Source organism: Lithobates pipiens, unplaced genomic scaffold (genome assembly GCF_037356315.1).
Source record: "Lithobates pipiens isolate NorthernLeopardFrog02 unplaced genomic scaffold, aLitPip1_a1.2 Scaffold_18, whole genome shotgun sequence".
Lineage (NCBI taxonomy): Eukaryota > Metazoa > Chordata > Amphibia > Anura > Ranidae > Lithobates > Lithobates pipiens.
This window is the reverse complement of record NW_027507758.1, coordinates 339,455,944-339,574,839: the sequence shown is the minus strand read 5'-3', so window position 1 is coordinate 339,574,839 and position 118,896 is coordinate 339,455,944. Positions and strand designations below refer to the sequence as shown.

Here is a 118,896-nt window from a genome sequence, read left to right as displayed (position 1 = left end):
AAAGCAAAAAGTCCCTTGAGGACTAGGAGCTCTCAGCCCCCTGGAAAATAGCACAATATATTGTAAGCTGCATTCAGGATTTTCTCCTCTTCTCTACAGAACTTCTCCCAGCTCTACTGCCTGCAGGAACTTCTGGCTGCTTGTCCACCAGCCCCTCTGGCTGCTCTGAATATCTCCCAGGGCAAGGGATAGGAAGGGTTAAGCACAGCGCTGTCATCCTGGAAGGCTTGCTACATGTGGCAGTCTCTCCCCTTGTGAATCCTTGGGTGTGCTGATGTACTCACTCATTCCTCTATGCTCGCTGATACTCCTTATGCCAGATTCCTTTCCAAACCAAAACTGCTGTTAGAATCTTCCCAAGTCAACTGAGCCCAGCCTGGAGGCAGAGCCCCCAAACCCCTCCCACCCCCCTCCCCAGACCCAGGGGTCCCTCCTAGGCCACCAACAGACTCCTCAGCACTCCATGTCCCACCCGACTCCCCTGGTGGCATGACTATCCTATATTTAAGGGCTGACTCAGCCACCCTGCTAGGATATTCTACCTGGGGATTGGCCAAGTATGCAGAACAGCCTCTGCTCAATAAAGTCCAAAAGTTTCTCCAAACTTCTAGATCCAGGAGAGGTACCAGAGACCTGCCTCTGTGAAGCCATCCAGCCTGACTTGCAGTAACCCTGACCCAAGTTGTAACTCACAAACTAACCATGAGTCATAACATAAATGTGCTTGCAGTAACACTAGTAGCACACTAGAGGGCCAGCAGCTACAAATATTGCATATACTTTTAATAAATTGACACTTACCTGTCCCAGGGTCCAGCGATGTCGGCGGCAGATAACGAGTAATCGCTCGTCTCTCTGCTGCCCCTGCTGCCATCCTCTGTCAGGGAATCGGGAAGTGAAGCATTGCGGCTTCACTGCCTGGTTCCCTACTGCGCATCCGCGAGTCGCGCTGCGCGTCTCTGCTGGTCCCCGCTGTGTCATGGGAACTGTGTGTTTCCCAGAACACAACGGGGGGGCATCGGGGGGGGGGGGGGCATCTGCGGCGGTCTGCGGCAGTCTTGTCCCGGAAGTGGGTGCAGATACCTGGAAGGTGCCGATTGTGGTACCGGAGGGGGGGAGGGATCAGATGAGTGGAACTTCCACTTCAGGGTGGAGGACCACTTTAAACTCTCATAAAAGAATGTGTAATTTAGCAGCGCTCTGTAAGTAAAATTGGATTACACTATTAACAAAAAATTAAAGTTTAACCATTCTTAAGCTGGCCAAAAACTAGTGGAATTTTGTTGGAAGTGTTTCATTTTAGAAAATCTGTTAGATTTTCTAATCATTAGTGGGGTCAAACCTACAATCATTTTCATCTGCAGTGACAAAAAAAAAATCAAAAGAGCCGAATGGAAATTTTTTCTTGAGCAAATGCATTTCTAACAGTGAGTATGATTTTTTCAATCGGGAAATTACATTTATTCTAAAATCAAATGTTAAATGCAAAAAAATTATAAAGTACTTTCAAATGACAAAGTCATTGACCTATACTAAGTAATTTTGCATGAACATTTGTTTGAGAATCTGCTAGTTTATGGCCAGCTTTAGTTTTCATGACTGACCCAGAGAGAATTATTTACACAATAGCATTGCAAGAAAAGGAGAGTACACAGGTCAATACCCAGTATTTACATTCCATTGGTACAGAAACAGTGATAAATCATTTACAAGTTGAATATATTATTATAAAGTGCCTATATGTTTGTTTCATAAGTTTCACAGGGAGCATTCCCAGTTATTGGTACAATTTTAAGGTGTAATTCCGTATACACACGAGCAGAATTTCCTTCGGAAAAATCTTGGATGTTTTTTCTGACGGAATTCCGCTCAAGCTTGGCTTGCATACACACAAAAGTTTGCTGAACTTTCGACCGTCAAGAACGCGGTGACGTTCAACACTACGACGAGCCGAGAAAATGAAATTCAATTCTTCTGTGTATGCGTCAAATTGTTTCCGAGCATGCGTAGGAATTGTTCACGTCGGAATTGGTACAGACGATTACAATTTCCGATCCAAACTTTTTCCAACTGACAAATTGAGAACCTGCTCTAAATCTTTTGCTGGCTGGAATTCCACCAGAAAAAGTCTGATGGAACCTACACACGGTTGCATTTTCCGACCAAAAGCTCTCATCTGACTTTTGCCGGTCGGAATTTCCGCTCGTGTGTACGGGGCATTAGAGCATTGTTTTAATTTTTATTCTCAACAAAAATAGAGCTTCACAAAATCCCTGTTTTGGTAAAATGGAAAGAAAGGAAGATCTGTGCTAAGCTTTATCTATATTTTTCAAATAAGTATTTTTAATCTCTGTTCATGTTTTCTATGCTTTTTTAAATATTTCAAAATTCAAGATCTCTTGGGGTCCATTCATATCAAGTGCATTGAGACTGCCAATGCAAAACAAGGCAAAAAGCCTTTTCCCCCCATCATGTCAGTTTATACTACTGTGCATACTACATACAGCATACTTTTTACCAGCACAACATGGAGCGACCCAATCCACCACATCACACCACACTGTGGCCAATATAACTTTTTTAACTGTCACAAACATTTAAATAACCCCCCTCCCCCCAAAAAAAAGAAAAAAAAAGGGTGGTGTGCCAGGCATAACCTCTGGTGTGAATGAGTCCACGGTCTTCAAAAATACCAGCTGTGGATATTTAAATATTATCTTTCAAAACACATGTGTGTGTGTGTGTGTGTGTGTGTGTGTATATGTGTGTGTGTATGTGTGTGTATAAAATCCAAGTCATTTTATGCCTCAATTTTTGACCCAATATAAATGATGTTCTTTTTTGCAGGCTCACTTCATTTGTATTCAGATGTTTCCTTCAAGCTCGGCCTTTTATATACATAGATTTGAATGTCTTAGAAAATGCAGTACATTTTTTAATACAGTATCAGAATATGAACAGCGGTATATTCTCTGAGCCCGGGCGAGTAATGCACAGAGAACTCCAGGGTGGGCTCAATGGTCCCATCACCCTCACTGCTTACATTCTGACCTCACTGTTAACAGATCTGTATTACAGGGTAAGCAAGCACATTAAAATGTAAAATAAAATGGCTTTCTTGTCATCTCTGTAAATCTAATAACTAAGTTTAAAAATAACATTTTAACATTTCAATACAAGGCAACAAATCAATGCATAACCGATATTCATTGATGAAACCTTGCTTAACTTTGTAACTAATGCAAAATTGATACTGAAAGGCAGGGCTTTGTAGAAATATGTTCGATTTTTACTGTTTAAGACAGGTCATACACGGGAACTGGCTGAAATTCGAACCATGTATGTGCAGGCTGAATGTACCAAGTTGATCGATCGATCAACTTGGGTACAACTAGCATGCCGGATTCACTTGCAATTATCGCTATCGGCTGCTATAGCCGCTAGCAATAATCACTGTCTTTTCCTGGCAGGGACGGCTTCCCCCCCGCAGGGAAAAGACAATGGCACAGCAGGAAGGATTCCTCTGTCAACACTGTCTCTGTTGATGGGGGAATAGAGCAAATTTCTTTCCTACAATCACAGAAAATATATTTTCTCAGTGTATAGTCTGCATAAGCTGCACATTATTCATTGTACTCAGATTTAAAATATACTACTTTTTATAGCAAAATACTTATGTTAGATTACAGCTAGAGTCTATCAGAGGGGGGCGTGGTCACCCATACGTCACTGGGGAACCCCATGGCTTCCCTCATCAGTGTCAGAGGGGGCGGGGTCAGGTGACGGGTGGCCCTGCCCTCCTAATATAAGAAGCGTCAGCGCTGGGATCCCCGCAGTGTCTCCGCAGTGGAGACAGAAGACGGATGTATGGACAGCGCTGGACTGAAAATCCCCCGTCGCTGGATCAGATCAGCCATCGCTGGACCCCGGAGAGATGATCATCCGTCGCTGGATAGCAAGAGTGGATTACCACCGCTGGAATCTTTTTATTTTTAATTTTTTTTTTTTTTTTTAATAAAGGAATTTTTCAAAAGTGTGTTTGTCTTATTTGACCATTTTTACACTTTCTTTGTGAAATGGTAGGGGTACTTTTGTACCCCCTTACCATTTCAAAGAGGGGGGGGCGGGATCTGGGGGTCCCCTTGTTAAAGGGGGCTTCCAGATTCTGATAAGCCCCCCGCCCGCAGACCCCCACAACCACCGGCCAGGGTTGTGAGGATGAGGCCCTTCTCCACATCAACATGGGGACATGGTGCTTTGAGGGGTCACAGACCCCCAAAGCATCCTCCCAATGTTGAGGGCATGTGGCCTGGTATGGTTCAGGAGGGGGGGGCGCTCTCTCGTCCCCCCTCTTTTCCTCCAGCCTGCCAGGTTGCATGCTTGGATAAAGGGTCTGGTATGGATTTTTAGGGGGACCCCCACGTCAATTTTATTATTATTATTTTTTAATTTGACACGGGGTTCCCCTTAATATCCATACCAGACTTGAAGGGCCTGGTACTTGAATTTAGGGGAACCCCCACGCTTTTTTCTTTTTTTTTAATCAATGAATGAATTGTCGGCTAATGCAGAGAACACTCATTGAGTGTTCTCTGTATTACGGGAGCCGACAATGGAAAGTGATTTTAAAAGACTTTTTTTCCTTGCGAAATGACACTTTGTGCAGGGACAGTTCTAAGCATGGGAAACATGCGCCCCTTCACAGGCATACTATAGACACCCCCCCAGGTACGAAATTTAAAGGAATATTACACTTTTATTGTCTCACTTTAATCATTATTAAAATCACTGCTCCTGAAAAAACAGCCGTTTTTAAAACTTTTTTTTGCATTGATCCATGTCCCCTGGGGCAGAACCCAGGTCCCCAAACACTTTTTAGGACAGTAACTTGCATATAAGCCTTTAAAATTAGCACTTTAGATTGTGAACGTTTGAGTCCCATAGACTTTAATAGGGTTCTGAAGTTCACACAAAGTTTAGGTCTGTTCGCAGGTTCTGGTGCGAGCCAAACAGGGGGGTGTTCGGCTCATCCTTACCCAGGAGCAAAGGCGAAGGAGGAAGTGACAAGGAGCTCCACTGACCAGGAAGTGGCAGATTAGGAGCACTAAATATTAATAGGGGGTGTCTGGTAAGTATAAATAAATAACATTTCCCCAAATGTTTCTTTATATTATCAAAGGTCTGTGAATATGTAAAACATGTTTTCGGGGTGGATCTCCACTTTAATGTTTTTTATTGCTCTTACTGTTGTGTACCTTATAACTGTTATTGATCCGCCATGTTTGGCACACTACTTTCTGTTTTACTGTACTATGAATCCTATTTTGTTAGAATGCAATATTTTAGAAGGGCAAATAAATGTTTCAAATGTCATTCTCCAAAAGATTAGAGGAATTTATTATTATTTTTATGTGTAGTCATATTTTCAGAATCTTTATGAGGTCAATGTTCGGAAAGCTGTGAAATATTTAGAGGGCAAGTATGCTGAAGGAATTACCAGCAATTACACCATGTCAATTGTTACATATGCATTATCACTTGCTAACAGCACAAAAGCTCAAGCTGCCCTAACCCTGCTTAATTCCAGGGCAACCAATCAAGTTAATGGTAAGTAAATGGTTTGATAAGATGAATCTTTTAGGATAAAGTAATAATTGTAGCCATTTATGACTTCATCTATGTTGGAAAAATTGGCTTTTTACAGAGCTGCTATTTCTTGTATAAATAAGAAGAACGAGGCTAGCATATAGCCAGGTGTAGTTCTACATATAGCAGTAATACGTATAGCAGTAATCCAAACGCATTAAGTGGCATGTAAAGATGTGCTGCGCTAAATAGGCTGCCATTGCACCCCAGTGCAGCTAAAACCACACCTGACCTTTCTTTCAAATACACCGCACACAGTTGTGTATTGCACTGTGCTGCAAAATGAATAGGGCACAGTGCCCTATTGCTTGAATGTTTGCTTTTTCTGTTGAAATATAAAAGCAATTTAACTTTAAGCCCAACCCAGGTAGTGCCTACAGCATGGGATACCGTATACAAAACTGCAGAAGTGAAATACACTCCTTTGTCTTGAATGGCAGGATTTTCTGTGAGCCCTTATACTTGAGACTTACACAGGGTTGGCTACTGGCTAGAAGCCAGGGAGGAGTAGCAATTAACTTTAAAGAAAAAAACTGTAGGGAGAAGGAAGCCCATGTTGAGAAAGAATAGGGCTAAATTATTTACTCTTATTTAGACTATTTGGGCACTGATTTTACTGAGGCCGCGTACACACGGGCGGACTGTTCGCCCAACTTTGTCCGCTGAACAGTGTTTGGGCGGACAGTCCGCTCGTGTGTGGGCTTTCAGCGGACAGTTTCAGCGGACAGTTGGACGGACAAGGTTTTTCGGAAATTCCGAAAAACTGTCCGCTGAAACCTTGTTTCAGCGAACAGTCCGCTCGTGTGTAGGCTTGTTCGTCAAACAAAGTTGCGCGCATGCTCAGAAAGGATTTTCACGCCGAAAGCTATAATGCAGTGTATAGGACGTCGTATTTTTCGTCCCGTCGTACGTGCCGTTCACGTCATCGCGCACGGTTTCAGCAAACTGTTCGTTCGTCGTGTGTGGCCATGTCCGTCCATGCTAATTTTGAGCAGACTGTTTGCCGAAACTGTTGGACGGACAAAGTTGGGCGAACAGTCCGCCCGTGTGTACGCGGCCTAACAGAGATAAACATTTACCCTGTTGAATGAAGCCTTAGCACAGAAATAGATAATCCTTGTTTTATTATTGGAAAAATTACCCCCAACTTCTTTTTAGCAAAAGTAAGCTTTAATTTCTGTTTAAGAAGATTGCCAAACCAAAATGGTCATGGGAATGCAGGCCGCACCTACCCTCCCAGAATACCAAAACGTATATAGCCTATTTAAATAATAACTCAACACACTTATTGGCAAAGAATTGTCTGCTGCACTTTTATTGGTATATTCAAATTAATAAATAAATAATAACCATATTCTGATCATTTTATTGCATCATAAAATTCTTATATTTCAAACGATCAACTTCAAAACAGCTCAAAGGACTTAAAGGACTCGAGCATACATAAATCTTTTAACCAAAGTCCTCCCTACATCACGTAGGGTGACAGACCACATAAACGTGCTTAGCGACAAGGGAAGGGGGGGGTGGAAAGCTTGTTGCACTTTCACTGCCTGGCTGGGAACAGGTGTGAGTGCACCTGTGAGAGAGTCCTATATACAATAAGCCCTTTTCCAGAACATTCCCCATGGGTCACATGACCATTTGGGATATCACCAATAGCCATGTGACCCTTAACCCCGCCCCCAGACCAATTTGCCATTCTCTTAAAGTGACATTAACCCAAATACATTAACCTGTATATAGCCCTAAATATTTAAACTATTGCTTCTATTCTCTTATTAATAAAGGGAGGGGCGACCGCATGCCCATGCTGTCGGGCTCAAAGCCTTAAGCCCTCCTAGTTCATAGGAATGGAGGCCGCACCTACCCTCCCAGAAAACCAAAACTTATATAGTATATTTAAATAATAACTCAACACACTTATTGGCAAAGAATTGGCTGTTGCACTTTTATTGGTATATTCAAATCAATAAATAAATAACCATATTCTGATAATTTTATTGCATCATAAAATTCTTATATTTCAAACGATCAACTTCAAAACAGCTCAGCCTTAGGCTCCATGCACACTGAAGCTGATAAACTGCAGTTTATTGGCGTTTGGGCGTTTTTTGTAAAAGCCCATAAACTCCACTCTATGTTAGCCTATGTGTCCATGCACACATGGACGTTTTTCAGCTTTAATGAGCAGTGGAGTTTATGGGCTTTTTTCTGAACGCCAGAAATTCGCGTTCAAAGTGCCGTTTTTCAGCGGCAAAAAACGACAAACGCTCATTAACGCTCATTAACGCTCATTAACGCTCGTTCATTAGTGTTCGGCATTCTATTTTTCAATGCATTGTGGGATTTTTGGAGTGTCCTCTGTGTATTTTTATAAAAAACGCCCATTAACGCTAACGCTGTAAAACACTCATTAACGCTCATTAACGCTAGTATAAAACGCTGTTAAAAGCAGGTTTTTCAACCAGCGTTTTCTGCCAGCAATCTGGCGTCCAGAAATAGCTTTTTTGAGCTTCAGTGTGCATGGAGCATTAAAGGACTCGAGCATACATAAATCTTTTAACCAAAGTCCCCACATGCCGGGTTTGAGAATTTCAAGCCTACAACCACGGCCAATTCAATGCAGTTTTGCAATCCTACATTAAATATATCTAATGCCCCGTACACACGAGAGGGATTAAGTCTGACAGACCTCCAAAGGAGTTCCGCCGGAGTTCCGCCGGAGTTCCGCCGGAGTTCTGGCGGACTTTTCGACCGAACGGACTTGACCACACACCATCACACCAAACTCCGACGGAGTCGAACGTGATGACGTACGACTGGATTCGACGTAGGAAGTTCCTAGACAGTAGCCAATAGCTGCCCTAGCGTCGGTTTTAGTCCGTCGGAGTAGCACACACACGAGCGGATTTTTCGAAGGGGACCGGGTCCGGCGGAGTTCCGTCGGGAAAATTTAAAGCATGCTTCATTTCTAAAGTCCGTCAGACTTTAGCTTCGCTAAAGTCCGTTGCAGCCCACACACGATCGGATAGTCCGCCGGACTCAGTCCGTCGGAGTTTGGATGTCGAAAAGTCCGCTCGTGTGTACGGGGCATAAGCCTATATCGGAGAGGTGAACTCCATCTGCTCTATATAATCCAGGGAAAACCACCCTCTATATCAATGTGTCTATATGAGAAACCTCCAATGTGCATAAATAATAACCATATTCAGATAATTTTATTGCATCATAAAATTCTTATATTGCAAACGATCAACTTCAAAACAGATCAGTCTTAAAGGACTCAAGCATACTGAAATATTTTAACCAAATGCGCATCATAAATTTTTCCATAAACCTGTTCAATCTCTTCCTAATTTTCTCTTTTTTTTTTTTTAACCACTTTCAGACCGGACCAATTTGCTGGTCAAAGACCAGACCACTTTTTGCGATTCGGCACTGCGTCGCTTTAACTGACAATTGCGCGGTCGTGCGACGTGGCTCCCAAATAAAATTGACGTCCTTTTTTTCCCACAAATAGAGCTTTCTTTTGGTGGTATTTGATCACCCCTGCGGTTTTTATTTTTTGCGCTATAAACAAAAATAGAGCGACAATTTTGAAAAAAACGCATTATTTTTTACTTTTTGTTATAATAAATATCCCCCAAAAATATATAAAAAAACATTTTTTTCCCTCAGTTTAGGCCGATACGTATTCTTCTACATATTTTTGGTAAAAAAAAATCGCAATAAGCGATTATTGATTGGTTTGCGCAAAAGTTATAGCGTTTACAAAATAGGGATAGTTTTAAAGCATTTTTATTAATAATTTTTTATTATTTTTTTTTTTACTAGTAATGGCGGCGATCAGCGATTTTTATTGTGACTGCGACATTATGGCAGACACATCGGACATTTTTGACACATTTTTGGGACCATTGTCATTTATACAGTAATCACTGCTAAATGCAGTGATTCCTGTGTAAATGACACTGGCAGTGAAGGGGTTAACCAGTGGGTGGCAGTGTAGGGGTTAAGTGTTCCTAGGGGAGTGTTACTAACTGTGGGGGGGTTGGGCTTTCATTTAGTGTACACTGATCTCTGCTCCAATCACATGGAGCAGAGATCAGCGTCACTAGTTGCTAGGCAGAATAGACAAATGTTGTTTACACAGCATTTGCTCTATTCGGCCGCTCCGTGAGACGATCGCGGGGATGCCCGCGGCGATCGAGTCCGCGGGTCCCGCGACCGGACTCACGGGGGTCCCGACCAGCGCGGGAGCGCGCCGCGGGCGGCGCGCTCCCAATGGCAGGGCGGCATCGAATATTGGACGTACCTGTACGCCAATATGCCTGCCCGTGCCATTCTGTCGACGTACATCGTCGTGCGCTGGTCAGGAAGTGGTTAATGAGCTTCTTGGAGCCATACTAGCCGAGGGATTATCTCTGAAAAGATAATTCTGGTATTCGGAAAAGATAACTTAACCCTAATTAGGTCACGTCTAAACAACGACATGAGGTCCAGAGTTCTAATTTTTTCCCCACATCATTTCCCCCTAGGTGTACTGTTAATACATCCGGAACTGTCCATGACTCAATCAATCTAGAGACATAAAAATAAATAAATAAATAAATAAATAAATCAATTAGCCCATTGAAGATTTCTAATTACTTTCCAGAAAATAAAATTTCTCCAGGATCCATAGACAAATTGGACCTAGCAGTGCTTCTTGGCTCTTTTATTAGCCCAGTATACAAAAGAGTGGCTCAGGATCCAAACATATCTTCTATTACCTAGAATTTAAAGAAAAATATCAGGTCTGACATAAATCTGAAAACGTTGAGATTCCCATCTCCCCAACCGTTTGATTATTGCATCATCCAATCCCATCCTAGCAGCTTCGGTAGCTGCCCCGATACTGAAAGAATGAGAAGTAAACTTAAATTGATGCAAATTAAATTTTCTCAAGCAAGCCTTTAAAGAGGAAGTAAACCCTGATGAGTTTACTTCCTCTTTCATTCCCTGCAAAGGCAAAGCATAATGGACTACTATGCATCGCATAGTAGCCCATTATGTGTCACTTAACTCACACAGGAGCCAGCGAAGTCACCGCTGTCCCCTGTAGTCCAGCGCATCCATCTTCTCGGTGGGGTCTCGCAGCTCCGCCGCTGTCATTCGGCGAAGCCGCGATGACGTCACTCCTGCGCATGCGCACGGGAGCCGACACTGCGCGCCGCTGTCTACAGCGATGCCTGTCTTCGGGCAAATATCTCCTAAACCGTGTAGGTTTAGGAGATATTTCTTGGACCTACAGGTAAGCCTTAATCTAGGCTTACCTGTAGGTCAAAGTGGTTTGTAAGGGTTTACAACCACTTTAATATGTAATTGAATTGATACTGAGTAAGAGGGGACCCATCCGCATCAATCAAAAAAATTCCCCTCTCCTATTGGCCTAACTGCCAGGTAACCATTTATGAATCTAACTGGACATATATCCTCATCTCCACATCGACTTAAAGGTACCCAACTGCCTTTTCCTAACCTATCTGTTTTTTGACACCGGGATGAACAATTTGACCGAGACAATCGCATTCTTTTTTAGTAAACCCACCATTACCTTTTTGTTTTTTGGCAGCAACTCAGATATTCTGAGAGCCCCAAAAAAGGCTAGTGCAAACGCAGTATAAAATAATATAGCCGTAACTTTGTTAATTTGAAGAAAAAAGATGATTTTGGAAATGTGACTACTCTTACTGCATTAAACTACATAGAAACATCTGAATGTCTGTTTCAGAAGGAGAATCAAATTGTATATCCATTTCCATAGAAAAATTACACCACCTATTCCATGCGGTTGAGTACTCAACTCAACTATTTTCTGCCACAGAATGTCTTTTTGCATTTGTAAGAACCTCTAAATTAGGCTCCACAGATGTTCTGGACACACATAACCTTCCTTGTCCGCATTCGGCAGGAGTTGGCGAAATCGGGTATACCTGAAATCGAGATCGTAAGAACCTCTAAATTAGGCTCCACGGATGTTCTGGACACACATAACCTTCCTTGTCGAAGTTGAAATCGGGTATACCTGAAATCGAGATCATGCATCCGCAATTTGATTCTCCTTCCCTGGGACATGCCTGGCCTTTAACCAAATATTAAATTTAAGACAAAGAAACACTAAGTATCTTAGTAATTTGACCACTTGTACAGATTTGGCTGACAAACAATTCACAGCGTACATGACCCCTTTATTATCCAAATTAATCAGGATTCTTTTATTTGCAAATTGCTCACCCTATATTTCTATTGCAACCACTAAAGGGAAAAGCTCCCACACTACTATGCTTTTGGTGGCTTTATTCGTCTCCCAACTCACAGGCCACTTACCGCAGCACCAGTGATTCTTCCAAATAGCTGCGAATCCATATGAGCCTGCAGCATCTGTATAAAGCTCAAGGTCAGAGGAGGACACACATTGTTCCTGAAAAAATGATCTGCCATTGTATATATCAAAGGATTTAAACCAAACTGACAGGTCCTCCTTGAGGTCAACTGTCAATCTGATGTGGGAAAATGGTGATTTCATTCCTGACATGGCCAAGTACAAGCACCACAAGAAGATTTTGCCAACTGCCATAATCCTTGTCGCGAATGCCAGAAGGCCTAATAAAGATTGGAGTTCTTTTAGTAACACTTTTTTTATGCCTAATCAACACTGAAATTAAAGCTTTAAACTTAAAGATTTTAGATTCAGGTAACTGAAATATCAGATTAACAGTGTTAATCTCGACACCTAGGAATGCTATAATTGAGGAAGGAAAAACTGTTTTCTCGCTAGCTAGTGGGATACTGAAATGATGCGCTACCGCACTAAACAGATGTAACATAAAATAACAGACAGGAAATTGCACTGGACCAATGAATAAAAAGTTGTCCAGGTAATGTAATATACCTTGGTAGCCAGATTGAAAAGCCACAACCCATTGGAGAAAGGTTGCAAATTTTCCAAAATATGCACAAGATATGGCAAATCCCATAGGGAGGCACATATCAAAGTAGTATTTGCCCTCAAAATACCTACCCAAGGAGTTGAAAGCTACTGCCAATCAGTAGCAGCCTGAAGGCCTCCTTTATGTCTGCTTTAGCAAGCAACGCACCTTTCCCAAACTTCCTAATTTGCTGAATAGCCTCTTCAAATGTGCAATATGATACTGATGACATGCCGGCATCTATCTAATCATTTAAAAAGCTACCTTTTGGGAATAATAAATGGTGGATTAGCGAAAGGTATTTGGCTCTTTTTTTTTTTTTGGGTATGATGCCTAACGGCGATATCCTAAACGGGGAGAAAGGAGGGCAATCAAATGGACCTGCTATCCTACCTTCCTTAATTCACTTCTTTTTAACAATGTGTGCGGAAGTATCCACTGACTTTAAATTTTTAACTGGCTCACACCCTTCACCCTGAAACACTGGCAAAGGGAAACCTTTGGAGAAACCTTCAATTAGGAACTTGGCTGTCTCCTGGTCTGGATATATGTCCAACCATTGCTGCATACTTGCTAGTTTCACTGGGGTGTGAGCTTTTTGCATAAATATCCCTCTGGGAGCTTTGAAGATTGCAATTCCTTTTGAAACACCTGATTAAAGGGTGGGGTCCAGAACAATTTGAGCACTCATGCTTGTACTTGCACAACCCCCCCCCCATTTACGCTGGTTCTCATTGTAAGCAAAGCAGTATACCCTTTTATAAGGGGACATTGTAGATTGTGGCTGCTGCCTAATGAAACCCAATTTCTGTGGCACCATCAGGTTAAGCCACAACCTGACGTACTTATTGCCCCACTTTAATGATGGGTAGATTGATAATTTTTTCTAAATGCCTCATCATATTGAAACCATCCTAGACCTACGAAGCTTTTATACACTTCTAGCACATGCTCCATGTGTTGAAACAGCCCACTGCAATACTCTGGGTGCTTCTCACCTAGCACCCTGGAGTATATTGCAAATTAATGCAACCAATTATTATTAAAAGAACTCGCCACAGGTCTTCACCTATCACCCATATCTTTCTCATCAGATTTTTTGTAATTTCTGTTGACAAATTCTTTTTTTTTTTTTTTTTTGATGGAATAAGTGACAGAATATCTACGAATTGACCTTTCCATATTTTTTCCTTAGTCTGAGGAGAAAGGTGGTAACCTAACAGTGAGATCTCACATGGTAATGTCTCTTTAAAGCACACTTCTGGTACCGATGCGCTAGATATAGTAATCTCAGCTAGTAATAGATATTGCGAATTAACATTAGCTGACTGATTGTTATTAACATTACCTATATTGCCTAAGCTGACAGAATGTATATTTTGATTAGACCATACATTACCATAATTACTATTTTAAATTGCAGGTGTATTCATAGTGTCAGCTAATCTGTTAATGGATTCCATAATGCTATTAAGTGTGTGTGCTAACTCACCTATACCGCCAGGGGGCGCTGGAGCATTTGTTATATCTGAAGTAGTATAATGCTGTTCTCTGTTGCCTCCAGTGGCCATCTGCGGGATGTCTGTGATACTCACACTGCTTGCAGCCTCATGCTGTGATAATGATACACTGGGCAGGGTTTGTCTCTCCTCACTTACAACCGCAGACACTACCTCTGTCCTCTGTATAGCTGACGCCCCTCTAGCCCACCCAGCGCTGCCTCTAGGCGGCGATGGTGACTGGACCCTCCTCTATTTCTTTTCTCTCAAGCTGACCTGACACTGCATAGTGGCTGCTGGTTCTTCCAGTCATGCTGTGCTGCTGTCTTCTCTGTCCTGTGACACCGGCGGCTGCGGAGACGGTTCATGGCGGCGAGTCTGTTGGTTTTGAATGTCATTAACAGCTGTTCTACCTCTGACTACAGGGGAATACCACCAGATACTGTACTGAATGTACCTCAGCCAAAACACTTTTCTCATTATCATTCTCTGCCAAAGCCAGGCATTTTCTAAGTCATTCTTCTCCACCTTTATCCCCAGCTCTCTCCAACACTTGCCTCATTAAGGTTTTCGTAGCCATAACTGAAGTACTTCAGGAGCCTGTTTTCACCTTCACTAAGCTTGTTGCAAAGCTTGATGCACCTTCACTGCCTGACTGGGAACAGGTGTGAGTGCACCTCTGTGAGAGTCCTATATATACAATAAACCCTTTTCCATAACATTCCCCATGGGTCACATGACCATTTGGGATATCACCAAAAGCCGTGTGACCCTTAACCCTGCCCCCAGCCCAATTTGCCATTATCTTAAAGTGACATTAACCCAAATACATTAACCTGTATATAGCCCTAAATATTTACACTATTGCTTCTATTTCCTTATTAATAAAGGGAGGGGCGACCGCATGCCCATGCTGTCGGGCTCAAAGCCTTAAGCCCTCCTAGTTCATTCTGTTATTAGGGTTGGACAATGAGTTATAGGTGCCAAGCATAGGAAGGGGTAATGATGATGAAACTGAACTCTGGTATTGACCTTGCGTCCATGATGAATGAGCTATGGGCACTTTACCCAGTAACTTGGAACCTAATGGGTTCTTGTGTTTAGAAACGTGAAGTTGTTGGAATGGGGCTATCGGTATGAGGCAGAGGTTTGTCTTGGGGGTTGGAGCTGCTCCCTTTGCCTGTGTGTGGATTTTGAAAGCACCATAAGTCCTGGGTTTTAAGTTCAGGCCTCGGACCACTTGAAACCGAAACTGATCCAAAGGTCCCCTGAAGCAATGTTGCTAACCAAATTTTATTGGCAGCCAGTAAAAAACAGGCACTTTTCTCCTGCCAATAAATACCAGTGACAGGAAAAGGTTGCCAGTAACAAATATGGCTGTGATGCTCGGCTTGGAACTCTACATGCACAGTTCGGGTCTGGAGTTGGCCGAGACCATGCGAGTGCCTGCTACAGTGTGTTTTTGGGTGGCGCCGGTGGGGGGCAGGTCTAGCAGAGGCAGTGCCTCAGTGTGTCGTGTGATGTCATGGTGCAAGGTGGCCGAGCGGAGAGGCTGGAGCCTCATGTACGGATCTGCGGGATGGGAGCAAGGCAAGCCGGGAGCGGGGCTGTCAGTGCTGTTTGGACTGGAGTGGACTGAAGGGATCACCTGGCATGGAGAGAGACTGTCATTGTGACTCAGGAGGGGACATGTTGTGTCAGTGAGGTGTCATCATCATCTGCTGTCAGTGTCACTGTGAGAGTCAGTTTCATGTGTGTTTCTTCCCATTCTAATTTCTTGCCCTCCTATTCCTGAGCTACTTGCTTACTATATCGAAAATAAAATAAGAAATAGTTTTTTTGCATTAATATCTACCTTAAATCACATCGCTAATTGCATATTGTATTTGTTTGTAGCCTAAATACTGTAACTTTTGAAAATGCCAGTAAAAACTTGTCTGTGCCAATAAATTTAGGTGTCGTGTGAGTAAGTTTCAATCTGGTAGGTTGGCAACACTGCCCTGAAGAATTACTCTGAGCCCTGTCACTTTAATAAGTCAGCTTTTGTCCAGTATTTAATATGGAAATGTGACTAATGCATAACAAATTTTGGTAACCGCAAAGTAGGTACTAATACAATTTTCAAGCTAAAGTCATCCCACCAAGTAGACTATTGCATACTGTATGCTTTGAAGCACTCAGATATAATGTACTTTGTACTACATGTACATAGATTACAGACATACAGCTATGCAAATAGTGATATATATATATATATATATATATATATATATATATATATACAGTGGAACCTCGGTTTGCGAGTAACACGGTTAACGAGTGTTTCACAAAAAAAAGCACTGTATTTCTAAAAATTCTAACTCGGTTTGCGAGTGTTGTCTCGCAAAACGAGCAGGATTCAGGCCAAAAGCGGTGTGCAGTACCGCTTTTAGCCTGAGGTGGGGGGGGGGGGGCGCCAGAGCCGAATAGTGCCGATCGTCGGCGTTCGGAAATGCAGGGAAAGGCCCGAGGACAGTTCAGCTGACCTTGACAAACCTCGGAAAAGCTTGTGAACGGAGTCTTTCCGAGGTTTGCCGAGGTCAGCCGAAGTGTGTTCGGGCCTTTTCGGCCGTTTCCGAGGCTCTCCGGCACCCCCCACCTCTGGCCGCATGCGGTGTTGCATCCAATTGAAGTCAAGGGAAAACTCGCTTTGATATGCCAGTACATTGGATTACGAACATACTCCTGGACCAGATTATGCTCGTAATCTGAGGTTCCACTGTATATATATGTGTATATATTGTGTATATATATATATATATATATATATATATATATATATATATATATATATATATATATATATATATATATATATATATGTGTGTGTATATATATATATATATATATATATATATATATATATATATATATATATATATATATATATATATATAATATGTATGTGTGTAGCAGTACCCCTGTAAGGGCTGCTGATTTGGTTATTAGCAATCTGCCAATCACCCTGTTGCCAACCCCCCTTCCACCATTTTAAAGACAATGAACAGTCATTTTGATCTGTTTTGTTACTTTATTGTGGGGTACAACTTGGATGAGAGAAAAGGGGAATATGAGGGAATATGAGATGCCCATCATACCACACTTTCTTGACGTTACTCGGCCTTGGCCTTGTAACTTTGTAGACCAGAATGATATTGTCTTTATGAATCAAAGAGCCAGAGGCTTACACACCCTCTCTTCCAGACTCCATGAAACTGACCCAGTCTTTGGAAGATATTACCAATGTGCTATCCAAGCCAGAGATGACACGGCATCTCCCCTTGATGACCTGACACATGGCAATAAGTGGACTACTGCTCTCAGCCAGTCCGTTACTGACAATGCTGTGCTCCCCGGCCACAGCATTCTACACTGCTCTGACCAGCTTCTCCTTGTTTCTTGTTGCACTGACCTTCTCCTCTTAAAAAGGACCATTCTTTCTCCCCGGTTACAGAATGCTGCTCTACTCTCCTCCGCTTGACCACTACTTCCTCTGCTTGATCTTCTTTACATCCAGGTCATGTGTTCCCCGGTCAGAGCAGCCTGATGTTTCCTTAGAGATGAAGATCCTTATCTTTAGCTCCTTCCCAGCAATTCCTCCATCCCTTCTTCACGTTCGCCACATCCCCAGGTGGGGACGTGCGGAACAGCACCTCTGTACTCCATTGTCTGTTCCTACTTTCCAGACTCCTCCCTGGAAGCATGTGACCTCAGCTTATATGGGAGGCCTGCCCCCTGCCATTACCTAGAGATAATTGGTCAGGGCTCCTCACATGAGCTGCCTGCCACTCAGATCTCAAATCCAACCAGAACCATACATCTAAAAGCAAAGGAGGCATCTCTGAGTCAGAGTACAGGTGGCCACACCCCCACTACAACAGACACCCCCAGTCCAAAATCAAAACCAACCAGGCCTGAAATTAAACACAAGTCTGGCTAAATTTACCTGCACCTGGGCCCTATAGCTAGAAAAAAAATCCTACTCTAGCACCTACCTTTAGGTAGAGGGTGCTACATTTATATATATATTTATATATATATATATATATATATATATATATATATATATAATATACACATACATACATACATAATGATGGATGAGCCGAACACCCCCCAGTTTGGTTCGCAGCAGAAAATGCGAACAGGCAAAAAATGTATTCAAACACGCGACCACCGTTAAAGTCTTTGGGATACAAACATGAATAATCAAAAGTGCTCATTTTAAAGGCTTATATGCAAGTTATTGTCATATTCGGCGAACAGTGAACAATTTGGGGTGTTCGCGGCAAATTCGAAAAGCTGTGGAACACCCTGTACAGGTCTATGGGAGAAATATAAGTGCTAATTTTAAAGGCTAATATGCAAGTTACTGTCCTAAAAAGTGTTTGGGGACCTGGGTTCTGCCCCAAGGGACATGTATCAATGCAAAAAAAAGTTTTAAAAACTGCAGTTTTTTTCGGGAGCAGTGATTTTAATAATTATTAAAGTGAAACAATAAATATGTTTATATTATATGTAATATATGTAATATTCCTTTAAATTTAATACCTGGGGGGTGTCTATAGTATGCCTGTGAAGGGGCGCATGTTTCCCGTGCTTAGAACGGTCCCTGCACAAAGTGTCATTTCTGCAGAAAAAAAGTCATTTAAAATCACTCGCGGCTATAATGAATTGTCGGCTCCCGTAATACAGAGAACACTCATTGAAAGTCATTGATAAAAAAAAAAAGCGTGGGGTTCCCCCAAATTCAATTACCAGGCCCTTCAGGTCTGGTATGAATATTAAGGGGAACCCAGCGTTAAATAAAAAAAAAATTTACGTGGTGTTCCCCCTAAATATCCATACCAGACCCTTCAGGTTTGATATGGATATTAAGGGGAACCCTGCATCAAATTTAAAAAGAATTGATGTGGGGTCCCCCTACAAATCCATACCAGACCCTTTATCCGAGCACGCAACCTGGCAGGCCCCAGGAAAAGTGGGGGGACGAGAGAGCTCCCCCCCTCCTGAACCGTACCAGGCCACATGCCCTCAATATTGGGAAGATGCTTTAGGGTCCCCCCCGAAGCACCATGTCCCCATGTTGACGGGGACAAGGGCCTCATCCCCACAACCCTGGCCGGTGGTTGTGGGGATCTGCGGGTGGGGGGCTTATCAGAATCTGGAAGCCCCCCTTTAACAAGGGACCCCCAGATCCTGGCCCCCCGTTTGTGAAATGGTAGGGGTACTTTTGTACCCCCTTACCATTTCAAAGAAAGTGTAAAAAATTGTTAAATAAGACAAACACATTCCTTTGTTAAAAAAAAAAGAAAAGATTCCAGTGGTGGTAATCCCACTCTTGCTATCCAACGATGGATGATCATCTCTCTGGGGTCCAGCGATAGCTGATCTTATCCAGCGATGGATGATCTCTCCCTCCAGTGCAGTCCATCCATGCATCCTCTGTCTCCACTGTCAGAGACACTGCGGGATGCCGGCCGTCTGCCGTTTCTTATATGAGGAGGGCGGGGCCATCCGTCACCTGACCCTGCCCCCCTCTGATGCAAGTGGGGGAAGCCGGGCTTCCCCAATGACGTATGGGTGACCCTTCCCCACTCTGATGTAACGGAAACCTGCGTTACATCAGAGGGGGCGGGGTCACCCATACATCATTGGGGAAGCCCGGCTTCCCCCACTAGCGTCAGAGGGGGGCGGGATCAGGTGACGGGTGGCCCCGCCCTCCTCATATAAGAAACGTCAGGCCGCCGGCATCCTGCAGTGTCTCCAACAGTGGAGACAGAGGATGCATGGATGGACTGCGCTGGAGGGAGAGATCACCCATCGCCGGATCAGATCAGCCATCGCCAGACCCCGGAGAGATGATCATCCGTCGCTGGATAGCAAGAGTGGATTACCACTGCTGGAATCTTTTTTTTAAATTTTTTTATTTTTTTTAATAAAGCAATTTTTCAAAAGTGTTTGTCTTATTTAACTATTTTTTACACTTTCTTTGTGAAATGGTAAGGGGGTACTTTTGTACCCCCTTACCATTTCAAACAGGGGGAGCTGGGATCTGGGGGCCCCCTTGTTAAAGGGGGCTTCCAGATTCTGATAAGCCCCCTGCCCACAGACCCCCACAACCACCAGCCAGGGTTGTGGGGATGAGGCCCTTGTCCCCATCAACATGGGGACATGGTGCTTTGGGGGGACCCCAAAGCATCCTCCTACTGTTGAGGGCATGTGGCCTAGTACAGTTCAGGAGGGAGGGACCGCTCTCTCATCCCCCCTCTTTTTCTGCGGTCTGCCAGGTTGCGTGCTCTGATAAAGGGTCTGGTATGGATTTTTAGCCTTTAAAATTAGCACTTTAAATTTTGAACGTTCGAGTCCCATAGACTTTAATAGGGTTCTAAAGTTCACACAAAGTTTAGGTCTGTTCGCAGGTTCTGGTGCGAACCAAACCGGAGGGCGTGTTCGGCTCATCCTTAGCCGTGACAATGCTTTGTCCTTGCTATACATCCCTCAATTACTTTCCAGAGTGTTTTATCTCTGTGCAGTTTTCTGGACATCGTCCTCCAGTCATTCCTGATCCCTCCAACAGATAATATCTTCCTTTTGTTTCTTTTTGTCTCAGTTAGTGGGTTAATTTACTGCTCTTGCATTCTCGTCTGATCCTGCTAATTATGCCTTAAATTCTTATACCTCTATGCATTTTCATTTGAGTTTAATGAGGATTTTAATTATAATTTATATGCTTTGGTTCTGCTGTTCTGTTTTATATTAAATTGCAGATTCTTTTATTAATCTTGGCTGATGAAAACTCATTAACCACTGCTCGACTTCGTGCACAACTTATAGTCATAAGGACAGAGTTTAAGCTGCAGTTATATGCCAGCTTTGTGCAGTTCAGATCATATATAGTTAAACCCACGTTTTTTTTTTTTTTTTTTTTTTTGTTTGTTTTTTTGTTTTTTTTTAAGCTTATCCCAGTTGGGGACAAAGGAAAATGTCAGTTTTCACAGTAAAATAATCTTTTTATTATAAAAATGATAATATATGCAATATTTCATGTGATTTGACTCTTCTAATGTTGAATGGATAGATATACAGTGTATATATACAGTATTATACATAACGTATATTATTAATAAATAGTTATTTTTCCTTTATCTTATAAGAAGGATGTGACACCACCTACTTTACCAAGATGAGTGTAGCCTCAAATACACAATAGTTTACATAAAATAGAGGTACCCTAATCCAGAATTCATAATGCAATCAATCTTCTTGCATTACTTTACCAAGATATTAGAAGTAGCATATAGATATTCATATCTATTGTGCAAGGTGCATGTTCCTGTATAACACATCCTTCTTGGGCCAATGCTCCATTTTTTATTCCTCTATAAATGCTGCACGTGACGTACCTCTCTGCCCCTCAACTAAGCATTAAGCATTTTTTACTTTGCTGTGATGCCCGTGTCTGCACATATATCTGTATCTAGACAATGTCTACTACTAGTGCAGAGCATTTAAGATTTATCTCATTATTTTGGATATTTGCCCCCAATTTTTTAGATCTTTCCAATCTTTGCACTGATTTAAGGATTTGATGGATGGAACTGCTGCTATTCCTATACAGTCATGGCCGAAATTGTTGGTACCCCAGAAATTAATATTACACTAACACATGTTTGGCTATACACATGTTTATTCCCTTTGTGTGTATTGGAACAAAACAAAAAAAGGGAGGGAAAAAAGCAAATTGAACATAATGTCACACAAAACTTCAAAAATGGGCTGGTCAAAATTCTTGGCACCCTTAACTCTTTGGAAAAAATAACTGAAATTGGTCGCTTCCTATAACCATTAATAAGCTTCTTACAACTCTCACCCGGAATTTTGGACCACTCTTCCTTTGCAAACTGCTCCAGGCCCCTCTTATTGGAAGGGCGTCTCTTCCCAACAGCAATTTTAAGATCTCTCCACAGGTGTTCAATGAGATTTCGATCTGGGCTCATTGCTGGCCACTTTAGAACTCTCCAGCGCTTTGTTGCCATCCATTTCTGAGTATGTTTGGGGTCATTGTCCTGCTGGAAGACCCAAGATCTCGGACGCAAACCCAGCTTTCTGACACGGGGCTCTACAGTGCGACCCAAAATCCTTTGGTAATCCTCAGATTTCATGATGCCTTGCACACATTCAAGGTACCCAGTGTCAGAGGCAGCAAAACAACCTCAAAATATAATTGAACCTCCACCATATTTCACTGTAGGTACTGTGTTCTTTTCTTTGTAGGCCTCATTCTGTTTTCAGTAAACAGTAGAATGATGTGCTTTACCAAAAAGCTCTATCTTGGTCTCATCTGTCCATAAGACATTTTCCCAGAAGGATTTTGGCTTACTCAAGTACATTTTGGCAAACTGTAGTCTTACTTTTTTATGTCTCTGTGTCAGCAGTGGGGTCCTCCTGGGTCTCCTGCCATAGCGTTTAATTTCATTTAAATGTTGACGGATAGTTTGCGCTGACACTGATGCTCCCTGAGCCTGCAGGACAGCTTGAATTTCCTTGGAACTTGTTTGGGGCTGCTGGACACAGTGCACTATGGGAAGCCCCACGTCAATGCAATCACGAGATTGCAGACCTGCGCTTCATTTTCAGGCTTTTAACCCGTCTTGTGGCGCAAACCAAAGCGTTGATTAGCTTACGCCCTTAGAATCACTACAGGCGGGAGCATTGTTGTTTAACCACTTAACAACCGCCCTATAGCTGAATGACGGCTACAGGGCGGTTTCTTAACTCTGGGAGGCCGTCATATGACGTCCTCCCAGAATTCCGCTCTTGCGCGCTTTGGGGCGCTCACTCGAGAGCATCCATGACCGCCGGGTCCACAGGATCACGGTAAACGGCCGGTAAACTCATAGCGGCCGTTTACCACGTGATCGCTCCGTCAAATGACGGAGTGATCACTTGTAAACAAACCGGCGTCATGTTATGACGCCGGTTCCTCCCTCCCCCTCTCTGTACCGATCGGAACAGCGGAGGGGGAAGAGATCGGTGTCAGCAGCGATGTGGGCTGCATCTGCAGTGCCCACATCGCTGCTCACCGAAAATTAACCCCTCAATTCCCTGACAATACTCTGCAATACCCTGCCATTACTCTGCATTACTCTGCAATACCCTGCAACACTTTGCAATACTCTGCATTACTCTGCAATACTCTGCATTACTCTGCAATACTCTGCAATACTCTGCAATACTCTGCATTACTCTGCAATACTCTGCAATACTCTGCAATACTCTGCAATACTCTGTAATACTCTGCATTACTCTGCATTACCCTGCAACACTCTGCAATACCCTGCAACACTCTGCAGCACTCTGCAACACTCTGCAATACTCTGCAATACTCTGCATTACTCTGCAATACTCTGCAATACCCTGCAATACTCTGCAATACTCTGAAATACTCTGCAATACCCTGCAATACCCTGCAACACTCTGCAACACTCTGCAATACCCTGCAACACCCGCCAATACCCTGCAACACTCTGCAATGCTCTGCAACACTCTGCAATGCTCTGCAACACCCACCAATACCCTGCAACACTCTGCAATGCTCTGCAACACCCGCCAATACCATGCAACACTCTGCAACACCCTCCAATATCCTGCAATGCTCTGCAACGCAATACTCTGCAACGCCATACTCTGAGATACCCAGCCATACTCTGAGATACCCAGCCATACCCAGCCATAGTCGGTGATACCCTGCAATACCCAGCCATAGACACCCCCCCCCCTCCCGCCGCCCTCCGGTGCTTCTACCGACTCGCCAATACGATCAAATCCAGAATCTTTTTCAGGCTTCCCAGCTTAGAGGTGAGATGCGGGGTCTTATTGACCCCATATCTCACTGTAAAGAGGACCTGTCATGCCATATTCCTATTACAAGGGATGTTTACATAACATAAAAGTGATCAAAAAATTTATTTTTGGGAAAAAAAATGTCAAACTAAAATAAATAAAGTAAAATGAACAATAACATTTTTTTTTTTTTTTAAAGCGCCCCTGTCCCCATGTGCTCGCATGCAGAAGCGAACGCATACGTAAGTCCCGCCCACATATGAAAACCGTGTTCAAACCACACATGTGAGGTATCGCTGCGAACGTTAGAGCGAGAGCAATAATTCTAGCCATAGACCTCCTCTGTAACTCAAAACATATAACCAGTAAAAAAAAATTAAATCGTCGCCTATGGCGATTTTTAAGTAACGGCGTTTGGCGCCATTCCACGAGCCTGTGCAATTTTGAAGAGTGACATGTTGGGTATCGATTTACTCGGTGTAACTTCATCTTTCACATTATGCAAAAATTGGGCTAACTTTACAGTGTTTTTTTTTTTTAAGCACAAAACAGTTTTTTTTTTAAAAAAAAGCATTCGAAAAATTGCTGCGCAAATACCGTGCGAGATAAAAAGTTGCAACGACCACCATTGTATTCTCCAGGGTGTTTGCTAAAAAAACATATATATAATGTTTTGGGGTTCTATGTAATTTTCTAGCAAATAAATGATGATTTTTACATGTAGAAGAGAAATGTCAGAATTGTCCTGGGTGCTCCAGAACGCCTGATGGCGCTCCCTGCATGTTAGGCCTCTGTATGTGGCCACACTGTGTAAAAGTCTCACACATGTGGTATCGCCGTACTTGGAAGTAATAGCAGAATGTGTTTTGGGGTGTAATTTGTGGTATGCATATGCTGTGTGAGAAATAAACTGATAATATGACAATTTTGTGAAAAAAAAAAAAAAAAAAGTTAAAAAAATCTTGATTTTGCAAAGAATTGTGGAAAAAAATGACAACTTCAAAAAACTCAACATGCCTCTACTAAATACATTGGAATGTCTTCTTTCCAAAAAGGGGTCATTTGGGGGGTATTTGTACTTTTCTGGCATGTTAGGGTCTCAAGAATTCAAATAGGCCTTCAGTACTTCAGGTGTGATCAATTTTCAGATATTGGCACCATAGCTTGTGGACTCTATAACTTTCACAAAGACCAAATACTATCCACCAATTTGTACTTATTTTTACCAAAGATATGTAGTAGTATAAATTTTGGCCAAAATTTATGAAGAAAAAATTACTAATCTGCTAAATTTTATAACAGAAACAAAGAAAAATTCATTTTTTTACAGAATTTCCTGTATTTTTTCTTTTATAGCACAAAAAATAAAAAACCCAGCGGTGATTAAATACCACCAAAAGAAAGCTCCATTTGTGTGAAAAAAAGGACAAAAATTTCATATAGGTCCAGTGTTGCATGACTGAGTAATTGTCATTCAAAATGTGAGAGCACCGAAAGCCGAAAATTGGTCTGGTTATTAAGGGTGTTTAAGTGCCCAGTGGTCAAGTGGTTAAATTAGAGGTTACTTCTGGGTTTTCATGGAATAGACGAAAACCGGAAGCGACGTCGGCAGCTCCGTTCTTTGCACGGCCCAAGAGGAGCTGAAAGCAAGGTAATAGAGAGCGCGCCATGCAGCCCTGAGGGCTTTTTTCAGTAAGGAAGAACATCTGCCAGCTGCCTAGCTGATATGTTGAGAGAATCTGTAATTGTACTGTAGTTGTGTCTTAGATCAATCCTGCTTTTGAACATAACCATGTCAGCATTCACAATTCCTAACCTCCCAGACCTGCTTCATAAAGCCGTGACAATGCTTTGTCCTTGCTATACATCCCTCAATTACTTTCCAGACTGTGTTATCTCTGTGCAGTTTTCTGGACATCGTCCTCCAGTAGTTCCTGATCCCTCCAACAGATAATATCTTCCTTTTGCTTCTTTTTGTCTGAGTTACTGGGTTAATTTATTGCTCTTGCATTCTCGTCTGATCCTGCTAATTATGCCTTAAATTCTTATACCTCTATGCATTTTCATTTGAGTTTAATAATGAGGATTTTAATTATAATTTGAATGCTTTGGTTCTACTGTTCTGCTTTATATTAAATTTCAGATTCTTTTATTACTCTTGGCTAATGAAAACTCATTAACTCTTACACTGCTCGACTTCTTGCACAATTATTAATCATAAGGACAGAGTTTAAGCTGCAGTTATATGCCAGCTTTGTGCAGTTCAGATCAAATATATAGTTAAACCCATGTGTTTTTTTTTTTTTTAAGCTTTGTCTTATCCCAGTTGGGGACAAAGGAAAATGTCAGTTTTTACAGTAAAATAATCTTTTTATTATAAAAATTATAATATATGCAATATGTCATGTGATTTGACGCTACTAATGTTGAACAGATAGATAGATTTGGGATCAAATGTCATGTGCATTGTAAATGTAGTTTTTGGCCTCAGGACAATAAAGGTTCTGAGGGTTAATTATTGTAGGTAGGCCTAACACCAGTCTGGCCAGGCTATGTTTAAAAGTTCTGCCTGGTCAAGTGAATATTGTTTGTGAGACCCATGTGGTCTGTTCTGGTTCCAGGACCGGGGAACTCCCATGAGGGGTCCCGGTCATGGGGTGTTCGATATCCTGCAACATGTTCCTGTTAGTGGCCCCTGATAGACCTGTCTGGTCTGGGGTATCGACCAGTCTGTTCCAGAGTCTCGGAACCTGCTGGTCAAGGTGCATTAACTGAGGGAGGATTCAAAATTTCCGGGTGTGCTCTCAGCTTGGAGGGACACCACAGCTCGTGGAAGTGACCGGGGGAGGACTCTTCGGAGGAGGGCCGGCAAGTGGCCTCCTGAGAAGTGCCTGGTTACTGAGTTGGGAAGGACATTGACGAATTCACAATTTTCCAGTACCATAAAGGAAGCGGGAAACGTTCCAGGTACGGTTGGAAAAAGGTTCCTGTATACCCTCAGTTGATTGTTCATGTTCTGAGTCAACGTGCTGACTGCCATGATCTCTGGCTAGAGATCTGTTCAGCCTCGAAATACCCAGCTGCGAGTAGCTACTCTCTGGGTGGAAAATAGAGACATTGATAAACCTGCAGTTCAAGGTGCCTGAGTTCTTCACTCATGCCCTTTGTTCCCTAAGAGACTGTGTTTGTGAAGGTTCTACTGCAAAATAAACCTTTTTGAAAGGACTTCTTCTGTGTCAGTGTACAAGTCGTTGTGGTATTAATCCTGGGAACCCCTAGACATGGGGGAGCAGGCTGAGAGAAGGTAACCGGTAAGCCCATTAAGTTAAGGCCGCCCTGCAACAGGTTATGGCCGCTAACATATATATATATATATATATATATATATATACAGTATTATACATAAAGTATATTATTAATAAATAGTTATTTTTCCTTTATCTTATAAGAAGGATGTAACACCACCTATTTTACCAAGATATTAGAAGTAGCATATAGATATTCATATGTATTGTGCAAGGTGTATGTTCCTGTATAACACATCTTTCTTGGGCCAAGCCTCCAATTTTTATTCCTCTATAAATGCTACACTATTTTGGATAGGTGCCCCCAAATTTTTAGATCTGTCCCATCTTTGCACTGATTTAAGGATCTGATGGATGGAACTGCTGCTATTCCTACACAGTCATGGCCGAAATTGTTGGCAACCCAGAAATTTTTCCCGAAAATCAAGTATTTCTCAAAGAAAAGTATTGTACTAACACATGTTTGGCTATACACATGTTTATTCCCTTTGTGTGTATTGGAACAAAACAAAAAAAGGGAGGAAAAAAAGCAAATTGGACATAATGTCACACAAAACTCCAAAAATGAGCTGGTCAAAATTCTTGGCACCCTTAACTTAATATTTGGTTGCACACCCTTTGGAAAAAATAACTGAAATCAGTCGCTTCCTATAACCATCAATAAGCTTCTTACAACTCTCATCTGGAATTTTGGACCACTCTTCCTTTGAAAACTGCTCCAGGTCCCTCTTATTGGAAGGGCGTTTTTTCCCAACAGCAATTTTAAGATCTCTCCACATGTGTTCAATGGGATTTAGATCTGGACTCATTGCTGGCCACTTTAAAACTATCCAGCGCTTTGTTGCCATCCATTTCTGGGTGCTTTTTGACGTATGTTTGGGGTCATTGTCCTACTGGAAGACCCAAGATCTCGGATGCAAACCCAGCTTTCTGACACTGGGCTCTACAGTGTGACCCAAAATCCTTTGGTAATCCTCAGATTTCATGATGCCTTGCACACATTCAAGGCACCCAGTGCCAGAGGCAGCAAAACAACCTCAAAACATCATTGAACCTCCACCATATTTCACTGTAGGTACTGTATTCTTTTCTTTATAGGCCTCATTCTGTTTTCGGTAAACAGTAGAATGATGTGCTTTACCAAAAAGCTCTATCTTGGTCTCATCTGTCCACAAGACGTTTTCCCAGAAGGACTTTGGCTTACTCAAATAGATTTTGGCAAACTGTAGTCTTACTTTTTTATGTCTCTCTGTCAGCAGTGGAGTCCTCCTGGATCTTCTGCCATTGCGTTTCATTTCATTTAAATGTTGACGGATAGTTTGCGCTGACACTGATGCTCCTTGAGCCTGCAGGACAGCTTGAATTTCTTTAGAACTTGTTTGGGGCTGCTTATCCACCATCCGGACTGTCCTGCGTTGCAACCTTTCATTAATTTTTCTCTTCCGTCCATGCCCAGAGAGATTAGATATAGTGCCATGGGTTGCAAACTTCTTGATAGTGTTGTGCACTGTGGACAAAGGCAAATCTAGATCTCTGGAGATGGAACCTTGAGATTGTTGATATTTTTCCACAATTTTGGTTCTCAAGTCCTCAGACAGTTCTCTTCTCCTCTTTCTGTTGTCCATTCTTAGTGTGGCACACACAAACACACAATGCAAAGACTAAGTGAACTTCCCTCATTTTTATATGCTTTCAGGTGTGATTTTTATATTGTCCATACCTGTTACTTGCCCCAGGTGAGTTTAAAGGAGCATTACATGCTTGGAACAATCTTATTTATCCACAATTTTGAAAGGGTGCCAAGAATTTTGACGAGCCCATTTTTGGAATTTTGTGTGACATTATGTCCAATTTGCTTTTTTTTTCCTCCTTTTTTGGTTTTGTTCCAATACACACAAAGGGAATAAACATGTGTATAGCAAAACGTGTTACTGCAATACTTTTCTGTGAGAAATACTTGATTTTCTGGAAACATTTCTGGGGTGCCAACAATTTCAGCTATGACTGTATATACTGTTTGTGTGTGTGTGTGTATATATATATATATATATATATGTGCAACATGTCTGATGATATTCAAGCAATGAGCTGTTTGTGCTGTTGAGGGACTGAGGAACTGATCAGAACACCGTAGGATTGTTATTTGTGAACATGCATTTTAAGTGATAATACCTTGTGTAGATCTGCTACCCCCCCACGGGTTTACCATACAGTTGGTCAGAGTCAGCAACAAGCTCCCCACTCCACCCCCACCCTTGTCGTAGGCACTTATATGTGGTTGGTCACCCTTTACATTTAAAGAGGGGACTTGTGTTTATATTGATATGGGGTACTGCTCGAGTCCTGAAGACTGAGCTGTTTGTATTTATTATTTATAAGTAAGAATTATATGTATTAACCACTTCCCGGACAATTGCAGATTGACAGCTGGGCGGTGGTTCTGTTACCCTGACTGGGCTTCAGTCTGACACACTGCATCTCCGATCGCAGTAAGGAGCCACCGACAGAGGCTTCTTACCACGTGATCCGCTGTGGCCAATCACAGCTGATCATCGCATGAACCAGGAAGTGCCGGTAAACGGCATTCCTCGGTTCATGCTGACAGGGAGAGCCGATCGTCGGGTCTCCCTGTCAGAGGGGGGTCTGTGCTGATAATCAGCATATTGATTATCAGCACAGCCCCCATCAGATGTGCCCGTCAGCTGCCAGCCAGTGATCCATTAATAAAGCCTGTCAGTGCCAATCAAATTGCCAATCAGTGCCCATCACAGTACCAATCAGTGCCCAGCAGTAACACCTGTCAGTACCTCATCATCAGTGCTGCCCATCAGTGCCACCTGTCAATGCCCATCAGTGCCACTGGTCAGTGCCCATCAGTGCCACTTGTCAGTGCCCATCAGTGCCGCCTATCGGTGCCCATCAGTGCTGCATATCAGTGCCGCCTTTAGGTGCCCATCAGTGCTGCATATCAGTGCCGCCTATCAGTGCCCATCAATTCTACATATCAGTGCCACCTTATCAATGCCAGCTCATCAGTGCCGCCTCATCAGTGCCCATCAGTGAAGGAGAAAACAACATTTTTTGACAGAAACTAAGAAAAACGAATTTTAAAAAAAAATAACGGCATTTATTAGTTTGATTAGCAAAAAATAAAAAACCCCAGAGGTGATAAAATACCACAGAGGTGAGAAAATACCACCAAAAGAAAGCTCTATTTGTGGGAAGAAAATTATAAAAATGTAGTTTGGGTACAGTGTTGCATGGACCATGCAATTGTCATTCAAAGTGCGACAGTGCTGAAAGCTGAAAACTGTCCTGGGCAGGAAGGGGTGAAAGTGCCTGGTATTGAAGTAGTTAATAAAATGGTTAAATGGAATTAAGTTATTTGAATATTTTACACCAATAAACGTGCCGTGGGCCAATTATTTACCAAGTTAATCGTTGAGTGTCTTTATTTATTAAGAAAACTATACTTTGGTATTCAGGGAATGAGAGGTGAGCCCTACGTTTCCATGGCCTTTGGAAGAGTTCTCCTCTATTGTTCTCAAGCGGTTCTTCCCCATCACCAATCTGTTCAAAACAAAACAATTTTGGCTTTAGATATATTTTACACCAGAAAAATATAATTTGTTATAACTAATGAAATGTATTATACAGTATAAATAAAAAGCATATATTGCACTTTATTTCTATTCTCCCCTTAAATACACCTTCATTACTGAAAACTGTATGTAACAAAATTGTCTGGACCACAGAGCTCGGTTTGAAGTGAAGCCCATGTCTTTATTGTGAGGAGCTCCGTGTTTGATTGTCTCTTATAGGAAAAAGTTAAAGCGGAGGTCCACCCTAAAATGGACCTCCGCTCATCGGAATCCCCCCCCCCCCTCCGGCGCCACAATCGGCACCTTTCAGGGGGGAGGGGGGTGCAGTTACCTGGATAATCCAGGTAACTGCACCCACTTCCGGGCTAGCTCTCTGCGGAAAGGGGCGTACGTTACGCCCCTTTCCGCAAGCGCCCGCCCCCTTCAGCAAGTGCCCCGCTGCCTGCTGGGAAACACACAGCTCCCAGAGGCAGCGGGGACCGTCCGGATTGCGCCGCGCGGCTCGCGCATGCGCAGTAGGGAACCGGGAAATGAAGCCGACAGGCTACATTTCCTGATTCCCATACCCAAGATGGCGGCTGCAGGACCCGCCAGACGAGCGAGCGATCGGCTTCGGGTGCCGACATCGCGGGCGCGCTGGACAGGTAAGTGTCACTATTTAAAAGTCAGCAGCTGCAGTATTTGTAGCTGCTGGCTTTTAAAAAAAAAAAAAAACGCGGAGTCCCGGTGGACTCCCGCTTTAAGGTAGCTAAGGTGAATATGCATCTATGGCAGCCCACAAGCCTCAGAAAGATTGGCAGATTTATGAAGTGTCTTCTGTGTACATGCAGGTTTATCCAAGTCATGATATAGTCAGTAGGAATTAATTACATCCTAATAATGAATGTGATTGCTACTAGCTATGCAATGTCTTGAGATTCCTGAGACATTATAGTAGTGCATAGTGATGCTCAACTATCAAAGCCAAATATGAACGAGTTTGTTTGTACCCTGTACTTAGAAAGCCCCTAGATCAGGCATGTCCAAAGTCCGGCCCGCGGGCCAATCGCGGCCCGCAGTCCGGTTTTGAACGGCCCGCCTGGTGTGCTGCGGGATCAGGGCTGTCAAATGAGCCGATCCCCGGCACTGTGTGAAGCTCCGTCGGCTTCAAAAGTGAAAGTAAAGTGCAGAGGAGTGTGCTGTGCTCTCTGCTTCCCCCTACAGTGCAGTACCCGGCTGAATGAGGAAATGGAATGGAAAGGTACTGTACTACAAGCTAGATTCGTTTTAAAAAGGCTTTATTTATGTGCATGTGTGTCTGTATGTATGTATGTGTGTACATGTGTGTCTGTATGTGTGCATGTGTGTCTGTATGTATATGTGTGCATGTCTGTCTGTATGTATGTGCATGTGTGTCTGTATGTGTATGTGTGTCTGTATGTGTGTGTGTGCATGTGTGTCTGTATGTGTGTGTGGGCATGTCTGTATGTATGTATGTGTGTGCATGTCTGTCTGTATGCATGTGTGTGCATGTGTGTCTGTATGTATGTATGTATGTGTGCATGTGTGTATGTGTGTGTGTGTGCATGTGTGTCTGTATGTATGTGTGCCTGTGCATGTGTGTGCATGTCTGTATGTATGTGTGTGCATGTGTGTCTATATGTGTGTGTGTGTGCATGTCTGTCTGTATGTATGTGTGTGTGTGTGTATGTGTGTCTGTATGTGCATGTGTGTGTGTGTGTCTGTGCATGTATGATTGCATGTGTGTGTGTGTCCATGTATGTCTGTATGTATGCGTATGTGCATGTGTGTCTGTATGTATGTGCGTGTATGTCTGTCTGTATGTGTGTGCATGTATGTGTGTTTGTATGTGTGTGCAGCATGTGTGTCTGTATGTATCTGTGTGCATGTATGTGTGTGTGTGTGTGTGTGTGTGTGTGTATGTATGTCTGTATGTGCGTGTATGTATGTGCGTGTATGTCTGTATGTATGTATGTGTGTGCATGTGTCTGTATGTGTGTGTGTGCATGTGTCTGTATGTATGTAAGTATATGCATGTGTCTGTATGTGTATGCATGTGTCTGTATGTGTGTATGTCTGTGTGTATGTGTATGCATGTGTGTTACTTTTAATCCAGACCCCCCCCCCCATTCTTGTACCATCAGAACTGCTTTTGTGGTGCTTGTGTGTGTGATAGCAGCCAGGATTGCTGCTCCTCTGAAAAGCAATCCATATACAGATCGCTTTTCAGAGGCATTTGAAAGGTGGTAAAGAGGCATTATGTTGCCTCCTCACCACCTGTTTTAAGCCCGTAAATGTAGCATCACTATACCGCAACTGTGCAGTCTACACAGTTGCGGGGTAGTTGCAGTGCAGGCCCATTCACCCTGAGCATACCTCCAGCTGCAGCCACAGCATGTGTACACCCCCAGCTGCTCCCTCTGCAGCTAAAGGGGGAGAAGTTGGGGGTGGTAAAAACAGCTTAACCATGTAGTTTTACTGCCCCTCCAATAAGCCCTTGGTTCACATCTGCATGGCTGCATGCTGTGTGTAGGGCAGCCCATGCATTTCCATGGGCTTCCATACCCACAAAAATGCAGGGAAAGAAGTCCCAGAGCTTTTTTTTTTTTTTAATTGCGCTGCACCAAAAGCACCCCATGTTTCCAATGTGTGGGGTACCATTAAGACTTAACGGTACCCCCAAAGAACAGAGCATTCGTCTGTGTGTCAGGCAAACGAGCGCGACAAAGGCACGAGAATTTTTGTTGGGCCAGGTATGAGTGCTCGAATGACCGAATTTTAATGGTTCAAAGAATGTCAGGCAAAATGGTCGGCCCTCACACATGTTCACTTCATCGAATCTGGCCCTCTTTGAAAAAAGTTTGGACACCCCTGCCCTAGATTGTAAGACCAACTTGCATACTTAAGCAATGTTTTGGAAATATGGACTAAGCTAGGAAGCTAGGACTAATGAGCTCTTCATCTTCTTTTTCATAATCTGATTTTCCTTATCTTTACAGGGAACACTGTAACTCGAACATATAACTCGGCCACAATGAAAAAGATATCAGTTTGTGATTTCTGTGCACCAACTGCACTCAATGTAGATCAAATGTGGAAGTAAAACAAACCAACCCACCAGTCAGCCCGCCAGCCAACAGTGCCTACACACCTACATTCTTCTTGCTTTGCATTTCTACGGTTTTATCTTTTTTAGACAATAGAAACATGGAAAGTCTCTGTGCCCAGTAATTAGCACCTATGGTTGTTGGGTTTAATTTCCACCAAGGAAACTATGAGCATGAAGTTTGTATGTGTGGGTTTTCTCTTGGTGCTCTGGTTTCATCTTGCAATACAAAGATAAGATTAAAGGGGTATTAAGCCCAAAACAAAAAATGTAATGTATTGCAGCTTACCAATCATTAGAAGTGGTGGCTGCATCAGTTTTCTTTTATTGTTGTTTCCTTTTGTTTTCAACTGGTGATCTGGCCAGTAACACAGTACCTGTATTAGTGAGACACAGCTCTGGATGAATGAGAACAGGAGGCACAGCAGACAGCAGCATTGTCAGTCTGGGGGAGGGTAGTGTTAAATGTATTAGCAGATTTGAATACAATAACAAATTGAAGCCAAACTCTAGCTCACACTTTAGAATCAGTTGCAGTAAAAGTTTTTTTTTTTCTTTCCTTTTTGGGATAAAGGCTTGCATGAATAAAATAAAAGGTGATCATTTTAACCTCCTTTCCAGTATTAAGCGGTTTGTCTCATTCATGTAAATGTATATGTTCTGCTGGAGAGCTTATTCTTTTCGATAACAACCAACTTGCTAGATGGATCACTAGATTAAAATAGAATAAGAAAGCCTAAAAAAGAAAACGAATGCAGCCAGTACATCTTAGCCCTTGTACACACAGTCGGACATTCCGACAACAAAATCCATCGGAGTTTGTCTGAAACTGGTGTTGCATAAACACGGTTGGATAAAGTTGTCGGAAAATCCAATCGTTCATAATGTGATGACGTTATTTCGTTACGACGGGACTACGTTCAGGCTAGTAGCCAATAGCTTTGGTCTAGGAATTTGATCTGAGCATGCGTGGCACTTTGTATTTCTCTACAAACGATCGGACAAAGTCCGATCAGATCATGTTGTCAGAAAATTTTATAGCCCAGCTTTAAAACATTGTCAGTCGGATATTCCGACAGAAACAGTCCGATGGAGCCCACACATGGTCGGATTATCCGACAACACGGTCTGATCGGACATTTTCCGACGGAATGTCCGACCGTGTGTACAAGGACTAAGAATATGTAAGCTGCAATAAAATAAATGTTTGCTTTTAGGTTTAATGCTGCTTTAAAGGATAAGTGTCTGTGTGGCCTGACATGTCTGCAGGAGTCTTGCTTGGCACCCACGATCTGCTGCAATGCATTACAGGCTTCAAGTAAAAAAATTATAAATTCAAATTTTTTTACCTGCAAAAAGATGCACATTTATTATTTTATTTTTAAAAGGTGAACTTATCCTTTAAGTAAATAAATTTGTTTCCACCCAAAAACCTTCTCTGCAGTGTATATGTATGTGTGTAGTAGTAGAGACTTTAAAGTATGAGTTCCTTTGTGGGACAGAAACTGATGTGAATGGTTCAGTGCTGTAGGAAAATGTGGCCGAACTATAGCAATACAATATAAGATACATTAATAAAATATTAATAATATTTTTATTACAAATTACATTTTTTATCTTCACAAAGTGGGCTAAGCAACACAGACAATTCATGCTATGGTAAAAGACATTCACTTACCACGGGGGCAGGAAATGAAGTGTGATAATTTGCTAACTGGGTGTTAATACCTTAAACCCTCGTTCACATTGGTGCGTTCTGACAGATCGCATGCCAAATCAGCGGCAATTGTCAGCAATGGCACCATCCTAATGGGTGCAACGCCGCACCGATTTTCCAAAGTAGTTTCTGTACTACTTTTGGCGACTTCGGGTGCGATTTCCATTGACATCTGTGCAGGAACCCACACAGATTTCTCTGAAATCTCCTTCCCCAAAATCAGGACTGACATGCAGGAATGAAATCATGCGAGTTCAGCTGAACGTGCCAAATTTCATTCCCGCACTCAGTGTGAACCAGGGCTCAATGGCAGATAGGTATCTAAGATTGCTTGTGTACTCTTCAACAAAACCACAAGTCCAGCAATTATTCGTTACTGATGTTAACCTGTTTCAGTTAACACTAAGTGCTAAGCTACACAGGTGATTTTAACCTTTTGCTACTGAGAGAATTAACTACAGGCTTCTAGTAGCTTAACCACTTAACAACCGCCCATTGCCGATTAACGGCTTCAGGGCGGTTGTTTAACTCTGAGAGGCCGTTAATTAACGGCCTCCCAGAATTCTGCTCTCGCGCGCCCCCTGGGGCGCGCACTCAAGAGCATCCATGACCGCCGGGTCCACAGGACCCGGCGCATCACGAATCACGGTAAACGGCCGCTCAGCGCGGCCGTTTACCACGTGATCGCTCCGTCAAATGACGGAGTGATCACTTGTAAACAAACCGGCGTCATGTTATGACGCTGGTTCCTCCCTCCCCCTCTCTGTACTGATCGGTACAGCGGAGGGGGAAGAGATCGGTGTCAGCAGCGATGTGGGCTGCATCTGCAGTGCCCACATCGCTGCGCATCGAAAATTAACCCCTCAATTCCCTGCCAACACTCTGCAATACCCTGCCATTACTCTGCATTACTCTGCAATACCCCCATTACTCTGCATTACTCTGCAATACCCCCATTACTCTGCAATACCCCCATTACTCTGCATTACCCTGCAACACTCTGCATTACCCTGCAGCACTCTGCATTGCCCTGCAACACTCTGCATTGCCCTGCAACACTCTGCATTGCCCTGCAACACTCCGCATTGCCCTGCAACACTCCGCATTGCCCTGCAACACTCCGCAATGCCCTGCAACGCTCCGCAATACCCTGCAACGCTCCGCAACACCTTGCAACACTCCGCAACACCTTGCAACACTCCGCAACACTCCGCAATACCCTGCAACACTCTGCAATACCCTGCAACACTCCGCAACACCTTGCAACACTCCGCAATACCCTGCAACACTCCGCAACACCTTGCAACACTCTGCAATACCCTGCAACACTCCGCAACACCTTGCAACACTCTGCAATACCCTGCAACACTCTGCAATACCCTGCAACACTCTGCAACACCTTGCAATACCCTGCAACACCTTGCAATACCCTGCAACGCCCTGCAACACTCCGCAACGCCCTGCAACACTCCGCAACGCCCTGCAACACTCCGCAATGCCCTGCAACACTCCGCAATGCCCTGCAACACTCCGCAACACCTTGCAACACTCTGCAATACCCTGCAACACTCTGCAATACTCTGCAACACTCTGCAACGCTTTGCAATACCCTGCAACACTCTGCAATACCCTGCAATACCCTGCAACAACCGCCAATACCCTGCAACACTCTGCAATGCTCTGCAACACCCGCCAATACCCTGCAACACTCTGCAATGCTCTGCAACACCCGCCAATACCCTGCAACACTCTGCAATGCTCTGCAACACCCGCCAATACCCTGCAATGCAATACTCTGCAACGCCATACTCTGAGATACCCAGCCATAGTCGGTGATACCCTGCAATACCCAGCCATAGACATCCCCCCCTCCCGCCGCCCTCCGGTGCTTCTATCGAATCGCTAATACGATCAAAGACATAATCTTTTTTTTTATTTTTTTTTTTATTTTCAGGCTTCCCAGCTTAGAGGTGAGATGTGGGGTCTTATTGACCCCAAATCTCACTATAAAGAGGACCTGTCATGCCATATTCCTATTACAAGGGATGTTTACATTCCTTGTAATAGGAATAAAAGTGATCAAAAAAATTATTTTTGGGGAAAAAAATGTCAAACTAAAATAAATAAAGTAAAATGAACAATAAAAAAAATGTTTTTTTTTTAAAGCGCCCCTGTCCCCATGTGCTCGCATGCAGAAGCGAACGCATACGTAAGTCCCGCCAACATATGAAAACGGTGTTCAAACCACACATGTGAGGTATCGCTGCGAACGTTAGAGCGAGAGCAATAATTCTAGCCCTAGACCTCCTCTGTAACTCAAAACATATAACCAGTAAAAAAAAAATTAAATTGTCGCCTATGGGGATTTTTAAGTAGCGACGTTTGGCGCCATTCCACGAGCGTGTGCAATTTTGAAGAGTGACATATTAGGTATCTATTTACTCAGCGTAACTTCATCTTTCACATTATGGAAAAATTGGGCTAACTTTACTGTTTTTTTTTTTTTTTTAAGCCCAAAACAGTTTTTTTTTCCAAAAAAAAGCATTCGAAAAATTACTGCGCAAATACCGTGCGAGATAAAAAGTTGCAAAGACCACCATTGTATTCTCCAGGGTGTTTGCTAAAAAAACATATATAATGTTTTGGAGTTCTATGTAATTTTCTAGCAAATAAATGATGATTTTTACATGTAGGAGAGAAATGTCAGAATTGTCCTGGGTGCTCCAGAACACCTGATGGCGCTCCCTGCATGTTGGGCCTCTGTATGTGGCCACGATGTGTAAAAGTCTCACACATGTGGTATCGCCGTACTCGGGAGTAATAGCAGAATGTGTTTTGGGGTGTAATTTGTGGTATGCATATGCTGTGTGTGAGAAATAACCTGATAATATGACAATTTTGTGAAAAAAAAAAAAAAGTAAAAAAAATCTTGATTTTGCAAAGAATTGTGGGAAAAAATGACAACTTCAAAAAACTCATCATGCCTCTTACTAAATACCTTGGAATGTCTTCTTTCCAAAAAGGGGTAATTTGGGGGGTATTTGTACTTTTCTGGCATGTTAGGGTCTCAAGAATTGAAATAGGCCGTCAGTACTTCAGGTGTGATCAATTTTCAGATATTGGCACCATAGCTTGTGGACTCTATAACTTTCACAAAGACCAAATAATATCCACCAATTTGTACTTATTTTTACCAAAGATATGTAGTAGTATAAATTTTGGCCAAAATTTATGAAGAAAAAATTACTAATCTGCTCAATTTTCTAACAGAAACAAAGAAAAATTCATTTTTTTACAGAATTTTCGGTATTTTTTCCTTTATAGCACAAAAAATAAAAAACCCAGCGGTGATTAAATACCACCAAAAGAAAGCTCTATTTGTGTGAAAAAAAGGACAAAAATTTCATATAGGTCCAGTGTTGCATGACTGAGTAATTGTCATTCAAAATGCGAGAGCACCGAAAGCTGAAAATTGGTCTGGTTATTAAGGGTGTTTAAGTGCCCAGTGGTCAAGTGGTTAACCACTTAAACCCCCGGACCAATTTACAGTCAAAGGACCAGTCCACTTTTTGCGATTCAGCACTGCATCGCTTTAACTGACAATTGCGCGGTCATTACGACGTGGTTCCCAAACAAAATTGGCGCCTTTTTTTCCCCACAAATAGAGCTTTCTTTTGGTGGTATTTGATCTCCTCTGCGGTGTTTATTTTTTGCGCTATAAACAAAAATAGAGTGACAATTTTGAAAAAAATTCAATATTTTTTGCTATAATAAAATTTTTTCTGTTTTCCACAGTTTAGGCCGATACGTATTCTTCTACATATTTTTGGTTAAAAAAAATCTTAATTAGCGATTGATTGGTTTGCGCAAAAGTTATAGCGTTTACAAAATAGGGGATAGTTTTATATTATTTTTATTAAATATTTTTTATACGAGTAATGTCGGCGATCAGCGATTTTTATTGTGCCTGCGACATTATGGCGGACACATCGGACATTTTTGACACATTTTTGGGACCATTGTCATTTATACAGCAATCAGTGCTATTTAAATGCACTGATTCCTGTGTAAATGACACTGGCAGTGAAGGAGTTAACCACTAGGGGGCGGGGAGGGGTTAAGTGTGTGTGTGTTTGTGTTTTTTTTTAACTGTAGGGGGGCATGGCTTGGCATCTGACGTCACTGATCGTCTTTCCCTATAACAGGGCACAGACAATCAGTGACAGGCTCAGTAGGAAGCACGGGGAGAGGTTTGTTTACACAGACCTCTCCTCGTTCTTCAGCTCTGTGACCTGATCGCGGGCCACCAGTGGTGATCGGGTCACCTGGTCCCGTAGCCACGGAGCTCCCGACCCACGGCTGGGCACTTAAAGAGCAACGTACAGGTACGTGCTTGTGCCCAGCCGTGCCATTCTGCCGACATATATGTGCAGTGGGCTGTCCTTAAGTGGTTAATGTAGTCATGCTTACAAAATTGATATTAATTCATTTCTGCAAGTAACAATTGATCTCTAAACAGATGGAACAAGTGGCTACCTATGGACAATAATGTAAGTAACTCAGTTAAAATAAATGGAGTTACTTAGCGCAATTACTTTATAGGGTAACTGATTACTCTTCACCTCATGGTAACTCAGTTCCCATCACTTGGGCGGCGTTACCGCAATTACATCTACCGCCTGCGAGGCCCACGCTGCCTGGCCGTTCTTTCTGCCGCGGGGAGGGGGCTTTCACCTGCTGAGCTGAGAAGAGGCTGAGACTCAGAGAGACTGTCTGGACCGCCCCACCCCCCGCCTATCCAGAGAGAGAAAATGTAGGGAGGCTGACCAGCTGACACCAATTGAGTGAAGGGGAGGGTCTCTCTCTCTCTCCCCATGAGGAAAGGCAACCCTGGAAGCATTCAAGTAAGTGACTGTCTGATGATTCGAATTGCAGTGCAATCGATCCATCCCAAGTCCTCCACCACCTCTGCTTCTTACTGATGCCACCCCCTACCCAACCACCATCACTTCTACAACAGAGGTGATGGGGAGGATACGGTAGGGATGAGATCAGTGGTGGTGGGGGATGGGATCAGTAAGAGGCAGAGGTGGTCGTGGGAGAGGATGGCACCACCACCGCTGCCACCCCTCCAAGTACCACTGCTGCCTGCCACCCCCCCAAATATACCACCGCTGTCACCCCCCCCAAGTACCACCGCTGCCACCCCCCAAGTACTGTACACCACCACCACTGCCACCCTCCAAAGTACACCACTGCCACCCCCCCCCACTCCTGTCACAGTTAATTTGCTGAGTAACTAATTACTTTTCCAATGTAGTAACTGAGTTACTAACGCAATTACTTTTTGGGAGAAGTCATTTGTAACTTAACTAATTCCTTTTTTAAAGTAAGATGACCAACACTGCCTACGGAGTAAGCTATACAAGTCGCATGTGGTAGTATGTAATTGTGATCAACCGCACATGTTCACAAAACTCTCCAATGGTGTGATCACTGCAAGATACTACTGCTACTACTTACTTATGCAGCCTATTCAGTAGGGGGTGTTTGTTCCACCTGTTAGATGATCATTTGCTACTCCAAGCAGTTATTTGCTAGCGATTTTAGTAGTATAACTGAGCTACTAAAAATCTCAAATGTAACACTATGGGGTTGATTTACTAAAGGCAAATAGCTTAGTAAATGAGGTAAATCTTCACTTTGCAAAGAATACCCAATCACATACAAGGAAAATGAAAAAAAAAAAGCATTTTTGCACATGATTGGATGATGGAAGTCAGCAGAGCTTCTGCTCATTTAGCAAGCTCTGGAGCAACTGCACTTGAAGAATGCAACTGCACTTTGCAAAGTGCACAGTCTATTTGCCTTTAGTAAATCGACCCCTATGTATCGGGGCATTTTTCTGCAAGTAGCTATATCTTTAAAATTGCCCTTGTAGCTGTAGCCTTAGTGAATGATTGGTTTTAGTTCACAGAAACATTTACCAATGTATTTGGAAAATAAAATTCCAAGTTCATATGTAAATTACTGTGTCAAAAAAGCTGTCTGTGCTGTGATAATAGTAATGCGCAGGGTTCAATGATTAAAATGTATTCTTGCCAATTTTTTTTTTTTTAAACTTGTGTGTATTCAAGTTGCCAGCATCCTTTAAAAGTATTTACTGTGATGGAGGGATTTTCTCTTACACTTTCCACCATAAACAAGTGTCTTTCAAGTGTTAATACACAGGTCTCTCCAGTACTACCTGCATTTCTCTTTCTCATACTCTTTTCTGTCAACAAAACACAAGCATTTGCAACTATTCATGTGCTATTCACTTTTGCCTTGACAGTAACATGTCTTTGATATACAAGATATACACAACAAAACCTTTCATGTGGAAAAACAACACTAACACAGATTCAGGACTCAACTGCAGGCTTAAAACCAAACTTCAGAGAAATATAAAAAAAAAAAAATTGAATACAGATATTTGTTAAAAAAATTAAAGTGCATTAAGTAAAATAAATGTTATAATGAAATACTTTTTTAATTTTGTGTGGAATAAGGAGGGTTGCAAATCCTTTCAGGTTTTTTTGATATCTGAGTCCCATTGAGATTTCCTTCACTTTCTATCTCATAGCCAAAACAAGAAATTAGATGAAATCTCTGGTTGTCATTAGGGTTACTATAACTAGTGTCACCATTGGAAGATTCCCCTGTTTTATTGTTCTGACGACATCCCATAATTTGGGATTTTTTCACTTTCACTGATAATGGTAAGTGTGTCCAATAGACAGGGTGAATATCCCATACAGAGGCACAGAACATAAAAACAAAACAAAAACAAACAAAAAAAAAAACATGAAAGGTGTTATAATCCCTCTCCACTCTATCCAAAACGAAAATAAATATGTTGCCTATTATATGTTAAGGCTACATTCACCCAGGAGATTGCATGTGCATAGTTTGCTGCATGCAGTGTCATCTCAATGGTACGTGCATAGAATGTTTTACTTTTGTGCTACAATTTTTTATTTAAATTGTGTACATTGCTTTTTCATATTTAGTGTGAACACACAAATCATTAGGGCCCATTTACCATTGTGCATGGGATAGCACAAAGCAACAATACAAAATCAGGAGACAGACACTAATATATGTTTTAAATGGCATAATATGGCCACAGTGTTTATTTAAGGGGTTACCCAGAATTTAACAAGCTAAATAACTAAAAATCCATCTCTCAGCACATCAGACTTTAAATTGGTAGGAAGCTCACGATTTCTACTTTAATCCCTTGAAATAGTTAGTAAAGGCAACACCTACTAGTTTGTTTACTATCTGTTTTACCTGTGCCGTTCCACCAAAACACAGGATCTTCAATCTAATGATGTCACCGGCGCATGCGCATTATAGCCACGATTTACAGCATGATCTCTGTGCCATCCATCCTTTCCGGACAATGCCGTTGTAATAAAATTTCCTGCGACCTGTGAATTTCGCTCACCCCGTCACTTCCGGTGAGGCTCCGTCACTGTAACAGCTGACGGCGGGCCTTTACTGCGCATGTGTCAATCCCCTGCCATTAACAGCGCATGCGCTGTAGATTTATTCTCACGGTGGAGAAAAATTATAGCCTCGAGTGGGCGGAGACTTGCGGGTGGGCGGGCGGAGCTGAACAGATGGTGAGAATGTCCCCGCCCACCCCAAGATTTTCTTCACTGGTCAAGAAAAATCATGGCTTCAAGCTGTGTTAGACCAAAATTATAGACTCAAGCGCCCCTCCATCTTGCTACACCCCACACTCATCCACACAAAGGATACACTGAGAAGGGTGAAAACGGACATGAGAGGGCAAAAGTTGTATTTGGGTGAATGGGAGGATTATATCCTGAGGGGGGGAGGGGAGGAAGGTAAGTGACAAACTCACCTTACAATGGAGAGGATACTCGGCTCCACCGGTGACCCCACACCCCAGAATATGGAGGCCAGTGACCCCACACCCCAGAATATGGAGGCTGGCTCCAGCGGTGACCCCACAGTGCAGAATATGGGGGCCGGTGACCCCACACCCCAGAATATGGAGGCCGGCTCCAGCGGTGACCCCATAGTGCAGAATATGGGGGCCGGTGACCCCACAGTGCAGAATATGGAGGCCGGTGACCCCACACCCCAGAATATGGAGGCCAGTGACCCCACACCCCAGAATATGGAGGCCGGCTCCAGCGGTGGCCCCACACCCCAGAATATGGAGGCCGGTGACCCCAGAATATGGAGGCCGGTGACCCCAGAATATGGAGGCCGGTGACCCCACACCCCAGAATATGGAGGCCGGTGACCCCACACCCCAGAATATGGAGGCCAGTGACCCCATACCCCAGAATATGGAGGCCGGCTCCAGTGGTGACCCCACAGTGCAGAATATGGGGGCCGGTGACCCCACACCCCAGAATATGGAGGCCGGCTCCAGCGGTGACCCCACAGTGCAGAATATGGGGGCCGGTGACCCCACAGTGCAGAATATGGAGGCCGGTGACCCCACACCCCAGAATATGGAGGCCAGTGACCCCACACCCCAGAATATGGAGGCCGGTGACCCCAGAATATGGAGGCCGGCTCCAGCGGTGACCCCACACCCCAGAATATGGAGGCCGGTGACCCCAGAATATGGAGGCCGGTGACCCCACACCCCAGAATATGGAGGCCGGTGACCCCACACCCCAGAATATGGAGGCCAGTGACCCCATACCCCAGAATATGGAGGCCGGCTCCAGCGGTGACCCCACAGTGCAGAATATGGGGGCCGGTGACCCCACACCCCAGAATATGGAGGCCGGACTCAGCGGTGACCCCACACCCCAGAATATGGAGTCCGGACTCATCAGTGACCCCAAAATATGCAGGCTGATCTCACTGGTGACCCCACATTCCAGAATATGGAGGCCGGGCTTACTGGTGATCCTGGAATATGGAGGCTGATCTCACTGGTGACCCCACACCCCAGAATATGGAGTCCGGACTCATCGGTGACCCCAGAATATGGTGGGTGGAGCCACACTCACTCTTCTAGGGGTTCACTAGGTCTTGCAGGTTTACATGCCATCACTCACCCTTAGGAGTCCCTCCTGCCACGTCTCTACCAGGTGCTGGTCTGTGAGCGTCTATTAATGGGCAGCAATGTGGCTGGGACCGGGTGACAAGGCTGCAGAGAACAATATACAGGGGCCCCCGATCCATAGAATGGTGGAATCCCCATATACAAGGCTGTCCCCCCCCCAAAGTGTCCACCAACTCAGGGGTCCCCAGCCTCAGGTGGAGGACAATGCCAACTTCTCTTGTCTAGTTTCAGGTATGGGGGAGAAGATGGGACTTCCGGGCTCAGGATGTGTCTAACAGGAGAAGAACAAAGAAAAGGATGGGGGGTGATGACACATGGCATGGAGAGGATGGGGGATGATGACACATGGCATGAAGAGGATGGGGGATAACGGATGGCACATGGCATGGAGAGGATGGGGGATGATGGCGCATGGCATGGAGAGGATGGGGGATGATGGCACATGGCACGGAGAGGATGGGGGATGATGGCGCATGGCATGGACAAGATGGTGATAACCATTGTTAGGTTGAACTGGTGTCTGTGTCCAGCTGGGTAGATACCTCTCTTAATCCTGGGGACTAGGGATGAGCTTCGTGTTCGAGTCGAACGTACGTTCGACTCGAACATTGGCTGTTCGCAGCGCCGGCAGCGAGGAGAGCCATGATTGGCCACAGGCAGGATGCCTGTGGCCAATCATAGCTCAGGCTGTGTAGTGCACGCCCCACACTATATAAGGCCGCCTTTGAGGCGGCCTCGTGTAGTGTGTTACTTTGCATCTGAAGCAGTGGGTGTTCTGTGTACCTTCAACACAGTACACACCAATCGTTTTTGGCTGATTTCCTATCTTGCTGCTGTGTAGTGGTTGTTATCTGTGCCCTGACTGCAGTATACACCACTATATTCACCTCACCTATATAGCTAGTGATCTAGCTTTAACCACTTAACAACTGCCCATTGCCGATTAACGGCTTCCGGGCGGTTGTTTAACTCAGAGAGGCCGTTAATTAACAGCCTCCCAGAATTCTGCTCTCGCGTGCCCCGAGGTGTGCGCACTCGAGAGCATCCGTGACCGCCGGGTCCATAGGACCCGGCGCATCACGGTAAACGGCCGCTCATAGCGGCCGTTTACCACGTGATTGCTCCGTCAAATGACGGAGTGATCACTTGGAAACAAACCGGCGTCATGTTATGACGCCTGTTCCTCCCTCCCCTTTCTGTACCGATCGGTACAGCGGAGGGGAAAGAGATCGGTGTCAGCAGCGATGTGGGCTGCATCTGCAGTGCCCACATCGCTGCTCACCGAATTTAACCCCTCAATTCCCTGCCAATACTCTGCAATACCAGTGCATACTCTGCAGTACCCTGCCATTACTCTGCAGTACCCCCCATTACCCTGCAGTAACCCCCATTACTCTGCAGTACCCCCCAATACTCTGCAGTACCCGCCATTACTCTGCAGTACCCCCAATACTCTGCAGTACCCCGCCATTACTCTGCAGTGCAGTACCCCGCCATTACTCTGCAGTGCAGTACCCCGCCATTACTCTGCAGTGCAGTACCCCGCCATTACTCTGTCTGCAGTGCAGTACCCCGCCATTACTCTGCAGTACCCCGCCATTACTCTGCAGTACCCCCCATTACTCTGCAGTACCCCCCAATACTCTGCAGTACCCGCCATTTCTCTGCAGTACCCCCAATACTCTGCAGTACCCTGCTATTACTCTGTAGTACCTCGCCAATACCCCGCCAATACTCTGTAATACCCTGCCATAAATTGCCATACCCAGCCATACTCAGAGATACCCAGCCATACTCGGTGATACCCTGAAATACCCAGCCATAGACGCCCCCCACCCCTCACCGCCCTCCGGTGCTTCTACCAACTCGCCAGTACGATCAAAGCCAGAATCTTTTTTTTAATTTTTTATTTCAGGCTTCCCAGCCTAGAGGTGAGATGTGGGGTCATATTGACCCCCCAGATTTCACTGTAAAGAGGACCTGTCACCCCATATTCCTATTACAGGGGATGTTTACATTTCTTGTAATAGGAATAAAAGTGATCAAAAATATATTTTTGGGAAAAAAACCTCCTCTGCAACTCAAAACATGTAACCAGTAAAAAAAAAAATTAAAGTGTCGCCTATGGGGATTTTTTAAGTAGCGACGTTTGGCGCCATTCCATGGGCATGTGCAATTTTGAAGAGTGACATGTTTGATATCTATTTACTCAGCATAACTTCATCTTTCACTTTATGCAAACATTGGGCTAACAAGTGGTTAATAATAGAGCTTGCAGTCAGTAGTGTTAGGAGATAGTGCGTGCTGTCTGCGTGCTGTCTGCGTGCTCTGTACCCAGTACATACCGCTATAATATAGGGCAGGCCCCTACTTTCAAACATCCAACTTACAAACATCTCCTACTTGCAAACGCAAGGAGACAACAGCAAGTGAGATGAAAAAAGATGGACGACAAAACAAATTATACAGGGGTGATAACCCTTCCCTATGTTTTCCAAAAAGCTTAAAGATATTTTTTTTGACTGGAGCTACACTTTAAAAATGTACCGGTTGAAAATGACAAACAGATTCAACTTAACACAACAAACCTACACAGTCCCTGTCTTGTTCGCACCGCCTGTATACTGCTGTTCTGAGTATATAGGGCCTGGGGGCCACACGCATTTCCTTTTTTTAATATGGGTACGGGGTTCCCCTTAATATCCGTACAAGACCCAAATAGGCTGGTAATGGGCAGGGAGGGCTACCCATGCCATGTTTCTCAATGATTTTCAACCATATTGCAGGAACCAGATATAACATTAAAACCGCAAGCAGTTTTAAATGGTGTTATTTCCGTTTAATGTCATTTTGTGCAGGGACTGTTCTAAACACGGGAAACACGTGGCACTTCACAGGCATACTACAGACACCCCCCAGGCACCATATTTAAAGGAATATTTCACTTTTTTTTTTCACTTTAATCGTCATTAAAATCAGTGCTCCCGCCAAAACGGTAGAGACAAGAAAGGGTCTCCAGGATGAGGGGAGAGGAGGAATGATGCTTAGGATGAGGGGAGAGGAGGAATGGTCCCCAGGATGAGGAAAAAGGAGGAATGGTCTCCAGGATGAGGAGAGGAGGAACGTTCCCCAGAATGAACAGAGAGGAAGAATGGTCCTCAGGATTAGGAGAGAAGGAATGGTCTCCAGGATGAGGAGAGAGGAGGAAGGGTCCCCCAGGATCGGGAGAGAAGAGGAATTGTCCTCAGGATGAGGGGAGAGGAGGAAGGTTCTCCAGGATGAATAGAGACAAGAAAGGGTCTCCAGGATGAGGAGAGAGGAGGAATGGTCTCCAGGATGAGGAGAGAAGAGGAAGGTTCTCCAGGATGAATAGAGACAAAGGGTCTCCAGGATGAGGAGAGGAGGAATGGTCTCCAGGATGAAGAGTGAGGAGGAATGGTTCCCAGGATGAAGAGCGAGGAGGAATGGTCTCCAGGATGAGGAGAGAGGAGGAATGGTCTCCAGGATGAGGAGAGAGGAGGAATGGTCTCCAGGATGAGGAGAGAGGAGGGATGGTCCCCAGGATTAAGAGAGGTATCTACCCAGCTGGACACAGACACCAGTTCAACCTAACAATGGTTATCACCATCTTGTCTATGCCATGCGCCATCATCCCCCATCCTCTCCGTGCCATGTGCCATCATCCCCCATCCTCTCCATGCCATGCGCCATCATCCCCCATCCTCTCCATGCCATGTGCCATCCGTTATCCCCCATCCTCTTCATGCCATGTGTCATCATCCCCCATCCTCTCCATGCCATGTGTCATCACCCCCCATCTTTTTCTTTGTTCTTCTCCTGTTAGACACATCCTGAGCCCGGAAGTCCCATCTTCTCCCCCATACCTGAAACTAGACAAGAGAAGTTGGCATTGTCCTCCACCTGAGGCTGGGGACCCCTGAGTAGTGATGGACGAACTTCCGACGGGACGTTTCGCGAACGCGAAACGCGAACGGACACAAACGTTCGCGAAAACGACCGTTCGCCGCGGGCTCCATTGACTTCAATGGGAGGCGAATTTCGCAAACCTTTAGGTCGAATTTGCGGCCACGGGGTAATTATTAGGGGGTAGCACGTAGTCCCACCACCTGGACAATAGCATAATACATGTATGAGGTGAATTTGGGATCGATAACTACAAGCATTTTTTTTTTATTTGGGAAATTGTTCTGACAATTCAGGACTATGGAGCTAATGAAGGCAATGGAGGAGAGGGAAGGTCAGGGACCAGGGTAGGCAAACAAGAGGGTGCAGGAGATACAGAGCACTGACAGCAGCACCGTAATACAGAGCACTGACATCAGCACCGTGACATACAGCGCTGACAGCAGCTCCGTGACATACAGCGCTGACAGCAGCTCCGTGACATACAGCGCTGACAGCAGCTCCGTGACATACAGCGCTGACAGCAGCTCCGTGACATACAGCGCTGACAGCAGCTCCGTGACATACAGCGCTGACAGCAGCACCGTGACATACAGCGCTGACAGCAGCTCCGTGACATACAGCGCTGACAGCAGCTCCGTGACATACAGCGCTGACAGCAGCTCCGTGACATACAGCACTGACAGCAGCTCCGTGACATACAGCGCTGACAGCAGCTCCGTGACATACAGCGCTGACAGCAGCACCGTGACATACAGCGCTGACAGCAGCTCCGTGACATACAGCGCTGACAGCAGCTCCGTGACATACAGCGCTGACAGCAGCTCCGTGACATACAGCGCTGACAGCAGCTCCGTGACATACAGCGCTGACAGCAGCTCCGTGACATACAGCGCTGACAGCAGCACCGTGACATACAGCGCTGACAGCAGCTCCGTGACATACAGCGCTGACAGCAGCTCCGTGACATACAGCGCTGACAGCAGCTCCGTGACATACAGCACTGACAGCAGCTCCGTGACATACAGCGCTGACAGCAGCTCCGTGACATACAGCGCTGACAGCAGCACCGTGACATACAGCGCTGACAGCAGCTCCGTGACATACAGCGCTGACAGCAGCTCCGTGACATACAGCGCTGACAGCAGCTCCGTGACATACAGCGCTGACAGCAGCTCCGTGACATACAGCGCTGACAGCAGCTCCGTGACATACAGCGCTGACAGCAGCTCCGTGACATACAGCGCTGACAGCAGCTCCGTGACATACAGCGCTGACAGCAGCTCCGTGACATACAGCGCTGACAGCAGCTCCGTGACATACAGCGCTGACAGCAGCTCCGTGACATACAGCGCTGACAGCAGCTCCGTGACATACAGCGCTGACAGCAGCACCGTAAGCAGCCCCAGGAGGAAGTCAGCACAGCACAGGGATGGTGTGATCCCCTCATAATAAGAACCCCCAGGAGGAAGTCAGCACAGCACAGGGATGGTGGGAGCCCCTCATAATAAGAACACCCAGGAGGAAGTCAGCACAGCACAGGGATGGTGGGAACCCCTCATAATAAGCAGCCCCAGTAGAAATATGACACCGCTCAACCTCTTCAAAGAGGAGGGTAGGGGCATATAGTACGGTGTGCTTTTTTGGGTCAGGGAAGTGAGCCAAATGAATTAAGAAGGTCTGTGTGCTTGATTCCAAAAATTGTTTATAGACATATACATGGTCTACTGATCACATGTGTTGAATTCCTCCGAGATCCATGCCTCATTCATTTTTAGAAATGTGAGGTAGTTAACACTGTGGTGAGCTAGGCGAGTACGCTTATCGGTCACAATCCCCCCTGCTGCGCTGAACGTCCTTTCGGACAGGACACTGGATGAGGGGCAAGCCAACAGTTCGATTGCAAATTGGGCAAGCTCTGGCCAGAGGTCAAGCCTGCCCACCCAGTAGTCTAGGGGTTCATCACTCCTCAGAGCGTCCACATCGGCCGTTAACCCAATGTAGTCGGACACCTGACGGTCTAGGCGTTCCCTGATGCTGGATCCGGATGACACCTGTCGATGGGTCGGCTGAAAGAATGACCTCATATCCGAAGTCACCAACACATCTTCAAACCGGCCTCTTCTTGCAGGCGCTGTTGGATTGGTACCCGCAAATCCTTCTCTGGGAGTGGGAATTGCTCCTCTGCCAGCGCACGCAAAAGCAGAATGCAGCATTTCTCGAAGCAAGGCCTGGAAGTGCTGCATTCTGACAGCCCTCTGCGACGGCGGTAACATTTCCGCCATTTTGTGTTTGTACCGGGGGTCTAAGTACGTTGCCACCCAGTACTGGTCCTTGACCCTCATGCTTTTTATACGGGGGTCCCTATTAAAACACTGGAGCATGAAGGCCCCCATTTGCACTAAAGTGGAAGCGGTGTGGTGGCCTGGCTCCTGCTCATCATCCAGGATAATGTCGTCCTCTTCATTCTCCTCTCCCCATCCTCGCACAACAGGGATCCCAGAAAGGTTTAAAGCATGCTCTTCTTGCTCCTGCTCATCCGCCCCGGCACCATCCTCCTCTGACTCCTCATCAGACTCCTGTTGTTGACTTGTCTCAGATAGAGTAGCCCCCCCTGGGAATTCATCCAGCATTGCGACTTCCTCATCTTCCCGCTCCTGCTCCTCCACAGCCTGATCAATGACACGACGCAATGCACGCTCCAGAAAGAAGGCATAAGGTACCATGTCACTGATGGCGCCATGGCTGCGACTGACCAGTTTGGTGATCTCCTCAAATGGCCGCAGAAGTCTGCATGTGTCGCGCATGAGCAGCCACTGGCGCGGTGAAAAAAAACCCAGCTCCCCAGAACCGTTTCTTTCGCAGAGTTCATACAGGTAGACGTTAACTGCACGTTTCTGCTGGAGCAGCCTATCAAGCATATAGAAGGTTGAGTTCCATCGCGTCGGGCAATCGCAAATAAGACGTCTGACCGGCAGATGGTGTCGCCGCTGAATGTCAGCAAGGCGAGCCATGGCCGTGTAAGATCTTCTGAAATGGGCCGAGATTTTCCTTGCCTGCCGCAAGATGTCCTGGACCCCAGGGTATTTGACAAGGAATCGCTGCACGACCAAGTTTAAGACGTGTGCCATGCACGGCACGTGCGTGATTTTGCCCTGTTTCAATGCGCTAAGCAGATTGGCACCGTTGTCACACACCACTTTACCAACTGTCAAATTGAGCGGTGTTAGCCACTCATCTGCCTGTGAACGCAAAGCTGAAAGGAGTGCCGGGCCAGTGTGGCTCTTTGCTTCCAGGCACAACAGACGCAGCACGGCATGGCAACGTCTCACCTGGCATGTGGAATAGGTTCTGGGGAGCTTGGGCGGTGCAGTGGAAGAGACGCTAGCAGCGGAAAAGGAGGAGGCAGCTGAGGAGGAGAGGGAGGAGGATGGAGTAGGAGGAGGAGAAGAAGAGTCAGGCCTGCATGCAATCCGTGGCGGTAAAACCAAATCTACACGGGTGCCACGGGTTACATGCTTGACGGCCGTCAGAAGGTTCACCCAGTGGGCAGTAAAACTGATATACCTTCCCTGCCCGTGTTTGCTAGACCACGTGTCTGTGGTCAGATGTATCTTGGCACCGACACTGTGTGCCAGAGATACATTCACTTGCCGCTGAACATGGCCATATAGCTCTGGGATGCCCTTCTCTGAGAAATACTTCCTTCCTGGGACCTTCCATTGTGGTGTTCCAATGGCCACAAATTTGCGAAAGGCCTCCGAGTCCACCAGTTTATATGGCAGTAGTTGGCGGGCTATGAGTTCTGACAAGCCAGCCGCCAACCGTTGGGCAAGAGGGTTATCCGGCGTCATCATTTTTTTACGCTCAAACATTAGGCCCACGGAAGCCTGCCTTTTTGCAGAAAAATGTGAGCTTGGCGTGATGGAAGGTGGAGTGGAGGACAATTGTGAGGAGAGAGGAGAAGGAGAAGTAGAAGACGAGGCTGGACGGTGAGAGCCTGCAGTGTGGCTTTGTGTGTTCCGTTGCTCCCACTGGGCTCGGTGATGGCTGCTCATGTGCCTTCTTAAGGCGGTCGTCCCTAGGTGAGTATTGGGCTTACCGCGACTAACGCGTTGACTGCAAAGATTGCAGATGGCAACGCTATTGTCAGCAGCGGACACGTTAAAAAAAGCCCACACTGCGGAGCCATGTGCCGGTGTCCTGGGAGCGCCAGATGTGACCGTACATGGTCGATGACTCGCTCCTGATACATTTGCAGTCTGCTTTGTCCCTGCTGTGCAATGTAAGTCATTGCTGCTTCTCCTCCCTATCTGCTGGTCCATATCTCCCTCTGAACTCCCCTCCTCTTCCTCTCTTGTGGGCACCCACGTGACATCACTAGACACGTCATCATCAACGTCACCTTCCCCACCGCTATAAGTAGAGTAGGCAGCAACACCGGGGACCAACCTCCTCCTTGGGCTGATCTGGGTACTGGCGTCAGACTGCTGAGTAGCGCTTGTTGCTACCTCCTCTTCCTGATCCAATACCAAGAGTGGCTGCGCATCAGAAATGTCCTCTTGATATGGATCGGAAAATAATTCCAGTGACTCAAGCGGAAGGTATGTGGTGGTGGTGGTGGTGGTCGTGTTGTTGGTGGTAGTGTCTTTGGGGGTGCACATAGCAGAGAGTGAAGAAGAGGGTGCAGATCGAGAGGATGAGGAGGGTGCAGAAGAGTAAGGCTGAGCGAGCCACTCAACCAAGTCTGGTGCATCCTTTAAAGTAATTGAACGCACCTTCTGCAACTTCCCACTTTGGCTCAAGCCTGTTGCTCCTGCCCTACCCCTACCACCCCTGCGGAAGGGCCTGCCTCTTCCTCTGCATGTCATTTTTTAAATGACCCTGTGACAAAACTCTTAGTCCCTATACCGCTGAAGGACTGCTGCAGTATAGGTGAGCGGTCAGCAGTGGTGCACGTCAACCCTATCTATTGTGGACCTATAGCGGTCCTTACAGAACAGCAGACTGTACCGCACTCAAGCCTATGTACCGTAGCACCCTATACCAAGTTACCAGTCCTTATAAGAACTTTTGTGGACCAAGCAGGTTGTGTATTAGTGTTTAGCAGACTGTACGTCAGTCCCTATACCGCTGAAGGACTGCTGCAGTATAGGGCAGCGGTCAGCAGTGGTGCACGTCAACCCTATCTATTGTGGACCGATAGCGGTCCTTACAGAACAGCAGACTGTACCGCACTCAAGCCTATGTACCGTAGCACCCTATACCAAGTTACCAGTCCTTATAAGAACTTTTGTGGACCAAGCAGGTTGTGTATTAGTGTTTAGCAGACTGTACGTCAGTCCCTATACCGCTGAAGGACTGCTGCAGTATAGGGCAGCGGTCAGCAGTGGTGCACGTCAACCCTATCTATTGTGGACCGATAGCGGTCCTTACAGAACAGCAGACTGTACCGCACTCAAGCCTATGTACCGTAGCACCCTATACCAAGTTACCAGTCCTTATAAGAACTTTTGTGGAACAAGCAGGTTGTGTGTTAGTGATTAGCAGACTGTACGTCAGTCCCTATACCAATGAAGGACTGCTGCAGTATAGGGCAGCGGTCAGCAGTAGTGCACGGCAACCCTATGTATTGTGGACCGATAGCGGTCCTTACAGAACAGCAGACTGTACCGCACTCAAGCCTATGTACCGTAGCACCCTATACCAAGTTACCAGTCCTTATAAGAACTTTTGTGGACCAAGCAGGTTGTGTATTAGTGTTTAGCAGACTGTACGTCAGTCCCTATACCGCTGAAGGACTGCTGCAGTATAGGGCAGCGGTCAGCAGTGGTGCACGTCAACCCTATCTATTGTGGACCGATAGCGGTCCTTACAGAACAGCAGACTGTACCGCACTCAAGCCTATGTACCGTAGCACCCTATACCAAGTTACCAGTCCTTATAAGAACTTTTGTGGACCAAGCAGGTTGTGTATTAGTGTTTAGCAGACTGTACGTCAGTCCCTATACCGCTGAAGGACTGCTGCAGTATAGGGCAGCGGTCAGCAGTGGTGCACGTCAACCCTATCTATTGTGGACCGATAGCGGTCCTTACAGAACAGCAGACTGTACCGCACTCAAGCCTATGTACCGTAGCACCCTATACCAAGTTACCAGTCCTTATAAGAACTTTTGTGGAACAAGCAGGTTGTGTGTTAGTGATTAGCAGACTGTACGTCAGTCCCTATACCAATGAAGGACTGCTGCAGTATAGGGCAGCGGTCAGCAGTAGTGCACGGCAACCCTATGTATTGTGGACCGATAGCGGTCCTTACAGAACAGCAGACTGTACCGCACTCAAGCCTATGTACCGTAGCACCCTATACCAAGTTACCAGTCCTTATAAGAACTTTTGTGGACCAAGCAGGTTGTGTATTAGTGTTTAGCAGACTGTACGTCAGTCCCTATACCGCTGAAGGACTGCTGCAGTATAGGGCAGCGGTCAGCAGTGGTGCACGTCAACCCTATGTATTGTGGACCGATAGCGGTCCTTACAGAACAGCAGACTGTAACGCACTCAGGCCTATGTACCGTAGCACCCTATACCAAGTTACCAGTCCTTATAAGAACTTTTGTGGACCAAGCAGGTTGTGTGTTAGTGATTAGCAGACTGTACGTCAGTCCCTATACCAATGAAGGACTGCTGCAGTATAGGGCAGCGGTCAGCAGTAGTGCACGGCAACCCTATGTATTGTGGACCGATAGCGGTCCTTACAGAACAGCAGACTGTAACGCACTCAGGCCTATGTACCGTAGCACCCTATACCAAGTTACCAGTCCTTATAAAAACTTTTGTGGACCAAGCAGGTTGTGTGTTAGTGTTTAGCAGACTGTGCGTCAGTCCCTATACCGCTGAAGGACTGCTGCAGTATAGGGCAGCGGTCAGCAGTGGTGCACGTCAACCCTATCTATTGTGGACCGATAGCGGTCCTTACAGAACAGCAGACTGTACCGCACTCAAGCCTATGTACCGTAGCACCCTATACCAAGTTACCAGTCCTTATAAGAACTTTTGTGGACCAAGCAGGTTGTGTATTAGTGTTTAGCAGACTGTACGTCAGTCCCTATACCGCTGAAGGACTGCTGCAGTATAGGGCAGCGGTCAGCAGTGGTGCACGTCAACCCTATCTATTGTGGACCGATAGCGGTCCTTACAGAACAGCAGACTGTACCGCACTCAAGCCTATGTACCGTAGCACCCTATACCAAGTTACCAGTCCTTATAAGAACTTTTGTGGACCAAGCAGGTTGTGTATTAGTGTTTAGCAGACTGTACGTCAGTCCCTATACCGCTGAAGGACTGCTGCAGTATAGGGCAGCGGTCAGCAGTGGTGCACGTCAACCCTATCTATTGTGGACCGATAGCGGTCCTTACAGAACAGCAGACTGTACCGCACTCAAGCCTATGTACCGTAGCACCCTATACCAAGTTACCAGTCCTTATAAGAACTTTTGTGGAACAAGCAGGTTGTGTGTTAGTGATTAGCAGACTGTACGTCAGTCCCTATACCAATGAAGGACTGCTGCAGTATAGGGCAGCGGTCAGCAGTAGTGCACGGCAACCCTATGTATTGTGGACCGATAGCGGTCCTTACAGAACAGCAGACTGTACCGCACTCAAGCCTATGTACCGTAGCACCCTATACCAAGTTACCAGTCCTTATAAGAACTTTTGTGGAACAAGCAGGTTGTGTGTTAGTGATTAGCAGACTGTACGTCAGTCCCTATACCAATGAAGGACTGCTGCAGTATAGGGCAGCGGTCAGCAGTAGTGCACGGCAACCCTATGTATTGTGGACCGATAGCGGTCCTTACAGAACAGCAGACTGTACCGCACTCAAGCCTATGTACCGTAGCACCCTATACCAAGTTACCAGTCCTTATAAGAACTTTTGTGGACCAAGCAGGTTGTGTATTAGTGTTTAGCAGACTGTACGTCAGTCCCTATACCGCTGAAGGACTGCTGCAGTATAGGGCAGCGGTCAGCAGTGGTGCACGTCAACCCTATGTATTGTGGACCGATAGCGGTCCTTACAGAACAGCAGACTGTAACGCACTCAGGCCTATGTACCGTAGCACCCTATACCAAGTTACCAGTCCTTATAAGAACTTTTGTGGACCAAGCAGGTTGTGTGTTAGTGATTAGCAGACTGTACGTCAGTCCCTATACCAATGAAGGACTGCTGCAGTATAGGGCAGCGGTCAGCAGTAGTGCACGGCAACCCTATGTATTGTGGACCGATAGCGGTCCTTACAGAACAGCAGACTGTAACGCACTCAGGCCTATGTACCGTAGCACCCTATACCAAGTTACCAGTCCTTATAAAAACTTTTGTGGACCAAGCAGGTTGTGTGTTAGTGTTTAGCAGACTGTGCGTCAGTCCCTATACCGCTGAAGGACTGCTGCAGTATAGGGCAGCGGTCAGCAGTGGTGCACGTCAACCCTATCTATTGTGGACCGATAGCGGTCCTTACAGAACAGCAGACTGTACCGCACTCAAGCCTATGTACCGTAGCACCCTATACCAAGTTACCAGTCCTTATAAGAACTTTTGTGGACCAAGCAGGTTGTGTATTAGTGTTTAGCAGACTGTACGTCAGTCCCTATACCGCTGAAGGACTGCTGCAGTATAGGGCAGCGGTCAGCAGTGGTGCACGTCAACCCTATGTATTGTGGACCGATAGCGGTCCTTACAGAACAGCAGACTGTAACGCACTCAGGCCTATGTACCGTAGCACCCTATACCAAGTTACCAGTCCTTATAAGAACTTTTGTGGACCAAGCAGGTTGTGTGTTAGTGATTAGCAGACTGTACGTCAGTCCCTATACCAATGAAGGACTGCTGCAGTATAGGGCAGCGGTCAGCAGTAGTGCACGGCAACCCTATGTATTGTGGACCGATAGCGGTCCTTACAGAACAGCAGACTGTAACGCACTCAGGCCTATGTACCGTAGCACCCTATACCAAGTTACCAGTCCTTATAAAAACTTTTGTGGACCAAGCAGGTTGTGTGTTAGTGTTTAGCAGACTGTGCGTCAGTCCCTATACCGCTGAAGGACTGCTGCAGTATAGGGCAGCGGTCAGCAGTGGTGCACGTCAACCCTATCTATTGTGGACCGATAGCGGTCCTTACAGAACAGCAGACTGTACCGCACTCAAGCCTATGTACCGTAGCACCCTATACCAAGTTACCAGTCCTTATAAGAACTTTTGTGGACCAAGCAGGTTGTGTATTAGTGTTTAGCAGACTGTACGTCAGTCCCTATACCGCTGAAGGACTGCTGCAGTATAGGGCAGCGGTCAGCAGTGGTGCACGTCAACCCTATGTATTGTGGACCGATAGCGGTCCTTACAGAACAGCAGACTGTAACGCACTCAGGCCTATGTACCGTAGCACCCTATACCAAGTTACCAGTCCTTATAAGAACTTTTGTGGACCAAGCAGGTTGTGTGTTAGTGATTAGCAGACTGTACGTCAGTCCCTATACCAATGAAGGACTGCTGCAGTATAGGGCAGCGGTCAGCAGTAGTGCACGGCAACCCTATGTATTGTGGACCGATAGCGGTCCTTACAGAACAGCAGACTGTACTGCACTCAGGCCTATGTACCGTAGCACCCTATACCAAGTTACCAGTCCTTATAAAAACTTTTGTGGACCAAGCAGGTTGTGTGTTAGTGTTTAGCAGACTGTGCGTCAGTCCCTATACCGCTGAAGGACTGCTGCAGTATAGGGCAGCGGTCAGCAGTAGTGCACGGCAACCCTATGTATTGTGGACCGATAGCGGTCCTTACAGAACAGCAGACTGTAACGCACTCAGGCCTATGTACCGTAGCACCCTATACCAAGTTACCAGTCCTTATAAGAACTTTTGTGGACCAAGCAGGTTGTGTGTTAGTGATTAGCAGACTGTACGTCAGTCCCTATACCAATGAAGGACTGCTGCAGTATAGGGCAGCGGTCAGCAGTAGTGCACGGCAACCCTATGTATTGTGGACCGATAGCGGTCCTTACAGAACAGCAGACTGTACCGCACCCAAGCCTATGTACCGTAGCACCCTAGACAGACCAAGTTACCAGTCCTGATAAAGAGCTTTGTGGAACAAGTGAGTTGTGAATGATTAGCAGACTGCAGCAGAAGGGCAGCAGTCAAGTATAATATTCTTTCTATATTTGGAAGAAAGAATATTATACGTGTACAAGCCTATTACCGTACCACTGATACCAGTCCTGAAAAGAACCTTTGTGGAACTAATAGTAACAGCAAGTCTTTAAAATTATCCTCACTGCCTGACACACTGCTTCCTGCCTGTCCCTATACAAATTGGCAAAAAAGAGTAGGCTGGAACGATTAGCTGGAACAGCTCTTTTGTGGACCTGATAGTAACAGCTAATGATGATGATGATGATGATGATGAAGAAAGACTAATCTGGCTGAGCTGTCCCTAAAATAGCAGCATACAGCGCTCTGTCCCTTTATCTAAACTGACAAAAGAAACTCAGGCTGCTGACCTAACACCTATACCAGTCCTGAAAAGAACTTTTGTGTACCAAATAGCTAGCGTTTTCTCTGTCCCTACTCCACACAGGATCCTTTCCCTACAGTGACAGAAGAAAGAATGTAAAATGGCCACCGGATCGGGTGTATTTATAGGTTAGGGGGAATGTCCAAGTGTCCATGAGCTGTCATGTCTCAATTGGTTGTCCTGTAACACATGATAAACGTGTCACGAAAGGTTAAAGTTCTTGTATACATTAAACACGTAAGTCCGCCGGGGCGAACGACGGAAAAAGGCGTTCGAACCCGCGGACGGCGAAAGTCGGAAATTCGCCGCGAAACGACCGCCGGGCGAACCGTTCGGCCATCACTACCCCTGAGTTGGTGGACACTTTGGGGGGGGGGCAGCCTTGTATATGGGGATTCCACCATTCTATGGATCGGGGGCCCCTGTATATTGTTCTCTGCAGCCTTGTCACCCGGTCCCAGCCACATTGCTGCCCATTAATAGACGCTCACAGACCAGCACCTGGTAGAGACGTGGCAGGAGGGACTCCTAAGGGTGAGTGATGGCATGTAAACCTGCAAGACCTAGTGAACCCCTAGAAGAGTGAGTGTGGCTCCACCCACCATATTCTGGGGTCACCGATGAGTCCGGACTCCATATTCTGGGGTGTGGGGTCACCAGTGAGATCAGCCTCCATATTCCAGGATCACCAGTAAGCCCGGCCTCCATATTCTGGAATGTGGGGTCACCAGTGAGATCAGCCTGCATATTTTGGGGTCACTGATGAGTCCGGACTCCATATTCTGGGGTGTGGGGTCACCAGTGAGATCAGCCTCCATATTCCAGGATCACCAGTAAGCCCGGCCTCCATATTCTGGAATGTGGGGTCACCAGTGAGATCAGCCTGCATATTTTGGGGTCACTGATGAGTCCGGACTCCATATTCTGGGGTGTGGGGTCACCGCTGAGTCCGGCCTCCATATTCTGGGGTGTGGGGTCACCGGCCCCCATATTCTGCACTGTGGGGTCACCGCTGGAGCCGGCCTCCATATTCTGGGGTATGGGGTCACTGGCCTCCATATTCTGGGGTGTGGGGTCACCGGCCTCCATATTCTGGGGTGTGGGGTCACCGGCCTCCATATTCTGGGGTCACCGGCCTCCATATTCTGGGGTGTGGGGTCACCGCTGGAGCCGGCCTCCATATTTTGGGGTCACCGGCCTCCATATTCTGGGGTGTGGGGTCACTGGCCTCCATATTCTGGGGTGTGGGGTCACCGGCCTCCATATTCTGCACTGTGGGGTCACCGGCCCCCATATTCTGCACTGTGGGGTCACCGCTGGAGCCGGCCTCCATATTCTGGGGTGTGGGGTCACCGGCCCCCATATTCTGCACTGTGGGGTCACCGCTGGAGCCGGCCTCCATATTCTGGGGTATGGGGTCACTGGCCTCCATATTCTGGGGTGTGGGGTCACCGGCCTCCATATTCTGCACTGTGGGGTCACCGGCCCCCATATTCTGCACTGTGGGGTCACCGCTGGAGCCGGCCTCCATATTCTGGGGTGTGGGGTCACCGGCCCCCATATTCTGCACTGTGGGGTCACTGCTGGAGCCGGCCTCCATATTCTGGGGTATGGGGTCACTGGCCTCCATATTCTGGGGTGTGGGGTCACCGGTGGAGCTGGCCTCCATATTCTGGGGTGTGGGGTCACCGGCCTCCATATTCTGGGGTCACCGGCCTCCATATTCTGGGGTCACCGGCCTCCATATTCTGGGGTGTGGGGCCACCGCTGGAGCCGGCCTCCATATTCTGGGGTGTGGGGTCACTGGCCTCCATATTCTGGGGTGTGGGGTCACCGGCCTCCATATTCTGCACTGTGGGGTCACCGGCCCCCATATTCTGCACTATGGGGTCACCGCTGGAGCCGGCCTCCATATTCTGGGGTGTGGGGTCACCGGCCCCCATATTCTGCACTGTGGGGTCACCGCTGGAGCCAGCCTCCATATTCTGGGGTGTGGGGTCACTGGCCTCCATATTCTGGGGTGTGGGGTCACCGGTGGAGCCGAGTATCCTCTCCATTGTAAGGTGAGTTTGTCACTTACCTTCCTCCCCTCCCCCCCTCAGGATATAATCCTCCCATTCACCCAAATACAACTTTTGCCCTCTCATGTCCGTTTTCACCCTTCTCAGTGTATCCTTTGTGTGGATGAGTGTGGGGTGTAGCAAGATGGAGGGGCGCTTGAGTCTATAATTTTGGTCTAACACAGCTTGAAGCCATGATTTTTCTTGACCAGTGAAGAAAATCTTGGGGTGGGCGGGGACATTCTCACCATCTGTTCAGCTCCGCCCGCCCACCCGCAAGTCTCCGCCCACTCGAGGCTATAATTTTTTTCCACCGTGAGAATAAATCTACAGCGCATGCGCTGTTAATGGCAGGGGATTGACACATGCGCAGTAAAGGCCCGCCGTCAGCTGTTACAGTGACGGAGCCTCACCGGAAGTGACGGGGTGAGCGAAATTCACAGGTCGCAGGAAATTTTATTACACCGTGTCTACGTCCTCCATTGCCAGAGACATTCTATCCTGCAAGAGCACATCAACACCCCAAGTGGCTTACTACGGTATGTCACAAGGGGCTGTAAACATTGTCTCTGATCACGGGCCAAGCTGAAAGTGGCGTGAGAGAGCATAACTTGGCTAATTCATACTGCACATGCTGTCTTCATAGAGAGGGGTGGAAGCTGGATGCGGAAGAGAAGTCCCAAGATGATGCAGGCTTCAGCCAAGAAATGCCAAAATGACGATAAGGGAAAAAACACTTCTAATACAATATTTGTCTTCACATGATGTAGTGATTGCCGTTGTTATCACTTAACCTACTGCCCTTATGTTTATTTTAATCCCTGCTGGCTGAGTTTACTTCCATTTTAAACTCAACAAAATGATCAAATATCAGATATTGATAACCATGTCCTTCCAGACTTTAGACTGCAAGACCAGCTCCCACTAAATAACACCATGACATTACGAACAATATGACAAGAAAAAGGGGGAAGGAGGGTGAAAGCACGGTCATGGTCCTCTTCAGGCAGCTTCATCATGAGGTGCACTGTGGCTTTTATAGGCGAGCGTAGGGTGCAAAAACCAAACTGCAAAAATGTTCCATTTGGCAGCTTGTTGCTGGGGGAGATTTCTCCAAAAGCAACCTGTCAAAAGAAAGAGAAGAGCCGACTAAGGAAATCTGCCCTTTATACCATCCCATGCAGGCCTCCGGATAATGCTGTGGACCGAACAGTATGTTAAAGTGGAAATAAACTTCCATCACTGACTTTTAACTATAGAAAAAACTCACATGCTGACATTTACCTATAGGTTAGCCTATAATATATCTAACCTATAGGGAGTGTAAAGATCTCCTAAATGTGCACAGTTTTAGAGATATTTACTGTACATGCAATGACATCACTGGTGCATGCACTCTAAAGGAACAGCCACCCGTACCGTTCCTTCTGAGCCCTTTGCCATGACTGGCGGCATGCACAGGAGTGACGTGATTGTGGCTCCGGCCAGTCACAGAACCAGAGTCCACAAACATAGAAGTAAGACAGGTGATGATCTCTTTCACAGATTTGCTTACTTGTATATTGCCACACTGTACTTTTTTTCTTGCAATTTTTACCGTTTGCTTGCCACCATTTTGCTTCTGCCATTTCCTTCTTTGTTTATTTTCACAATATTGTGACCTTTAATAATTTATAGTTACATAGCTATGTGATTAGTTCTAATTGCTTTTTGAATTTTTTTTTTAATGATTTTTTTATGCACTTATTTAATTTTAGTGATATCATCCTTGGGGGATGGTAGAAGAATTTAAACCTGTGTGTGTCACTATTGAATTTATCTTCAGAAAGTTGGATTGCGCCCTGCTGAAATGTTGACATAAAAAAAACAAAAAGACACATGGGAAATTCCTGCTTCTAAGTCCCACTGAGTGCACCTGCTACCTGCTTCATATTAACCACTTCAGCCCCGGAAGGATTTACTCTGTTCCTGACCAGAGGACATTTTGTGATACGGCAGTGCATTGATTTAACTGACAATTGTGTGGTCATGCGACGTTGCACCCAAAAAAATTTAAGTTTTTATTTTTCCCACCAATAGAGCTTTTTATTGGTGGTATTTGATCACCTCTGCGGTTTTTATTTTTTGCGTTATAAACAAAAAAAGAGTGACAATTTTGAAAAAAAAACTATATTTTTTACTTTTTGCTATAATTAATATCCCCCAAAAATATATAATTTTTTTTTTTTTTTATCAGTTTATGCCGATATGTATTCTTCTACATATTTTTTGTAAAAAAAATCGCAAGAAGCGTATATTTATTGGTTTGTGTAAAAGTTATAGTGTCTAAAAAATGGGAGATAGATTTATGGCATTTTTATTATTATTTTTTTTTTATTAGTAATGGCGGTGATCTGCGATTTTTATCATGACTGTGACATTATAGCGGACGCATCACACACTGTGTGTTGAGTTATTTTGAAGGGACAGAAAATTTACACTGTTATACAAGCTGTACACTCATTACTTTCCATTGTAGCAAAGTGTCATTTCTTCAGTGTTGTCACTTTTGTGAGATACTGTATATAATAACTTTCTTTTGAAAAAAGTCAAATAACAACACAAATACAGTATATTGGAATAAAACACAAAGGATACTTTTCCAATATTTTGTCCTTATTATCCTCAAATGTAACCATTTGGACTGCATAAGTGACATTTGCTTGAAGAAACCTTTCATGTTCCTTTGCAAAAACAAAATCTTTAAAATCTATTTTGCTGAAATCACTTATCCCTACTAATAAGCTGCTATGAGATTCAAAGATTCAAGCTACCCACTCCCCTTCCCTTCCCATTGATAGTTTATGCCTAGAGTTGGTCCTAAGTAACCTGTTTGTTACAACCTGGTCTAACACACTTTTTTTATTTTGAAAAGCCTGTGGCATGCAAAACACACCCAAAAACTTCCACCCGGTGCCAAAAAAAGTGCCTGGTCTAACACACTAGTCTACTTGATCTAACACGCTCTAAATTTACATTTTTAAATCACTTTTGGAGGCTAACATTGTTTTGGATTTGGAAAGAAAAAAAACACTCATAGAGAAGACAAGTTTTACTAGAAACTTGGCTGAAAGAACTTCCAGGAAATCTAGGCAACAAAGCTTGGGGACCCTGTCCTTGTGTTAATTGTTTGCAGGAAGCGTGGTACTGTACTGCCCCCAGTTTAGACTTCCCACCAAGGATATATAAAAGGTTCTAGGATTTAAGAGTGCATCATTCTGTAGCACATTTCATTTCAGACTTGGCCATTTTAGTGGAAAGAGCAGGATGTTCAACCTAAGGCCTCAGATCTTGAGCCACATTTTCCTTTTGTCGCTGTATCTACTCGCCTGTAATGCAGAGTAAGTAATAACTATGTGATTTATTTGTACAATTACCTGTACACTCTGTAGGTTAGCTTTGCACTTTGAACTAAGAAAAAAAAATGAAATACAGAAGTAGGTAATTTTGAAATCTAAATGGAAAGGCATTGTACAATTTAAAATTCAAAATGCTTGTAATATATTTGTTAGTAATACATAAATCGAAATCCATTTTGTTTTGCAGGACATCGTATTACATTACTGCACCTCAGTATGTTATTCCTGGTGTGAATACAACCCTTGCTGTTCACGTGTTTGGAGACAAAGACTCTGAAATAAATGTGACTGCAGGAATAGCGATTGGTTCTAATGTTTTTGTCCAAGCATACAAGATTATCAGTAATGGTGAGTTGGAATACCTTTTATAGAAAATATGTTTCTTTAGGGCCCATTCATACTACAACGGATATAAAAACGTGACTGCAGTTTATGTGCTTTTACAATTTTTATGTGTTTAGATTCTTTTTTATGAGCGTTTCTGTAATATTTTAAGCATGTTTTTCTGCACAGTCATTTTCTTTAAAGACATGTTTCTTCTGAACTAATAGTTGTGGATGAGAGGAGCATTTGTGCACATTTACACACAATCAGCTATGGAATGTAGAGAAACACTGCACATAGCGTGAATGGGCCCTTAAAAAATGTAATTGTAGCAGACAGGTAAATCTAATGCTGGGTCCAAAGTCATCAGGCTTACTCAATTAGATATAATAATAGAATAATAATAAAATAAGTTTTTATCTTTTTTGTTCATGTGACTGCAGTTATCAGAAATGCGATTGGATTATACAGGTTACTACACAATATATTGAATATATGGATATAGTGATTGCACTTTGCACTAACTTATCGATTAAGCCTGTGTAAAGCCAAAACTGAAGTTTTAGAGCTTGCCATACATTATACAATCTTTTTATAGTGCAAGCACCTGTCTGATAGCATACCATTTGGAAGTGTTTAAGTTTGACCTCATATTATATGGTTTTGGTAAATTGTATAATGTATGGCCAGCCAAAGTCACTGATGCCAGTTTTTCTTTTTCTTTTCAGACTCTATTGACCTACTCTCTATTCCAGCAGTAAGTACCAAATTCCATACCATGTTAGTAACATGAGAGGATTATTGCCTGAATAAAAAATGTAATTTAGGTTGTTAAGGTGTTTGTTAGCCTTGTACACATGGTCGGACATTCCGATGGACAATGTCCGATAGGACCGCGTTGTCGGATAATCCGACAGTGTGTGGGTTCCATCGGACTGTTTCCGTCGGAGTATCCGACGGACCAAGTTTTCCAGCTGGGCTATAAAATTTTCCGACAACAGGATCCGATCGGACTTTGTCCGATCATGTGTAGAGAATTCCGATTGGACCAAGTGCCACGCATGCTCAGATCAAATTCCTAGACCAAAGCTATTGGCTACTAGCCTGAACGTAGTCCCGTCCTAATGAAACAACGTCATCACGTTAAGTACGATCAGATTTTCTGACAACTTTGTCCGACTGTGTGTATGCAACAGTTTCGGCCAAAATCCGACGGATTTGGTTGTCGGAATGTCCGACCGTGTGTACAAGGGTTTAGAGTTATAAAATGATAACAAGTTGTGTACAGGGCTTTACAATAAATTGTAACATTAAGGCTTAGGGCTACAATGATAATATAGACTTTAAATGTTTTATAGACATAAAGAGGCTGATTTACTAAAGGTGGTGAGAATGTTCACACACAAAAAAAAAAGATTCCCTTCAATTTTCTAATCCAATTACAGGCATGCCCCACTTTTAAGTGCACAATGGGATTTATTTACTAAAGCTAGAAAGTGCAAAATCAGGCTCACTTCTGCATAGAAACCAATGAGCTTCTAACCTCAACTTGTTCAATTAAGCTTTGGTAATAAAACCTGGAAGCTCATTGGTTTCTTTTCAGAAGTGAGCCTGATTTTGCACTTTCTAGCTTTAGTAAATAAACTCCATTGTGTACTTAAAAGTGGGATATGCCTATAGATTATTGAAGATAATTGTCACTATTAATGTGTGTGAACATTCTCAACTCCTTATTAAATTAGTTCTGTTACCTCTTTTTAGTGCTATTGCAGGGTATTTTGTATGACTTTTATAGGATTAAGCTTGCAGGTGTATACTTCAATTTGGGAAAATCATCCAACAGTCTCAAGAATGAGCAATTGCCTATTCAAATCTATAGAGTAAATTAAGGTAAAGGGTAATGTGGCGCCACATTACCCTTTACCTTACTTCATTCCCTGTGAGAACACTTTTTATGTTGTCAGCTACTCATTGGCCTTTCCTGTTTCATTGAGGGTTCGCGCATTAGTTACTCCTTTTTATATAGAGTAAATAAACTGCTAATAAACCATGGAAGATCACTTTGTAATTAAGCAGTTGACAATCTTTAGGGGTCACCATACACCGTACAATCTTACCATTCAATCTTTGTAGTATCTACTTTATATTTTCCAAAACCATGTAATATGTGAGGACCTAGTTGAATATATCCAACCAAATTATATCCAATCATGCAGGCCCTTTTATTACAAAGTTTCTGGTGAGTTTTGTAATGTGAGCAAAACAATCCGCACATTCTACAGCTAGCCACTCAATTTACAATCTTATTGCTCCATCTCTGTTAAATATCCACTATATTTTCTATGTTCTTCAAATTATAGCCAATATAGTCTCTCACACTGTGTAGGTGATGGTAAATATAAAGGAGATTGTAAAAAACTTGTTTTATTGTGTATAGTCAAATTTTGTCAGCCAATCGCGAGAATAAAAATCATCTATGTAGGCACAGCTTGAGAAAGTACAAGCAGAAATTATATTAGGCTGTATTTTGAGATTCCAAAGGTGCATTAATTTTTAATGGTGCAGTTTTGACATGATTGTTGTGCGGCAGAATCTCAGGGCAAACACGACAAGCCACATCACGTGAAGCTTGTCACCAAAAAAAGCTCCTGCTCCGTTTTGGACAACAAGCTTCACGCATTGTGGTTTGCGGATTGCGACAAACTGCACCACGTTTGAGATGCTATTAAAAAAGAATGGCATCTAAACACATGTGTTACCTTTTGCAACAGTTGCAGTGTGATTTGGAATTGTGGGCAGAATTGCAGCTATTCCACCTGCAATTCAAAGTTGTGAAATGTGAATGCAGCCTTAGATTTGGTGGCTGCATTTGTTTTCTTTTTTAAGGCTTCTTTATCTATATTTCCCCTGGTGATCCGGCCGGTAACACACTTCCTGTCTTAGGCTGCATTCACAACTGAGCATAAGGGTTTTAAAGAGTCTATATTTGAGCTTTTTTGAGTGTCTTTGGAAGTGTATACAGGCATTTTTAGAAGTGTATTACAGGCCTTTTACATGTGTATTCAGGCTTCAGGCTTTTTGTTTTAGCCAACGGAAATCACTAGGTAAGGGTAATATAGGCTAGAAAATGCCTGGAAAAAAGCTAGTTTCCACTGAAAACTATGAGGCCAGAAATGCTCAATTCTGCCTGAAAATAGCCCCTGCTCTATGCTTATCACAACTCCCATAGTCCCTAGTCCATCTCAAGAGCAAGCAAGAGGTTGGTTACATCTTACATACAGCGGGACCATGGAGATCAAACCTAGCCAACCTCTAACAGGAAGTCAGAACACAGTAGCAAAAAAAAAAAAAATTGGAGGAGGGTGAGGGCAAAAAGATTTACTTTTTTTTAAAACATACTTTAATAAAATTGTCTTTTTTTTTAAATCAGAGTTTACTATCACTCCAATCTAGTAGATTAGAAGACTCTGCAGTCCTTTCATCACAGGTGCTGGATAGTAATGCTGGCCATACATGGACTGAAATTTGGCCGATTCAGCAGGGACTGGCTGAATTTCGATCTATCTTTGGCCATTACTGTTCATCCTTAACGGTCCTGCGGGAATATTTCCATTCAATCAGCGCTTGCAGCCAACCAGCTGCAGCTCTGATCATTGCATTCTGATAGCGGGACTTCCCCGCTCTCAGAATACAATGATACAGCGGGAAGGATTCCCACATTCACATTGAATGCGTGGATGGGAAAATTGGGTCAATTTTTTTCATTCAACCCACTTGCTGAACGAAAAAAAACGGACTCATATCAGGCCAGCTTAAAGTGGAGGTCCGCCCACCACTGAAAAAATAAAAGCTAAAAGCTACACATACTGCAGGTGGTGGCTTTTAATAATAGGACACTTACCTGTCCTGAAGTCCAGCGATGTTGGCAGTTTCCATCAGCTGTCGGGTGCTGCTGCCGCCATTGCGATTAGGGAACCCAGCAGTGTAGCCTTACGGCTTCATGTAGGGAACCCGACGTGAGGCTCAGCTCCTCTCTCCTACTGGCCTGGCGGCAGGGGAAGGAGGAAGGAGCCGAGCGGTGATGTCAACAGCCGTGGCTGTGGCTCACAGAAGTGGCAACAGGATACCTGTCAAAGCAGAAGTTTTACTTTTGGGTGGAACCCCACTTTAATGAAGGAAAGCACAGTGACAGAAGATCTATATTTGACCAACTCAAAATTTCAAATTGTGCAATATTTATTTGTGTATTGCAGATTCCAGCAAATTCTTCTACTTCAGATAATTATCTACTGGATGTGAATGGATTTGTCAAGGGTACGTTAGTATTTACTGAACGAAATCAAATAAGGATTCTAACAAAGAAGATGTCCATGTTTATACAAACTGACAAAGATGTGTACAGTCCTGGAGAAACTGTCCATATTAGAGTGATTTCTGTAAATCGTGACTTGAAGCCCTACAATGGAGATGTGGACCTTGAGATAAAGGTAGGCATTGTTACTTGTTTGTCACATGCAGCTTTGTAAAAAATATAATCTGCAGACACTTCATCATAGAAATACTGTATATTCATTTGGTTTATTGATTTTTGCTCTTCTTTACATAATGAAAGGATCCCAACACCAATATTGTGCAACAATGGTTAAATATGAAATCAGACCTGGGAGTTGTGTCTACAGATTTCTCTCTGACTAGCACCTATATTTCGGGCATTTGGACCATTCAAGCGAAATCTTATGTAAGTAGACACTTGTATCTCATTCACTATACAACTAAACTGAAAAATCCCAATAAACACGAATGTTAAAATAATCAAGAAACACTTATGGTGTTTGGAAAGGAGAACATTAATAAGAATCCTAAAGTAGTAAGGGATTTTTTTTGTAATTTTTTTTAGCAATATCATCCAACTGTAATATAGATTCATAGCCATATCTATATAGCTTACTAACAATTTGCAGTGATTTAATTGTTCAGGATCTTGACATTGCTGCATTACACAGCAATTTTTCAAAAAAGATAAATATCAGTCTTCACTGATATCAATGCGTCAGAAACATCCTACTTACTATGCTCACTAGTGGTCATTTTTGAAAGCTTAAAAACATAAAGGCTATGCAGTAAACAAAACATTTTTTACATGATATTCAGATACATGTGTAGTCATAGAGTTAAAAATTTGGTGAATTCAGGATACCAAAATTCACATGCTTTTAAGGAATTTAAGACATTTCTGAGATCCCTTTTAAACTTGTGGCTTACTGTTGTTCCCCTTGCTGAGCTTCTTCCAACTGCTTTTAAATCCCTATTACTTTGTATGGGTTTCAAAAGCAGTTCTGATTAAAATAAATGGTTGTCTACAAAAGCCTTTATAAAAAGTGTTAATGTTTCTGAAACTACTGTTTTTCTTAAAAAAAGAAGGTAAACGGTCCATTAGCTACTTGGCAATCATACAGAATATACCAGTAGTGGTACCATTACCTATGGCAATACAGCCCCAATGTTTTATTTTGAAGAGAGTTTAAGTTAAGCAGTTATATTTGTGGCTTAATTCTGTTTTTTTTTTTTATCTCATTTGCAGAGCAATGTGTTCTCTACTTCATTCTTTGTCAAAGATTATGGTTTGTATTATTTTATTTAGATCTCCTTTTATTTCCAATGTCTCTTCTTAGGTAAACTATATATGGTGCTAGGGTGTTCTTGTGTAACAACCTGGGACTATTTAAAATAAGTACTCTAGGTTAAACCATGTTAGACTGGTAACCAAGAAGTATCGTCTTTTTATTTTATAAGATCACAGAAAACAGATTCAAAACATTTGTACAACCATATGTTGTCACCCATTAAATATGGCAAACATTTTCTTTCATCTCGCTTATAATTCAACATGTTTCACCATTAGTCACTAGTAAGTTCACCAGGCTTTTTCCTGAAGAAGATGGAATGGTGAAACATGTTGAATTATAAGTGTGATTAAGATTTTTTTTCCATATTTGGTAGATGACAACATATGGTTGTACAAATGTTTTGAATTTTTTTTATGATTAAATAAATATTGTTGTTTTTAAAAATGCTTGGTTTAATTATCTGTCTATGCACCTAAGAAGACCTGTATCTTTGCTCTCAGTTTTCCATACAATGGGATGTTGGGTCTATAAGTACTGCTAATCTGGCCATGTCCACACAACTTACCAGATTTTTATTTTATTTTATATAGAAACATAATCATAACAGTATTAGTAATGTAATGATTATTCTTTGCATCATCACTCACAGCATATATGTGAGCCAAAAAAATATTTTCATTACGCTGTACACATGGTAAACAAAAAAATTATATAGGCAGTGCAATGTAGAGTTACAAATTGTTATACAATGGTAAAATCCTTATTTATTGTGCTAACTAAATAGATCATTAATAACTAGTATCTGATATCTCATATTTTTGCAGACTTACCAAGATTTATTGTAACACTGGATGCTCCACAAGTTTATGTTGTTTCCAAGATGCTCAACCTGACTGGTACTGTTACAGCAAAGTAAGCCAATCTCTCTCTCTCTCTGTCCCTTTCATTTAAGTTGTTGGATGTGTGGTTATACCAGGGCCATTCATAGTTATAAGCGCAAGCTGGTAGCCAGGGATCAGTAGGGCTATATAGAATTGAAGAACCCCTGGCAGTGTTTTCATTTTTCCCAACCCCAGTCACTGTCACCTCTACCTGCAGATCAGCAGAAATGAACGTAAAATCATGTAACATAAAAAAAGGAATTCATATACTGAATAATATCCTTACATGTATTAACCACCGTCATCAGAATATTTTATTGTGAACCTTTAAAAGTATCATATGCATAATTTATCGTACTAAAATTAATGTCAGAATATAACAACGACAAACATGTTGGCTTGAGAATACAATGTGCCAAATGATCAGAGGCAAAAAAAACTGTGCTAAAACAAGGACCAAATGAAGCGGACACAGTAAAATACATAGGCTCCAGTTAGAATAATTAGGTACACTGGCTATTTGGTTCTTAGAATTTACTAAGCCAATATATTAGGAACAATTTTCTAATTAGTACCCATACCTAAAATTTTATTTTACAAGATAAAACAGTTTACTATCCTAGAGGTAAACAAACAGCTGCTTGGTTTATTTTTTTAAGTGATGTGACAAGATCAGTTTCTTCATATTCTTGGTTTGTATTTTGCATTCAGGTATTACTCTATTAAACCACTAAAAGGAAATTTAACGATAACAGTGAAGCCTTCATATGGTCAAGATGTAAGTGACGTTAAAGAAACATATCAGGTATGTTCATGGTTTTCTATTTGTTAAATTAATGTCAGTATTCCGATCCTTTTCCTAAGTATATAAAGTATGAGATGTGCAGTACATAACACCCCACTACAAGCCAAAAGGTATCATGCAAACTAAAATATAAAAACTACAAATATGCCTGTTTTTGTTTTTATTTCCACATTTCCCAGAGTGGATATCAATGAATAACAGTAGGGATTTTTTTTTTAAATATGACAGGATAAAAAATAAATGAGACAGATGCTATCAAACCCAAATTATATCAGCCTGTCACAACAGGTATACTGGCCAGTGACCAGAGAATCAGTGAGCAGTGGACCCCTGCAATGCTGATGCTAACAGTTTTCTCCTAGAACACTGAATGCCATGGAGGAAGCTGAAGATCACAAACTGTTGATTTCCCAGGCCAATTAAAAATTGTAACTGGCAAAAAAAAAAACTATAACACAACAGTTTTGTGAGCACAGAAAAATCTTCAAGCTGATAATCACAGGTTGTCAATAAGAAAAGACAAGAAAAAGTTCAAGGTTAGAGTGAAGCCTCCAGGCTTAGTATCGGTTTGTAATAACCAAGGCAGGAACCTTTATTTTATTTTTTTGTTATAACATTATTTTTTAGATTTAGAGATTAGAGAGATCAAACTGAAATGCTCAGGCACTCGGATATCACAATCACCTATAATCTATTTATTGCTGAGATATGTAATACAACATTCCTTTTTTGATGTTTATAAATGATACCTTTTCACCAACCCTATACTATAACCAGCAAAAAACATTTTATTCATAGAGGACACAAAATGGCATAGTGTTTACATTATTCAATAAGATCCACAATTTGGAATGTCACATTTCAGTTTTTTTTTTGTATTCCTGTATATAGATCTCAGGATCTTTAAGCTTCAGTTTTCCATACACAGAAATAGAAAAGGCTGTAAATCTGCAAGGAATAAATATAACAGCTTCAGTAACAGATCAAGTCTCAGGTAAACTGAATAAATATATACATTTATTTATTTTAATGAAATAATTCATTGAATGAATTGCCTTGAAAGTATGATTATGCTTCTATAATATTTCCTTTTTTCATATAGGTATTGTTGTAGAAACATCATCCTTTATATGGGTAACAAATTTTGAGTATGAAATTAACTTCATTGACCAAAATCGAGCATTCATGCCTGGCGGAAATTTCACAGCTAAGGTAGGTTAAAACAAAATCGAGGGGCTGACTCATGTTTGCACTGCTACTGACAATTTCAACACTGGTCGTGACAAATGACTGAAAAAAATGTATTAGCTCACCTGATTGTACATGAACTGACTTTCTAGTGGCTTTTGCTGCCATGAGTTAGACTATGGAAGGGCAAAGCTGAGCAGTGAAAATAGAGCGTATCAAAAAGGCGGTGATAAACATGAATCATTGCTGGCTAACACTGTTTCTAAATCCACTATATTACCAATGGTCAGTACTCCTTGTAGTTAAATAGGTACTGATGGCACATTTATAAACCTGTATGGGCATTATCCTAAGCATAAGTACCTATTAACCTCTTTATGTTGGCGAAAGTTTGTTTTTAAATGAGCCACTATACCTGAGGCCAATAGGAGGAATTATAATGCAGCACTGTGATTAGCTGAACAGTGATGATGCCTTCAGTAGCCTTTTCCAGCAGCTCCTGATCATTGATAGTAGGACCATTAGCTGTCCATGACAGCTCAATTATAGTCCTGGCACTGATAGAGCCCATCCTAGAACAAAACAGCAACATATATGTGGCAGCTGGGCATAAAAACCAACCTGCCCTGCCACCGCATATATGCGTACTGATGTCTTAACGGGATTAATATATTACTAGAAAACTCTTTTAGCATTTTGTAAGAAAAAATATTTTTTCATAATTTGCATATCATTCAAATGCTTAAATGCCCATGGGAAGCCTAAAAAACATAGCAGGCATTAGGGTGTATAAACATTAGGACGGATTTGTTTAAGGATTTGAGTATGTTCACTAAATAAAATGTGTGAATTTTCAATAAAACGATTGAATTATGTAAAGTAAATCTTCAAACAATGGCTCAGAATATAGCCTTTATAAGTCTTCTTAATTTTGATGAAAATGTAAATTTGACTCAAACATCGGGCGTTCGCGGAATATCGAACAATTTGGGGTGTTCGTGGCAAATCCGAAAGCCGCAGAACACCCTTTAAAAGTCTATGGGAGAAATCAAAAATGCTAATTTTAAAGGCTTATATGGTATTGTCATAAAAAGTGTTTGAAGACCTGGGTCCTGCTCCAGGGGACATGTATTAATGCAAAAAAAAGTTTTAAAATGGCCGTTTTTTCGGGAGCAGTTATTTTAATAATGCATAAAGTGAAACAATAAAAGTGAAATATTCCTTTAAATTTCGTACCTGGGGGGTGCCTGTAGTAGTATGCCTGTAAAGTGGCGCATGTTTCCCGTGTTTAGAACAGTCCCTACACAAAATGACATTTCGAAAGGAAAAAAAGTAATTTAAAAGTACTTGAGGCTATAATGAATTGTTGGTCCCAGCAATACAGATAAAAGAAGTAATTGAAAAAAACGGCATGGGATCCCCCCAATCCATTACCAGTCCCTTTGGGTCTGGATTGAATATTAAGGGGAACCCTGAACCAAAATTTAAAAGAAAAAATTTCATGGGGGTCCCTCCAAATTCCATACCAGGCCCTTCAGGGGCTTAAGGGGAACCCCATGCCATAATAAAAAAAAATGTGTGGGGGTCCCCCTCAAATTCCATACCAGGCTCTTCAGGTCTGTTATGGATATTAAGGGCAACCCCGTGCCAAAATCTTTAAAAAAAATGGCGTGGGGTCTCCCCAAAAATCCATACCAGACCCTTATCCGAACACGCAACCTGACAGGCCCCAGGAAAAGAGGGGGGTGAGAGAGCGCCCCCCTCCTGAACTGTACCAGGCCACATGCCCTCAACAGGGGAGGGTGCTTTGGGGTAGCCCCCCAAAGCACCTTGTCCCCATATTGATGGGGACAAGGGCCTCATCCCCACAACCCTTTCCCGGTGGTTGTGGGGGTCTGCGGGTAGTGGGCTTATCGGAATTTGGAAGCTCCCTTTAACAAGGAGACCCCCAGATCCCAGACTCCCCCCCATGTGAAATGGTAACGGGATACAAATGTACCCCTACCATTTCACAAAAAAGTGTCAAAATAGTAAAAATGACAATACACGGCTTGGTACAAGCCCTTTATTAAAAAAAAAAAATAGTCCCACGAAGTCCATTCATCTCTCGCTCCGCTGATGGACCATTAAAAAATAAAGCCATGACCGACCCGCCTCCATGGGAGGCTTCCGCCGTTATGACCGTTATGTAAACGGGTGATCCCTCCCCCATCTGATGCTACGGGGAAGCCACAGGGAAGTCCCTGTGCTTTAGAGGGGGGCGGAGTCACCCTGGAACGTCACCGTGCGTCCCTGCCCTCAGCTATAAAAGAACTGTCACCTGTGAGGACAGTCATTACGGCGGGAGCTACCCATGGGGGCTGGTCAGTTGTGGCTTTTTTTTTTTTCAGTCCGTTGGTGGATCGAGAGAAGAAGATGACTGGACTTCGTGGGACATTTTTATTTTTAGATTTTTTAATAAAGTACTTATCCCAAGCCATTTATTGTCATTTTTACTATTTTGAATTTTTTTTGGTAAATGGTAAGAGTAAATTTGTACTCCGTTACCATTTCACACAGGGGGAGACCGGCAATTCCAATACCTAGACCTCCACAACCACCGGGAAAGGGTTGTGGGGATGAGGCCCTTATCTCCATTCACATGGGCACAGGGTGCTTTGGGGGCTACCCCAAAGCACCCTCCCCATGTTGAGGGCATGTGGCCTGGTACTGTTCAGATGGGGGGGTGCTCTCTTGTCTCTCCTCTTTTCCTGCGGCCTGCCAGGTTGCGTTCTCGGATAAGGGTCTGGTATGGATTTTTGGGGGGACCCCCACACCATTTTTTTTAAATTGTGGCACGGATTCCCCTTAAAATCCATACCATACCTGAAGGGCCTGCTATGGAATTTGGGGGGGGGGGGGCACACACAATTTTTTTTTACATTTTGGTTCGGGGTTCCCCTTAATATTCATACCAGACCCAAAGGGACTGGTAATGGACTGGGGGGATCCCATGCTGTCAATGACTTATTTTATCTGTATTGCCAGGACCGACAATTCATTATAACCGTGAGTAGTTTTAAATGACTTTTTTTCCTTTAGAAATTCCATTTTGTGCAGGGACTGTTTTTAAAAGGGGAAACATGTGCCACTTTACAGGCATACTATAGACACCCCAAATTTAAAGTAATATTTCACTTTTATTATTTCACTTTAAACATTATTAAAATCACTTTTTAAAAAGGTCAGTTTTTAAAACTTTTTTTTGCATTGATACATGTCCCCTGGGGCAGGACCCAGGTCCCCAAAAACTTTTTATGACAATAACTTGCATATAAGCCTTTAAAATTACCACTTTTGATTATTCACGTTCATATCCCATAGACTTTAATAGTGTTCGTGTGTTTGAAAAATTGTTTTGCCTGTTCGCATGTTCTGCTGCAAACCGAATCGGGGGGTGTTCGGCTCATCCCTAATGCTTAGGCAGACTTTATGAATGTTATGTTTTATTTAAAGTGGTCACATATACCCAGTGAAGTGACTGGCCTCAGGTGATACACAGAGGTGAAACAAATCCTCCTACATAAACTGTACCTGTTTATCTGCAGTCTTCTCTACAACTGTTAAAAGTGCTGAATATTTAAAGCTTGTCTGAGAATCCAGAAAAGGGGGGGGGGGCGGAGAACTGAAGTCACACTCTGCAGAGCTTAGTGAGGAGAGCTCTGAGAGCTGATTGGAGGGAAGGGACACACTCCCTTCACACAGCACAGAGGAGCAAACAGAAGTACACACTATAGAGAGATTTGCTTTGTTCATATTTCATGTCTAAGGTTTACAACCACTTTAAGAATCGTCCATCTCCCCCAGAGCCTATTGGAATTATAAGAGCAGCCACATATTTCATACATATATTTAGGAGCACATTTGTAAACAATTTATGCATGGACTAACAAATATGCATGCTTTTTCTTACAGATTCAAATACAACGGATTGACAGAAAATCATTAACTGAACAGGAAAGGCAGGAAATGGTAACAGTTAACATAACCTCTGATACAGAGACAATTCAACGGCTATATGTAATCCCAGAAAGTGGAATTATCACTGTGCAGTTTCCAGTCTACTTATCAATATATGGAATAAATTTTAGAAAAATTATGGTGAGTAAAGAACTAATAACAAACAAGATTTTTCAAGTTAGTATCTCTAGGTCTAATTATTTTCCCTAATATTATATGATATATGTTATAATTACCTGACCTCTAAGTTAGGATAAATATCCATGAAAAAACAGGAAAGGGAGTGAGACATTTTTTTCTAATAGGGACAAATCCTGCAACAAAAAACTGACAGGTGTTCTAAAAATTCACCATATTACCTAAAATGAAATATATTTTGATGGGCTTTAATAATGTACATGTTCTTATTCATTAGATAGTAACTGAATTATATAATTTTAAATCATTTATAAACTTTCTTTTTTTTATTATTTAGGCTCAGTACCAGAATATAACTTCAATTTACACCACCGATGAATTATTTACCTACAATCCTCTTGTTCAACTTCTAACACCAGATTCAACATTAAAGGTAATAGGTTTTTCTTTTGTTTTGCCCTTTAAGAAGTTTTCTCTACCTTTGAAACAATTATATCATAATAGAAGCTTTGTTATAGCTTATATAAGCATATATATCTGCTAACTAATATCAAAACTAGAAGTGAAAATAAAAATCTTTAAGGGCTGATTCATACCACATGCAGTCTAGTGCCTTTTTTATGCATCAAAAGTGCATGGATAGCAGATTATATGATTTCCAATGGCATAGGTCACATCAGTGCGGTCAGTTCCAGTGCGTTCCAGAAAAAAAGTAGAACATGCTGCATTGTTTCAGCATTGAGCTGTACTGGAACACAGTAAAATGCCTAAAAAATGCACTGGCATGCATGGAAATTTGGCATTTCATATTGTAGGCCTGTAAATCTTAGGAATAACATACTTAAATCTGTCCATACAAGAGTCTAGTAGACATCCTGTGTATGATAAAGTTTGAAACACAAAATCATAAATTATAATATAATAAATAACTATAAGACCCCTTTCACACTGAAGGCATTTTGAAGGTGCTATAGCATTAAAAATAGCGCCTGCAAAACGCCCTAAAACAGCTGCCCCATGCACTCCAGTGTGAAAGCCCCCGGGCTTTCACATTGGAGCGGTGCGCTGGCAGGGCATCAGAAAAAGTCCTGCCAGAGGCTTCTTTGGAGCGGTGAAGGAGCAGTGAACTCACCGCTCTTCCACTGCTCCTCCACCACTGCTCCCCATTGAAATCAATGGGGCAGCGAGGCGATATCCGGCTGCGTTTTGTGGTGAATTTAACCCCTTTTCGATCACTAGCTGGGGGTTAAAACTGCCCTGCTAGCGGCCGAATTGCGCCGCTAAAACGAAGGTAAAGGGGCGCTAAAACTAGTGCTGATGCACAGTGTGAAAGAGCTCTAAATAATTATAACAAATAATAATATAATAATGATAACATTTATTCAATAATGTAAAACACTGACATTTGCTCAGTTGCAGAATTGTCGCTGTTGTTACTTTCAGTGTTTGATGACGAATTTCCCCACTAATCACTATTGCTCAATTCTGCAAGTGATTGTAATTTATTATCATGGTTTTCTAGCTGGTCTAAATCCGCTTTTGATGTCAAGGGACACTTTTTGGTTGCTATGGATATTCTCAAGTTTACAGGCAGAAAGAACAGTATATATAATATAAACATGCATACAGGGCTCTGGACAAAGCATTAGGGACAAACGGGGGGTGAAATTATTTGATACATGTAATCTGTAAGATTACAGTGCACTGTATGTGTTTTGCTTTTTGCACTTTTTGAATTTGGCGCACGGCTTCATCCCTATGCGTTTTGAAGCCCGCTGGGAACAAAGCCTTGGACAGTTATAGATCGACTGGAGTACCCAGCCCGCACACACAGCAGGGAGATATTGCAGGATCTGGGGGAGTAACTTTGCCTGGATCCCGAGTGTGGCTCGGGGTTGCCGCTTTTGGTAATGAAAATTCAACCCGAACCACACTTGGGATTACCGCTAGGGAGGTTAAGGTGAAGAAAAAAAGAGGAGAAAAATGCACCGGAATACATAAAAATGCATCAAAAATACACCATATTGTTGTCAGAGAGTGTCTCTGAAATGTGCCACATCCAAGGTAACTACACAGAGAAAAGGATTGACCCCTAACTGGACTTTTAAGGCACTCAAATGCGTATAAATAGAAAATTATAAATGTTTTATTAATGAATACATGTACAGAATAAACATGGCGGAATGTTATATACACATGCATATGAATCGAAACAGTCAATACAGTAATTGATGATGTAATCTTATAGTTTACCCAACCAGCATCAAGAATGCATCTAAAATGCATTTCTATGGTGTGAACTGGTCCTAATAGTATGTTTATCATGAAGGTAAAGGTAAAACACAATACTTCCCAATGTAAATATATGTATATTTTGAATATAGGTTGGAACACCATTTGAAGTACAAGTTGATGTCCTGGTGAAAGTTCAGCAGATTTATTACACAGTAAGTATGTGATCAAATCTTATTTAGAATGTCCTTAGAAGGGCAACATGCTTTCTGCTACTACTGAAAATTATACTTTACATAAAAAATGCCTCATGCATATGATAATGTATCAAATAATAGAACTATTCCAATGCTGCTTAATATGTAAATTTACCAAATGCTTTTTTCCTTTGCAGGTTGTATCCAAAGGATTGGTAGTGGTGGCTGGGAAAAACAGGACAACGTTTAGCCTCACACCAGAAAACTCTTGGGCTCCCACTGCTGAACTGCTGGTGTATATGATTAGTGTTGGAAAGGACAATAATAACATCATGCAGATTTCGAAAACACTCAATATCAAGGGGACATTGAATCAAAAGGTAACTAGAACGCAAAATATATATATATATATATAAAAAAAAAACTTAAAATAGTAAAACATTATTTATATGTTAAATATTATTTCAAATCTTAAGATATTATTTATCAAATTAAGATTTTAGATTTAAATCCACTTTGTAGTTCATACTTTGATAAAATATTTTTATTTCTGTTCATCCTTTAGATGGGTCTATCTTGGAGTAAAAGCACAGCTAAACCACTGGAACAGGTATCATTGATTGCAAATGTGGAAGATTCTCGCTCTTTGGTGGGACTGTGCATTGCTGACAAAAGTTCCACAAAAAGACAAAATGACTTAACAACAAGTAGGGTAAGTATGACGGAACATAACAGGGCTGATATACAGTATTAAAATAGGACATTTTTATAATGGCTTCTGTGTGCTTGAATATAAATTTTAGTACAGGTCAATACATTTCTTTTTTTTTTTCTGTAAGATGTTGCAATATTTTGAGATGTGTATCTATACGTTATTTATACTGTTCTATAGACAGTCCCTGCTGAAAGTGAGCTATATAGGATACAAATTAATTGAGTGACAGTAAAGCACTAGCCAAATAAATAAAAAATCCAGCATGAAAGTATAATATCTAAACATGCTATCATGAGCATTAAAATGTATTGTAAAATATACTTTGCAACGCAAACTGATAGTTATATATATATTTTTTTATCTTTAGCAATTAAACATTTGACACAGGGTACTTTCATGATTATTATATATATTTATTTATTTATCTATATTTATATATATATATATGAATTTTACAGAGTCTATATACAGTATCTCACAAAAGTGAGCACACCCATAGGTGTGCACAGCCTATTACAATAGGGTGTGCGATCCAAAACTCAAACACATGTTATCGATCATTTACTGTGTTCATTCACAAAGAGAAGGGGGTCGGTAAATTATATATTTACAGGCCCCTTCCCCTACTCCTTTTAATACTTCTCCCATGTGTGCCAGAAGCAGCAGCCTTTGAGGGAGAAGCTGAAGGAAGCCGAAGGTCCTAGGGGGGCAGTATTGAGTCAGGGCAGTAGGGACAATCTGCACTGCACAAGGTGATTAGGGTGTGCCCAGGCACACCTGGCACACCCAGCACACCCTGTGCGCACGCCTATGAGTACCCCAAACAATTTTTGTAAATATTTTATTATATCTTTTCATGTAACAACACTGAAGAAATTATACTTTGCTACAATGTAAAGTAGTGAGTGTACAGCTTGTATAACAGTGTACATTTGCTGCCCCCTCAAAATAACAATTCATCTCTAAACCGCTGGCAAAAAAAGGCCCAATTGGGCCCAATTAGCCATTTTCCCTCGCCGGGGGTCATGTGACTTGTTAGTGTTACAAGGTATCAGGTGTGAATGGGGAGCAGGTGTGTTAAATTTGGTGTTATAGCTCTCACTCTCTCATACTGTTCACTGGAAGTTCAATATGGCACAGAACTCTCTGAGGATCTGAAAAAAAGAATTGTTGCTCTACATAAAGATCGCCAAGGCTATAAGAAGTTTGCCAAGACCCTGAAACTGAGCTGCAGCATGGTGGCCAAGACCATACAGGGATTTATCAGGACAGGTTCTACTCAGAACAGGCCTTGCCATGGTCAACCAAAGAAGTTGATTTCACATGCTCAGCGTCATATCCAGAGGTTGTCTATGGGAAATAGATGTATGAGTGCTGCCAGCATTGCTGCAGAGGTTGAAGGGGTTGGAGGGTCAGCCTTTCAGTGCTCATACCATATTCTGCACACTGCATCAAATTGGTCTGCATGGCTGTCATCCCAGAAGGAATCCTCTTCTAAAGATGATGCTCGAGAAAGCCTGCAAACAGTTTGCTGAAGACAAGCAGACTAAGGGCATGGATTAATGGAACAATGTCCTATGGTCTGATGAGACCAAGATAAACGTATTTCGTTTAGATGGTGTCAAGCGTGTTTGGTGGCAACCAGGAAAGGAGTACAAAGACAAGTGCGTCTTGGCTACAGCCAAGTATGGTGGTGGGAGTGTCATGGTCTGGGGCTGCATGAGTGCTGCCGGCACTGGGGAGCTACAGTTCATTGAGGGAACCATGAATGCCAACGTGTACTGTGACATACTAAAGCAGAACATGATCCCCTCCCTTCAGACTGGGCGACAGGACAGTATTCCAACATGATAACGACCCCAAACACACCTCCAAGACTACCACTGCCTTGCTAAAGAAGCTGAGGGTAAAGTTGATGGACTGACCAAGCATGTCTCCAGACCTAAACCCTATTGAGCATGTGATGTCGTCATGGAGGAGTTGAAGAGGACTCCAGTGGCAACCTGTGAAGCTCTGGTGAAATCCATGCCCAAGAGGGTTAAGGCAATGCTGGAAAATAATGGTGGTCACACATAATATTGACACTTTGAGCTCAATGTGGACATTTTTATTTAGGGGTTTGCTCACTTTTGTTGCCAGTGGTTTAGATATTAATGGCTGTGTGTTGAGTTATTTTGAGGGGACAGCAAATTTACACTGTTATACAAGCTGTACACTCTTTACTTTGTAGCAAAGTGTAATTTCCTCAGTGTTGTCACATGAAAAGATATAATAAAATATCTATGAAAATGTGAGGGGTGTACTCACTTTTGTGAGATGCTGTGTATATATATATATATATATATATATATATATATATATATATATATATATATATATATAATATATATATACATATAAATATATGTATATTGAATGTATTTATCTTATTTTCCCAAATAGGTTTTAGATTCTTGCTCTAAACTATTAATCTGTAATCTGTTTTTCTTTTTAGGTTTATCAGGAGCTAGATTCATATAATATGGTGAGTACTACAAACACTGACATCAACATTACAAGCATTAACTCTTCATTTTACTATTCTATTATCCTCTGAACTGCAACTAATTACAGAGGGAGAGTCAGAGCTCAGTTTCAGGTTCTATTGGTTCATGCAGTGCCTTTGGCTTGACACTATGGAGATGAGCATTGGTGTAACAATGAGTGCACTGCTGCTTTTATTGTCCGGTCAGAAGGTTAGGGTTTGGTCCTTGACCAGCCACTTAAAGTAACACAATACACACACTGTTTATTTTACATTATCTCTTCTCTTCGTGGATATGGATGATGGGACTGTAAATAGGAGCGTTTTGTCCTCTGCTGCTGGTTGCATATTAAAAATAAATAAAAAGAGATTGTAATACAGAGAAAATATACAGAATAAATATCAGTTAAATGTTTTAAATCATCATAAAAATATGTATTTGAACTCAAATCTTTATTATTTATGTGCAAAACATGCTGTGTGCTATCTAGGGGGAGGTTCTGCCAATCACAGCCTGTTTAATGCCCATACAACTTGTGTATATAGCGTTTGTATTTGCTTAGAATTACAGGGAGGCGATGCCTCCATTAATTAACATATATGATTTTGCTCCAATAGCGTTTAGCTTTTTGGTGGGCATTGAGGAGGAGGGAGGGACTGGTCTGTCATTTACCATTGTGCCCACATGTGTGACTCTATAGTCGTGTGGGTTGCACAGATAAGAAAAAGGAGAAAATTAACAGTTTAGAAGGGAGCTAACACTGAAGCATGGTCGGTAAATGTGGCAATGGCTGTTCTACACCATTTCAGGCTGCAAACAAGGAGGGAGGAACAGTGAAAGTAGGATCAACCAGGTTTTTTGCAAAACACAGAAAATAAATCCAATAGTGATTGAGTAAATATGAACAGCATGTAATACAGGATTACTGACAGCTTTTAACGATGTGAGTTTAATGACACTTTAATTGTGAATCAGAAAATGCTATGTTCATGCTGTGTTAACAATGTAGATAATGAATTTTCACTGTTTGTAGGGCATTTAGTCACTGTTTTCCTAGTGTCTACTGGGCATTTCAGAAAGCCTTGGCAACTCTTGGTAACAGTGAAATGAACCCTTCCTCACAAAGTTTAAAAATAACAAGTTGGCATAAAGAAGAGGGATGTGTAATGGTTTCTGATGAGGCCACTGTTTAAAGTGGTTGCTATGCAGAGGGTATCCTTCCCTGTGGTGACTTATTTGGGTTGATTTACCAAAGGCAAAAAGACTGTGCCCTTTTCAAGGGATTTCCTCCAGAGCTTAGAAAATAAGGCAAAGATCTGTTGACGTCCATCATCCAATCATGTACAAGTAGAATGCTGTTTTTTTAGCCCATGCACATGATTAAGAACTCTTTGCAAATTGATATTTTACCACATTTAATAAGATATGGGGAAAGGTCCCTTGCAAAGTGCAAATTCTCTTGCAAAGTAGACAGCCTATTTTACTTTAGTAAATCAATCCCCTGGATTATTTCCTGTAACCAGCTTCAAAGGTCATTTGGCAGACTGTTGCATGTCTTTATACATGTCTGAAAAGTATTTGTTCTTCATTCTGATTGACTCCTTATGGGCCTTCAATAACATGGCAGGCACACAAACCAAATGTTGAATCAGACTGTTAATGTGCACAACTCTATTCCTTCACAAATTAAATCAAGCAAGCTTTCTAGGCAGTCGTTTGGCTGTAAAAGCACCTAAAAAGAGTTGAGGCCACAGACCTGACTGTGCTTTCTGTCAGAGGTACCTGGATGAAAAAACAAACTGAACAGAATTACAAATCGTATAAACAATATGCGACAGAACATACTGCTTCCAAATTCTTTCCTTTGTGAAATCAGCTTTAACCTTCTCTCTCTCTTCATCTTTGCTGCTTTATACATTAGTCTAAAAAGGTCGTAATGCAAAAATAATTGAACCTAAATTGTAAGTGTTATGTTTTATTGGTACCCCCTTACTCTTATGTCATAAGTACTGGTCCATAAGTATTTTACTGTGAAGACGGCCTAATAATTATAATAGATCCATTCAGTATGTTTACTACTCTATCATTTTTCTTAACAGGGTGCTCCATTTGGTTTGACTGATGCTTTTCTTTATAGACCAAGACCACCCTGTAAGTTTTTATTCAATACTTAATATAAGGAAAATGCAAGCAAATGTAATATTTTACTCTAGAACATATACGCATTTCAATTACATCTTACAATGTAAATGTGCATTTAAATGCTTACTACAGATGTATGGATTTATGTTGTGTTGGCTTCATACCCATATCTTTTAGTCCACCTGAAAGACACACATAGCATAAGGGTATTAATCTGTATTAACTTGATTACAACTGCATAACTATATATTGTACACGTATAATATTTCAAGCAGAGTAGTGTTTATATAAATGTATTTAAGATCTATTGTGCCTTCTTTTCATGTCTATGAAGTACTTGCAGGCAACTTCAGACAGGGCATCTAAGGGAATAAGATAATCTTGTGTGAATGTTATTTTCCCCTAAAATGTTAGTGACGGTGTGTCTTCAGTGTGCCTGCCACTTCCTTCTGCAAAGGCTAAATACAAAAAGGTCACCCAAGCTGTGTGTGTTTAGGCCTCTGCCAACATATTCAGGTGTCTGAGGGGGATCAGAATGTGCCTACACGTCTGACCACAATCTAGTGTCTATGGATACCTAATAAGTAAGAGACCGAAACACAGTATATGCCAAATGTGCCAAAAGCATGAAACAAAATAAAAGCAAATGGTGCATTTTAATTACTGGATTAATAAAGAAAATTGAATAGTCAAAGCCTAATTACCAAGCAGTGGGTATGGGGTGACACTACTGTAATGTTTCTTTAATGTAGTTCAAACTTTTTTGAGCTTTCTAAAGAGCTAAATATTTTTAAAGACCATATTATTCATTTTAGTTTTAGCTCCTGGAGCTGCAAGGGAGACTAAGATTACTCCAAGACAAGATGAATTTGCATTTCCAATCATTTGGATTTGGTTGGAGACCAACATAAGGTATGTTAAAGTGAACCTGTCGTTATTTGTAAACTTTTATAATACAAGTTCTTGAGTAACATCAATAACTTTGTTTTGCCTACAGCTTTAATACCAAATCCTCTGTCTATCACTATGAATCCAGGTCTACGTGTAACTAAGGACCTGTACATATTTGCCTTGGGAGTGAAACCTACTCCCAAGCTAATGCCCACTTTACTTGCTATAGAGAAACTGTTATTAAATGGCAGGTTTAGCTCCAGGAGGACAGCTCTTACCCCCAAATTAGAGAAAATCAGGCATTTAGTAGGGGATCAGAAATCACTGGGGTGCACAAACATGGCTTTCCTTCATTAAGATAACAACATGCACCACATATTTCTTGCTCTAAGGTGTCACTTTGTTACACATATAGTAATCATTTACTGTACTTTAGATAATTAAATGAAGTTCACTTTTTTTTACAGCTCAAGCTTGCAATTTACTTTTCCACTAACTGTACCTGATGTGAATACCACTTACCGTATGTGGCCACTGCTTTTGTTATTTCTGAAAATCTTGGACTAGGAGTAGCCGAGGAACCTGCCGAGGTAATTATTTTCTTTGCAGTTTCATGATGTTTAAAAAAGGGATCAGCTTCGATTAGTTGGAATTGACATGCTTACTGACACTTAAAAAAAGTATGAAGTGCAGGCATCTGCTGTAACTTGCAGTCAATATCATTACAACTGAATATTGGATCGTTCTTATTGAGAAAGCTCTGACATATACAGTAGTAGTGCTGATGGTCCTGTTCCCTGGTTGACTTCCTTCCACATGTTGTTCATTACCATACCCCCCATGTTTTTTTTCCTTTTATATAAATATTATGTTCCTTGATTTTACAGATATCAGTATTCAAACCTTGTGTGGTTTCATTGAATATGCCTTATTCTGTCACAAGAGGGGAACAGTTTATTGTGGAAGTTACATTGAAAAATTATTTAAATGAAGACATACAGGTATGGGGTTCTCATTTGTATTATTTCTTGAATGTTTGCTTTAATCCTGCCTGCCTAATGCTTGTTGGGTGTATTTTACAAAGATATAAATAAATAACAAAATGCCCGTGCAGAATGGAATTATGAGACTTTTCAGACATCTGGTAGAGGGAAAGGATAGAAATTGTGAAAAGACTAATTATTTATGCTTTATAGCAGTTGTTGGTGCAGATGGATTACACAATCTGTTATTATTTCCATGAAATAAATGAAAAATTCTATCAACTTTACATATTAATGAATAAAACAGGAAAATTTTAGAAGTAGAAAATTGGAAAGTGAAAAGTAGGCAAGGCATGGATCTCTTGTTTTAGCTGTATATGAAACCTGTGATGAAGTATGCTGACATCTTTCTGAAAAAGCAAATGATCTGTAATACCGATCCTTTGCTTCAGTACATAAATAGGCAATGAAGTCAGTAATAAATTGAAATTCTGACCTGCATACTTGTTCTAGATCATCAGCATAATACCCAGGAAACCTGCATTTTCAGAAGAAGATCAACTGTAGCTTTTTTATCATTCTTATGAAGTTACATAAACCAATAAACATTAGGAGCAAAATTCAAATACATGTATAAGAGAATCTGCACAAGCAACTTATTCATAACTGTTCTGCTTTAATTTAATATTTCAACCATGAGAAAACATACAGTAGCTATAAATAAAAAAAAATCACAAAACATGTACAAACATATTCATTCTTAGTTTCTGATCTGTATTGCATATGTGTATTATGTAGAGCATAAAGGGCAAATACAACGTGAAAAATATATTGTTGGATTTTTTTTATTGTGAATAACAAATGTTTTTTCATGTGTTTACAGGTTCTAGTAACTTTGGAAAATAACATCGCCTTCAATATAATTGCACCTTATAATAATAATTCTTCACCTACGGTAGCTGGCCAACAGAATGTAATAGTTCCAAGAGAAGGTGTAATAACTGTTCTGTTTCCAGTAGAGCCAAAGGAACTTGGTAACATCACCCTCACAGTTAAAGCAAAATCAAAAACAGCTTCAGATGTTTTAACCCAGAGTGTTTTAGTTAAGGTATGTAACATCATGAATATAACTTAGAAATGTACTGTAAACGTCAAGTTGAAATAAATATACCTATGCATATGTTCATATCCAATGGTTTGTTTTTAGTTGGTAAAGCATGCATTGAATATTATATTATAAATTCTGAATGCACTGAATATATTTGTATGTGTTATCCATTATTTAGAAGCCACCCCGTGCCCATCAGTGCCACCAATCAGTGCCCATCAGTGCCACCAATCAGTGCCCATAAGTGACACCAACAGTGCCCATTAGTGATGCCAGTCAGTGTTGCCTTTCAGTGCCCATCAGTAGTGCACATCAGTGGCACCTATCCGTGCCACCTATCAGTGCCCACCAGTGTTGCATATCAGTGCCCATCAGTGGCACCTATCAGTGCTCACCAGTGCTGCCTATCAGTGCTCATCAGCGCCGGATATCAGTGCCACCTAATCAGTGCCGATAAGTGCCAACTCATAAGTGCCCATCAGTGCAGCCTATCAGTGCCCACCAGTGCAGCCTCATCAGTACACATCAGTGAAGGAGAAAAATTACTCATTTGCAAAATTTACTGACAGGAACTAAGAAAAACTTTTTCTTTTTTTTTCCAAATTTTCGGTCTTTTTTCTTTTTTTTTGTAAAAAATAAAAAATCCCGCAGTGATTAAATGCCACCAAAAGAAAGCTCTATTTGTGTGAAGAAAATGATTAAAAATTAAATTGGGTGTACAGTGTTGCATGAATGCACAGTTGTCATTCAAAGTATGACAGCACTGAAAGCTGAAAAATGGCCTGGGCAGGAAGGGGGTAAAAGTGACCTGTATTGAAGTAGTTAAATAAACTTGTTTAACCTCCTTGGTCCATAACCAGAACCCTTTCTGTGACCTGTTTTCCTGTGGCCCTCCCTCACCACATTTGTGTGACTGTCTGTTACCAGTCACTGCATTTACATTTTCTGCAGAGGGCACAGGAAAGCTGAGCTATGGGTTTGCATTGTTTAGAGTAGCAGGACCATATAAATAAATGACACCACAGATTATTTACATGTACACGGACACATTCAACTGAACTTAGCAAGGTTTTTAACAAAAGACATGGAAAATGTCAGCGGTGACTCTTCAAGGATGTCAGCACTCACACAGTCGCTTGTGATATAGCAGCATCCATTTAGAGCAGTCTTTCTCAACCTTTTCAACACAAAGGAACCCTTGAAATAACTTTAATGAACCCTGTTAAACATTAATGTATCTACAACTCATGGTCATTGGGAAAAATTCCCCCCCTTACAGATAGCTAAAAAGATCAATGGTCTCAGTGGAAACTTATCTGACAGGCAGAAATTGCTCATTGCTCAAGGAACCCCTAGAAACATTCTTTCCAAACAGAGCAGTAATAAAAATGGATGTTATAATAGCTGGTATAAATTGTGTGTCAATCAGGTTGTAGGTTAAAGTTAGCTTCGACATGGGTGCCCAAACCAATACTGTTCCACAAAGCAGCCCTCCATGTAAGATGCACGGGCAACCTTCCTTTACAAAGTCTGAAACATGCTGTATTAGCAACGCTGCTTCTCCTCCCGCTACTACTAAACATGTTATATTAACATTTTTTTCTTTATAGGCTGAAGGAATTGAGTACTTCTATACACAGACAGAACTGTTTCCCCTCGCAGCTTCTGGAAATGGAACTCAAACAGTATCAAAGTACTTCTCATTCAATTTTCCGAGTGATGTGGTACAAGGCAGTGAGCAAGCATTTCTTACAGTGGTTGGTAAGTATTGCTCTGTTCAACCATGGTGTTAACACTAGATTCTCCTTTTGATGGATGATTTTGTCAGTTGTGTTTTTGATGAATTAGTCAGATTTGATGGACATTTGTCCAAATTTGAGTGCAAGATTTGCTGTATTAATAATGTGGTTAATGTACACATCATGAAATTAGTTAGTCAGCAAATGTTCAAAGGACAACAGATGTTTTTAGTACCTAAAGTGAGGCTGATGTATGTGCAACCAGACCAATCCATAGTCCTGACACTGTTTTTAACATCTTTTCAGTAGGAATTAAAACATTCTTTATGAACATGCCTCTTTGTAACATAAGCACTTCTCTAGAGCCTCTCCCATTGTCTGGAACGCCTTGCCCCAACCTGTCCGACTATCTCCTACTCTTTCAGCCTCTAGGCAATCCCTTAAAATCCACCTTATCAGAGTCCTATCCCACCCACTAGTAAACTGTACTTTTACTTTCTCCATCAACTCATTCCAAACAGTTATTTCCATTTGTATCACTTGACCCTTTATTTTAGACTTTCATTTCTAATGCAGTGTACACATGATCGGAAATGCTGCCAGCAAAATTCAGATGAGAGCTTTTTGTCAGAAAATGCAACCGTGTGTATTCTCCATCGGTCTTTTGCTGGCCGAATTTCAGCCAGCAAAAGATTGAGAGCAGGTTCTCTATTTTTCGGTCGGGAAAAGTTCTTATCAGAAAATGTGATTGTCTGTATGCAATTCGGACGCCCAAAAAATCCCGCATGCTCGGAAACAATTGGACGCATGCTCGGAAGCATTAACTTAATTTTCTCGGCTCGGCGTAGTGTTGTACCTCACGTTCTTGACGGTCGAAAGAGAACTTTTGTGTGACCGTGTGAATGCAAGACAAGCTTGAGCAGAATTTGGTTGGGAAAACCATCCAAGATTTTTTGGAAGGAAATTCCGCTCGTGTGTACGCAGCATAAGAAGCAGGGCCCTCAGATCCCACTTATCTTGAATTATATTTTGACTGTTCTGTTTCCTTCCTATTCTGTAAAGTGCTATTCAATCTGTTGGTACTATTAAAATCCTATATAATAATAATAAGGGCCATATTTACTTTAAGACTGTCATGGGCAGCAGAGTAAAATGGGCATCTCCAAAGCACAGCATGTACTACTTTCCTTTTCTCTGCTACGTCTCTCCCATGCATTTCTAGCTATGGCAGAAAAGATGTAGGAGGAAAAAGCCATGAAGAAAAAACTCTTCATGGATGGAACATACCATAGTTATTTCATCTGCTATTCCTTGGTCTTGCTTGGTGCGCTTCATAGGCTAAAAGGAGCTCTATAAATGCTGCCCCAATAGTACATTTTCATGTAGTAAATATGTAATCATTTTGGTGAAGGGTTGAAGTTTGTACAAAACAATTGCAGAAATCACTTGTGCATTGGATAACCATACATCCTGGGCCATAATAGTGCTTTACAGGGATATTGGTTGGTTTTATAAGTTTAACACCGTAAAATAGTTTATTGATGATGGTTGACTTTTATAAGGCTGAATAATGAACATGTGTTGCTGATATATAGTTCTGATAAATATTTAATAATAAAAAGCAACATTTAGTGTTACCTGGGACAGGAGATTCTGGCATGAAAGAACAATTTTCGGGTGCTTACAGTCTATGATTTGCCTGAGAGAATAAGCAAAGCACATTCTCGTGTGTCCTATGAGGCAACCGATGACCATATGCATAAGTTATGGATAATGAAATTCAAGTTCTGTGTTTTCTTCTTCTCAGGGGATCCTCTTGTGTCTTCAATTAATGGTCTTGAGTCACTTATCAAACTGCCTTATGGATGTGGAGAGCAAAACATGATCCACTTTGCACCAAACATATATATACTACAATATTTAATTGCATCTGAAAAGATAACTGAAGATATCAGAGCAAGATCCATAGACTTCATGCATACTGGTAAAATCACAATTGCCTTTAATAATTTAATGTAGATGAGTAAAATACCATGAATATATTTTATTGTCAGCAGTGACTTTGAGTGGATATACGAGTTACAGTCTGAGAAAGTCGGGGTCACTAGCATATCATAGGAGCTGGCATATATAATTAGCCATAGTGAAGTCTACACAATTGAAGCACATACTGGTGCTTAAGGGGAACAGAAAGCTTATCTGTGTGGTAGTACAAGCACATGCCAGTGCATGAACATATAATTATTATTTAATTACGGTGACTGGTGATGTGACACACAAAAAAGTGGTCAGGTCCCATTCTTGTTTGTCAGTCTGTAGCCAGCAGGGAGGCAGGGGATGCAGAAGTGATGGACTATATGGTGCTTATGATGTTTATGAAAAAAAATAATACACTGCAATGATCATCAGAAACAAGAAAATGAAGCGTGGATATCATTATTTAGGATAAATTGTCAGAGATGGGAAGATGGATTAGGTTGCAGAGACTGTCAACAAAATAGTCACGGCATATTGTACACTTTCACAAACACCAGTTTCTTGATTAGATTACATGGAAGAAAATTGTAAATTCCCAGAGTAGCAATTTAAATTGTGTAATAACACTAATTGTCTGGAAAATAAAGCAATGGATGTATTCTTTGCAGGTTACCAAAAGGAATTATCATATAAGAGATCTGATGGTTCTTTCAGTGCTTTTGGAAATGCTGACTCCTCTGGAAGCACATGGTGAGTGGTACAATAATTTATGCGTCTTAATGTCTTAATCTATGTGTGATAATACTGCACTTACAGTTAAAACTATGCTAATTGTAAACTTATGCTTAAAGTATAACTAAAGAAAACATTTTTCTTTGTTTTAGTTTTGGATAGAGGGGAGAGGGTTTAGAACACCTGGCAGTTTTTATTGCTGTCTGTGTCCCCATTAGAGAGTTGCCCCAAATTTCAGGATCGTCCCCAGAAAAGTAATAGAGGGGACATTTTCCAATTGCACATTACGTCTGGTGCTCTGGGGTGCACCAAGAGATTCCCTTAAGTTCCAGGGATTTTCTTTCACTTCCTATTTTGGCTATGAATACATAAATAAAGGTAAATCTCCTCAATGGGACTTAGATGGCAAAAAAATCTGACAGGGGTTATAATCCTCCCTTGCTCCATCCAAAAAAAAAGAAAAAGTTTTGCCTATAGGTCTGCTTTAATTTATTCATCTGTATTTTTAAAGCTGAGCTTTACCCAAAAGTGGTAGTTCCACTTTAAGGCCTCCTCTCATGCTCCACTTTGAAAAATGGCACTTTTTTTGGGGGGGGGGGCAAGTGATATGAGTTATCCTCCCCCCTCCCTTCCTCCTCCAAGTCTTCTGGGACATGTCACAGGTCCCAAAATACTTCGGGACCATTCACAATGCGCAGTGTGGCTCGTGTATGCTCGGTAGGCACTTGGGCGTGCAGCCACAAGCTGTCACAGTGGGGTGCCCACAGTTAACACGCCCCAGGGACTGAAGATGGGTGGCGATAATGGCCCAGATGAGCACGGCACTGGATCCTGGGACAGGTGAGTGTCTGTTTATTAAAAGTATTTTAGCTTTTGTAGCTGCTGACTTAAAATATTTACAAATTTGACTGGAGCTCCTCTTTAACATCATTTTTTTCCCATTATACAGTATATATTAATATATTATTAATTTTCTCTCTGTATTTTTTTTTTTTTTTTCCCCAGGCTCTCAGCTTTTGTGTTTAGATGCTTCCTTCAGTCTCAGAAATTTATATACATAAGTCCTTCAGTCTTAGATGACATGGCACGGTGGTTTGTTCAGTACCAGGATATGCCCACTGGTGTATTTGTTGAGCCTGGGCAGGTGATACACAAGGCACTTCAAGGAGGAATGGACAGTCCAGTCACACTGACTGCCTACATACTGACCTCACTTTTGGAGGATGACAAATACAGAGTAAGTATTATATGCACATGCGCTTGGAAGTACTTTTAATAGGTAAATGAAAAATATATTCCCATATGAAGTCACCTTGACATGATTTAGTTTTATTGTTAGATTGTTTTATGAACTGGATTGTATTATCACCCTATTATATTTCATCTGTTTGAGATTATTTATTCACAATGATTTGTTGCAAGTAACAGTACCGTCCCTGTTACAGAATGATATACATTTTTCTTATTGTGACAATTCATTGTTTTGTGTTTTCTTATAGCAACTCTACAACACAAACATTCAGAAAGCTGTTCAATATATTGAAAATAAATTTGATGAAGGAATTCCCACTACCTATACATTGTCAGTTGTTGCATATGCCTTAACACTGGCTAACAGCACCAAAGCAGAGGCTGCCCTGGACAAGCTCAATTCAATGGCGATCACTACAGGTAAATACATGTAGTAAATTGTATTGAAATAAGTACGTTATACAAAGTCTTTTTTTACTTTATTCTGAATGGAAAGGGGCCACTTAATATCACAAGACCTTTAGGTGGATATACGTGTGCTTAGTAAAATAAGCTGCAATTAGGGTGGTTGCTAATTTTTTGTTTCTACTCTGTATTTTTTTATTATTGTATTCAGTTGGGATTGGACAACAACCCTCCAGTAGTGAACACGTTAGCAAGCTTTTTTTAAATATAATTGCCTTGTTACAGAATAGCAAAATCGCCCATTAGAAATGCCACTTGCATTATATGTATTATGGTTGTTGCCATCTCCTCACTCAGACTGGGCAGCTGTGTACAGTAAGCTATAGAAGGTAATCAGAAATTCGGTATCATCAGTCCTCTCTAAACTGATTTTTGGTGGATTGCTGCCCACATTATATAGTTGGAATCTTATTTAACTCTACATTTACTATAAGGAGAATTATAAACAGACAGATAAGCGCTGTGTTTACTGCATTTGTGGACTACTTACATAAGAACATGTGGAGGCCTGTTTATATAGTAATTGGTAAAAAACATAAACTACATATACATTTGTAAACAAAAAAAAAATCTAATTGTTCATGGGCCATCCATACCAACAACAATCATTTCTTGTAGAACATGGTCAGATTTCCTCAGCATACATCTACTTGGTGTGCACGGAAAAACATGGCTTACTCAGACCCCCAATGACCTTATTCCAGTGTGAACCCAAACATCAAAATTTTATGGTAGCTTAGTTTTTAAGATTACATTTTTTTTCCATTAGCAACCCTCCCAGATTCAGACAGTGAGACAAAATAATTTAACAGGATATATATTAAGAGATAAGAACTCTGCCATTAAAAACTATTGGAATGATTTTGTTTGGAGGGCAGGGACTGATGTGAATATACAATATTGATGTAAAGCGTTGTGCAAATTGACAGCGCTATATAAGTACCTGTAGTAAATAAATACACCAGAGCTCCTTTTTAATTCATACAAGCACTGGTTTTCATGTACTTTTCCATCTGCTGTCATCTTACAGGTCCTGGAAAAAACACATGTACCAATTGCAGGAAACTTGGTCCAAATTTGACTCTCCTACCATTTGGTCCAGCACTCCTATTGGTAAATGTTTTTTTCCAGTAACCTATTGGGTAGCCAATAGAGGGTATCCTTGTCTCTTGTGAGCAGCCTAACCTTAGCCAGTGAGATCTCTGAATGGGTTTTCTCCTCTCACTACCTAATATGAACTAACATTAACGTCCCAGGGCCCGTCGGATGCTTTTTTATTTGGTAGAGTCTTTCAGTTCCTGAATACCCTTCAGTCACCAGGACAGGAAGTGAGGGAAAGCTTTTCTAAAGGGAAGTGTTTTATTCAAGTGTGGAAGGTAAGCTCTGACAGACTTTTATTGCTGGGAGATTTCATCTCATTTCCAGGTCAGAAAATATTTGTAACTGTGATAAGATGTTAGGAGAAATTTCCGCTATGTGTAAAAAGACAGCAATAAAAACTTGGCAGAGCTTTAAATCCCTTACTACTGTATTCAGAATTAAATGAATTACATTAGCTCGGAATACAATTCACAGCCCATGCAAAATGCCTGTGTGCTTGTTTGTGTGTTTTAACACTTTTACTTCAGCTATGTATTATTAAATACAAAGAGTACTAACATTGTGCAAAACTATTTCACTCTTTAGGAGATATGAAGTTCTGGTCTTCATCATCTGCAACAACCAATTACTACGGGAAGCCAAGAACAACAGATATTGAAACTACAGCTTATGTCTTACTTTCCTTTATTGAACAGAGGAGGTTTTTAGATGTTCTTCCTGTGCTAAAATGGCTGACCCAACAAAAGAGCTCTCTTGGGGGCTATGGATCAACTCAGGTAAAAATGTAAATTAAATTGAAACTAAGGTCTAAAAAAAAATCTCATGATGCAGTCTGCCAGCTTTTATTCATTTAGTTAAAAACTTTATCCTGAATTTAAAAAAACTGCTTCGAGGCTTGGTTCACAGCTCCAAAGAATGCGGCTCGCAGCAGGGGTGCGGTGCATCCCTGTTTTACGTTTCAGGGACGAGTTTTTGCCTGTATTCAGCGCTGAAATGGAGCCAAAGACACACAACGTTCCTGTGCAAGCCGCTCCGGAGCCGCACCAGAGATATGTGAACGGGCTCCACAGAGAGTCAGACACATTCAATTCGCATAGGTGTGAACCCAGCCTTAAAGTGTTAGCTGGAGTTCAGATTTAATTTGCTACTTACACAAAAGCCATTGAAATCTTCTAGTACATGCAACACTGCCCTCTCCACAGGCTGACAATGCTGCTGTCCTAGGGTGGCCATGTTGCTTCTCACTAGCTACAGTAGAGCAATGAGTGTAGCTATAAGGCCGCGTACACACGGGCGGACTGTTCGCCCAACTTTGTCCGCTGAACAGTGTTTGGGCGGACAGTCCGCTCGTGTGTGGGCTTTCAGCGGACAGTTTCAGCGGACAGTTGGACGGACAAGGTTTTTCGGAAATTCCGAAAAACTGTCCGCTGAAACCTTGTTTGAGCGAACAGTCCGCCCGTGTGTAGGCTTGTTCGTCAAACAAAGTTGCGCGCATGCTCAGAAAGGATTTTCACGCCGAAAGCTATAATGCAGTGTATAGGACGTCGTATTTTTCGTCCCGTCGTACGTGCCGTTCACGTCATCGCGCACGGTTTCAGCAAACTGTTCGTTCGTCGTGTGTGGGCATGTCCGTCCATGCTAAGTTTGAGCGGACTGTTTGCCGAAACTGTTGGACGGACAAAGTTGGGCGAACAGTCCGCGCGTGTGTACGCAGCCTAAGTGTAGCTTTAGACAGGAATTGTGTTTTAACTGGATCACCAGGCAAAAATAAATGGAAAAAAAATCCTAAAAACAACAAATGCAGCCAACACACCTAAGAAATTATACACTGCAGTATATTACCATTTTTGGGTTTACAGTAGATATTCTTTCATTTATATTAGGAGAGCAATAGCATGGTCAAAGTGCTGAGAGATATAGAAAGTCTTAAAGTAGTTGTACAGTCTAAACCTTTTTGTACCTTAAAATGATTGTATATGATCACCTTGTAAAACAAATTGTTCAGTTTAAAATAGAAATTAACGGCAACATATTTTTGTATAGATATACGGTAAAAAAAACATTATAAATATATTTTTATTTATTTTTGATTTAAAAAAATCCTTTACAAACACTTTATTTGGTTGTGCGAGATTAAAACCAGACATGTTTTATTCATAATATGCTAAATATTTCATTCTTATGACTTTACAGGATACAATTGTGGCCCTGCAGGCTCTGTGCAAGGCTTTGGAGCTATTTTCCCCTGTGGATTCATCGCTTACTGTGTCTATTTCTGATTCAACTGTGAAAATTCCAAAACAATTTTATATCACCAATGACAATTTACTTTTGCTACACAGACAGCAGGTAGGGATGGATTTTAATTACAGTAAATAGAATGTTATGATTTTTCTACATTATGTTAATACATTCTAAATGATCAACTAGTGTAATGTGCTCACGTGCCTGTTCATTTGTCCCCTGGAACTTGATTTATTTTGTTTTTGAGATAATATTCTGGTATTTTCCTTATCTATTAGATTTCAGTCTCCGGACCTTTGTCAGTCAATGCCACTGCTGTTGGAAGAGGAGTAGCTATTGTACAGGTAAAATCATTTGTAACTTGTTGCCCAGTTTTTGTATTTTTTTATCTTCATAACATGTGAAGCAGACTGGCTTTCAATGGGGCGAGTTTGCATATAAAAAAAGGGTCCTGTGTAATTTTCAGTCCGGTTCAGGTACAATTTAGGTGTCAAATTCGCACCTGAATCGCTGAATGGAAACCATACCGGACTATGCACAGAAATCAGACCCACGCATGTGAACCCAGCCTAAAGTGGACCTTTAGAAGTTTGCATAAATACTGTGCCTTGAAAAAGTATTCATACCCTTGAAATTTTTTCACATTTTGTCATGTTACAACCGTAAATGTATTTTATTGGGAATTTATGTAATAGACCAACACAAAGTGGCACATAATTGTGAAGTGGATGGAAAATGATAAATGGTTTTCAATTTTTTTTACTAATAAATATCTGAAAAGTGTGGCGTGCATTTGTATTCAGCCACCTTTACTCTGATACCCCTAACTAAAATCTAGTGGGACCAATTGCCTTCAGATGTCACCTAATTAGTAAATAGAGTCCACCTGTGTGTAATTTAATCTCAGTATAATTACAGCTGTTCTGTGAAGTCCTCTGAATATAAATGCACACCACAGTTTTCACATATTTATTTGTAGAAAATTTTGAAAATCATTTATCATTTTACTTCCACTTCACAATTATGTGCCACTTTGTGTTGGTCTATCACATAAAATCCCAATAAATTACATTTATGTTTTTGGTTGTAACATGACAAAATGTGGGAAATTTTAAGGGGTATAAATACTTTTTCAAGGCACTGTATATTGCTGACATGCCACACATACAGCCATGGTATCTTTTTCAAAAATGCTGTAGCTCTTGTTATTAAAAATAAGTCCTTAAATTCCAGATTTTGCCTAGATTGAGATGAGATCAGTCTGCTGCAGGCAGGAAAAAGCATTCCCTAAAGCCCCATACACACTATCAGATTATCTGCTGAGTTTTTCCTTCAGGTTTACCAAAACCATGTAGTGCAGGGGCCTGCCTGATTGCATACACATTGAAACTCCTAAGGTTTGTCCTCATATTATATGGTTTTGGTAAATCAGTTTTTCTCTGATTTTTTTCCTTCAGATTTACCAAAACCATATAATATGGAGGTCAAACCTTAGCAGGTTCAATTTGTTTGCAATCAGGCAGGTCCCTGCACTACATGGTTTTGGTAAACCTGAAGGAAAAAATCAGCAGAAAATCTGATAGTGTGTATGGGGCTTTAGTCTTGTCTCCCTCAGATGGCAACACTGATTTTTGTTTCAAACTTCTTACGTTATTTCTGTACTGTTAGCAATTTACATACATTAGGCTCAATTCACAATTCCAGAATAAGTATACTAATTTGAAAAAAAAGTGACAGTTATTTTTAGTGGAGTCCAATGAAATTTGAATATCACAGTCACTTGGCTAATTTAGGGAGCCTTATCCTTGTGTTAAAGGAGAAATAAACGTACCTTTCCTTCAACGTTCCCTGTCTCTCGCTGGCATCTTCTTCTAGGTGCCGATCTTTGACTGTCTTGGCCAGCATGGTATGATGTCACTCCTGCGCATGCACAGGTTTCAGTCTACCCGAAACATAGGGACCGTGCCAGAGATGTATGTTAAACTGAGCATGTGCAGCCCAGTTTACAGTACATGCCAGAGAACATTACGATCATGTATCTTCTGCAATAAAGAGTCTGCCTGCTCGCAATTTGCAATTGAAAAACATTAGTTCCGCTTTAATTACCGGTTCACACTGCAGCGATGCGGGATCCCTGCAATTCACATGTCTCCCATGATCAGTTCATACTGCCCTATGCAAACTCCTGGGGGTGTCAATTAAAAGTTAATGATACCCCCAAATCAGTTCCCATATCACAGAGTGAACTGCAAATTTGGGCAGGAATTGGATCACATGGGTGCAATCTGATTCTGTGTGAGTTTGGTCAGAATGCGATGCAAATTCAGCCATACTATCTGTATGGTTGAAATCGCATCGCACAGAGATCGCATGTGATTTGCACTGCAGTCAGACAGCGCTGCAGTGTGAATTGAGCCTCATATAATTAAACATATTTTGGCAGGAGAATGCATTTTGAAATATTGTTTTGTTTAAGTTGTGATTATATTACAGTACCTGACATGTTTCTTGATATTTTATTACAGTTTAATGTACTGTACAACAGGAAGACATTATCGAGGCGCAGAAGAAACACTCCAGTGACAGAAGCATTCACATTAGATGTAAATGTGATAGAAAATACAAACAGCATTAATGTACTCTCTGTGAACATATGTACAAGGTAGGGAAGATCACCCACTTTTTATTATTTAAATGTATGGAGCTTCTCATAATTGGACCTATTGTATGAATTACTTAATACATGGTTATGTGAGTTTTAATGCTGCTTTATTATTTACAATATATACATTTGTATCTGCCCACAGCTACCAGGGAATGGGAAATGAGAGTGGTATGGCACTTCTAGATGTTGGTTTCCTGAGTGGATTCACACTGAAAACTGAAGATATTACCAGACCAACATCTCTGAAACTGGTGGAGCCAAAAGAAGACAGAGTTTATCTGTATTTTGACTCAGTAAGTTTAAAAATAAATTATTTTTATATCTTATTTAAATCATAAAATGGCCAGACATGCCTGTTAAATAATGTATTGAGCAGCCCCAATCCTTCTCTTCTGGGGTCCCCTGCCAGCACTCTAGGCTCCTCCTCTTCTCCAGGTGCCAACATAGGAAGCCACTTCTTATGGTGGCACATGCGTTGGTTCAATCCTGAGCCACTCTGTATTTGTCCATTGACACACACAGTGCAGCTCAGTCCCGCCCCCCACTCTCGTCACTGGGTTTGATTGACAGCAGCAGGAGTCAATGGCTCCCCCTGCTTTCACTGAGTCCAGTGAGGAGGGAGAGAGAGAGCAGTGATGCTGCTGTTAGGAAGGTAAGTATTTGGCTGACAATAGAAGTTTTTTTTACCTTAATGCAGGGAATGCATTAAGGGGAAACACATTCAGCCTTTACAACCACTTTAACTATCTCCATCACGTTATTTCTCTTTTTCATAAATTCACTCTTTCAAAATGACTGTACCATTGCTGAAACTTTAAGGGCCACAAGTATATATAGCTAGTATGCTTTTTAACATAAAATACTACAGCTTTAGAAAAAATAGTTTAACATAATTTAGTTAAACTTTTACCTATGTTGGTTGCACACAATAAGCAGGGGGTGAGGCAAATGCACTTTAGAGCCTTTAAAATGACATCTGTGGTCTCTGGTTTGGTGGCTGTACTTCTTCTGCTATATGGTATGAAGATGTGCTCTGGTGGAGAAGAATCTGCCAGTGCTCTTTTTAGTAGATCATGATAAAATACCATGGAATGTCTTTATTTGAAAATATTCTTGTGTATAAATAAATTAAATCCTCTCTCTATATTTTTTTTCCAGCTGACCAATGATAAGCTTTGTATATCAATTCCAATGGTTCGTTCAGCCATGGTAGCGGGTTCTAAAGATGCTGTTATTAAAGTTTTTGACTATTACAGCCCAGGTAGGTGCTATCAAATTAATTATTTCTGAGATTATATATATTTATTTTAAAACTTTAAAGGCCCACCTTTTACAAAAAACAGTAAGTGCAGCAACACTGATCTCATGATTGGTTTGCGTTTAATAATTATTTGGCAGTGATTACAATCTGCAGAGCATTGTACCCATGATCAGATCTTGCAAAGAAGCCTTTTACAGCATTTTGTGGTCAGCAGCCACTCAGAACTGCTTCCATGCCTAACAAACACTGCCAATAGAAAATATAAGAGCAGTTATCCAGCAGTTTAGATGTTTTCCAATTGTTTAAATGTGTTATGTTTTATCAGGTAGCCCTTCCACAGCATTCTTCAAGATTTCCAGACACTCAGATACTGTGAATGCTTGTACACTGATCATGAACTTATAATTATTGGGGGGTTAATAAAAATCCCACTACAGATTCTGTTTTAAGTCAATACCAAAATGAGTTACCGTAGGTACCACCAATTTCAATCCCAATTTGGTAGCATTGCTTGTTGTGTAAATTAAGTTGCCCATAGGCATAGAGTAGTGGTCTTAGGAAAGGTGTGATTTACTAGCAAACATTCACTGAATATAGGGAAACATTTGTATGAAAGATCTTTCACAGATGAATTTCATAAAAAGGTATAACTATACAGCTAAATGATCTGGCCATTTTAGCTGCACTAAAGCCCCAAACACATTATCAGATTTTCTGATTTTTTTCCTTCAGATTTACCAAAACCATATAATATGGGGTCAAACCTTAGGAGTTTCAATGTGTATGCAATCAGGCAGGCAGTTGCACTACATGGTTTTGGTAAATCTGAAGACAAAAATCAGCAGAAAAACTGATGTGTGTATGGGGCATAACAATCAATTTAAATGTCTATCCTAAGATTACTGAATGATTATACATAGTCTGCATGTTTAGTTCCTGTAACTGAAATCATTATTTAAAAAGTCACCGTTGTGGACTTCACAAGGCAAAATGCATCATATAGCACAGAAATACTGTGGATTGTGTGATTTTATAACTAGCTTCAGTGTTTTTAAATAAATATAGGAAAGACTATCATCTGAAATTATTTTTGTTACAACATAAAAGCATTAAAATTGGGGTGCACCCAATGTTACTACAGGAGACCAGAAGTGCTGATATACATTACATAAAAGTATCTAATGAAAAATAGTGATAATTGTTTAAAATATAGTTTTTTTTAGCAAACTAAGGGATCTATTTACCAATGTTTTTACCCAATATGTAACAACTGTCACTGTGGACAATCCAATTGAAAAATGTGTGACTCTTGAGTAAAGCACCGACTAATAGCCCCCTACATGTCATTCAGTTAGGGTTTACATGTCCTTGAATATGTGTATATCTTAAAAATATTTATTTTTTGTCTTTCAGAAATGAGTCAAATATCATCCTGTGACTACTGTGGATCAAGCTGCACTCTGTGCAGATCAAATGTTCCAGTGATTGTGAAACCTCCGACAGCGACAAGTAATGTTTACAGACCCGCAATGTCCATCCTTTGGCTCTATGTGATTCTTCTGTGCCAAGTTCTGTAAATATCACCAATGAAACACTGACACTTCATTATTGACTAGACAAGTAATTAAACAGGAGTGCCACCTGAAAAAAAATATTAAAATCCGGCAGCTACAAATACTGCAGCTGCTGACTTTTAATAAATGGACACTTACCTGTTCCAGGGTCCAGCTCGTCTCTTGGCTGCCCCCCTCCGCCATCCTCTGTCAGGGAATCGGGAAGTGAAGCCTTGCGGCTTCACTGCCCGGTTCCCTACTGCGAATGCTCGAGTCGCCCTGTGTCCTGGGAACTGTATGTTTCCCAGAACACAACGGGGGTGGGGGGGGCATCTGCAACCAGTTGCGGCTAGCTATTCCCGGAAGTTGTATTATACAGGTATCTGCACCCCCTCCCCCCTGAAAGGTGGCAATTGTGGCACCGGAGGGGGGGGTTCCGATGAGCGGAACTTCCACTTGAGGTTGGAGGTCCGCTTTAACTGGGTCTTATACTCTTATATGTCGAAATATGTAGTGCTGTATTCTGTACCAGCCATGACACCTCAATGTCATGGATATGATATCTCTTTGATTGTCTAAGCATAAAATGCTTGTAATTACTTTTAAGCCAAAGGGATGCTGGACATTTTACAGAGCATATTTTATTTTTCTGCATGTATTTATTGTTCTTTTTGACAGGTGTTCTTATTTTTATATCTGCTGTAATGTTTGTTTGCTAACAACAAAATGAATAAATTGTCAGATTGTTTATTTTCTTGTTGTTTCATACATCTAACTGTCGTTGGCACTGGTGCCCAACCTGCAGCCCAGGGGTCACATGCAGCTCTTTGGATCTTTTTGTGTGGTCCTCGGGGCCCCTGCAGAGACTGGTCTTTATTTCCCTATTGCCCTGTTATAGCAATAATTTTTAGTCGTTTCATGTAATATATCTCCAGTCTCCAGTCTATGACTATCTCCTGAAGCATTTCCCCAGTCTCCAACAACTTCTTTAGCATGTCTACGGTCTCTGAAAGTCAACTGTTGCCTGTTCACAATCCCAGGCCATCTCTTAAAAAGGAAGTCAACTCTCCCACTCTGATGCTTGTTTTCATTTACTCCATTATAATAAGTAATTATCAAACTATAGCCACTGTAATCCAGCCCAAATCGTATATTACTTACTGTTTAAAGAAACTTTAAAAAACATGTTTCCGGGGGTTAGGCAGCGCCATCTTAAGTATTGTTTATAGAGTACACAGTGGAGTGTATTTCCAACCTTACATTGAGCACTTCCTGTAGTGTTAACCAAGCCTCCTTCTCAGTCCAACGTTTCTATGGCAACCCTGGTTCCCTGTTCATAGCTGACTTGTTTTATTTCATAGTATTTACTTGTGCCGATTATCTAGTGTTTGCCTTTGTCCGTCTTATCAGCTGAAGCTGATAAGACTGCAGTAATGCTGTCTGATGCCCTGGTTTACACTGCATGTGATGTCACATGGTCACATGGGGTGTAGGAGGAAGCTTTGGATATTTCTGCAGTCTCCTGGGATTTCAGTGTTGTGCCGTAGGAAGTCCTGATAATAGATAATTAGGAGAGATCTGGGCATGCTCAGTGATGTCATTTAAAAGAACAAAAATGATTACAACAATACTAAGCAAGTAAGGAGATATCTACAAGCAGTGTTCATTAGGGTTTTTTTTATGCTGATTTCTGCTGATTTACATGGGATAAAGTTGTGGGGGAGAGTTTACAACCAATTTAAATCATGTTTGCAGTCTCTGACCATCTCCTATACCAGGTTCCCAGTCTGTGACCATCTCCTGTACCATGTCTGTAGATTCTGATCCTCTTCTGTACCATGCCCATAGTCTCTGACCCTATCTTGTATCCTGTCTATAGTCTTTGACTATATCCTGTTGTGTCTTTTGTCTCTGACACTGAATATTCAATTAATGTAATCAAATCCCACTACAAATTCTGTTTTAAGTCAATACTAAAAAGAGGTACTGTAGGTACCACCAGTATAATGTTTTTTTTAGACTGCTTTCTTTTGTGTTTCAATCACAATTTGGTAGCATTGCTTGTTGTGTAGATTAAGTTGCCCATAGGCATAGAATAGTGGTCTAAAGAAAGGTGTGATTTTCTAACAAACATTCACTGAATATAGGGAATCATTTATATGAAATATCTTTCATAGGTGAATGTCATCAAAAGGTATACCTATACAGCAAAATGATCTGGCCATTTTTAGTTGCACTAACGATCAATTTAATTGTCTATCCATCCAAAGATTACTGAATGATTATACATAGTCTGTACATGTTTAGTTCCTGTAACTGAAATCATTATTTAAAAAGTCACTGTTGTGGACTTCACAAGGCAAAATGCATCATATTACACAGAAATACTGTGGATTGTATGATTTTATAACTAGCTTCAGTGTTTTTAAATGAATATAGGAAAGACTATCATCTGAAATCATTTTTGTTACAACATAAAAGCATTAAAATTGGGGTGCACCCAATGTTACTACAGGAGACCAGCAGTGTTGATAAAAAAAAAAAAAAAGTATCTAATTAAAAACAGTGATAATTGTTAAAGAATATAGTTTTAGCAAACTAGGGGGTCTACCAATGTTTTTACCCAATATACAACTGTCTCATTAGACAATCCATTTGAAAAATGTGTGACTCTTGAGTAAAGCATTGACTAATAGCCCCCTACATGTCATTCAGTTACTTTTCATTCAGTATTTTTTTTTTTTTTTGCTCTGTTGATGTTGGAGCCCTTTCATGATGTGGAGGGCTGCACTATATCAAGAAAGTTGACCACCACTGGTCTATGGCTATTCTGGTTTAGATTAAAAAAAGAGGAGCCTCGAGTACCAAAATGAGATACCAGGAGCTAATGAGATTCAATTAAACCAGTGTACCTATTTATGGTTCACTGCACAATTTTTGAATTACTTCACTTCTAAATATACATATATATGTAATAAACCAATTCAAAATGCTAAAACATTAACCCCTTCAGATCTGCGCTATAATTGAATGACGGCTACATCATGGACCTACTTTGCTGGGAGGCATTCAATAGACGTCCTCCCCTTTGCACGCTCCCCGCACACCACCTGCAGGGCACACGTGGCACACGCTATGATCACCAAGTCGGTGAGACTCGGGTGATCACAGATCGGAGTAAGGGGTCGATCCCGGCCCCTTCCCACATGATCAGCTGTCAGCCAATGACAGATGATCATGTGATGTAAACAGAAGATTGGTAAAAGGCCGATCACCGGCATCTGTGCAAGGGACATCGGTCCCGAAGAGGAAGAGGCGAAGCCGCCTCATCTGTGCCAACCATTACTGCCTGCCAGTGCCACCTACCAGTGCCCACAGTGCCACAAATCGAGTGCCCACCAGTTCATAATAGTGCCAGCAATCAGTGCCAACTATCAATGTTCACGAGTGCCACCTATCAATGCCCACCAGTGGTGCCAATCAGTGCCTCATCGGTGGCACCTAGCAGTGCTGCCTATCAGTGTCACCTACCAGTGCCGGTCAGTGCCCATCACTGCCACGCATCAGTGTCAGCTATCAGTGCCACCTATCAATGCCACCTATTAGTGACCTTCAGTGTCACCTATCAATGCCCCTCAGTGCTGCCCATCAGTGACACCTCTCAGTGCCCACCAGTGCCACCTCATCAGTGCCCTCCGGTGCCAACTATTAGTGCCCATTAATGCAGCCTATCGAGGCCCATGAGTGCAGCCTATCAGAGCCCATGAGTGCAGCCTCATCAGCGTACATCAATGAAGGAGAAAAATTACCTGTTTGCAAAATTTATTTACAAAATATAAAACGGTTTTGTATTTTTTTTTTACACATTTTTTGGTCTTTTTAATTTTTAACAAAAAAATAAAAAACTCAGAGGTGATCAAATACCACCAAAAGAAAGCTCTATTTGTGGGAAAAAAAGTTATAAAAATTTCATTTGGGTACAGTGTTGTATGACCGCGCAATTGTCTTTCAAAGAGTGACAGCGCTAAAAGCTAAAAATGTAATCACTTGCACTTGCTTGCAAGTGATTAAAATAGGAAAATAGGTAACACAAACTAGAAAAACATATGCTTGTACTTATAATTTTTTAGCTAGTTAAAGACTTTGGAAATGTTGTGTACCTCTAAAAACGCTTGGACTAAATACTTTGGACATACCCTGTACACCCAGGGCTTCCTCCCCTGTTCAATCCAGTGAAAGTGCTTCACTTATTATTATTATTCAATCATGTGATAGATGTTGTGGGAGGGTTTACCTTGTAGTGACAGTAGGGTTGAGCTTGATGTTCGGGTCGAGCATAAGTTCGACTTGAACATCGAGTGTTTGCCCGTTCGCCAAAGAACGAACATTATGGGGTGTTCGTGGGAAATTCGAGTGCTCGCAGAATGCCCCATAATGCACTGCGAGAGCGCAGTGCATTGCTGTTTGATGATTGGCCAAAGCGTGCACCTGACCTTCATGTTTTGGCTAAACCCAGCGCCCTCTGCTAAGAGAGCCATAATTGGCTAAAAGCAGCTTTGGCCAATCATGTCTCAGGGGGACTAAGTCCACACCCCACACTATATAAGGCTGCCTACACGGCGGCCCTGTGTAGTGTTGTTGGCGTGGACAGAGAGATAGTGTGATTTAGATTAAGCAGGCAGGTTATTCAGTTAGTGGCAGTGTATTTGATATGTATATAAATATATATATATATATATATATATATATATATATACAGTCAGTCTAATATATATATATATATATATATATATATATATATATCAAATACACCGCCTGAAGTATATTAGAAATAGAACAACACGGAATGCACTTTATATATATATATATATATATATATATATATATATATATATATATATATATATATATATATATATATATATATATATATATTCTGCGGCATCCAGTGTAGTCTATATCTACAGTGCATTTTGTGGTGTACTGTTTCTACTACTTTTCTGGTGGTGTACACAGTACACAACACAGTGCAGTGTGGTGTTGCAAAACAAATTATACATCATGTCCGTAAAGCAACCAAGGAGAGGCAGACGCTTACAGGCCACTAAAAGAGGGCAAGCAGGCTCTGTGTCTACAGTCAACAGTGCTGGTCGTGGACATGGTGCATCATCTGCAGGTGGCCATGGGGCACGATTGGCCTTTTTTTCTGCTGCTGGCCATGTTATTGAACCAGAACATACAAGAGAGTTGGTGGAGTGGATAACAAAGCCGACATTATCCTCTGTCACCCAGACTCAGAGTAGTTTGCGTTCCAATGCAGCTGCCAAAGTGGCCTATTTCACCGGCTCCTTGTCCAAAGTCACTCCTTCCGTAGCCCCACCATCATGCACGGAGGAGTCCCCCGAACTATTCGACCACAGTGTCGGGTACATGCTGCTGGAGAGCTCCACAGGTACAGGGCACTGATTTTGAAAAGTTCTTTAGCGTGGGCCTTTTTTGACACATGTGCAGAAGATCGCACCATTGCTGTTTGCAACCTATGTCTGAGGTGGATCAAGCGTGGCCAGAACAGCAGCCGCTTGGGCACCACATGCTTCACTAAACATATGACGACCTCCCATGCAGTCCGTTGGCAACAGCACTTGAAAGACCCACATAAAAAAAAAGGAGGACTTCTCCTTGCTCCTCATTTGGGATCTCTAACCCCACTATACCTCCAGTCCTCTCAAAAACCTGCACTGAGAGGAATGAAGGTATAGTAATAGTAATCTGCTATCAGTACACCTCCATCTAATTTTAGCAGGCAAATTTCCCTACCCCAGTTGCTAAACCATAAAAAGATATTTTGTCCCAGCCATCCACATGCTCAGCATCTGACTGCTAGCTTGGCAAATTGCTAGCACTGCAACAGCTGCCTTTTCAGCTGGTAGACTCTGCCCCCTGTCATGAATTTGTGGAATGTGCAGTACCTCAGTGGCAGATTCCAAAATGCCATTTCTTTTCACAGAAGGCCATTCTGGCTTTCTACAGGCACGTGGAAGGCAATCGTTGGACAGGGTGGTCAGCAGTAAGATGCATATTACCTCTGACTCATGGTCTAGCAGGCAACGGCGCACTGGGTAACTCTGCTGGCAGCTGGATAAGATGCAGGACAGGGTTCCGTATTGTTGGAGCTTGTTCCACCACGCCTCCAAAATGCTAGTGGTGATTCTGCCACAGCTCTCTCCCCCACCCCTCCTCTTCTTCTTCCTCTATGGCCTTTTCTGCAGATTTGTCCTCTGAACCAGCGGTGCTCTTTAAGCTTTCAAGGACAGGAACTCAGGCAAAAAGTTGCCATGCGGTGCTTGAGTTGGTCTGATTAGGGGACAGGAGCCACACTGGGGCTGAGATTCTGTCAGCTCTGCAGGGGCAGGCTCAGAGGTGGTTGACCCCACACGAGATTTAGCCAGGAATGGTTGTATGCGACAATGGCACCAACCTTCTCTCCGCTCTCTGACAGGGACACTTGACCCATGTGCCATGTTTGGCACACATCCTGAATTTGGTGTTGCAGCGGTTCTTGTGCAGGTCCCCAGGCTTACAGGATCTCCTGAGGCAGGCCAGAAAAGTCTGTGGTAATTTCCGCCGGTCATACATTGCCATTGCTCAGCTGGCTGAACGCAGCCTCAGCTGGCTGAGGTTGCATTCAAAGGGAATGCAACCTTCCCACCAACTGCCTCATTTGTGACATGCCCACCAGGTGGAATGCAAATTTGGCAATGCTACAGTAGCTGCATTCACAGCAGAGGGCCATCAATGAGTACCTGTGTGAGTATGGCACCAGGACAGGGTCAGGGGAGCTTGGCTTTTTTTCGCCACACCAATGGCTACTGATCAAGGATGCATGTACTGTTCTGTCACCATTTGATGAGGCCACGAGGATGGTGAGCAGCGACAATGCATGCATCAGTGATCCTGTCCCTCTTGTCTTCCTGTTGGAGCACACGCTTTGTAGAATAATTGACAGGGCACTTGGGGCAGAACAGCGGGAGGAAGAGAAGAACTTCCTTACTGCTCAAAGCCCCCTTTATCCAGATAGTATTCCTGTGTGCTCGTCAAACACACAGGAAGAAGAGGAGGAGGAGGATTGTGTCAGCATGGACGTGGAGGATAACACTCAGCAGCAGTCTTCAGGGGATAGTTTTCAGTCCCCAGAAACACAAGGAGTTGTACGTGGCTGGGAGGAGGTTGTTACGGATAATGTGATCCTTAGTGACCCAGAGGACTCAAAATCGCATGCCTCTGCAAAGTTATGCTGCATGGCCCTGATTCTGCAAAGCCTGCGAAAGGACCCTAGGATTTGTGGTATCAAGGAGAGGGATCATTACTGGCTGGCAACCCTTCTTGATCCATGTTACAAAGGTTAGGTTGCAGAACTCATCCGGCCTTCGCAGAGGGAGCAGAGGATGAAACATCTTTAGGAGGCCTTGAAGAAATTTTTTTGCAATGTGTTTTCCTTGTGCTGGACAATGTGTTTCTGAGGCTTCGTTCAGTCAGAGGAAGAGCGATGGAGAAGGTGGCTGGTGCCGATGACGATTCCTTTAGACAATTTTTCAGTCCTCAGCGCCAAGGTCTGATTGTTCAAGCAACCATCGCCAGCATCTGCATTACATAGTGCAGGAATATCTAGGGGCAAGAGCAGACTTGGAGACCTTTCCAACAGACCATCCACTGGGTTACTGGGTCATGAGGATGGACTACTGGCCAGAACTTGCTCAATATGCAATTGAGCTACTGGCCTGTCCTGCATCCAGCGTTCTTTCTGAATGCACATTCAGTGCTGCTGGAGGGTTTCTAATGGATCATCGAGTGCGCCTGTCCTCAGACTCTGTTGTTTGGCTCACATTCATAAAAATGAATCACTCTTGGATCAGCAGCTATCAAGCACCTGATGTTGATGTAATTGATTGATTTTTCTATGGATGTGGGATCCCTTGAAGACCGCCTATGCTGAGTGACTATCCTATTCCTCCTCAATCTTGATGATGCTAGCTTCCAACAACATTTTTGGTTTAGGGCACCACCACCACTGCCTAAGGCCCAATTTCTCTGTCCCTGTTTAACAGGGGCATGTAATTACAGTTTTTGATCTAATATTTCACAGCGGGCCCATTCCTGCACCCAACAAGAGTATGTTTGAGGGGTTACAGTGTTGTGGCACCACCACCACCAAAGGCCCAATTTTTCTGCCCCTGTTTAAAAGGGACATGTAATTACAATTTTTCATCTAATATTTCACAGTAGGGCCCATTCCTGCGCCCCCACCAAGAGTAACTGTGAGGACTTACAGTGTTGTGGCACCACCAACACCACCACCAAAGGCCCAAATTTTTCTGCCCCTGTTTAACAGGAGCCTGTAATTACAATTTTTGATATAGTATTTCAAAGCAAGGCCCATTCCTGCGCTCACCTAGAGTAACTGTGAGGGCTTACGGTGTTTTGGTACCACCAGAACCTAAGGCCCAATTTTATGCAGCGTATATAGGGCAGGCCGTAGAGTATATATGCTTCTGTTCAGAGTATATAGTGCCTGGGGGCCCCCACGCCATTTTTAAAAAAATTTGGGTGCAGGGTTCCCCTTAATATCCATAACAGACCCAAAGGGCCTGGTCATTTGACCCATGCCGTTTTTCTCAATGATTTTCGTTTATATTGCTGGGACCCGACAATACATTACAGCCGCAAGCAGTTTTGAATTACTTTTTTCCTTTAGAAATGTGATTTTGCTGTGGTATTGTTCTAAACACAGGAAAACAGTGCCACTTTACAGGCATACTATAGACACCCCCCAGGCATGATATTTAAAGGAATTTTTCATTTTTTATTATTTCACGTTAAGCATTATTAAAATCACTGCTCCCGTCAGTTTTTAAAACTTTTTTTTGCATTGATTCATGTCTCCTGGGGCTGGACCCAGGTCCCCAAATCTTTTTATGGCAATAACTTGCATATAAGCCTTTGAAATTAAAACTTTAGTTTTTTCACGTTCTTGTCCCACAGACTTTAACGGTGTTTGCGTGTTCAAACAAACTTTTTGCATGTTCTGGGGGGGTGGGGTGTTCAGCTCATCCCTAAGTGACAGGATATACCTTCATATATCTTGATATATCTTTGTATGCTTTTAAAACAATTACAAATCTGTTGGAGACTTATATTTGGAATAAAGGCAATGTCCGAATTGGCTATGCGGTTTCAAATAAAAATAGGCTTCATGGTGGGAGAGGACTACCCAATATAAAGAAGACAAGAAAAAACACGCTGCTGGATGACAATCAACAAAATAAAAAAAACTGTGCCATGCAACCCAATGTGTTCCCATACTTCTAATACAACAACAGCAAATTATGCTTCATTACTCCCTAAGTACTAAAAAGTGATAATAAACATGCTACACAGACAGTGGCCCTCTCCAAGTGGAATAAAAAAAAACAATAACAATCCTCTCAGTTAAATGTGTACACTAAATAAAATAACAAATTTATCATTAATCAATCTTCTGAGCAAAAAAATATATATCAGGAATCATGTGACTTAATGCATAGGAACAGAAGTGGGTGACATAATTTCCTGTGCAGACCAGAAGTTGGCCATATTGGTATTCCTTTGATGCATTATTGTGTTCGTTGACTCATATACTTTTGTGAGTGTTTTTTGTGTGTCCTTTTTACCTTTTAATAAAATACTGCACTATGGAAACCCTTGTTTTGTTTTTGAGCTCTTTATCTAAGATTACCAGAGAATTGACTGGATCTACTTGACCCTGGGACAAGCTGAGTGGGCAGTATTGGAGGTTGATTTAAAGTGTCATCTGACCATTTGGGGACTTGCTGGAGGTGCATGCTGGCTGGTGGAGGATCACAGTCACAGTTTGTTTAATGTGTGTTAGGAAGAAGCACCATTTTTCTACTTGAACATCTTATGTTTATTCACGGACATTTATTATTTATCATTTATTCCTATTCATGTTTATTGATATTTTGAAGTACCATTGTTAATTTTGCTATTGTTGCACACAGATACTTACTGTGTTAATTTTCCTTATGTTATTGAATCACATCACTGTGCATTACTTGTACTTTATTTAGGTGTTGGCACTGGAGGCAGGGGCGTACCTAGAGCATTCGGCACCCGGGGCGACTCCTATATCTGGCACCCCCCCTCACTTTAAAATGTAAAAACACCGCACTGTGTCCCCTGCATAGCTCTGCATCCTCCAATATCTCTTTGTCACTACTTTGTACCCCCTCTCCACAACTGGACTCATTTACATTGCACAGCCCCCCCCCCCCCCCCGCAGCTCTGGATCCCTTTACATTACACACCTCTGGACATCTTTACATTACAAAACCAGTGAACCTCTGGACCTCTTTACATTACACAACCCCCTGCACCTCTAGACCCCTTTACATTGCACAACCCCCTGAACCTCAGGGCCCCTTTACATTACACAGCACCCTGCACCTCTAGACCCCTTTACATTACACAACACCCTGCACCTCAGGACACCTTTACATTACAAAACCCTCTGCACCTCCTGGACCCCTTTACATTACACAGCACCCTGCACCTCTGGACCCCTTTACATTACACAGCACTGTGCACCTCAGGACACCTTTACATTACAAAACCCTCTGCACCTTTGGACCCCTTTAAATTACACAGCACCCTGCACCTCTGGACCCCTTTACATTACACAACCCCCTGAACCTCAGGGCTCCTTTACATTACACACCCCCCTGAACTTCAGGGCCCCTTTACATTACACAGCACCCTGCACCTCTAGACCCCTTTACATTACACAACCCCCTGCACCTCAGGACACCTTTACATTACAAAACCCTCTGCACCTCCTGGACCCCTTTACATTACACAGCACCCTGAAGCCTTTGGATTCACACTGGTGTCCTGGAGTTTGTTGCAGTGTTGGGGTATATGCAGTTTTTCTGCATATAATCCTCATTTTTAGCTGCAGTCCCACAGACGAATATTAGCTTGGGTAATTTTACTGTGTTTTCTGAAAGATTCAGTATAGAGGACATTTGGTGCGCTTTCAGAAAAAGGTGCAAAAATGTGTAACCTAATAGAAGTCTGTGGGACTGTAGTGAAAATTGAGGCAACTGAACCACAGCGCATCAGTGTGAACCCACTGGAGTCCTGGTTCACATATATGCGATGCAGGAATCGGCGAGATTCCAGTGCAGATTCCTGCATTGCATGTTGCTTGTTAGCTGTTCACGCTGCCGTTTGCAAGCTGCTACGGGTGTCAATGTAAAATTAATGACATCCCCAGATCGGTTTGCAAATCGCAGTAAGAACTGTGAAATGGTGCAAGAATCGGATTGCATAGGTGTAAACACCCATCCAATCCAATTCCAGTGCAGACCAAAAAAAGGGTCCCTCACCATTTTGGTGCAAATGCGATTTCAGCCGTACAGTTTGTATGGCTGAATTTGCATCGCACAGACATTGCATGTGATTTGCACAGCAATTCGGTGCGAATCACATGCAATGTCTATGAACACACTAGTGTAAACCCTGGTAAAGGAACATGATGGGAACATGATGGAAAGATTCTGGAGGACAACAGAGGAAAGAGGGGGAGTGAATGAGATTTGGGAGAGAGAGGGCAGAGTCTGGACACAGGGACAGTGCTGATAACTTACTTGGATATTCTTGCTCACACTGTTTAAATGTCCCCGCCCCCACATTCCTTTCAGAGCAGCACAGATCATCACACGGGCTGCATGGAGCATGGATGGGACACGCAGGGGAGAGAGGGGGCAGAGCCAATGTAGACTCTTCCATCTCTGTGGAGGGGGGGGGGGGGAGAGTTGTACTCACTCACTGGGCTGTTATAATTTAACAGAGAGTGAGAGCATTGTGACAATGGGTCAGTCTGCCTCTCCCTGCTCAGGATGTCACATCGGCTGCACTACCAAGCCTGTCCTACTCTCACTGTTTCATACAGGGGAGCCGCCTGACACCCCCCCCTAATGTGTGGCACCTGGGGCGGACCACACCCCCCACCTCCTAGTTAGTACGCCACTGACTGGAGGGTATTTACTGTTATTGCATGCAATTTAAACAGGAATGTGGTGCAATTCCTGTCAGAATTGCATGCAGTTTCCCACACCGCTCCTGCGTGGACCCAGTAAAGAAAGACAGGGATGCGCCATCTAAGGACAGCTAAAAGGGCTGGAGGAGATGTATAGGCGGCCCACCCCCAAGCTGACATCACTTCCACAATAAGTTAACAACTTGACGAGTTTATATTCTATATACGTTTACTGAATAACTCAAATAAGATCTTGTGGAATGGAGGAGGTAATAGATCAACTGAACTTTGGATGACAGTCCTAGTCCAGTAGAAGAATTCCTCTAAAATAATACAGGTTATGATAGTTTGGCAATACAGTATATTATATACACATATGTACAATGGAGTGCTGCTTAGATTTACCTGCTCATCTGTACCACCATTACCCTGGGAATATTCCAACCCACCTGACACTGAGTTTGGACATCTTTGCACCACCTTAAAGTAATAAGTCAACAACTTGATGAGTTATATTCTATATACATTTACTGAATAACTCAAATAAGATCTTGTGGAACGGAGGAGGTAATAGATCAACTTTGGATGACAGTCCTAGTCCAGTAGAAGAATTCCTCTAAAATAATAGAGGTTATGATAGTTTGGCAATACAGTATATGATATACACATATGTACAATGGAGTATCATTTGAGCATGACCTGAAAGGATAAGCAAGAGTTAAACATTCTTTCTGGCAAGACTTCTAAAGGGGGAAACCCAGACCAGCCTATTTAACTTTTAATCCTAATAAGAGATCAATTAAGCGAGAACGGTATGAGGGCCCTTTAAGCAATAATGACAGTAATGTCCCAGTTTGCCGGCAGTCGGAGCTCGTTAACTATATCCAAAATGTTGCAGCAACAAGGCAAAGGTATTTCTTGGAAGGGTTGATGCGGAAGGTGTTTATGTACAATGTTCAAGTAGAAATGCAGTAAAGTGTCCCAGTGAAGCAACAAAGAAAGGCTTGCAAAGGTGGGCTATTTCCCTCTCACCAACGACCAGGCTGATTCAATGCCTTAAGAACAGAGGTTCCCTTGGAGGCGTCCTTGCAGTGGATTAGCTTGCGACGATCATCTAATATGCGAAGCACGAAGCATGGGTTGTTGGACGATCAGAGAGGTGCGGGATAGATCTCTGATGAACAGCAAGCAGTGGTGGGCCCTTCTCGGCTGTACTGGAATGTCGTACACCATGTGGTAGGCCTTAACCTCACCCTCTCTGTACAGAGAGCTCTGTCACACACCAGGTCCAGCATTCTCCTTGATGGTGGCAAAGATCCCTGGGATATGTAGTCCGGGTGCATAGTCATATGGAGCAGTTTCCATTCTGAGGAACTACTAATCCTACCATCCCTTTGGTTTGGCTCACAGTTATGATGTCAGTTAGTGACACTGGGCACTAGAGGAACAATACAGTTCATAGAAATGATATGGAATCGCTATGCTTTGCAATTTTAGTCCAGATTGCTACACGTGCAAATACTCTGTAACGGCACTGATACAGATATTGGTATCAATGCAACCCTAGTACCAAATACAACATAGAACAAGCTCGTGATCTTAAAACACTGTTATTGGCTTCAGCAATTTCTGATCAGCCTATATTTCCTAACCCTCCTGCATGGACGGATCACCACTTATCCCTGGTATAGCCGTTTTAAATTTGTCCAAATACTGGTGAGTGTCATGGAATACGTTTCTTTACAAACTCCCCACAATGTCAAAATAGAAACTACATTTTAAACTTATGTTCACTTCAGAACAATGAAGAACAGCTAATACAATAAAAAGTAAAGCTTCCCATTGTGTTGGCCTCTGGGAAAATGTACAATATAGACTTTCAGAAGGTAATCCAGCCCTCTCACCATTGTGTTGAAGAGAATATCAAAATATTGGGAGTCTATTTAATTTCCTTTGGGGTAGTAAAGGCATTGAAAGTTTTTTGCTTGTTTGTATCTGCATTGAAATAAACGTAGGTCTCTCTCTCTCCGAATGTTTTTTCAATGTCAGTTACGTAACAAAACATTTTACCATCTGAATGCTGATATGTTAGCTACCTTATATGACTTCGAGGGGTGTTACTTTAATATAAATAATGATAACAGGCCCATAATTGTTTAGCAATCAGATTATATATTGATATATTATATCTTTGTTTCTCCTTGCAGAGAGGAAAAAAAAAGTGCATGTAAAAAATAAATAAAAAAAAATGAAAAAGGAAAGAACAAAATGGAATAAGTAAGCGCTGATCAGATATATACAAATATAACAAGCAGCTAGCACCTGTAAAGGTGACTATATACAACCTTCAATAAACAATGAAGTAACAAAAGAAGTGCAGCGTGATACAGTATATAGTGAATATCCATGTATTAAATAAATAATAACAGTCCCATGTGCATAGTACAATTCTATTAGGCAGAAAGTCCTTAATGGGTTCCAAAGATCAACCATGACAGTTTAGTGTGCCAGAATACTCAACAGAGAGAAAATATAAACCAGCATATGATCATAAACTTGAAAATCCAGAGTGTTACACAGTGCTACTTAGCTGCAGTATCCCTTCACTATTCTATGCACTCGCCGGATATCAAATCATTATGAGCCTTGTATTAATAACCTGGAGCCTGGTGACATCCTATCCAGAGTTGTAGTCAGCAGGTTAAACTTCATGGGAGACCGGCACTGTGCACAATAAAGCTCACTCGCAGGAGCCCAAATGATGCTTACATAGTGTAGTTTTATTAAAGTCAGAATTCTTAAAAGCTGTAGCATATATGTAAACAATGGCCAAAAACTAAGGAGTTACAAAAAATGGCCACTGCTCCCAGCATAAGGACACAGCGGCAATAGTGTCAGTGTGTAGGCCCCGTCCGACGTGTTTCATGTGCACATGCACATTCTCAAAGGTTGTCCTTATGCGGGGAGAGTCGGACATCTTTTGTAAGTGAAAGGAATATCAGAATTGGTCTGGACTTGAACTGGTTAAATACTAATTTAATTATTGAAACTTTAAATAATTACTAGTATTTTATATACAGATTCATACTAATTATGTGTTGAAACCAACCCTTGTTTTATTTATGTTTTCATGCCTAAATGCATACATACCATTGAGACATCAAAGTAGAGCAACCAAAGCCATACAGCCTACCTGACAGGGCGCCCTCCAAAGAAGATACCAAATTATTTTTTCCTTTAAAATGCACTAAAATCATTATTAGTGGACATAA

At 42.3% G+C, this 118,896-nt stretch overlaps 1 protein-coding gene across 1 annotated transcript; it reads left to right on the top strand.

Annotated features, from left to right (window-relative positions):
* Positions 1–2,989: 2,989 nt before the first annotated feature.
* LOC143986712 (CD109 antigen-like) lies at positions 2,990–104,249 on the top strand. The gene is given in 37 exon segments (XM_077485115.1): positions 2,990–3,079; positions 5,430–5,607; positions 33,911–34,010; positions 64,975–65,135; positions 66,873–66,991; positions 69,365–69,598; positions 69,724–69,849; positions 70,693–70,732; positions 71,563–71,650; positions 72,331–72,424; positions 73,316–73,418; positions 73,527–73,636; positions 77,567–77,752; positions 78,087–78,182; positions 80,134–80,196; positions 80,376–80,558; positions 80,744–80,890; positions 83,388–83,417; positions 85,518–85,569; positions 86,376–86,472; positions 86,919–86,973; positions 86,976–87,041; positions 87,339–87,452; positions 88,318–88,542; positions 90,153–90,303; positions 92,089–92,265; positions 92,927–93,008; positions 93,996–94,227; positions 94,490–94,661; positions 96,393–96,583; positions 98,001–98,156; positions 98,330–98,395; positions 100,577–100,713; positions 100,859–101,009; positions 101,875–101,977; positions 103,391–103,486; positions 104,209–104,249. Coding segments are annotated over 37 exon segments (4,512 nt in total).
* The last annotated feature ends 14,647 nt before the right edge of the window (positions 104,250–118,896 follow it).